At 50.3% G+C, this 120,251-nt stretch overlaps 2 protein-coding genes, 1 long non-coding RNA gene and 2 pseudogenes across 3 annotated transcripts; 2 read left to right on the top strand and 3 right to left on the bottom strand.

The window, feature by feature from the left end:
* Positions 1-4,839: 4,839 nt before the first annotated feature.
* LOC132334497 (serine/threonine-protein kinase pim-1-like) lies at positions 4,840-7,291 on the top strand (the record flags this gene model as incomplete). The annotated part of the gene is made up of 6 exons (XM_059860611.1): positions 4,840-4,959; positions 5,008-5,370; positions 5,487-5,537; positions 5,742-6,108; positions 6,756-6,932; positions 7,181-7,291. Coding segments are annotated over 6 exons (1,185 nt in total), but the record flags the coding sequence as incomplete, so codon positions are not given.
* A 6,344-nt stretch (positions 7,292-13,635) lies between these two features.
* Positions 13,636-54,360, bottom strand: LOC132334603 (hydrocephalus-inducing protein homolog). Its single transcript, XM_059860709.1, has 14 exons — positions 53,874-54,360; positions 48,216-48,232; positions 47,584-47,718; positions 45,927-46,126; positions 43,211-43,319; positions 40,013-40,112; positions 39,350-39,468; positions 37,996-38,219; positions 36,033-36,100; positions 33,632-33,864; positions 32,059-32,159; positions 30,679-30,814; positions 30,066-30,170; positions 13,636-13,713 (listed from the first exon to the last, which is right to left on the bottom strand). Exons 1-14 carry the CDS (start codon positions 54,358-54,360, stop codon positions 13,636-13,638), a joined length of 2,112 nt encoding a protein of 703 aa, XP_059716692.1.
* Positions 54,361-55,664: 1,304 nt separating this feature from the next.
* LOC132334694 (telomere repeats-binding bouquet formation protein 1-like) lies at positions 55,665-63,524 on the bottom strand (annotated as a pseudogene).
* Positions 63,525-81,423: 17,899 nt separating this feature from the next.
* Positions 81,424-81,869, bottom strand: LOC132335060 (uncharacterized). Its single transcript, XR_009488583.1, has 2 exons — positions 81,738-81,869; positions 81,424-81,459 (listed from the first exon to the last, which is right to left on the bottom strand). It is a non-coding gene; the product is annotated as an uncharacterized LOC132335060 (long non-coding RNA).
* A 29,516-nt stretch (positions 81,870-111,385) lies between these two features.
* LOC132334602 (telomere repeats-binding bouquet formation protein 1-like) overlaps positions 111,386-120,251 on the top strand; it is a 15,794-nt pseudogene continuing 6,928 nt past the window's right edge.

Genomic DNA, 120,251 nt, shown 5'->3' with positions numbered 1-120,251 from the left:
GTGTTCATTGCCCTGCTGAACTTTCCTGACCGCTGGTGCATGGTTGGGAATGTGATGTAGCCACTCAATGCCGGCTTCTCTAGCCCAGGTGTTGATAGGGCTGTCCTTGAGATGAGTCCCTTTGTTGGACTCAATTCTCTCTCTCAAAACTCAATTCTCAATGCCTCCAAAGGACCTGCTTTTCCAGGCCCAGGATGGTGCTCTGGGCAGTGCCATGAGGTGCAGGGTAGGTCTCCAGCTACCCAGGGGTGGCTTTTACCATTGGGAGCACGTAGCACTTGCCTTGGTGGGTTGGAGGCAGTGATGTAGTCAATGTGCCAGGCCTCTCCATGCTTCTGTTTGAACCATGACCCCCCATACCACAGGGGCTTCACCCACTTAGCTTGCTTGATGGCAGCTCACATCTCACAGTTATGGATAACCTGGGAGATGCTGCCCATGGTTACATCCACCCCTGGGTCTCATGCCCACCTATAGGTAGCAGCTCTGCCCTGCTGGCCTGAGGCATCATGGGCCCACTGAGCTGTGAACAACTGTCCCTTGTGTTGCCAGTCCAAACCTATCTGTAACACTTTGATTTTGCAGCCTGATCCACCTGTTCACTCTTTCAGTGCTCCTCATTAGCCCAACTCTTGGGCATGTGGGCACCCACACGACAGACTTTCACAGATAGCTTCTCTACCCAAGTGGCAATGTCTTGCCATTCGTCTGCAGCCCAGATCGCTTTTCCCCTACACTGCCAATTGGCCTTTTTCCACCTTTCCAGCCAGGAAAGGCCTCCACAGAGCATTGTCTAGCATACATGAGTCAGTGTAAAGAGAGTTCTGGCCACTTCTCTCCCTCAGCAATGTTCAGGGCCAACTGGACGGCTTTGAGTTCAGCAAGTTGGCTCCATCCACCCTCTCTTTCAGTAGCTTCTGCAGCCTATCCCGTGGGGCTCCATTCAGCTGCTTTGCACGTTCAGTTTGTCCTTACAATGCGACAGGAACCGTCAGTGAAAGGAGCATAGTGTGTTACTCCTTGTGGCAGGTGGTTGTAAGGTGGAGCTTCCTCAGCACACGACACCTGTTCCTGCCCCTCTTCTTCTGGTAGATTAAAGTTCTCACCTTCAGGCCAATTCATAATTATCTCCAAGATCCCTGAGCAGCTTGTCTTTCCAATACTGGCATGCTGTGCGATGAGGGCAATCCATTTGCACCTGCACTATGCCTTGCTGTACCTGGACAGCCCACAGGAGTCCCTGTGACAGGTGGCCATAAGGTTCATGTGTGAGCCACGAGCCTGGGCTTCCCCTGCCCTGCCCTGCCCCACCTTGCCCTGCCCCGCCCTGCCCCACCCAACCCCTCCCTGCAGCGCCCAACTCCACCCTGGCCTGCCACACCCAGCCCTGCTCCTTCCTTGCCTACCCCACCTTGTCCCACCTCATCCCAGCCCTGCACATCCACACTTTACCCAGCCCCAGCCCTGCACATCCACACTTTACCCAGCCCCTCCCAGCCACACCCAACCGTGCCCAGCCACGCCCTGCTCTGCACAGGTCTGCCCACAGCGCCCTGCCATGCTGAACTGGGCCCCGCCCTGCCAAACCCCGCCCCACCCCGCCCCATCCCAGGCCTTCCCTGCCACACCCCACTCCGCCTCACAATTCTCCACCCTGCCAAACCCTGTCCCACCCTGCCCTGCCCCGTTCAGCTCCGCCCTGCACTGCCCAAACCTGCCTCACCCAGCCCCATCCAACCACCCCCAACTCTGCGCCACCCAATCCTGTTTCTCCTCACCCTGACACAGCTCAGCCCCAGCTGCTGCCCCGGCAGCGCCATCCCTGCCCGGCCCCGTGGAGCCCCGGCTGCCCTCAGTGCTGCTGCCGCCCTCTGGCAGCCGTGCCCTGGGGCAGCAGCGTGCGGCCAGGGCCCGGGCTGAGCCCTGCCGGGCCAGCAGGGCGTGTGGCCCCAGGGCTGGCAGGGAGCTGTGCTGCTGGGGCCGTGACAGGCTCTGTGTTCTCAGGAATGGCTGACCGGCACCTCAGCGTGTTGGGAAGGATGAAAGTTTGACAAGAAAGTCTCACAGATATGTATGCTTAGCAAAAAGATTTTTAAATGTGGAGTCTGATGAAGGAATAGAGTTGGAAGCAAGTTTTAATATAGAAGAAAAGAATTGCTGAACCAGTCTTACTGGATAACCAAGGAGGCAAAGGGGATGTTAGTTAAAAGGGGTTTCTATGAGTTAGAGCAAAGGATAAAACAACCTCAAACAAGATGTTTTACCAAGGAGAAAGATAGCACAGGCAAACAAGTCAGCAAAGCTGCAAGTAGAAAAAAGGTCTCTGAATTTTCCACTGCAAGAAAACTGAAAAACAACTTCTAGCTTAAACTGTAATGTACTAACTTTTAGTGACTGGAGAATAGTAACATGAATATGGTAATTATAGTAGTTATGACAGGTTATAGGTAATACTTAAGGTATAGATTGGTTCTACTGTATTAAGATGCTCAGCAAAGAAAAGTATATAATGCACTGTAACCAAAGCCAAAGGGTCTCCAGGCCTGCCTGCAGCTGGAGCTGACAGCTGTAGGCACAGCTCTGTCGCCCATGACCCTGGACGGCTGTAACATCTTGGATGGAATAAACTGCATTTTGGAGAGCCGCCTGGAGTCCCACATCATCTGGTGTTTGCTGGCACCACCAGTGCTCAGATCCAGCAGTCTCCCACTGGCAGCATAGCCCAAGTCCAGCAGTTTGCTGGCACAGAAAGCCAAAACCCGGCAATTTTCTGCTGCCAACACCAGCACCAGCCAGCAATCTGCTGTTAGCTGGCATTGCCAGTACCCAGATCTGGCAATTTCCCAGTGCTGGCACAACCCAAATGCAGCAATTTTCTGGCAAACAAAGCCAAAACCTGGCAACTTCCTGGTGCTGCCACCAGCACCACCCAGATCGGGTGTTGGCTGCCACTGCCTGTGCCCAGATCCAGAAATTTCATGGTTCCAGCACAGCCCAAGTGCAGCAAGTTTTTGGAAAAGAAAGACAAAACTGGGCAATTTCCTGGTGCCAGGACTATCACTGCCCAGATCTGGGGTTTCCTGGAACTGCCAGTACCCAGATCCAGAAATTTCCCGGTGCTGGCAGAGCCCAAGTGCAGCCATTTGCTGGCACAGAAAGCCAAAACCCAGCAAATACCTGGTGCCAGCACCAACCATCTGGTGTTTGCCAGCACTGCCAGTGCCCAGATCTGGAATTTTTCAAATAATTGCTGGCACAGAAAGTTAACATTTGGTAATTTCCTGGTGGCAGCACATTCCCCGCCAAGATCTGATGTTTGCTGGCACTGCCAGTGCCCACATCTGCCAAATTCTCTGTTCCGACGCCGCCCATGTCCAGCAATTTGCTTGCAAAGAAAGCTAAAACCTGGTAATATCCCCTTGCCAGCACCGCCTAATCTGGTGATTGCTGGCAGCAGGACCCCAGGAAGGAAGAAAGGAAAGAAGGAAGGAAAAGACAAAGGGATACAGATCCAGTCCTTCCTGGAGCCTGGAATGGAATATTTGCTGGCACTGCCAGTGCCCAGATCTGGAAATTTCCCTATTCTGGCACAGCCCAAGTGCAGCAATTTGCTGGCACAGAAATCCAAAACCCGGCCACTTCCTGCTCCTGGGTCTGGGACCTCCCACATCTTCTGTTTGCTGTGCCAGTGCCCAGATTTGGAAATTTCCCAGTGCCAGCAGAGCCCAAATCCAGCAGATTTCTGTCGCTGGCAACGACACGACCCAGATCTGGTGTTTGCTGGCAGCGCCAGCGCCCAGATCTGAAAACTTCCTGGTGCTGCCACAGCCCAAGTCCAGTGATTTGCTGGCACAGAAAGACAAAATTTGGAAATTTCCAGGTTCTGGCTCCAGCAACATCAAGATCTGGTGCTGCACACACAGTGCTGTGTGGAAAGCCAAGAGAAGCGGCAGCTGGTGGCTGCAGAAGTTCAACCTTGTTTCTCCACAAGAGGTTCTTGAAAAGAACAGACAGGAGAAGATTCCTGAAAAACTGAAACAGCTTTCCAGAGGTGAAATGAAAATGAAAGACACAATCCTGGACGTTTTCCTATATTTATTTCTATGCTCCCCTTCTCCATGTTGCACTACTTCTCCATCCCAGTAATTGTAGATGCACCTCACCTACAAGATTGGTGACTTAGCAAGTTTTAGGCACTCTGAAATACCATGAGCCACACACACTTTTCCTTGCCCTGTTTTTACTGGAAAGCAACACTGGAGATGAAAGTGCAATGCTGGGGTCAGGTAGGAATCCTACACCAAGGGAAGGTGTCCCGACAGTGTTTGACCCTCAGCAAGGACAATGCACAGCAGCAAGCGAGGGGATTGCTCTGCCAGCGTGCAGGAGTCAGGGCTCTGCATCTGGGCTCAACACTGCAAAGTTCCCGTGTTCGGAAAGACGAAGGGGCTGTCCCCGGGGCGCGCGGGGCTCGGCCGTGGGGCGAGCGGGGAACGGACACGGGGACGAACGGCCCCGGGGCTTCAGTTGCAGCGGCAGCGGCGGCAGCAGCAGCAGCCTCAGCAGCGGCAGTGGCAGCGGCAGCTGTAGCAGCGGCAGCAGAAAAAACAGAGAAGCCTCTACACTCTTTTTTTCTTTCTCTTTTTCTTTCTCTCCCTTTCCCGCTCTCGGGCACCCCTCTCTCGGAGCCCGTTTCCCGGCGTTCCTCTCCTCTCCCCGCCTCCCTCTCTCCCCTTGCCGGGCACGGCCATGCCCCCGGCCCGCCCCCTGCCCCGGGCGGGGCTGCCCCGTCCCCGTCCCCGTCCCCGTCCCCGTCCCCGTCCCCGTCCCCGTCCCCGTCCCCGGGCGTCCCGCCGCAGTCTCGCCTCCGCCCGGCTCTGGCCGTACTGGCGGTGGCGCTGCTGGGCGGGCATCAGTGCCTGGGGCTCGGGCGGCATCGCCGCCCTTTGTCTCCGCCTGGCCCGAGCCCGGCCCCGGACCCGACGCCGGGCCGGACGCAGGGTCCAGTCTCGACCCCGACCCCGGCCCCGGCTCCTCCCGGGGCCCGCGGAGGACACACGCGGCGCGGCCGCTCCCGCCGCCTCCGCTGCGGCTTCCCCGGCCCGAGCTCCGCCGCTCGGCAGCGCGGCCGCCGGCCCCGAGCCTCCCGTGTCGCGTTCCCAAGAGCGAACGCCCGGGGATGGCCCGCCCGGGGCGGGTGAGGGGCGCTCGGGGGCCGTAGCTGGCCCCGGGCCGAGCGCTGACAGCCGCGTCCCGCCCGCAGGGAAGGCGCAGGAGGCCCTGCAGGGGCGGTACCGGCTGGGTTCGCTGCTGGGGCGCGGCGGCTTCGGCAGCGTCTTCGCGGCCACGCGGCTCTCGGACGGCGCCCCGGTGAGCGGCGGGGCCGGCGGCGGGCGCAGGAGGAGGGGGCGGAGGAGGAGGAGGATGGGGCTGTGCCTGGGCAGGGCGGGCGGCGAGCTCAGCCCGCTCTTCCCCTTGGCTTGCAGGTGGCCATCAAAAGGGTGCCACGAAACCGTGTCCGGTACTGGGGCGAGCTGGTGAGCGAGCGGAGCCAGCGGCAGAAGCCGGGGCTGCTGGGCGGGGATGAGCCGAGGTCCGGCAGGGTGGAAGCTGCCAGGACGGCTCGAGGCGGAGCGGGCGTGGGGCCAGCGCAGGGCGCAGAGCATCCCGGGCTGGGTGAGGGCTTCCCCAGGCCTGGCACGGCATCGGCCCCCACTGAGGGCATCGTGCTCCTCCCGCAGCCCGACGGCACCAGCGCACCGCTGGAGATCGTGCTGCTGGACAAGGTGTCCACCGGCTTCCCCGGTGTGGTGCAGCTGCTGGAGTGGCTCGAGCTCCCCAACAAAATTGTGATGGTGCTGGAGCGGCCAGAGCAGTGTCAGGACCTGCGGCATTTCATTCGGGCACGGCGGTTCCTGTCCGAGGAGGTGGCGCGGGGGCTGTTCCGCCAGGTGCTGGAGGCCGTGCGGCACTGCACCAGCTGCGGGGTCCTGCACAGGGACATCAAACCAGAGAACATCCTGGTTGACCTGGCCGCCGGGCAGGCCAAACTGATTGACTTTGGCTGTGGCACCTACCTGCAAGACACAGGCTACACGCACTTTGCAGGTGAGCCTCCACAGGGGTGTGCTCCGGGTGCTGGCATCTCATGACCCAGCATCTCCCAGCCCAAGCTGGCTGTGGCAGCGGAGATTCTCCCTTTTGCTGCCAGTCAGGGGACTGAGTCTTCAGCTGAGTTGCTTTGGAGGGGCGCTGGGTGGGGAGCCATCTTCCAGCCCTGCTGGCAGCCTTTGCCAGCCACTCTTCCCAGGACGGGGCTGGGCTGGGGCAGCCAGCTCGACAAAAACCCCCATTGGTGGGGGTAGCAGGGAGGGGTGGCCAGAACCTGTGCCCTTGCCAGTTTGGTGTGCAGGCGAGAGGAAGGGCTTGGACTGCTCCACTCGTCCTGTTTGCCTTGGCTTCATAATATTTTCGGGGCAATGCAAGCAGGGAGGATAAGGGAATGTTTTTTCCCCAGCACGGAGGGGTTTTCCCTTTGCATGTCATGGTCAGGCGTAGCCAGGGCTGCCCTCTTCCAACACCAGTGGCTTCTTTTGCAACCCTGAGTTTGTGCACAAGTCCCAGGTGCTGGCGAGAGGGCAGTGGTCACCCTGTGTGCCACTGATGCAGCCCCTGCACGCCCAGGGATGCTGGGGCCAGGCTGTGGGAGCAGCAGCATCCCCCTGCTGAACTCCATCTATACTCCTATTCCATAGGAACACCATCATACAGCCCCCCAGAATGGAACCACTATGGCTGGTACCACGGCGGGGCAGCAACGATCTGGTCCCTGGGCATCCTGCTGCACCAGATGGTCTGCGGGGAGCACCCTTTCAGGACGGGCTGCAACATCTGCTGGGGCCAGCTCTCACTGCCACAAGGGCTCTCTCAAGGTGGATCCTCTTCTCTGGGCACGGGGGGAATACCAGTGCTGGGAGCCAGCAGCGGGCTCATGAGCATCCTGCTCTGGCAGCTGCTGAGGAGGGGGCACATGTCCTGCTCTCCCTCAGAACAGGGAATTGATAGGAAAGTTGAGGCCAAGCTCTGAGCGCATCCAGAATGGCCTGGGCATGGGAATAGTGGGGCAAAGCAGACAGGAGCCTTCTCCAGCTGAGCGGCAGTTTCTGCTTTCTCTCCCCAGAGTGCAAAGATCTGATCAGGTGGTGTTTATCCGTGCACTTCTTGGACAGACCCACATTAGAAGACCTGTTCTGTGATCCTTGGGTGCAGGATATTCCTCTGCCATAGAAGAAGGGAGAGAGCCCCAGGCACACTTTGATCCAGGGCCCTGGTAAGTTCCAGCTCCACACACACTTTGGCAATCAGAAGCAAAGGAGCCCAGACCTTTTTGTGCTGCCTGTGTCACTGCCCAGGGGTCATGGGATGGGAACATGCAGCCCTTGTGCTGGAGCTGAGCTGCCCTGCCCAGCACTGGTGGCCGCCATCCAAGCTGGTTCCCCCTTTGCTGGGGCAGATGCAACTCATTCTTCAGTCGGCTGCCCAGCTGCTTTTTGGCAGGGCTGGGGGGATGGGCTGGGGTGGGTACAAAATGGGAGTGGGCTCCTGGCCCTGCCAACAGCCCCAGCACCCACCATGGCCTGCGCTGGGGCTGGGGCAGCCAGCCCGACACAAACAAACCCCATGGTGGGAGCAGAGGTGGGACTCCAGAACCTGTGCACAGCTGCTTTGCTTTGCAGGCAAGGAAGGGCTTGGGCTGCTCCACTGCCCTTGTTTGCTTTGGGATCCCTGTGATTTTGGTGGCCAGTGCAGGGGGGAAGAGAGAAAGTGTGGGCTTCCCTCCCCAAGGCTGGGTTCTTCCCTAGCATGTAGGGGTTGGGCCTTCCTCAGCCTTTGACAGAGATAAGAGTTTTTCCCTTTTTGTCTCTAATCTCTTTTCCATAATGTGTTGTTTCTTTTTCCAGAGCAAGCATTCTGGGTGGTCCAGACTCCATGGGAAGTGCTTGGGAGCAGCTGTAGCGTGGATGTGCCGTGCCCTTGGGGAAGGCTGAGGACATGGTTTGGGAGCAGCTTTTCTTCCAGCCGTGGATGGCGTGAGGTGGGTCCCTGTCTGCTTGGCAGGGTGGGATCAGAGCTTTTGGGAGATGGCAGCAAGCACAGGAGCATCCTGCTCTGGGCAGCTGCTGAGGGCTGGATGTGCTGTGGCTGGCTGCAGGCTGGGCACATGTCCTGCCCTCCTGCTCTGCTCCCAAAGGCAGCAGGGATGGGCAGCTCTGGGCACAGCTCTGGGCACAGCCAGCATGGCCTGGGCACCGCAGGCCTTGGCACAAGGGGACAGGAGCCCTCAGCTGACGGGCAGTTTCTGCTTTCTCTCCTTGCAGCCGGGCTCTGCGGGTGCTGAGGCTGCTCTGGGCTCTGCCAGGGCTCTGCTGGGCTCAGCCCTGGGCCCAGCTGGGCTGGCTCTGCCCTCTCATTGCTCTGACAGCTTTGCATCAGACGGGCCCGTTCAGAGCACAGCGCCTGAGCTTTCTGCTTTGGCAGGTGAGTGAGACTCTCCTGCAGGCCCAGAGATTGCAGCTGAGGACACACATCCAATTGGCAAGGACCCAGACTCTCCACAGTCCCATCTAACCCCCTGGATCTGCACAGGGTGTTTTGTCTGTCCTGTTCTTCCTTCTTTATTGGCTGGAATTGTGCAATTGCATTTTCTTCCTCCTCTAGAGATGCCACGAGTGGGCCAAGGCTGGCGAGTGGGCCGTGTTCCTGAGGCAGTGCAGGCTGGAGCTGATGGATGGAGAATTGCCCTTCTGCACTTCGCAGCCAGAGCAAGAAGCCGTAAGTGGGATTTGGTGTCTTTAAGAAATCCCTGACAGTTTCAAAGGGAATGTGCAGCTCATTACCAGGGTGAGGAGGAAGGTCATCTTCTAAAGGATTTGGGGATTGACGGGGCTTCAATTCCCAGTCCTGCTTGGAGCTAGAAGGGCACAAAACAATTTCCTCTTGCTTTGAGCACAATTTCAAATACCAGTGTTGGAAACTAAGCCCAAAATCTTTTAAAAGGCTGCTGAGGTCAGTAAGATGGATCCATGCCATCAGCCCATTTACAATGTAAATAACTAAGTTCTCTTTTTAAAAAGATCATTTACCTCTTAATTCAAAGAATGTAACTTTGCATTTATGTTTTGTTTTTTTCACTAACATTCTGTTATGTTTTTTCACTAACCATTGATTTTATTCTTATCTTTTACAATTTATCAAGTTTTTTTTCTTTTTTTTTTTTTCTCTTTAAATAGAAAACATGTCCTACAAAAGGAATGTCCTTTGCTCCTGGTTCCCGTGTGGAGCAGCTCCCTTCCTGCTGGCTGAGCTGCTCAGGCAGAGCCCAGCAGCTCCTGGCCCTGCAGGGCTGAGGCTTTTCCCCGTTGCTGGGCACAGACTGATGGAGCAGCACTGCTGAACACGGGCACACCCAGAGGGACCAGCAGCAGCTGCCTTTGGCCACCCAAGGCTCCAAGGGCCAAGCTCCAAGCAGACAGGGCTGGAAGAGACTGGCAGGCTCCCTGCTGGCTGTGCTGCCCCACTTGTGCCCGGCCCAGCTTTGCTTGGGGCAGAGGGAGAACAAGGGGCAGCTCCCTGCCAGCCCCAGCCCAGGGACCCCTCCAGCCCCGGGGCTTGGGGCACTGTCAGCACCTGCTGCTCCAGCCAGGGCTTCTGCTGGCCCTGACAGCAACAGCCAAACTGGGGCTGATCCTGAAGGAGCAGCAGCAGGGCCTGGATCTGATCCCTGACTCTGGGCCAGGGCTGCACAAATGACCCCACAGCAGCAGCAGCAGCAGCACATGGAGCTGACTTTCAGCACAGCCCCTGCCCCTCTTCCCTCCCGTGTGCAGCGGTGTCACAGCAGCCTGAGGCACCTGGGAGCCCCCAGTGCCAGCAGGGACTTGAGATGGCAGCTCTGGGCTCCTGGAGGTTGTGCAGGGAACGGAGCTGGGGACTCCCTGTCCGTGGGGAGCTTCCAGATGGAAAAGCCTGCTGTGCCCAGGCAGCTCCAAGGGCACAGAAAGGAGGGTCTCCAGCACTGGATCTGTGCCAGTGCCACAGTCCTGGGCAGCAGCCAGCGAGCCCTGGGGGAACAGAGGGCACAGCAAGAGGGACAGAACCAGGCAAGGTCAGAGACTGGAGAGAGCCAGACCCGGGAGCAGGAACAGCTGCTCCATTGCACTCTTGGAGAAAGCTCTTGGCTGGTTCAGAGCGCTGAAAGGCGTGAAGGGCAGAGAGGAGACCACAGCAAGCAATGCTCCTGTTTCCACAGCCTCCCCTCTCAGTGTCCCAGAAGGAATTGGATGGACTGTGTTTGTCTCTCCGAGTCGTCTCGTTCAGCATGAGCAGCTCAGCACCAGGAGCTGAAGGAGCTGAAGCCTCAGGCCACAGGAGCTGGGCAAGAGGGAACTTTCTGAGCAAAGTCATGCTGCTAAAATAGCCCCAGCTGAATGCAGTGGATATAACCATGGAATCCCAGAATCCTTTCTTGGATGAGTGGGAAAGACCTCTGAGCTCACCAGTGCAGTCAGTCACCCAGCAGTGCCAAGCCCAGCACTAAACCACGTCCCTGAAGTGCCAAGGCCTGGACAGCAGCCCTGAGTGAGGCCTGGACAGCAGGCCCTGAGCCAAAGGTGCCTCTGGATGAACCTTCCACCCAAAGGTTATCTTTGTATCTGCTCCCTAATTAAATGTGCATGGTCATTAGCACTGTGATAGATGTAGGCACTCCTTAGTGAAACATGCATTGACCTTTCTGTGTTTAGAAGCCAGACAAGGCCATGAAATCTGACATCTGGCCTTGTTTGGGGCTGAAGGATCAAAGTCACCTCCTCTGGTTCCTCCTGGGGCCCTGGCCAGGCTTTGGGAGGGAGCCAAGAGGAGCATGAAACCAGATGTTCCCCCACTGGAAGTGCTGTCAGATTGTTCATCCAGCACTGTCAGAGCTGGGCCCTCTCCCAGCGGGGTTGGAGCCTCACCTGTGGCTGGAGGCACCTGTAGGAATTCCCAGTGCCCAGGAGTGGCTCTGCAGCCCTGGGCTGTGACAGCTTCCCCCAGCTGCTGTGTGGATCTGGGGGATGGAAAAGGCTGGGGGTAAATGCTGCTGGATCTTTGTTAATGACTGCAGGCAATCTTTGGTGGGGAAGATTGGGTGCATTGCTGAGCTGCTCCTTTTGTGATTCTTTGCTGCTCTGAGCTGCAGGAAATGACACTGATTCCTTCAGCTGGAGTCTGTGTCCTTGGTGCTGACCCTGCCCACTGGTAAAACAGAACTGGCACAGTCTGGCCAGATGACAACAAAATGTCACTTGTTCAGTGTAAATGTGAGGAATCAGTCCCATCAGAAATTCCTAGATGGGAAGCCCTTCCTGGAGTTCCCTGGCTCTGGAGTGGGCTGAGGTTGGAGCACCGTGTGAGCAGTGAGGCAGTCGGTGAAAAGAAGCTGCACCCCTGGATGTCTTCAAATGCATCCAAAAATTGCAAATGGAAAAGGAAAAGAACTTGGGGGTTTGGGCAGACAAAGATGGATTTGTTAAGAGTTCATTGGAAATATCACCTTCAGAAGGAACAATTATTGTTGGAATGCTCCCACATGGAGCGAGAGAAAGTTTTATTCTTGAGCACAAATGCATTTGTGCAAGTGAAATATTAATATAAGAAATAACTTTATATGTATTTACAGCATAATATACTTTAATATATGTGTGTATATATATATGTCTATATCTATCTATATCTATATGTCAGTATCAATATCTATATTTACATATAAAATAATAATGATGTGAAATAGTGCTGACATTACTCATTTGGTAACTTTGGCTGCTCAGGGATGTAACACTAAATTCCCTACAGAACAGGACTGGCCAGGACCCTAATGTCAGTGGTCAACTTTGTGAGATTGCATACAATGAAAAAAGGAGGACGGGATGAAATTGGCTATTTTTACAGGGTTTGCTGATACTGTGATGCAGAGGGCTTTGTCTGTTCCTGTGAAAAATACAGTGGTTAAGCCTGCAGGGTTTTTCATGTAGCAGACCATCCACAAGCTGCAGGATTGGTTGAACGGGTGAAGGGGTTGTGAAAAGAGCAGTTGAAAGAATGAGGAGATGGGAACCTGTGCCCATGGAGAACCCATCTCCCAGATGTGCTCCATGCCCTTAACAATGGCCCACTGAGGAAATGGAAACCCCCTGGCTGTGCAGGGCTGCACCCAATTTGCAAATACAGCCATGGGCAGTGAGACTTGGACTGCCTGGGAAATTGTTCTGGCTGGGATGGCCCCTGGCAGGGCCAGCCCAGAGGCTGCAGGGCTGGGCCTTCATGCACTGGAATTAATTGGGATAAATTCAAAGCTAATGTGAGCTATCAATACTGAGACAGGAATTGAGATTCTTCCAGGACACTTTGCTTTGGTCACTGCTCGCTTGGAGCTTGGCCTTGCAAAGTGTTCATGTCATGGCAGGAGGAATTGATGCAGAATATCAAGGAGAAATTGCAGTAATTCTGTTAAACAATAGTGAACAAGTTTGGATTATTCAACCCCATGACAGGGTAGCACAATTATTGAAATTGCAATTTTAAGAAAGGTTGTGAAAAAAGGAGCTCCACCTCCAATCACCACCATTTGTGGAGATAAAGGGTTTGGATTCAGCAGTCCTAATAATGGAGCCAGAGTGTGGGTGTGGAGGCCAAAAGGCCCTCCCGAGGCAGCTGAAGGAACAGCTCCTAGGAAAGACAACTCTGAGTCCTGAAACCTGGGCAGGAGCAATGGGAATGTGTCCCTGCAGCCAAGTGTTCTGTGTGAGACCCAGCAGATCTGACAGGATATTGTTTTACACATCCTGCCAGAGCAAATCTCCCTGTTTGCCCCAAGGGCCCCCTTGGAAAATGCTCTGATCCACGGGGCTCCATGTGCAGGCTGCTGTGACCCTGAGGGACTTCCAGAGGAATTCCATCCAGGAGCCTGGGTGCCCCTCAGGGACTGGGACCCGGCCCCCTTCCAGCCAGAGGGGAAAGGGCCCCCCCAAGCCTTGTTAGGCACAGACAACATGGAAAAGCTGAACAGCAAAGGGCCTCGGGGCATTATTCTGGAATTAAAAAGGCACCAGCTCCATGGACAACAGAATTATTGTTCCCAACTCGAATGAGATTGAGAAAAAAGAATGAAGAACTGTGTCACTAAAGTACTACTGATGTCTGTAAGTTGTACCTTGATGGTCAGCCAGAATCTTTGTCTGCACAAACACCTCTAGTGTTTCACCAAGGGGTGAGTGATCAAAATGGAATGATTAGTTATGAAAATGTGAAGGTCAGGGTAGCCAAAGCAGTGCATGTCACCAATTGCTGGGGATGTTCTCAGCTGGAGTTGGGAGGGATGGGGTTCCCTTGGAGGGCCCACTCTGTGGGGTGGCCAGAACTCTGTCCCTGGGCTCTGCCTGTCACTGTCAGTGAAGGGACAGTTAAAGAAAACACAGGAATACAATGATCACTTGGACAGGATTCCCTGAGATTTCCCTTCAGGAGAAACCCAACCCTGTTCTAGTTCTAGAGGCCCCAGTGTGAGAGGATTTCTGTGCTTTTCCATCCCTGCCAGTGTCAGTAGAACTCGGGGTGCTGGAGCTGCTCGGTGTCAGTGTCACACCACTCTTGGCTGCAGGGCCACCATTTCGGGTCCTTCAGCAACAACCACAAGGAAGAGTTGGGGCCCAGAGAACATTTTCCCCCCAAGGAATGCCTTGGCTTTCAGCAAGCAAAAGATTCTGGTTCATCCTGTGCCCCATGTGTGCTGCCCTGTCCTGTGGAGTTTCCATGAATAAGCTGAATGGATTATTAGCAGAAGTAGCAACTGATCCTGTTGAAATGTCCAATAGCACTTAATTGAAGCACAAGAGGAGATGCCTTTATGCCTGATATGGAAATCTAAACTGTGTTATTGAAAGAATTGTTGAGGGTTTTAGTTCATTGTAGGTCTGAGGGCTGATCAAAGTACCAAGGCCTGAACAAGCCCTGAGGCAAAGTTCACCTATAGATGAACCTTCCAACCAAATGTTAGATTTGTATCCACTCCTTAAGGAAGCATTATTACCAACATGATCTGTGTATGTGTTCCTTGATAAAACATGGATTTATCTTTCTGTATTTAGAAACCAGAGCAGGCCCCATCTGGCCTTGTTTGGGGCTGAAGGATCAAAGCCAACTCCCCTGGTTCCTCCTTGAGCCCTGGCCAGGCTTTGGGAGAAAGCAGTGAGGAGAATGAAACCAGATGTTCCCAGAGTAGCAGTGATGTCAGCTTGTGTGTTTAACAGAGTAAAAGCTGTGTCCTCTCCCAGCGGGCTTGGAGCCTCCTTGCCTGCAGAGGTGGAAGCCCCTGCAGGAATTCCCAGTGTCTGGGAGTGGCTCTGCAGCCCTTGGCTTCCCCAGCTGATGTGTGGATCTGGGTGATGGTAGAGCCTGAGGGGAACTGCTGATGGATCTTTCTTTAATCACTGCAGGCAATCTTTGGTAGTAATGACTGGATGGATTGCTGAGCTTCTTTTGTAATTCTTTGCTAATGATGATGTGCTTTGCTGAGCTTATCCTTTTGTAATTCTTTGCAGCTGTGCATGATATAAATGACACAATTCCTTAAGCTGGTGTCTGTGTCTTTGGTAGTGACCCTGCCCACTGGTGAAACAGGGCCCCCTCTTGCCTAAGTGTTCCCTGGCAAGGCAAAATCCCTCCCTCCAAAATTCCCTCCCTCCTCCTTGTTCCCCCCTTCATACACTGAGCATGATGTCCTATGGTCTGGGGTATCCCCGGGCTCAGTTGGGGTCCCCTGTCCTGGCTGTGTCCCCTGCCCAGCTGCCCCGCAGCCCCAGCCCCTCCCCAGCGTGGCTGGACCAGGGGCAGGACAGGCCTTGGCTCTGCTGCAGCTCAGCAAGAACAAAACCATCTCTGCGTGCTCAGCCCTGTGCTCAGCACCCGGCCCCGCAGTGCCTCAGTGCCAGTGTCTGTGCCCTCAGTCCCTGCCAGGGCTTTCCATGGCAACTGCCAGCACAGGTGAGCCAGGGGTCACCCCCAGGGACGGTTGCCATGGAAACAGTGCCCAGCACTGCCCCTTTCTGTCTGGCTGACCTGGCCTTTGGCCCTGGCAGTGGCGTTAGCTGCTGGTTCCTGGTGCCTGAGCGGCCAGCGCGGCACAGGGCAGGTGGCCATGGCACAAGCCCCCAGCCAGGGATCCCCTCTGGCTCTGGGCAGTGACACCAGCCCCCAGCAAGGGGCCCAGGGCAGGTTTCCATGGCCACCAACCACCACAACAGGTCTGGGCATTGCTTGCCATGGCACCAAACTAAGGAACGGGTCCCCGTGGCCGTTGCCATGGCACCTGGTGGCACCAAGGAATGTCACTGCAATTGTACCTGGAACAGCCCTGGCACCGCTTTGTCCTGAGGGCTGCCATGGCAGCCAAGGGCAGCAACAGCTCTGCAGGCACGTGGCCATGGAACCTGGCTGCAGAAATGGCTCCTTGGGCTGGTTTCCAAGGAAACCTGAACTGATGGGGGTGTCCATGGCACCCAAACCCAGCAGTGGGGTCACTGCAGTGACCATGGCAACAGTCCCTTGCAATGGCCCACTGCCTGTTGGGATGGTGATCCACCCTCACAGCTGGCCCAGGGCAGGTCTGGAGTGCTCTTGGTGGCACCTTGGGCTTGGCACACACTTGAGGAGTGTGTCTGTTTGCAATGGGGAAACTCAGGAGTTTTAGATTGCTTCAAAAATAAAAGAAGGAAAATCCCTCTTTGGCTGTGTGCAGCCAGTTCTCCAAGCAAAGCAGGTCCCAGGTGAGTGAGGAGAGACACGATGGGCTTGGGGAATGTGGAGCAAGGTTGTCCATGCTGGCTCAGACCTCAAGGCACAGCTTCTCTGAGCAGGCCAGACCTCCTTAGGACAATTCCTGCATCAATATCAGTCCCTGATTGCTGCAATCACCTCTTGTGTAATAAGAACAGCCATAAAAGACACTCTTTAAAATAGGAATCCATATTTCCTAGAAGCTCTTTGAACTATTTCTCCATCACTGTCAAAGGAAACCCTCCTCATGAGCTGCACTAGAGCAGAGGGAAATCAAGGCAGAGCCATGGTTTGTCAGGACTTGCTTGATCCTAATGAGCCTCAGTGTGCATTTGGAGCTGAGCCCTGGAACCTCAGGGCCTGGAAGGAGATTGCACAAACTTTTCCAGGAGTCCAAGACAGAGGAAACATCCAAAGGGTCTCAAGACATGAATGGGTCCCACTGAGGTCCCTCTCCAACACAGGCTCCTCATGGGCTCCTTGGAGGAGAGAATTGGTGGCCACGATGGCACAAAAACCTCTCAGACACTCAGTGTGGAAAGGAAAATCCAAAGTACCTTAAACACCTTGAGTGTCTCAAAGCATTAATGAGCCCCACTGTGTGTCAGTACAAAGCTCTCCAGGGACTCATTAAAGCAGATAATTGGGGCCATGATTGCACAAACCTCTCACACAGTCTGTATCCAAAGGGAAACACCAAGTACCTTAAAAGAACTGAAGTACCTTGAAGCATTAATGAGCCCCGCTGAGTGTTGTTACTGACAAAGCCTCTCCAGGGACTAATTACAGCAGATAATTGGAGGCCATGATTGCACAAACCTCTCAGAGACTCCCAGGCAAAAGCCAAACCCAAAGTCCTTTGAAAACCCTGCAGTCCCTGGGAGCATTCAGGAGCCCCCAGGGCCATTGCTGAGCAAGGCTCCCCAGGGACTCCTTCCAGCAGATCCTTGAGGCCACTGGGATGTGGGCTAGGGGGGGATGCTGAGGGCAGGACAAGGGGCTGACAGTGCCCAGCCTGGCTGGGGCTGTGCCAGGAGGCCCCAGTGCCTCAGGACAAGGTGTCTCCTCCCAGCCCTTGGTGGCACAGACCCTGCTGTGCCCCAGGGCACCAAGATTGGCTTCTCTTTGTCCCCAGCTGCCATCACTGCCTCCAGTTCTCTGCTCTGCCTGGGGCTGGGGACACTTTCTCAGTTGTGTCCCTCAGTGGGACCCATTAAAAGTCCAAGAAACTTTGGAGTTGGATTCTGACTTGGAATTCTGGAGAGGTCTCTTCAGCTCCCTCTCAAGGACTGATGTTCAGGGCCTGAGCACAAAGCCCCAGAGGGTCACTAAAGTCCTTGTGCTGTGTCTGTGCTGCTGAGCTGGGCTGGGCTCCTGGCCCAGAGGCAGCTCCTGGCAAGGGCAGCGCTGCAGAGAGACAGCTCTGGGCAGGAGCAGCTCCTGTGCACAGCCCAGCAGAGCTGGGGCACTGCCAGGGCACCTCAGGGACACGAGCAGGGCACAGACAGAGCTCACAGGGGCTCAGCACTGGCAGGGGCTGTGGGATGTCCCTGAGGGGGCTGTGTCACAGCAACACCTCTGTGGCTGTGTCATAGAGGCACAGAGCAGCTGGGATGTCAGAAAGGGCCTGTGTGACATCACTGATGGTGTTGTGACATCACAGAGTTAGCAGTGACATCATAGATGGTGGTTCTGTGACATCAGAATGTGGGTTGTGACATAGGGTATGATATCACGGAGCAACTGTGTGATGTCACAGAGAAGGCTGTGACACCACATGGTGGCTGTGACATCACAAAGCTGGTCTGTGACATCACATAGCAGCTGAATGCCATCATATGGAGACTGTGTGACATAACAGAGGGGCTGTGTGACATCACAGATGGCTGTGTGACATCACAGATGGCTGTGTGACATCACAGGTGCTGTGTGACATCCCAGGGGCTCTGTGACATCAAAGGGGCTGTATGACATCACAGGGGGCTGTGTGACATCACAGGGGCTGTGTGAGGTCACTCTGCCCTGTCCCCCCTCACAGCCCCCCCAGAGCAGTCCAACCCATCTCGTGCCCAGCAGGGTCCCCTGTCCCCCCGGGTCCCCCTGCCCCCGGCCCCGCAGCCTCCCCCAGAGGATGTTCCACGAGATCGACCCCAGAGCCTGACACGGGGACGGGGGGCCGGGGCCATGGGGGTGGGACAGGGGGACAGGGACCCCCCGGCAGCGTCCCTGTGTCCCCCAGGGCCGGAGCCTGGGCCAGGGCTCCTTCACCCTGTTATAGATACATATTATAATATTGGCTTTTTGCAAATATTAAAATGGATTTTCTTTGTGTGATGTTAAAGTAACTTTGTTCTAAAGATACAGTTTTTATTTCTGTTGTTAATTGAGCTTAGACATTGTAGTGAAATAGCTGAGAGAAACATGCTTGTGTTAAAATGCCTGCTGGGATGGGATAACATCCAATGCACACAGGATGAGGACACCTGCACAGATCTGCCAACTATCAGCTCTCCCTGTCTGGAGGCAGAGTGGACCAAGGCCCAAAAACTGGAGGTGATAAAGAGAAGGAGCCAAAACCACAGCCAAGAAACACACATGCTCTGAAAAGGCAGACCCAAGGAGGGGCCAGGTAGAACAGTTCCTGGAATATGTAAAGTAGTTTATGGATATGCATGAGGGTCTATGAATATGCAACAGGCTGATGTAAGGGAAAAGGTATTTCAGGGGGATCCCCGAAGGGAACAGGGTGCTCCTGGCTGAGTGCCAAGATGCACCCGGCCATAATAACCTTTGCTCCATGGTCCTGGTCTCCCATTGTCCTTTATTAAACTTTTTACATTTTCACAGGAGGGTGAACGTGTTTTTCACAAATAGAATCTCAAGGAAACAAGGGTCAGTTGTTAGCCCAAGGCTCTGCTTTGATCAAGTGGGGCCTCATGGGACACAGGTGCCACTGGGACACTGTCAGGCCCAGGAGGAACAAGACACCCCTGTGGCAGACCAAGGCCTCATGGGACCCAGGAGAGCTCTGTGACACAATGGAACCTGATGGAGCCAAGGGCCCCTTGGGACACGGCAGGGTCTCATGGAACCCCTGTGCCACTGGGACATTGCCAAGGCTCCTGCAAGCAAGGTTCCACTGGGACAAAGGCAGGCCCCATGGCACCCAGGAGACCACTGTGGGACAATGGAATCTCATGGAACCAAGGCTCCATTGTGACAAAGCATGGCCTCATGGAAGCCCAGTGCCACTGGGACATCTCCAGCCTTGGAGGAAGCAAATGTCCATGGTGACACAACATGGCACCTGTGTCCCATGAGGCCCCACTTGATCAAAGCAGAGCCTTGCTTCCATGAGATTGCCCTGTGTCACAATGTTCTGCTTGGTCTCATGAGAACCTGATGTGTTGGCAATTGATCCTTGGATCCATGAGATTCCATTGCATCACGGGGTGTCCTTGGTTTCATGAGGCCCAGCTTTGTCACAACTGGACCTTGGTTCCATGAGATTCCATTGCATCCCAGCAGTGTCCTTGGTTCCATGAGGCCCTGCTGGGTCACAGTGGAGCCTTTGTGCCATTCATTCCATGGTGCCACAATGGTCTCCAGCATTCCATGGGGCCACGCAGCCAAAGAGTGGGCCCTTGGTTCCATGAGTTTCCATTCCATCAGGATGATCTCTTGCATTCCATGAGGCCCTGCTGTGTCACAGTGGAGCCTTTGTTCCCTGTGTTCCCACTGGGACACAATGGTCTCCAGCGCTCCCTGGGGCTGAGCTGTGAAACTCTGGACACTTGGTTCCATGAGATTCCACGGTGTCACCATGGTCTCCTGGGTCCTGCCACAATTCAAACTTGGTTCCATGAGATTCCAGGGTGCCACCATGGTCTCCTGGGTCCTGCCACAATTCAGACTTGGTTCCATGAGGTTCCATGGTGTCACCATGGTCTCCTGGGTCCCATGAGGCCCACTGTGTGTCACAGTGGTTTTTTTCCTTGGTTTCCTGAGAAGCTGATGTGTTGACAGTTGACCCTTGGTTCCTTGAAATTCCATTGCATCCCAGCGGTGTCCTTGTTTTCATAAAGCCCAGGTTTGCCACAACAGAGCCTTGATTTCAGGATATTCCATTGTGTCACAATGGTCTCCCCACTCTCTGAGGCTGCACTGTGAAACAGTGGACACCTGGTTCCATGAGATTCCGTGGGGGAACAGTCAGTTCTTTTGCTTCTTCTCTGCCAAGGTCGGGATTAAATCACAAGACAGTGTTTCTTGTTTGGACTCAGGTGTTCATTAGCTCTTGTCTATACAACAGTCTCACAAGCTGTGAGTTCTGCAGCACTTCGCTAACAAGGTAAAAATGGAGCCCCATCTCTCCCTCTACAAGGTCTTTGAAGGATAAACTGTCCAATTAAGAAATGACACCTCAATTATTTTTCCTTTTAACCCAATAACCAACCACCCGTGCCTGACAACGGGGTCTCTTTTATCCAATTACACAATACCACCCAAACCTGAGGAGGAGGAGGAAGAGAGAGGACAAGGGTGAGGAGGAGGAGGAGGAGGAGGAGGAGAAGAAGGTGAAGAAGGAGGAGAAGGAGAAGGAAAAGAAGAAGGTGAGGAAGAAGAAGAAGAAGGTGAAGAAAAAGGCAAAGAAAAAGGATCAGCCTCTGCCCTAAAACCTCCATCTTGTTTTATTTATATTACTATACTCTAAAACCTTAAACTCTAAGTTTTCCACCATGTGCTATGGGTGTAATCCCAGTTCCATCATTCCATTTTGGAAGCCTTCTCCACAGCCTCAGGTCAAATGCAGTGTTCTCTTAGGGGTCAGTGTCTGTCAGCTCAAAAGTCTAAAATTCTCAGCAGCCAGGGTTCCAACAGGTAACAATGTTCTCCTGTGTTCCATTAGGTTCCATGAGGCCCGGCTCTGTCACCATGGACACCTGGTTCCATGAGATTCCATTGGGTAACGATGTTCTCCTGTGTTCCATCAGGCCTGGCCCTGTCACCATGGACACCTGGTTCCATGAGATTCCATGGGGTAACAATGTTCTCCAGTGTTCCATAAGGCCCAGCTCTGTCACCATGGACACCTGGTTCCATGAGATTCCATGGGGTAACAATGTTCTCCAGCGTTCCATCAGGCCTGGCTCTGTCACCATGGACACCTGGTTCCATGGGCAGTGGCCGTGTCCCAGTGGCACCTCTGTCCCATGGCACCCCGCTGTCTGACAAGGGACAGTTTGTTCCAGGACATTCCATGGAGTCACAGTGGTCACTTGGGTTCCATGCAGGTGCCTGGGGAGCGGGAGCTCAGCCCAAATATCCTGGGGGTCCCTGGGCTGGTGATTTTTGGGGGGGAATCTTTGGATCTTGCAGGGCTCCAAAGCTGAGCCACGGACGCCCCTTGGGACAGAGTGGAGCATCATGGAAGCCAGGAGACCCTCATGGAAACCAGGAGACCCTCATGGAGCCAAGGCTGCAGGGACACAGAGGGACCTCATGGAAGCCAGGAGAGCGCTGTGAGGCTGTGGAACAATGTGGCACCGAGGTTCCACTGGAACTTGACAGAAGCTCCTGGAGACAAGGAAGCTCTGGGAGCCTCCAGAGTCAGCGTCTGCAGGAGGATTTGGAGTTTAAAAAGGAAGATTTGGGTTGAGCTGAGCCTACCTGGGAGAGTGGGGGGGGTGGGGCAGGGTCAGGACTAGTTTTGGGCAGTTTTCTGGGATTTTGGAATATTTCTATGGGATTAGAGGGCAGGTCTGTGGGATTTGGGACCAATTGTATGGGATTTAGGGTGTTTTGCAGTGGTTTTTAGGGATTTTCTGGTATTTCTATTCGATTTGAGAGCATTTTATGACATTTTGGGTTTTTCCAACTGCACCCAGGCGATGTCGTGGCGCCTGGGCACCAGGGCAGCTCCTGGAACCCTGGGAACCTGGGATGGGAATTGGGTCAGGAGAGCCCCAGAAACCCGGGAACATTCCCCAGACACCTGGGAATGTTCTCCGAAAAAAATCAAGAAATGTTCCCCCCCCAAATTCAGAAATGTTCCCTGATGTGTAACAGTTCCCAAAAAAAGTCCAAAAATGTTCTCAAAAAGAAATCCTGAAAAATTCCCCCCAAAAGTCAGAAATGTTCCCCAAAGAAATCCAGAAATGTTCCTCCAAAAAAATCCTGGAACATTCCCAAAAAACAAACTTTGCCCAGAAAATCCAGAACCAGTCCTCCTCAAAAAATCCAAAACCAACCTCAGTTCCCATCCAGAATAATTCCCAAAAACTACAGAAACATACCCAAAAATCCAGAAATCCCCTCCCCCCAAATCCAGAAACATTCCTACAAAAATCCTGAAATTCCCCCTCAAAAAAAATCCAGAACCTCCCCAAAAATCCAAAATCTCCACCCTAATTCAGAAATTCACCCCCCAAAAAAATCCAGAAATTTCCTATCAAAAATCCAGACATTCCTCCTAAAACCCCAGAAATTCACCCTCAAAAATGCAGACATTCCACCCCAAATCCCGATACTTCCCCCAAACAATCCAGCCCCAAGCCCCCCTCACCCCTCTACCCCCCAAGCCCCCAAATCCCCCAATGCCCAAAGGCCGCCCGGAATCCCCGGAATCCCCGGGATGCCGGGATTGCCCCAGATGTCCCTGGGGGCAGAGCATGGAGAGCATCAGCTCCTTGGGCTCCTCAGGAGCTGGGGCAGGAACAGGATGTGCTTCGGGGCTTTGCCCACAGCTGGGCAAACGGGAGAAAAACCCCAACATCAGCAACAAACCTGCCCCAAGCCTGCCCCAAGCAGGCCCCAAATCTGCCCAAAGTCACTCTGGACACACACCAAACAATCTGCCCCAAATCCCACCAAAATCCTCCATGGTTTGACCCAGGGCTGTCTCAGCATTTTCAAGGATTTTTCAGAGTTCCAAGAAATGATCTCTCAGCTCTGTGGGAAGCCTCCTCTAAACTGATGGTGTTGTGACATCTCCTCTAAGGAATCAGATGCAGCCCCAATTATTATTACAGAACCACTCCAACAGTTTGCTGGGTTTAAAGCATCTCTGTGCTGGGGGAATTTTGGAGGAGACAGCTATTGGATGGTTCATTAGTCTGTCACCCCCAGACCTTCACTCCTAAGTGCCATTCTCAAGAGCCTTGTTTTAAATTACCTTTAGGGAATTCTCTCCCACTTAGAGCTTGGGTGGTGGCCAGGCCTCAGCTCTGCCTGGACGGGAATTTGCCAACAGAGCCAGATGTTTTCTGCATCAAAACTAGATTTGAGTTGCTTGGACATGGCAATCTGACCCTCTAGACATGACAGTTGAACTATTTTTAAAGGGAGCTTGGGAATTATTGTCTGGAAATAATGATCCAAGTCCCCCCTGAATGGAGGTTTGTCAGCTGTTTGCAGAGTCTGGGATGATGGTACATTATTTCAGAGATTGCTATTTACATAATTCCACCTATGTTGTAAGTTTTGTCTGCTATTTGAAATATTCCTGATTGTTGTGTCCAAATTATTCCTAATTGCTGTAAGTTTCTTGTCCACTGCATGAATGATTTGATGTTGCTTCACACTCATGACAAAAGACATGCATCTCATTCTTAAAAAACAAAAAAAGAAGAGGAATGAACGCCTTAAGAACGTTCAAATAATACAATATGGACATGAGAAATTTGAACAACAAATCATTCTTAATAATGCAATATTTACATTATTTGGAAAAAAATTTGGAAAAAAGATCATCACATCTAAATCCCAACTGAGTGCACCACAGTGAAGCCCAATTGATTCATTACCTTCAGGAGAAGATGTGCCTGTGTTTTATCATCAGCAGCTCAAAGCTGTCACCTGTTCATTCCATCAGACACTGATCAGTGCTGAAAAAATGAGGCCCAGGGCAAAGAGAAATAACCTCATCACCTTGCAGCCTCTGTGGCCAGAGCAGGAGCAGGAGGAGGACTGCCAAGACATGGCTGGGTCTGGAAACTGACAGAGGCACTTTGCCAAAAAAAGCCTCACAGCACCCTCATGGTACAGTGCTCCTACTGACCTTCTCCAGTTATTCCCTGTTCCAGCTCCCAGGAGGACATTCAGGGATGACAAAGATCAACATTTCCAGCTAATGGACTTTCTCATCCTTCTCAACTAATTGGAAACAATGGTCATTTCTTTCCATTTCTCCAAGAGACATTGGACATTATTCTTCTGTTTTCTCATGCTGCAAAACCCTGTGTCAATGACTTGATAGAATTTGGTAAGTTTTGTTGACTGTAATTGCTCTTTTATCTATCTTATCCCATATCTAATAGATAACCAGTGATAACCTTGAAGAGATAATACCCTCACAAGAGTGAGCAGTTTCAACATCAGAACACAGGAGCCTTTTTTAAATGGACGAAAAGGAGGAGATGCCATAGACAGGTAGAATAATGATAAAAGAAAGGCCCTATGAAATCAGGCCTTGCTCTGCTCTATTAACAGCTGGCCTGTCATCTCCTCTGAGTGCAGCTAAGCAGTTACAAGTTCCCATGTGAAGCTATTTTGAGAATGAGACTTTGTGAACAATCTCTTCTGAGGGTGAGAAACAAATGCACCTGCAACAACAAGGGATTTGTGTCATGAGAATCAGTGAAGAGAACAGAAAAACAATACAATAGAGAGATTTGATGCACAAGTAAAATCTATTTTATTAACCAATATTAGAATAACCACTACAAAATCTATTAACTAAACTTGCACATGAGGTCTGACAAACTGTGTAAAATGAGCTTTTTGCATAAAGAATAAAGCCTTCTTCTCCAGCTCAGCTGGGTCCTTGGGGATTTCAGTTTCCCCCCTTCTTTAGGGCTATGGCTTCCTTCTTTGGAGCTTTTGTCTCCTTCTTTTCTGCTGCTTGGGTTTTGTTCCCTGGCATTTTGGTTTTCTTCCTCTCTGATTCTTTGGTGACCTTCTTCTCTGGAGCCTTGGTTTCTTTCTTCTCTGGGCCTTTCTTTCCCTTCTTCTTTGGGGATTTTGTTTCCTTTTGTGGGATTTTGGTTTCGTCCTTCTCTGGTGGTTTGCTTTTCCCCTTCTCTGCTTTTGGAGGTTGCTCCCCCACAGAGACTCCCTTCTTTCCCTTCTTCAGCCTCTCTTCCTCCTCTAAGGTTTTTGCCTCCTTCTGAAGTTTTTGAGCTGGCTGTTTCAGCTCCCTTCTGCAGACAAAACAGAAAACATGGCTCAGAGTCCCCACCAGAAACTTGGGCTCACCAGTCCTGGCTGGCCCTGCACTTAATTCCTTCACCCTGAGGCCATTTCCGTGAATTCTCCTCAACCCACAGAGGCTGGGAACATCCCAAGTGAGGGCACTGGTGGAAGGGGACCTCCAGGACCAGCCAAACCTGAGCTTTGCCATCATCAGCTCTTGACTGTGCAAGCTCCCTCTTAAGGCTCAGCCAGAGCCCTCCAGCCCAGTGCCAAAGGCTGATCCACCAGCTCTCTGTGCTGGTGCTGAAAACGCCCTTTGTCTCTTGGCTTCCCAGGTTAGAGCAGAGCACAGATTGCTCACATCTGCTTCTCTCTCCTACCATTCTTACTCAGCTCATTCAGCCCCTTCTCCCTGGGCACAGCTGAAGCATGATTTTAAAGGGTTAAGATTTCAGCTGAGGGTTAGAAGCAATTCCCATGGATCAGGATGTAAGGTAGATAGGCAGACCATAGGTTAATGATTATGAGATGCTTAAGCTGGAGCTGATTGTTCTATTGTTTACCATTAGGAGCTTCTTTCTAGAAGGAAGTGGAGTAAGTGAACTGTTAGAAGAACAAATTGAAACCAGTAGAACAATGGGTTAGCACCTGGACTTGATGTCAATCAATCACTAAGCAGGGGACCTTGGATCATGCCAGAGGGTCACAGAGACCTGATGAAGACATTCCTGACTTCATCCCTTAAAACCACTGACCAATTTCAGACCACCGACCCAATTCAAGAGAAGAATTGCACAGGTGTGAAGGACCAATGACCTCATTTGAATACAGAGCAGGGATGGGAGGTGCTGGGGCTGTGCAGATGTATTGTATGTAAGATCTTGGGAAATAAAGAGAGGGCAGAGAACCTTGGGCAGCGCGGTCACGCCTTTTAGGGACGGCTCTGGTGCCGCCCGCCGGTGTTAATAAACACACCACTGTCTGACTTTAATTAGTTAGAGAGTCTCTGTCCCTCATCTTTGGTTTTAAGGACTCCTAGCCTGCTCCTTAATGAGAACAATCCTGTCAGTCAGAAAGCAAAGGCTGCAGGAACTCCTCTCCTGCCAGACAGGCTCTTGGCAGCCAGATTTCCTGCTGGAACCCAGCTGTGACCAAGCAAACCAGGGCTGGCTGCCGTGGAAACCATTGGAAGCAGCCTCATCCATCTCCTCCCCATGAAACCTACTTCACCCTGGCCTGAAGAAGTCCTGATGCACAGGCTTGCTTTGAGCAGCCTCCACTCCCAGCTCCACACTTGGCCTGTGTGTCCTGAGCTGGGCTGCCTTGCTGGAGCTGAGCTTCTCCTGTGCTTGCCTACTGCTGCAGCTGAAGGGGAGCCTCAAGGACATGAGCTTTTCTGGGTGCTGTCCCACCACAAGGAGAACCTGGCAGATCAGCATTGCAAGGACTTCATCTGGGGCAGGAGCAGGACCCAAAGCAAGGTTTGGTCTGTGCCCCATGCCTGCCCATCCCACAATCCCACTGCTTTGGTGAAGAAGGGAGATGATGAAGAAGATGCCACTCAACACCATGGACTTCAAGACACCTCCAGAGGCAGTGCCAAGGCAAGCCCAGAGCCCAGCTCCCTGCAGGCAGCAGCTAAGCCAGGAGGGCTCAGCACTCCTATAGAGCAGATGATGTTCTGTCTCAACAGAAGAAGGTCCTTCCTCTCTTGGGAGCCAGGGAGCTCAGAGTGGCCATCCCTGTGCTGCTTCTGGCCTTTGCTATGCAGCACCTCTGAGCTCAGAGTCCTTGGAGCAGGGAAGCCCTGCAGGGACAAGAACCCATGGCAGAGCAGTAACCCATGCAAGGCTCACTCACCTGTCCCTGAGAGGTGCCTGAGAGCCACAGCTGATCTCCCGGGGGCTCAGGGAGGAGCTGACACCTGAGGCCTCCCCGGTCACCAGCACCTCGCAGGTGGGGCCTCCCTCCACGTGGCACAGCTCGGTGACATTGGAGGTGCTGCTGAGGTGGCCAGAGAAGGTGGAGGAGACCTGCTGGCTCTGTCCTGGCTGCAGCACACCTGAGAGTGGCAGGATACTGAAAGCCTGGATGGAAGACAGGAGAGATTGAGGTGTTGAGCATGGAAATGGATGCAGAAGAGCATCTTGGAGCAAAGTGCAGCTGGACCTGGAGGGGCCTATTCTCCAAACACTGCCAGAATCACCCTCACCTCATCCTGCATCCATGCCACTGACCAGGGCAGGGACCATGGGGAAAATCTTCTCCCATGCTCACAGGTCAATGCATTAATTAGTACATTACATGAAAGGGAACTGGGATGTCTCCTGGCAGTAGAAATTCTCTCTGATGCACAACTTGCCTTGAAAAAGTTTAAAAACTTCCTGCTTTTAGAGAAGGAGAAGACTCAGAGTGAAAGCTCTTGCAGCTGAGGGAAGGAGTCCAGCCCAGCTCATCTGACTCCTGAGGCTCTTCCCCTCTCTCTCTGATTGAAATGCTGCTTTCTCAAGGTGCTACAGCAAAAGCTCCGGCAAAAATTTCCTATGGACCACCTGAGGAGTTCCAGGGGGAGCAGTGCCCTCCACAGGTGCTGCACAGTGTCCTTGGGCAGCCCCACAACGTGTCCTGCACGGCCTCTCCAACAAGCAGCTGCTTCAGCAGCACTTTGTGCTGGGCCTGGAGGGAGGGGAGGCCCCTCTGTGGCCAATGCTGAGGGCCCCCAGTGGCACTGGGAGCTCCAGCCCTGCTGGCCACACTGACAATGGGCAAGTGAGACAGATTCCCTCTTGCCTTCCAGGGGAGTGTGCACTACGTCCAGGGAGCACCTGAATCCCTCCAAGCCCCGTGGGAGGGGAGGGTTTTCAGGAGTTTGTGCTGGCACCTGAAAAACAAGCCATTTTCTGTGCTGGGAGGAAGAGACAGCCACTCTGCAAAGTCTCCCTTTGTAAGAGAGCTTCAGGGCCAGCAGTGCAACAGCAGCTCTGGGGTGAAAGCAGAGCCCTGCACACAGGGAGTCTGGCTGGCTTGGGAAGAGGCTCCATGGAGATCAGGACTCATCCCAGCTTGCTCTGGGAAGGAAGCTGGAGCTCTGAGCATGATGATGCAGATAAAAGTCTCATCTCACATTGGGAAGGAAACAAGGCAAAACATCCCACACTCAGCACAGGCCTGTAGGATCTGAGTCAGCTTCTCCAAGGAAAACTCTCCTCTTTCTCCCTCCCACTCACCCCATGTCCAGCCACTGGCCCTGCTGCCCAGCCCACTGCCAGGGCACAGGACAGCAGGGCAGCAAAAAGGGAGGTCAGCACGAGCATGACTTGGTGCTGGCAGGCTGGGGAGGCAACACAAGCACTGGGTGGACAAGAAAATCTACCTCTGCTCCTGAAGACTGGGCAAGATCCTGCACTTCTCTCAGGGCTGGGACTGGCTCCTCCCTTCTGATCTTGAAGTTCCGCCATCGAGATGCTGAGGAGTCCAAGCCGGTTCTCTTCTCCTTGGGTGGTTGGGGCTTGAACTTAGGTGGGTGAAGCTCATCTCTGGAAAATAAGAGAACTATGAACAGGGACCTGCAGTGGGAGGGAGGGACACCTGCACCAGCAGCTCCTGGTCAGGATGCAGCCCCTGGCTGGGTGCTGGCACCTTGAACTGAGAAATGGTTTGATCCAGCCCTTCCCAATCCAGGCTGGAGCAGCTCTGCTCTAAAGGCAGCCCAGGGATGACACTGAGCTGCTGCAGCAGCTGCAACTGCTTGCACTGAGCAGCTCCAGAGGACAGGCATGAACACCTTGTGGGGATGCCAAAAGCACAGTGGGAGAGGAAAGGACAGAGAAGGCAAGCAAAAAGGGGAGATCTGAGGCAGACCCAGGGGCAGACCCAGCCAGTGCCCAGCCAGCACAGCCCCCCCCCCCCAGTGCCCAAGGCCAGAAACTCTGCAGCTCCAACAGGGATTTATCAGGAATGTTCCCCTGACACTGCTGGGGCCTTGGTTGACATTTTCCAGCACTCCCAGGTGACTCAGGTCACATTCCCCATCCATACATACACAGGCTGTGGTGCTGGGATCCTGCCAAGCTCTGTCACCCTTGGGCTTGGGGAGGTTTCTGCCAGCCGTCCTGAGCTCCATAATTGTGCTCTCTGTGCCAGGAAGCAAGCAAGAAAGATTTTTAAAAAAACCCAAACCAAACTACAACAGGGAAACCTAAAAAACCTTCAACAGCTCAACCCTGCTCACGTTATTTCTTTAGGGACACCTAGCACTCTCCAGCTGAAATGCTGGGCTTTTGGGGAAAAAGAAAATTACATGTTCACCTCCAAATTGAAAAGGATTAAGGTAAGAGAACCTTTCAAAGTACAAATTATTGGCCCAAAGGTAAAAGATTTGCCAGAAATCTCTAGTTAAGACCATGCTGACAGTTAAACAACTGGTTCTTCTGGTGGGCAGAAACCCTCCTCTTTAAGGGAAGCAGCCTGAGAGTTGAAAGCAACTGTTTTGTCAAACTTCAGGCTCCCTGGCACAGCCTGCACTGCCTGTCCTTCCTGTTCACTGATTTACAGGCAGTGCCACAATGGCCCAGGTTCAGATGTTTGCTGCCATCCAGGGAATTTGGCATCACCATTTCCATATGTCTTAAGATAAGTTTCAATCTTTGCATCCACACTTCAAATGCCAGCTTTTCTTTCTTTTATAGAAAGCTAAAGGTTCCCAGAAGTCTTCTGACCTCCTCTTTTGTGCTCAGAGAGATGGCATTTAAACCAGATGTTTCCAAAGTGAACAGCATTTTAAAGAACAATGAACTAAAATGACCCTGGATCCCAGCTTAGCCGAACTCCATTCTGTGTCAGACACTGAGATTCCCACCTCTAAGGCACGAACTGTTTGTGCCACCCATCCCTCCTGTCCTTCTCCACAGCAGCCTGTGCCTGTTTTCCCCAGAAGAATCCCTGTCCCTGTGCCCCCTGCCAGGAGCAGTTGCCCACAGGCACACAGCTCCCCTTGCCCTCACCAGGGGGTTTCTCTCATCCCCGAACACGCCGATGAGAACGTTGGTGCGATGCTCGCCCAGCGCCTGCACCTCCACCACAACTGGGATCTCTGCTGTGCTCTGGGGCTGGACAATCCCACAGGGCTGGGGGCTGGAGTAGAACACAGCAGAGTCCTCCTTGCGTTTCTGGAAGGGACAGAATGAAATGCAGCTTCAGAGGCACCTCTGAAGAAACTTTAGACTCCTTAACATCCACCGCAACAGCAACTTACACACACGTTTAAAACTCCCCAGGACAAAGGTAAAAGGAACAAACAAGATGCAAGAATTGGAGGCTTAACATTCGCAGGGGATCCTGCAAGGAGGCTGCCAGCACAGGCACTGGTGTCTCTGGATGCAGCAGCTTTTCACAACCCTCTAAGATCTCCCACAAGAAAACACCCTGAAGACTAGAACATCAACTGTTCCCTCAGCAGCTTACACTGCCTCCTCAAGTTTACATTCGGGTAGGATCCTGTTCTCAGACGATCTTTAAGACTGAATAGAAAGCAGCAAAGTCTTATCTAAACCCTTTTTTTCCCCTAATAATCTCCTCAATAATATTTGACAGGAGGAGGTGGATGTGATGCCAAACCTGGGGAATAAGCCCGTAGCAGCCAGGGAGGTGGCTGGGATTCCTGATGACGAGCTTCTTCTCATAGGGCACCTTCAGGTGGCACTCATCGTACTGGAGCACACAGGGGGACACTTGGAGCTCAGGAACGAGACATCTGGGCAAAGAGATGACCCCAGGGGAATCAGAGATACTGAGAGAATGGAGAACGTTTACCCCCAAAGATTGTGCAATGCAGCAGAACACATTGGTCACTGTCAAATGGACATTTAACAGCCCTACAGGGATAAATTGCCTTCTGCCTCTTCCCACTCAAACAGGTCCTGTCAAGGAGGGGCAAACCCTGAGGCAGCACCCAGAGGCTGCCAAGTGCCCCAGGCAGAGCACTTTGTGCCACAGCTGCCTCAGCCCCTCCTTTGCCCAAGAAGCCTTGCAAGGACTCCTGTCACAGTCCCAGTGATCCACGAGCTCTGGGGGAGCCTTCCCAACAAGGATCAGGGCTCACTAAGGCTCAAGGAACACACAGCTCCAGTGTCTCAGGAAAAATGACTCCCTTCTCTGCCATGGTGCTGTTGCCCTGCCTGAGAACTCAGCTCTTTGCCCCAGCCCTGGAGGGCACGAGACACCAGCTGCCCTCCAGAGTGGCTGATCACCCCCTCCCAGGCCCTGCAGCTCCCTCCCTCCTTCCCTGCACAGCTCCAGGCACTGACTGGCCCCAGCTCCACCTGCTTTACAGAATGGCAGCCCAGGCACTGACTGGATGGCTCTGCCTGGGACAGGGAACAGCACCAGGGAGCTGCATCCCTCTGGGCATTCAACTGGCACCCACAGCAGCACAGCAGGATGCAATTCTGCTGCAGCAACAACGGCCTTTAGTCTCAACTCTGAGAATATTAAAGCTCAAAATGGGAAGGAGAGGGAAGGAGAAAAACTGGACTGAGCTGCCACATCCAGGGCTGCTTTCCCCTCCTAAGACCTTGCCCTCACCACTCTTGCTGAGAGCCACTTCCCCCCTGCCAGGTGCCCTCATGAACAGAAGCAGAGCCTGACTCTCAGCAGGCTGCTTGCTGTGGCCCAAACCAATGCACGCTGGTCACAACCAGCACAACTCCACATCCTGCAGCAAGAAGGAGAGGAGGCCCTCGGGAAATTTGTTCCACCTCAAGCACCAAAACCCAGGCCAAGAAATGATATCATTCCTGGTCCCTTTAGAAGAGGGCCCAGGACCGTGCTGGGCTGTGAGCAGGGCTGCTTTTCACCACAGGCTGCTGCCCAAGCCCTGCTGTTCTCATGTCCAGCTGGCACAACATGAGGCCATTAAGCAGCACTTCTCCTTGGCAGCTGCAGCCAGCAAAGCCTGTGCAAGGCAGTGCCTGGGGGAGGCCAGGCAAGGGCTGGTACCTGGCTGTGATGAACAGTTTTGTCACTCCCTTGCCAATGCCCTCCACGTCCACCAGCATCCTCCGGCGGAACTCCATCACCGTGTTGGAACACAGGGTCACCTGGTGGAAGAGAAGAACAGGAAATTCTTCCTTACAAAAGCTCATTACCCACCTGTGATATCCTCCAGTTCTTGAGGAGGATTTGGCCTTCATTCTTCTGCAGCTCCATGTGTAGAGCACAGTCTCAGAGGAACAAAAGCCTTCTGGCAATACCAGATTTGTTAAACACACCTTGCTATCAGGGCATAGGTCAGCTACATTCAGACATTAGACTAAAGCTCTTTGCAATACTGAATTCAAATTAGGGGTCCAATTTCTCATCTGACTACAATGACATCCATGCAGAGGAAATCTGACTTGAACAAAATGAGTTCAGCTTTACAGCAGCAAGCTGAGGGCAAAGTGTGGCCCAGCAGGTGCTGGGCACTTCATGGCTGCCGTGGGACCCGGAGCCCGGGCTGGCTCTCAGAACTCTGGCCCCATGCCAGGAGTGGGGAACTGCCTCAGGATGGGCACTTACCAGAGGCAGAACCCTCAGAGCCACTTGCTCTATGGTGCAAGAGACAAGCCACGACAGGGAGCAGGCAGAGAAGAAAGGAGGAGGCTCCCTGTCTTGAAGTTCCACAAGGAAGGGTTTATTCCAAGCAAGGGGATCAGAGGCAAAAGAGCCCTGGGCACTCCTGTGCAACGGCTTTTGTACAGACACAAATGGGGGGGGGGGATACAAACAGCAAACCATTAGGGAATCCTCAGGGGAGCAGGGAGGGGATTACATCAAGTGTACATCTGGGGCCACTTGGGGTAGGAGGGTGGAGAGGATGGCTCACAAGGGCCAATGGGACCTCCAGGAATAGGGGAATTCCAAAGGAGTGTTGCAGACAGGGAATGGCTCGAGGTCAAATTGGCAAAGAAGGCTGGGGAACAAAAGGGGGTGGGTTGCCTTGAAAGGCAGGGAAAGAGCTGGAACAAGGGGCAAGGAATGGCATGAGGGACAGCTTTGAGGGAGGGTGAAACCCAGGGGTAAACCAACTCGGGGAGAACATGGGGGTACAACAGAACAAACCACTTAAGAAGAAATCAATAAAATAAATTTGAACCACTACACATGGCTGCAAAGTTTTCTGTCCCCTCTAGAGATTCCTGCAGTGAACACAAATCATTCTGCTCCCCAGGAGGGGGGAAATGAGACCAAGAAGAAAAGCTAACTGCTTTATACAATGACATCTCTCTAACAGCCACCTTCTGCCATCATCCTTGCTCTGCCCACTTGCAATCAAATCAATTGCTCTCAAAAACACAAGAATGGCTTCAGGCCTTGACCATAAGGTATGTGACCTCAGCAGATGATTTTGGAAACCAAACAGTGCTCCTGGAGGAACATCCCGAGTAAGCCAGCTAGCAGAGGCCTCCCAGCAGTGCAGATCTCTCCCTCCCACCATGCTCAAAGCTGGCACCAGAGCTAAAGCCCTCCCACACTCCAGTGCAGCTTCAGCCCTGGTGCTGCAGCATCTGTGGCTGGACTCTGGCTGTACCTCGATGTCCTGGTGTCCCTGGGGGAGGATGGTCCCTCGGCTGGGATTCATGGTGAACTCCCTGGGCTCAACATAGAAATGGATTCCCTTCCTCCAGGCTGGGTCGCTGTGCCTGCGGATCTGATCCACGCTGTCAACAGCCGGCTGCGTGCCATCGTCCGACATGCGGAGCTGGAACGTCAGCGGCACCGCGGAGCTGTTGGTGAGGCGACAGCGCTGGGTGTAGGGAAAGCCTGGCAAAGGACACAAATATCCAGTCAGGCACCCATGATGGCATGATCCTGGGGTGAATATCCTGGCAGGATCAAAGTGGGATTGGAGTTCAGCTCTTTATTATCTGAACTACAGCTCACCGAGAAGGTGCGTGAGGAATTAATCGTCACTTAGTTCCCTTTGACACAGTTTCCAGATTCCAGACTGCAGCCCTGAAAATGCCCACTCCTAGCCCTGCTCAACACTGCAAGCTTCTCTCTTTGGGATGGGGAGAAGCTCCCTCACCTGCCCCAAACCAGCACCACTTATCTCTCAGTGATGGGTGTGCATCCAGACCCAGCATTTACTCTGAGAATTCAAGCTGTCAAATTCCCTGGGAAGCCTGCCAACACTCCCACTGTTTTCAAGAGATATAAACAGGGAGTCGTCATTGAGAAGAAGCTACAGCAAAAGAAAGTGAGGATGGAATCAGGAACTAGAACGTGGTGCAAAGCACCCTAATGCAGCTTCTCTCTGCAGCATCCTTGAGGCATCTCTTGGTTTGGGCCAAACAGACTGAGCACGGGACAGCTCAGAGCCCACTCAGCTGGGGGCACACCCAAGCCTTGCTTTGAGATTAGCAATTAGGAATCAGGTCCCACCTCACCCAACAAACAGGGACATCACAGCCATGCTGCTCACTGGGATTGCTGCCTGCAAGGGTTTAGCCCACTTTAGCTCTGAGATTTGCTTTCCATCCTGGAAAGCCAGAGATACAGCCACTCATGGTAGGGATGTCCTGCCGAGCCCGCAGAGCAGCCACAACCTGCTCTGCAGGGCACACCTGGCTGGGCTGGCCAGCTCTGTGAGGAGGAGACTTCTCCCCAGGCCTGCTCACCAAGAGTCCCTGGAACACAGATGGGGACTGCAGGTGCAGCCCAGAGCTTCTCTGGGCCCATCCAAATGACCACTGCCAGCTCCAGCAGTGACTCCAGCAGGGAGGTAGGAGAGGCACAAAAAGGACAAACCCAGATGTCAAAACCTCAAATGAGACTGAGCTCAGCACATGCAGACAACAGTCAACAGTCACAAAGAAGCAAAGATACAACAGCTGCCTTCAGCTGGAGAGACCTTAGGAATGAAATTGGATTCAGCAGGATCAATCTCCTGGTTCAGAACCATATTTCTACCTGTTGCCTTGCTTGTTTCATTTCTTCACAAGGCAACTTGACAAGTGCCTCCATGCCAATGCAGGCTGGGGAAGAAGCAGCTCAGGAAAGGCAATGAGTTTCCTTCCAAAGTTCAGGAACTTCATTGTTCTGGGTTTAGGCTTGGCAGTGAATGTTGCCCTTGGTCTGGGAAGGGGCAGAGGGGTTTTGGGGTGTTTTGGCCCTGGGGCTGGGCTTTTCCCTTCGGGGTTTTTTGGGAGTTGGGGCGTGATACTGGGGGCGGCTGTGCAGTCGGAGCTGAGCTCGGGCAGTGAGCGGAGCTTCCCTTCCTCCCGCTCGGGGATCGAAGCTCGGCCGCTGCTGCTGCGGGAGGTTGTGTGCTTGGCCCCGGGACTGCCCTGGCTGCAGCTCAGCGCTGCCATCGACCCTGCCTGCCTGCCCTGCTCCTGCCTGCTGCTGCTCCGCACTGCCGACATCCCCCTGCCCTTTGGCAGTTTGCAAAAGGAGCATTTCCTTCCTTCCTCCCTTCCCTTCCCTCCTTCCCTCCCTGCACCGGCTGGGAGGGGATCACTGCCCTCCTGCCGGATCCCACAGCTCCTCCTGCTGGGACCCGAACTCCACTCAAGGGGAAAAACGGGACTTGGCGCCTGGGAAACGTCTGTTCTTGCCTTCTTATCTGTGCTCTCCTGATCGAGTCTAGGAAAGAACTGTTATTCCTTTTCCCATAGTTTTGCCTGGGAGCCCTCTCATTTCAAAGGTAGAATTATTTGGAGGGATGGGCTCATCTTTCCATTGCAGGAAGATTCCCACCTTCCTTGACAGACATCTGTCTTTCAAAGCAGCACAGAGACACCAGAAAACACTGACTTTATATTCCTTGCTTCTGTTGGATCTCCCAATGGCAAAATGCCACCTGAGGCAGCAGCAGCCCTGCAGTTCACAGCCTGGAGAGGCTGCTGGGGCAGAGCGTGAGTGAGGGATGCTGTTCTGTTGGAAGGCACAGATTCCTGAGGCTGTGTCCCAGCCCAGGGAACACTCACCAAAGGAGATGTCCCCGAAGTCGAGCTCAGGGAGGTCGAAGTGTAAACTCAGTGCACTGACGCTGCCCCTGGAGGGCGAGGACAGAGGAGGAAACGGCTCGGTTAAAGGAATTGCAAAGGTCTGGCTGTCCTGGCTCGGGGGCACAAAACCTGGGCTCAGGGCACCCTGGGTTTCCAACCAACACAGCCCCATGGGCTCAGCACAGGGCCCCGTGCACAGGAGGCAGCTAAAGCCAAGTGGCCAGCAGCCAACAGCCACTGATGGGCTCTGGGCACAGGGCAGGCAGGAGAAGCCCCCAGGTTGTTGCTGGTCCCATGAAGGACCCTGAACACACACCCAGACATGGCTCTGTGCCTCAGTTTCCCCGTCTGCAAGGGGATGGACATAAAGGTGTCCCCACACACTTCTGTAAGCAGCCCTTGCAGCCACAGGTTCCCTGCTTTGCTCCTTCTTAGCTGGAACTGCTGTTCCCATGGAGGAGCTTTCTCAGCAGAGTTTGACCCACACAATCATGACAGACAGAGTTCTGAGACATCAATCCAGGCCATGCCCAATCATCCTCTGAAAGGAGCAGCAACAGTTCTAGCCGGGGACAGATGGATCCCAGAGGAAAGGACCAGCTTGTCAGCAGTGCACCAGCTGGCACAGCCAAGAGCAACAGCTTCAGCAACCAAACCAGGGTGTCCTGAATCCAGCACAGCACCTCAGCTGTTCTTGAACTCAGCAGACAGACTCCAAAAGTCACCAACATCCACTGAAATCAGCACTTGAAGCTGCACAACACTCACCAGTTGATTTCATGCTTGATGCCAATCAATGCCCACTCTGCCTTTTGGTTCAAACTCAAGGAGCAGTGACCTGGGCCTTGTGTTGTGTTCACAGGACTGCCCCTGGCTCTGCTCTGCACATCTCAACAAGAGACACCTGCCCTTGCCCAAGGAGAAAGCTGCTTATGCAGAAACACCCCTGATCACTTTTGGGGAGGGACAGAGGAGAATCAATTCTTTGATGGTGAAAGGTTCCCTCTTGATTTCCAAAATACAAAAGCAGCACTTTTCCTCCAAAAACAAAGCCAGCATCATTGTTTCTCCACTGTGGGCACACCTACTTGCCACTTTTCTCTTGCTAGGTAAGAACTTCCTTGCTCTTTTTTATCCCTCTCCCTTATCTTCTTGGTGTAATCCAGTGCAGATTGCTTCCATTTCTTTACTGCCTTGAGCCAGTGCCTGCCAACAGCAGCAGCCCAGCTCCAAAGCTGCAGAGCAGCCAGAACAGCTCTCCTGCTCCCACTACATTATCCCAGCAGCACATGGCTCAGGCTGGCAGGGACAAGGCCTCACGCTGCTGTGCTTCTGAGGACTGAGCTCTGCTTCCCCTGTGATCAGCCCTTCTCCCCTGTGCTGGGCCAGGATTATCTCTTGCCATGGCCCCAGCCCACAGGAGGATGCCCAAGTCCTTGGGACAGTTCCTGCTGCAGTTCCCTGACTCCCACCTCAGCCCTTTCCTGGCTGTGCCAAGGAGGCACCAGAGCACTCTGTGCACAGGAGCTGGGAGCACAGCTTGTCCCTCCCAGCAGGGCTGGCAGAGGTGAGCTGAGGCTGCTGCTGCCCACCTGCCATGGATTATTAACACAAGTTTTTACAAACACTGCTGCTGCTGCAGAATCAGCCTGGCTGGCCCATTCAGGTGGGACATCCCAGAGCAGCTGCTGCCCAAGTCTGATCCATCCCACTGCCTGCCATGGCCCAAGGCACAGGGAGATCTCTGCAGGGAGGAGTCATTCCAGCTCCCAGGCACCACCAAGGGCAGGAGGCATCCTCACACTAAAGCAGTGCCAGCATCAGAGCACAGATTCAGACCTCAGGAAACACCTTTTTTCTCTGCTCCAGCCCAACATGAGGTAGGTGGGGGATGTCCCAGAGACAGCTACAGATGTGCCCACCCAGCTCCTAGGGTCCTTACTTGATGGTCAGGATGGCAGGCATAGGAGATCCAGCCACTCTGAGCTGGAACTCTTCCTCAAAGCTGCCCAACACGGTGGCACTGAAGGAGATCTGCACAGTCTGGCTCCCTCCTGCTGCAATGATGCCCTCCTCGGGTGCAAACTTGAAGCAGGAGCCCACCTTGGTGGCTGAAGGGATGCAGGTGAAGGGAGCATCAAGAGCTCCTCGGTTCATCAGTTTCACCTGCAGCAGCAAGAAAGCAAAGTGGAAATACATGTGGAACCTTCCCTTCTTGGGAGTTATTGTCTCATGATGCCAAGAACAGCCAGAAAAGGCAGAAGATGCTTTGTGCTGCTGAGTGGCAGAAGTCAAAAGATACAACAAGACAAGTTCTGCCTTTGGGTTTTCCTGCAGAGCAGAGGTAACTCCACAGAACTGCACTCACCCTGGGGTGATCCCATGGACACAGAGCTGTGCACCTCTGCTCAGCATCACCAAGCTCACTGAGAGCTGGTCCTGAGAGCAACGTGAGCTGATTGCAGCTGCGTAGGGAATCACCCCAGAGCTGCTGCTGCCCCAGTTAGCACAGCTCCACCAGCACCATCTGCTCATTCACCTTTCCCCACACCATGAAAACAATACATTGGGAATGAGGCATCAGCATCAAAATGTACAGATAGCACCATCTTTTGGTAAGAAAACTCAGGGTGTCTTTCTCTTCCCCAGCCAAGCTTTTGAAAATGTCTGGCATGATGCAGTGCCTCACTTTCTACCCCTTCAGTTGATCTCTCATGGGTTTTTTTGGCAAGCTTGATACTATTGTGTGAGAGGCAAATAGGTAGAAAAATGCTTTGCTTTATTCCCAGGAACACTTTTCTCTTTCTAGAGCCAGAGATGCACCAAGGCTGAAGTGTGCTGAGGGACTGGTCAGCAAGGGAGAGAACTCCCAAGGCTTTCCTGTGCCTTGCAGCAATCAGCAGGAGACACTTGCCTGGAAGCTGTTGCAGTGGGCTGAAGCTCAAAGGCAGCCAGTTTGTGTCAGCTGCTTCTGCAGAGCCCAGGCCAAAGGAACCTTGTGTCTGCACTGCCACAAAAGCCTCTGAACATGCAGCTTTTGGAGCCAGTGCTGGGTTCATGGGCCAAGGGGTTGTGGTGCAGGAAGCCTCCCAGCTGATCCCTAAGGAAGGCTGCCCAAAAGCAGGGACTGGGGCTTCAGGAACAACAGACACACCTTCCTGACCCCCCCCAGATTTGAGCAGGACATCAAATATTCCCTGCTCACAAGTGCCCAGGGTGGCAGGAATTCCACAGCTCCAGCATGCTTGCTGCTGCCTCAGGAGCCATCAGGATCCATCCCAAGTCCTGCTGCTCACCTCATAGACGTGGGGGGTGTTGACAAAAACGTTCCCAAGGTCCAGAGTCTGAGAGCTGAGTTCAACCAAGGGTCCTTGGCCTTCCCCTCGGAGCTGCAGGGGCAGCCTGCTCTCACGGCCTGGGGAGAGATGTCCATTGCAGTGCAATCATTCCCTCTGTTACACTGCATTTTCCAGGCTGCCTCAGTGCTAGTGCCTGAATGAGCTGGATGCAACCAGCTCCTGATGCTGCAGGAGAAGATCTGGACCCTTCGCTCCCCTCAGGAGATGTCCCTTGGGGCTGACTTCTAATTTCTAACCCATTCCTCAGGCTGCTTTCCAATTTGAGCCACCACTTTGCTGAGTTTAAAACATCTCTGGTGTCCTGGAGTGGCAGGCCAAGGAGTAATGGGTAGAAATTGAAAGAAAGGAAATTGAGGTTAGATATCAGGGAAGGAATTTTTTACTGTGAGTGATTGGAGCAGGTTCCCCAGGGAAGCTGTGGAGGTTCCAGCCCTGCAAGTGCTCCAAGCTAGGCTGGATGGGGCTTGGAGCTTCCTGGTCTAGGGGGAGGTGTCCCTGCTGACCAGGGACACTTCCCAGCAGTTCCATGGGAGCCCAGTGGGCTCAGGCTTGCACCATGGCTTCACTGAGGGGCAGAGAAGCAGGGCAAAGGAGCTGCACCTGAGATGCTGCAGTAAGCCACACTTCCATACTCCAGTGCTTCCAGGGGTTTGAAGGTCACCTTGATTTCGGCCGAACAATTCGGCCCGATTTCTCCCTCCTACAACAGAGAGAGACAGCAAAACATTGCTCTGCACACTTCACACTGCTTGTTTGCAACCACACTCCTGTAAGCCTTTGTTTAGAGCATCAGTGATGAGTGAACCACCCAAGGAGCCAAGGAAACCCTCCAAACCCAGCTCAACCCAGCGCTGGAAGCTCTCAATGCTCAGCTGATCAGCTCCCACTCTCCACAAGATTCCTGCTGCTCTGACACAAGCTCTTGCTCACATCATGCTGCTGGCAGCCACAGTGGGATGCAACTGCCCCTGTGCACTGGTGGCTCTTGGCCTTAGATGGGCCATAGGAGTGATCAAGAAGAGAACATGATGCCCTTCCTTGAAATGCAAATATTAGTTAAGCTGTTTTGAAAGAAAGCAGAGGTTGGGATTATTCTGGGCTTTACTCCAAGATGAGAAGGGATTTTGCACTGTGCACACACCAGGTACTCATCATCTCTCACAATGCCAGCACTCAGAATCAGGGCTCTGCTTGATGGGAGCACGTGGCAGTTTGCTTGCATCACCAGAAAAGGAAAAGGTTTTGTGTCCCTGTGTGCAGGAGAGCTCCAAAGGCCCATTTCAGCCTTGCACCCTGGTGTCCAGGCTCACAGATGACACTGGAAGGCAGACTCAGAAATAGTGCAAGGCATGCTTACAGGAGGGGATTGGCATTTCTGGCATTACCCTTGGGCTGAATTTGACCTCCTTTTGCCAGGGAACCGTGGCAAGCTTCAGGTCAGTGTGTGAGCTGGCAGTGCTCCAACAGCCTCTGCTGAACCCCACGTGTTGGGGGAGCCCCTGCCTGCAATAACTGCTCCCTGTGACACTGCAGGGACACACACACAGTGCCTTGAGCAGCTCGAGCCTGACAGCAGAGCTCGGCTTTGTCAGGCTCCCAGCCCTGCCTTGAGCCTGCAGGGCACAAATGCTTTGAGCAGGGAGCTCTGCAGCCACTCCAGAAACTCCATGTCCTCCCTCCCACCACATGGGGCCAGCTGAGGATCTGCCCAGTGACTGCAGCCGGGGGAAGGGGGACGGGGGCAGGGTGCTTGGGAGGAGCAAGTGGAAGAGGAGGAGGAGGAGGAAAATGAGGTTCTCAGCTATCACTTACCATTGGCTCGATGGAAAAAATGTCATGGGAGAACAGCATGGGGTCTTCTGGCACCTTTGCCATCTTCTCCTGGACCATGCTTTTGAAGGAACTAAGGGAAAGAAGAGGGTGTATCACCTTTGGAAAGAGGGGCTGGCAATTCAGGAAATGTTTAGGGATGTTGCCAGGTCATGTAGGAAGAAGATTAGAGAGACAAGAGCCCAATGAGAACCTGAGGAAATCCAGTCATCACAATCGACCTTTCCTTCCCAAAATGCCATCCCTGGCTGGAGTATCAATGGAACTGGAATACTGAGTGCTGAGCTCCTGAAGGCCAGGGACACACACCCCAGTGCCAGGGATGGTTTGCTTGGCCTAAACTCTTCAAAAGCACCAACACCCCCCTGAGGCCAAACATTAGCTTCAGTCTTGGGCCATGGATCTCACTGAAATGCATCTTTCAAACCAACCTCCTCTTCTCTTCATTCTCTTCTTCCTCACTAGGAAAAGCCTTCCACTGGAAGTGGGCTGTGATGTTACTCCTGTTCTCAATGAACACAGTTCTGTGGCTTGACATGGTGATGAAAGTCTTGTCAAGCTCCACGGAACTTGTGCTCAGCCCAACGTTGACATCCACAGCTTCTCCGTGGAGCTTTGTGTGGATAATTTCTTCCCCTGGAACAAAGCAAAGGGGAGTCTTTGCTCAGCTCACTGCCTGATGGAAGCACAAGGAACGGAGCAAACCACAGGGCACAGAAGAAAGTGTCACAGTTTTGAGCTGAATGAGAAGTTCTGTGGATCAGTCCATTTATCCCATCCTGACAGCTCTGTGTGTAGAATGTGGGGATGTCCTGAGCAGCTCCTTAAACACCTTATTTCTGAGGGTGTTTGTGGAGATTTGGCCCCAAGGTGACAGTATGGACAGGGAGATTGGTCCATGTGCTCCGGTGACCACTCAGATCACCAGGATTTCTGCATCCAAGTCCTTCAGGTGACAGGGCTGAGGAGCCCTGCTCAGTCCTGCCTTGCCCAGACTCTGCCTGGGCATTCCACCAGACTCTGTCTCTCCTGATCCCTTGGATCCCTTGTTGCTGACCAGCAAATATGCCTGGGGGCAGGTGGGCAGCAAAAGGAGGCCCAGAGGAACAAGTGAAGTGACAGCCCCCAGCAGGAGGGGACACAGGGGAGGAAACACAACCAGCCTGGCTCTGCAATGTGACAAACCACTGCAAAATGAACACCATGAAAATCATCATCATCATCATCATCATCATCATCTCCCTGGCCAAAGCCAAAGCCTCATCAGTCTTGAAATATTTGATATTGTTCTGATCTGAAAAACCAAGCTGGAGCATTGCAAATGAAATAAAAAAGGGACAAAGGAAAGATGAGTAAGTACAGAGCAGCTTCTCCATTAAGACTGAATGGGATTCCTCAGTCTAGAAATCAAATGGGAGACAGATGTGAGAGGTTTGCAACAGCAGGAACAGCCTGGGAAATGGGGACAGGGAAAAATTTGTTTGGGTTTGTCACAAAAAAAAGAACTAGAGCACCTGAAAATGTTGTTAGACAGAAACTACATCTATGTGTAAGGGCCACAGAGAAAAAGGGTCTGTGGCAAGCCAGGGGAGAAGACACACATGGGACAGAGGTGTGCAAGAAATCCACTGCATTGGAGAGAGTCTGATGGAGACCTCACCTACAGCACTGCCCAGGAATCAAATAAAACTTCAGCCAGGCATAACCACATGGGAGTGGAGAATCAGGGATCCTCTTTCCTCCACTCAGCAACTCCCAGCACAACAGGAGTCCAAAATCTCTGCCTGTTAGAGGAGATTCACTTTCTCAAGCCCCTAAAGACCAAGGAGTTCTCAGTTTGCTTTGGGGTGAAGCTGAGCAGGGGAGGTACCTCTGGAGGGAATGCAGGGGATGGGACAGCAGGGAGCCATGGTGCAGAACTGTCCTGTGCCCGTGCAGGGCCCAGCACTCACCTGTGCTGCAGCTCACTGCCAGGGAGCCCCAATGGTCACCGCTGGCCCGCGGGTGAAATCCCACTGTCACCTGCACGGTGTCACCAGCGCCCAGAGCTCCTGTGGCCGGCACCACGGAGAAAGGACTGCAACACAGAAAGAGGGAGCAGGGCTGGGGGGACACCTGGCCAGAAGATTCCTTCTGCACTGCAGCTCACTGCAGCTCCCTGGGGCAAGCAGGGAGCAAACCAAGCACAGGCAGCAGAAGACAGCCAGAACAGACAGCATCAGAAACAGCCACTGAGCCACTGCTGAGGAGATCCAGCCCTCACCAGATCCTGGGGCTAAAATGACCTCAGCTCCCCCATACTCTGCATCCAGCTCTCTGCAATGAGGCTCAAGGGTCCCACTGCCACCAATCCCATCAGAGAATGGTTTCTGAAGAGCACAGAGAGGGTTCAGAGCTATCTGCATGACAACTTGACACTGACTGCCTCAGGAATTTCTCTTTTCCTGCTGCCTATGAACCTCATCTCAGGAGATGCAAACGTTAGGGCACTCCCTGTCCTGGCAGATTACAGCCTAGCAATCAGACAGGGAGAAGGAACTATTCCCTGAAGACCAAGGAATAGTTACTGTTGCAGTGTGGTTCTTTGGTTTCTTTTCCATTGAAAACATCCTGATTTAGCCAAAAAGACACATTTTATCAGCATTTCAATGAGAGCTTCCTTTTCTAAGAAAAGGAGCAATCAAAACTCTGAAAGAGTGCAACTGCAGATTAGAGCAATACAGTGACCTGGAAACAAGACCCAAAAGGAGGATGCCATTTACAGTCCGAAGGGTCCAATCCCAGCTCAATGAAGCACCATCAGCAGGAGCACATCAAGGAAACAGAACAGGAGGTTTCTGTGTATTTACCAGCAATGCAGTCTGGGACTCTGGGTTGTCATGCAGGCTGGTAACTGCTTGCTTGGCCCACCAGACAAACTCTGTGCAATGTGTTGGAAATAATTATGCAACTGTGTTGGTGCACTTTGGATTTACCAGGAGCAATCAGCATTGATCACCAGGTAAAGAGCTCTTGCCTGACAAACACAAGACTCTGTGCTTTGATGCTCAGGGACAGCCCAGGGGAAAAGTGCTTCTGCCCAGCAGCTGCTGGGCTTTGTGCTCTTCTACAGCCCCACTGAGCAAACAAAAGTTCCTGGCCTTGGTGCTTTGCTGCTGGTCAATCTGTCACTTCAAAGTGTCTTCTGGGGACTTTGGTGATGAATGCATCACACACAAAAACAAAGGGAACATCTGGCAAGCTGAGCTTTGCTCATGTCAGCAGTGACAGCTGATGAACTTGCTTCAGGTTCTGCTCATGAAGGACCTCTTGCTGCAATGATGGGCTGAGCTGTTCCCATTGCCACTGGGGAGAACATCACTGCTGGCTGGTGGAGAAGCCTTGGGCCACCAATGTTTATGGGCTGGACGTGAGACTTTGGAGGGAGGGGAGGAAAGACAAGGCCCCAGCAGCCCCAGAGCCAGATCAGTGCACGTGCTCCTGCATCTGCCCCGGGGCTGATGCCAGCCCTGCTGCAGCTCTCTGCTGGGGCTCGGGGGATCAGTGCCTGCTGGGGGCAAGGCACAGGATTCTTCCCTTAGTCTTTTGCCAGAAATTTCATCAGAACAGAGAAGTTGCCAGTTAGGGGAATCCCTGGCCAGGCTTCAGCACTCCCTTCCATTCCATTCCCTTCCCACTCCTGCCCCCTGTTACATGCTCCTGCCCTCAGATGGCAGGATGGGAAGAACATTCCTGGAGGTGACTTCAGGGCTTGCCTGAGAAAGAAGGTGTCTTCTTTTTTTCAAATTATCAGGAGAAGAGGATCCAGCCAAGTCCAGGACTCAGTTTCAGGCCGAAAAAACTGAGTGCAATTCAGCCCCTTCACCTGCTACATCCCACCCTGGGCTGGACCCACCAGACTCTTCTGTTCCTGCTGTAGCAGTCATCTCTCAACTCCTCTGAATTTCAGCCAACAGCACTAAGCTGTTCCCTGAGCCCACAGATAGAAGAGCTGTGCAGGAGACATCCCTGACACTGTAATAACCAAATGAAAACCACTGCCAAGAGATGGGGCTGGCAAGCTCAGTTTTGGCCTTTTCTCTGTTCATTGTGAGCTGCTCCTTAAGACACTTCTCACCCTTTTAGATCCATCCTCTCAATGAATCACTACTGCAACTGACAGGCAGAAAAGATAAGGGACGGAGGGGGTTTTCTTGAAAAACACGTTGTTTTCTTCTGCTTTTTAGCTAGGTCCATTGATATGTTTGTTCCCTTCTATGGCATCTAAAGCCAGGTCCAGATCTCCCAATGGCACCTTGCAGTCCCCAGACTCTGCTCTTGCTTTGAGCAGTGTGTTTGCTCAGATGATTGCCAGAGGTCCCCTCCAGGACCACTGGAAAGCCACGTGCCTGTGGCCTCTCAGGGAATGGGTCTATTTGGCTGACAGTGCTGAGGAAGCATTTCAGAAGCTGCTTGTGCTCAGGAGGGTGCAAGCCAGCTACCAACATGTTCCAGCAGCCTCCAGCAAATCTGGGACAGAGAAAGCTCCAAGGCCACAGAAAGCAAGAGCAGATGCCATCCATCCTGCTCCCTTCCAGCCAGGCTGCAGGGCAGCAGCTGCAATGCTCTGGTTCCTTTTGCTGCTCTTTCCCAGCTCTGCTGTCCCCCAAAGGTGTTTTGCACAAGGACAGATGAGCTGCCTCACCTCTGGGTGCTCAGCTGGTAACGAGCTGCCTGGGTACCGACATTGCGCACCAGCAGAGTCTTCTGGGTGCTGCCCTGGACTGCACACTTGGAGAAATCCAGCTGGGCAGGGAAGTCCAGGACAGCTCGGGCACCAATGGCCCGAATTGGCACAACGATCCTTTCCCTTGATGTCATGCAGACCAGCTGGTGGCAATAATCCTGTAGGAAAAGAAACTGCCTCAGCACAGGGCATTTAGTGCCATCCCCATGGCAGAAGAAAAACTTATTGTTCATTTTAGGGTGCAATAGGTAAATTGATGCTCCAAGGGCATCGATTTACCTATTGCACCCTAAAATGAGCACTAAGTTCTACTAATATGTCACATTTTAAAGGCACCGGGGCACTTTTGCAAAACCTATCTCTGTGGCATTCAGCTCTTGTATCACTAGGTCATACCCATACCCTAGGCCACCACAATTTTACTCTAAATTTTAATGATTGTTAAACAATTCCTAAGTTCATTCTAAAGAACATGGTGCTTGGGAACACAGGACATTCCTCTAGGTTTCTATATTCCAACTGTCTGAGAATAGGACAAAGTCTTCAACTGGCTCTAAGCAGCAAAAGGAAGATGAGAAAACAGCTGCACCCAAAGAGATCCTGCACCTCTGGCCTGCTGTAGAAACATCAGTTGGCTCAGAACTCCTCTCTAACTTTGCCTCTCCAACCAAGCCAGGAGAAGAACAGTGCCAAGAGGTAGCAGGATGCTGTTGGAAAGGGCCTCTCTTTGTTTCCCTGCAAGGTTTCCTCCCTTCCATGCCATGTCCTAAACCCTTCCCTATGAACAAGCCTCCAGATCAGAACATGAACCCTCCAGATCCCAGCACTGAGATCAGACTTGCCAGGGCCTCAGCACTGCTGTTCAAACCTCCCCACAAAAGCACCTTTGGCACGGGATGGGTGCCAGCTGACAGAGCAAGCACAGGGACAGGCATGAAGACAGAGCCCCAGTAGTGTCACTGCCACAAGCCCTGGGCTCACAGCTCTGCCTGCAGCTTGTACCTGCCCTGCACGAGCTCCTTCAGGCAGGTGTCCCAGTCCCCTGCAGCTCAGCAACCTCCTGCTGACCAAGGGCACCCAGAGCCCAGTGTGCCTGTGCCAGGCCGGGCTCACGGGCACAGCACATCCTCTGCCCTGGCCCTGCAGCTGTACCATGCTCACTTGTGCTCTGGGACAGCACAGCTGCAAGGCTGGAGAGCAGAGGGGGTGAAAAAGCACCGTCTTTGCTCCAGCCCAGGGGCAGGCAGGGAAGCTGGTGCCAGTCAGCAAGGAGGAAAGCTCTCTGACCTCTTGGTTCCTCTGGTGTTTTCCATCATCATGAAACCCCTTCCCCTAGACCTAGAGATGGCCCAACATCTATCAACAGCCCTCTGTCATTTCCATCCTGTTCCCTCTGCATCTTCCCCTGGGAATGCTCAGGGATGTGCAGGGAGGGGAAGCAGAGCCTGTCAGGCCTGGCTGCAGTGCCTGCCAGCAGGGGCCAAGGTGTGACTGGCTGCAGGCTGCCTGCCCACGGCCTGGAGCCAAGCTCACAGCATGCAATGGGCTGGAGCCAGAGTGCAGGGAAAACAATGGCTGTGCAGATCATTCTGTGCTTTGGCTCCTCCACTCTCACCTTGTTCTCGGCGGGGCTGAAGCGGATGCGCACAGGGGCAGAGGAGCCTGCTGGCACCACATGGTACACATCCCTGGGGCACACCAGCTGGAAATAAGGGCAGCTCTCCATGGATACCTTCACCAGCCAAGGAATCTGCAGCAAAGACACCAAATGATCATTGTGCCACTTGTGCCAACAGGACCAGAGGAGACCTGTCCGTGCCCTGCTGACATCCCTCCTTGGCCCCTTCCCAAAGCACTTTCAGCTCTGCAGGCACAGGCACATCCTTCACAAGGGTGAACTGGAATCCCTTCTGTCTGCCTCCAGCATTTTGGCCAGGGCCAGTAGGGCAGTGCCTGCTGGCAAGGAAGGGCTGAGCAGGTCAGCACCAGCAGGATGGAGACAGAGCACCTGAACCAAGTCATCTGCCTATTCAACAAGGCCAAAAAACCTGCTGGCTTCTGCCTGCACACAGCCATGCAGTTGTCATGTTCCAGAGGGGAATGTGCTCCCTGAAAGCAAACCAGCACATTGTCCTGGGGGAAGGAAGAAATTCCCTTCTAGCAAATCTAGCTTTGGGTAAGGATGTTGTGGGGATACAGTCAGGCAGGCAGAGCAGCAAGAGAGGAGACCAAGCCCTGTGGCCTTACTGGGAAGAAAAGCAAACCTGAAAAGCAAAAGAAGGAAGGAACACAGCAAGACAACCCCTAAAACAAGGAGATGGCAAAGAGAATTGCAATTAGCAGTAAAGCAGCAAGGAAGAATCATAAAACCATGAGAGCAATTAGCTTGCCAAAAGTGACAGCAACACAGACAGGCTTTGCCTGTTGACTATGGGCTTCAAAGGCCTTTTCTGCCTGGAGAAACATGACCAGCACTGACTGACAGTGTGGTTCCAGGATGAAAAGCCAGTCTTGGCTCTCCAGGCCTTCTTGCTGCCTGTGCAGGCAGGCTGGGCTGCTGGGCATTCCTGCCTGCAGCCAGCAGGCCAGGTTCTGCCCTCTGGCATTCACAGACACAGCAAACATGCATTTTCTGGCACACTGAGAGCATCAACCCCTGAGCACCAAAATGCTCTCCAAAAGTCTAAACCAGATGATTTGGATTCCCTCCTGTCTCCTCCCACCAGCCCACACTTGGCACAAGCCCCCCTTGAGAAAATAATTCCCTGACTGAAATTCCAATGGTCTCAAGTTTTCCTCTTTACGCTGGAACACAACTGCTGACATTTTTCAACTTTTCCCCCCTCTCAGCTCTCTTGGCAAAATGCAAAACAATCCCAATTTCTTCAAGTGAAGCTGGAAACCTCCAGGAGCACATGGCTTTGGATCTGCTGTGGTTCTCCAAAGGGAGAGCAGAGCACTCTGTTCCTTTTGGAAAAGCTGAGCAGAACTGGATGAAGCTGAGCAGGAGCCTGAAGTGGCACCTAAAGGCCTCTCACTGCTTCTGCTCCATCAGCCTGATTGCAGGGCTCTTTCAGAACACGTTTCCTGCAGTGCCAATGCCATTGATGAGAAGTGATTCCAGCACAAAGTGCAGAAGACTCAGCCCCTGAGCTTTGACTGTCAGCTGCACAAAGGGAGCCAAACTGTCTGAGAGAGGCAGAGACTCCTACCAGGAGCCAAGATTAACCAAGGAGACACAGGGTGTGGGATAGACTCAAGGCACAGCATGAGAGCAGGAAAGAACTGTACAGCCCTCAACATTCCTCTCAATCCAGAGCTTGCAAGAGAAGGAAACTCCTTTGGGATAGACACCATCAATGCAGGGCCAAAATCAGGGGACAATTCCCAGCACAGGAAGATTTCCAGCATCTTGCAGAACAAGGTGCTGAGACATTTTCTTCTGCATGTGCTGCAGCAGACAACTTGCTTTGCTGTACACTCAGGGAATGACAGCACTCTCCTCTTCCAGCACAGTGTTAAAGCTCCAGGTGCCAGCACTTACCTTGTCCTTATTAATGAGAGACAGCTCCATCTCAGAGACCTCCGGAGCGACGAAGTTCTGAAATACCAACTCTGGTGGGGAAACCCCAAACCAGCTCTGCTTCGGGGCAGCTGACGGCAGCTGGAGAGGCGAGAGAGAGCAGGGAGGGCTTCAGCTGCTGGGAGGAAGGTTCATGAAGGAGAATCTTCCACTGATCCCCAGGGAAGTACAGACTCTGGGCGAGCACATCTGCCCAGCCCACACTGGGCAAACAGTGGCTCACCCACCTCTGCTCTGAGTGATCCAGAGCTGCTGGGCCACACAGAGCAGGCTCAGGCCAAGCTGCTCTTTTGGCATCTATTTCTCCAGGTTTCTTTCTCCACAATGCCAGGCAGCACTTCCCTTAAGCAATGCCCTGTGCCCATGTGGTCACAGAGCTCTGGGGCACTGACTGAGCATTCATGGAGTAAGTAACACCCATGGATTTACAGGAGACTCCATGGGAAAAAATTCTGGGATGTCCTTTATTCTGAGACAGGGAAACCCAGGCCCACACAACTGCAAATATCTTTTTTGCTCTAGAACTTAAACATCAGAAGAAGAGCACAGGACCAGAGGAGGTCAAAAGCAGGTCTCCTATGGGACTTCACAGCAGACACACTCTGCTGAAGGGAATGGCTGCAGCACACTGGCCCTTAGTTGTGCCCTTCCCTGAGGTGTTCCCAATGCCCCTCTCCAGGACAATCCTTAACCACTTTGTTCCATGTCTCCTGCTGCCAATTTCCTGCTCAACAGCCCACCTCGGTCACCTGCCCCTTTGGACTGTGCTTTCTACTGAGCCCATCCTGCCAGAAAAGCAGCTTTAAACACACCTCTAAGTAGGCACTGATCCTGATAAAGCACATCCATTGCTCTCTGCCCAGGGCCAGTCCCCTGCACAGCTGGCAGCCTGCAAAATCTAACACCCCGTCAGGGTCCAACACATTCTTCCAGCCCAAAGCAGGAATGCAATTTGTTTTGCTAAATCTGAAGTAATTCCTGCACATCCTTGGCCTTCAAAGGCCAACACTGCCACTCTGGAGGGAATCCTGTGATCCCAAGCATTTGATAGTGACCACACCAAAGCTAGAGGAGGCTCTCTCAGCAGGAGAATGGCAAATGGCAATGTTGTGCCTTTGTGCCCCCAGCCTTCCCCCATTAGCAATGGCAGCTACACTCCAGCACAGCCCAGCAGCTCCAGCAGAGGTTATTTGTGTTGCTTAGTGCACACCAGGACTCCCAGTCCACCCCTCCCAGCAGTTTGCAATGACAACAGCACCTGGAAACTGAGCTGTTTTGCTGGAGGCAAGCCTGTCACAAGCACACACCCCCTTCAAACTTCATGTTCAACAGAAAGGAAAAGAGCAGGAAAAGGCTACCTTTGGACCAGTCTCACTCCTGTCTGGAAATGGGCCAATTCTGGGCAGAATACTCCCCCCAGTGCTGGCCTCCTTCTTCCTGCTGGGAGTCTTCTCCCTCTGGAACTTAGAGGGAAGCAGCTGAAAGGCAAAAATACACCAGCTAGAGCCTCAGAGATGGCTTGTTCAGAAAGGCTTTTCTGGAACAAGTGGCACTGGTGAATAACTTGTGATCACAGCCACTAGGACAGTCCTGGGAGCCCTGGAAGTTTCCTGCTGAAATCCTTAGCATCAGTAAATTAATAATACAGAGTGCAATACACACACTCCAGCCACATGGCTCTGTCCTATTGGCTTCTCTGGGATTGGATGGGACATGGTTGGGGATTTCTGCTCTTTGGGCATTTGTTTCCTCTCACATTTCCTTGGACTGAGGCAGCGACCTTTCCAGAGAATGGAAAGGAGCTCTCAGAACTGCCTGAACTCCATCCCTGCACAACACTCAGAACTCACAGCAAGGAGATATTGCTGCTGGCTGAGTCCAACAGATGCAAGAAAACAAAGCTGTACCAAGAGGGAGGTGCACAGGAATGTGTCCAGGTTTTGGTTCTCCCTGTTAAATTGCTTTCTCTGTCTGGGCTGACAGAGCCCTCCACAGAAGAAAACAGAGGGATCTCCTTGACAGAGCCTCAGCACTGGGGCATCTTCAGCCAAGGGAGCTCCAGACAGAAAGGGACCTTTGTGGCCCTGGCTCCAGTGCTGCCTGCAGGGCTGGATCTGTGCCCACACAGCAGCTGGGAGAGAACAGCTGCTTTGGAAGCTCTTCCAGCTGGGACCAGCCATGGCTCCCAAGGCTTTGGGCAGAGTTTGAGGTTTCCTCCCCCACATGCCCGGGTGGCCAAGGGCAGGATGGTCAGAGCAGCACAGGTGAGTGCCCAGTCTGACAGAAGGAATTCCTGTGGCAAAGGGAAAGGGACAGGGCTTCAGCTGTACATTGGTTTCACTTGGCTCCACTGGCACAGCCAGGCAAGACACAACTGAAGCATCCCACAGAGTTTCCCACTGCACCAGGACAGCCCCCAGCAACAGGAGCACAGCACAGAGGGCTGGGGAGGGGCTCTGCAGCTTCACAGCGCTGCTGGACAACAGGGCCAGGGAGAGCAGGGACACCAGGGCAGGTGCCAGCCTTAACACAGCCCCAGTGGCCACTCACAGTGTTTGGCTTCAGCCTTTCCCTGAGCAAAAGACGAGGTGGTGGTGTCTTCTTGGGCAATCCAGACGCCATCTCCAAGGGATGATGTCACAGAGGGCGACAGTGCCTCAACAAAACTGGAAGGAGACACAATGGAACTCTGAAAATCCACAACCCAGTTCAAGGCAGTTTCAAGGCATATACTGGTGCTAAACAATTTGATATGATTTGAAAGTAGCTGAGTGCTTGTTTGGCATAAGTAGCTAGTATTGTTAGGCCTCTAGTTGGACTTTATTTGATCTATATGGCTTCCCTGTGAAATTCAAAGATGGATTGTACTGAAACCTGGAGCTCAAAAGCTGGACATTAATAATAGTTGGAACAGACAAAGCTATAGCTTAAATATTACTTAAAAATAGCCAGAGTGGGCCTCCTCTTCTTCAGGCTAAAGCACCCCTGCTCCCTCAGCTGCTCTTCACAAGACTTGGGAGAGACTGGAATGTTATGGCTAATGGCTTAAATCTTGTTAGGAAGGACTTTTTGCCCATTCTGACAAAACTGAATAAAGAAGCTGCCACCACTGAAGCCCACCCCTCCCTGAAAATGCCTCCTTATTCGAACTTGGGACTGTGAGTTAAGCAACTTAAGGGAATTTGAGACAAGATCAAGGAGACACTATTGTCCTCCTAGCTCAGGTCTGGGGAGAACTAAACAAGGCTAATTGAGAAAAATGTATTCACAACCAGGCCAAACCCAGCAGCTGTCCTGAAAATCAGCTCTCTCTGCCTTCAGGCTGGGGAAGTCATAGCTACAGACTCATCTGCTGAGGCCAGCTTTGCACACAAACCTCCCATCAACATAGGGGGAAAGAGGAAATTTTGGGCTTGTGGCACAACCTCTGGTAAGGGGCAGTGGACACCCATCCTCCCTCAGACAAACTGGCTCAGCTCTAAAACCCCCCAGCCCCAGAAGGCCACATCCAGGGGACATTCCCATCAGGGGCAGCTGACGGGGTGTCAGAACCCATCAAAGACCTCCAGAGTGCCCCCAGACCCATTCCTGAGGCCTTGCACCAGGTGACTGCAGGGCATGCAAAGGAACACAACAGATCTGAAAATCCACAACCCAATTCACAGCAGGCTCAAAAGGATATACTGGTGCTAAAGATTTTATCTTATTTGAAAGTAGCAAGAGACAGAGTCCAACTTGCCCCACCCCAGGCAGGAACCTGGGCAGTCCCACCTTGCCCAAATCTGCATGAATCCATTGGAGTCTCATCTTTTGTGACACCTCACCACAGAGAAGACCAGAAGAGTATTTCATGCTATGCCAGTGAGATCCATGCAATGGTGATACTTTCTACTTTCTATTTCATCTGTCACTCTCTTTCTCTCCCCCTCCCCAACTCCCTTCTCTATTTCTCTCTCTCTCTCTTCCTCACATTTGCTGTTACATCAAATCCAGACAATTGACTTTGGCATATGGTCCTGTTTGCACCTTAATTCAGGAGCATCTCCCTAATAATTTTAAGAACCAGACCATAACAACCCACAGACACCTGAGTAGAACTCATTCACCTTTAAGCAGTTTAAGTCATCACTATAGGGGAAAAAAATGCCTATAGACTACTACATTTAGGAAATTCTGCATTTCTTCAGTGGAAAAAAAGCACCATCAGTAGACCAGATATCGTTCATCTATTCAGCTGCACATTATCCCATCCTCTGTTTCCTTTTGGAATTCTCTTTCAGAGCACAGATGGGACAAAACCAAAAAGCACAATCAATCTTTACCTTCAAATGAAATTGAGGACTCCTCGCTGGCAGAGACCAATGCCCTGCGAGTCCAGGGCTCGCTGGCAGAGACAATCTCTGTGAAAAAGTCCCCGAGCGAATCGCTGAGTGCAGCCGTTGCACGAGCCCAGGCTGCGAACAACCAGCCCGGAGCGCGCTCTGCGGCAACTGAGGCGGCGGCGCCGTCACAGCCGCTGTGGCCGCGCCCGCGGTTCCCCGGCAACCGCAGCACCCGATTGTCGGGGCCGGGCCGGGGGCGGTGACGCCGGGCGGGCCTCGGTCCCCGCTCCTTCCAGCCCTGCTGCCCCCTCGGTCCCCGGCCGGAGGGGGAGGAATCCGCTCCGGGGCCCGCAACGTGAAGGGCCACAGCGGCAGCGCTCGATATCGCCGGGGCCTCGGCCCCAGCTCCGGGCTGCTCCTGCACAAGGAAGGCGCGGCCGGGGGGGAACCCAGGCTCTCGACACTTCCCATAAGTGTCTAAAATCATGCACTTCAATTAAAACAGTGAGATGATTGCACAGAAAGGAGGAGTGTTCAGCCTTGAAGTGGAGGGAGAAGCAAAGGCTCTGATCTGTCTGTCCAAGTGGCTCGACTTTGTATTCAGTTCCCTTCAATCCCGTGTCTCAGATCTTTGCCCTTCCATGCAGCAATGCACACTAGAATAGCACAGAGGGGGAAGCATGTCCAAGTGGCTGGTAATGATTTTAGTCGGGGGGAGGGAGAAAAGGACAATTTCTTCTGCAAAATCATATCTATTCTTGCTTTTCCTGTGCACTTCAGAAGAACCTGAGAACCTCCTGGACAGTCTCTAGAAAGACTGTCTGGATACCTGATGCTTAAAGCAACTGTTTTTACAGAGCATTGTGGTTACTTGACAGACACAGGGATATTCCACACAATTTCTTTTGAGATCTACTAAAAGCAGATCTAGAATGCTACTTGAAGTCATCTTCCCAGGGCTGACAGACTCTCAGATTCTGAAAACCTCTATGGTTGACAGTATGAAGAAATATTCTGAGTGTTGTCATTCTAGTATGGAGGCAACTGAGGTGGTGTTAGAAAAGCTATGGAAAGAGCTTAATTTCCTTCAAACATAAAGTAAGAAACAGGGAATCCAGCAGACTTGATGACTGCATGGCAAGAGCCATAAAACCTTTTTATAATTATCTGAGCAGTGAAGATGGTAGTGCCCTGGTCCCTTTCCCAGCTGAAGAAACAGTTAATTTTTCAGCAGCTGGATAAGGATTACTTCCTGCATTTGCTTCCTCCCACTCCAAACTTCAAGCCAAACAAGAACCTGTCAGCATACACTGCCTACTGACCCAAATGATTTGAAGATGTTAGTTAGTGGCTTTATCCTTGTACCTTACAAGGATCTACCTCTTACCATCCCTTGGTTTCTTGTCTTTTATTTTGGAAAGCAGAGCTTTCATTGTTCCACCAGTCTCAATCATGTCCTGAAAGACATAAAAAAGGAAATGATCTTTCAGGTTGGAAAGGAAACCAGACTGTCAGTGGATGAAATGAGAGCATACCAACCTGGCAGCAGAGTAAGATACTTTATTTTATGCAGTATGTATTAATTTGAAAAGAAGGGGAAAAAAAATCCATGTCATTGCACGCCTCCTTCAGTCATTACCTACCTCTACTACTAAAACATTCTCTAGGAGAGGGGAGGTTATATATATATATATATATATATATATATATACACATATATACACACACACACACACACATATATATATATATATATATATATATATATATAAAATATCCACCATTTGGGGTAGATCAGTAAATCAGTTCCCACAGCCATACAATCCTGAGCATTTCATGCACCCAAATATTAAAATTACAGGTTTGAATGTCTAGCAATTACAAATTACTTCAACTTCTTTTTCTAGCTTATAGAAAATCTGGGTTTACAGGAAACTAGAATACTTCCTACAATACAGATGCCTCCATTCTCTGCACACCTGTAACTCAGGCTGATCTACAATACTGATAAATGTTGCAGGTTGTCGTTTCACACAAATTCAACGTTTTTTCCTGGGTTTTTTGCTCACATTGAACTTATCTTAAGGCTTTACTTTTGCTTGCTCCTTAAACTCTGGAAAGATGTGATTAGTTTTATCCCATTTCGGTAAGTAGGCCAACCTCATCGTGCTGTTTTTCAATTGAGTTTATTCTGTGTAAAATTACTTTTGCTTTCTTCCAGCTATCTTGCAGACATCTTTTTCTGACTTGCATATCCAATTCTTCTGCACTGTTCACATTTAATGAGTTATCATTTCAGAGACAACTGTTCAGCTTTATAAAATATAAAACAACATTAATAAATAAAATTTTATCATGTAAACACAACATTTAAGAAGCATTTATTACATTTTTGTATGCTAAGGGACAGCCCCAATAATTTAATGCAAAATTACAATTTTTATAAAACTAAGATTTCTACATAAATGTTAACACACTTGAAATATAACCTGCTGTTACAAAAGGTGAACTTGCAATTAGAGTTCCTACAAACTGTTTCCACAATGATGCTGTGAAAGAAAAAAAAGCTTTTTCATTGAATTAACTCTGGGTTCTTCACCAGTACGAGTCACTGCTTTTTTAAAAAAACAACTCCACAGTAATGGACACGACAAATCTCCACACCTCAATCTGACACAAACCTCTCTGTTGTGCTTGCAGCACAGAAATGGAGATACAGGTTTGTTTTTTCCTAATTAGCAACTGCACACCCTCCACGCTCTAGAGATTAGAGGACAAGGTCTCTCTGCTTCATGGGAGGGATTGTACAGATAATTTATAAAAAACTGAAACAGGGGGCCCAAAAATACATCCTACTTTAGAAAAAAAAGATCAAGATTTCTTCAGATTGGAAATCAGTGCAGACACAGTGATTTCAGGCTTGATTATCTCCTGGTTTATTCCCTCCCTCTAGTGGTACACCCCCAGGAAGAAAGTATCCCCTGGGTGATAAATGACAATGTTGATCTTTTCCACACAATTTAGAGATGGGAAAGTTTTAAGAATTGGCCCTACATGGAGAGGTTTCACAAATGCATTTTTGCAACACTCTTGGAATTTTTACTTCTTTTTTTTTCTGCCTAAGTCAGTTCTTAAAGACAAATAGGCAACTTTCTGTGCAGAAAACAAACATCTTTTGGAGTATACAGAATTACAAAAAAAGCTGCCACAGAAGTTAAAATCACTTGGGGAATCAGCAGAACACAGAGATGGAAACAATCCCTCTCCTTTTTAAAGCAGTCACAGCAAGCTTACTCATTTGTTTGCAGCTCTGCAGCACAAAAGTAGCAGCTTTGACGAGCTCCTCGTCCTGAGATTCTGTCAATACCTGAATCATGAGTGGCAGACCATTGTTCTGAGGCAGCTCACACTGGTTCTCTTCTAGAACAGGACATGGAAAAGGAAAGGTTTGGTTTCAGCCCCACACACCTTCACCTTACAGTCACTGTAGGGGCCAATACTGGCAACTCTCTGCAAGTTTCTGCAGAAAGAGAGATTTTCACTCCAGACCCGAGCCTGCTGCAGTGACAGCAGGAGAGCTTTACATCCCACAGGATGATTTGACCAGAACTCAGGTTGCTGTAAGAAAACTGAAGGACTGAGACCACTTATTCGATGGAGTTCCAAGCTCATTTAATTGTGGCTCAAAACATTTGAATAATGACTCCTGTTTTTCTTCTCTTTCACGACCTGCTCTTGGAGTAGATATGCAACATTTCTGTGAGGCCTGGGATGCAGAAATATCAAAATCTCAAGGTTTCTATTTAGCAAAATAAAATTAGTAGCTTAAGCCTGGTCTAGCCAATCTGTTCCTCCTCATTTCTTCTGTCATTGGCTGAATTTTTATTGTGCTCTCATTCCCATATGGAATCATATAATGGATAATTGCTAAACATAGTTCTTTCTTCTTTAAACTTAACAAAAAAAAGGAAATAAAAAATTTTACCATTTTTATTTTGACAGTGTTGGCATTTGAAGAAAAACCTTTTTTATGTTGAAATAATTTTTTAATAATTTTTCTTTTCAAAAGACATTTTCCATTAAGTCTTGTTTCACTAGTTCTTAATGAAAAAATGCCTGTTAAAATAAATTTATGACCTCTTGAGCTAATTATTGAACATGTTATTGGCACTCAGAGGATAAAAATCAAACTTTCTGAACACAAGGTCTTTTTCTTGTTTCTCTAAACATACATGAGAAACACCACAAGTACAAATGAATTTCCCTTTCTCTTTGCTTGCACTACCACAAAATACCAACTGAAGTGCTGTATTTGTGCCAGATAAGCTTGGGCAAGCCCTGAGGAACACGACAAAACCATTTCAGAGCCACCAACTGCTTCTGTGTCTTGAAACCAATGCTCTTACATGGCTTTTACAAATATTCCTGGCCTTGTAAGCAGTGGAGAGAAGCTGTATGTGCCAAGGACCATGAAAAGGGTGCTCAAGACAACCCATTTGCTAGGTCTGGATTGTAGTAGCTGTCAAGTCTGGATTAATTATTCCTTGAGACACCTAAGCCCAGCTCTGAATTCTTGCATATTGAGTCTACTTTTCAAAGCTACTTAAGACACTTCCTGCTAACAAGCTTTAAAATTTAAAGATGGAACATTCTAGAAAACTTTTTGTCCAAATACTGACATTGTATTATTTAACTGAACACTCTCTCGTGTTCCAGTCTTGATGAAGTGACACCACAAGAGGAGTCAGTGGATGAGAATTTAGGAGAAGCTGACAGACAGGAAAAAGAAAAAGCAAATCTTACCACAAACTTCAGTACAGTGTCCAATTGTTAGAATAATACTGATTTTTTTCTCCTGTGCTCAGTGTCTCATTGGACAGCAGCTTCAGCAGCTCTGACACAGTGGGATACTTTGCCAAGACAACACTCATGGCAGCTGTTGGTTAAAATAATTGGAAGGAAAAGAAAGTCGATTGTGAGTGTACAGGAATTATCCAAGGATCAAATGCTGGGTTTGGAGGGAACTGTACAGAGCCCTCAAAGCCTTGGGCCTGCTCAGCCCTGCCCTGCTCCACCTTGAACAGCTCAGATTACCCCACCCCTCCTGTGCTGCTCCCAAATCCAGTCCTGCCCATCCTCCCAGCCTGTGCTCCACGGAGAGGAGGCAGAAGATCTGATGAATGAGGAGGGCTTTGCACTGTGCAGCTTCTGGAGATCCCTGCTGAGTTTCTCCATGTCCTTGATCAGCTCCAGCATGGAGCCAGAGAGAGTTGAAAAAGCTTTGACAAGCAGAGTATCTGCCATAAAAAGAGCAGGGGGCAAGCCCTTCCTGGCACTGGCAACACCACTGCTAGAGCATCCACGCTGAGGCCCAGTCCTGTCACACCCAACTGAGCTGAAACTACCCTCACAACTAGTGCAGGCTGATGCTTTTCAACTTCTGGGAACTTCCATTTGATGCTCTTATGGCAGAAGTGTGAGATTCAGCAACCATGGCCACAGCACAGGCTCGTCAGGATCACAAGTTTCTGCAAACCTTCTGTGGAAAACACAAAACCTCATCAGGAGAGCAGTACCCGGCCAGCAAACCAGAGCAGAGTGTGCTGTGCACAAACACCACGTCCGTTCAGCTCCACCTCTAAATGACTAAAGCTTCCTAAAGCTACACAATTTATTATTCAGCCACAGGCATAACTCCAGGATCCAAACTGACTGGTCAAATCCAGGCCCAGAGCTCAGCTTTACTTACCCAGCAAGGGCTGGAGCATCTCAGTTTTAATTTTCAGTTGGGTTTAAATTTCACTGCATTTATTTGAGCAACGATGGGACAGTAATCAACCTCAGATGAGCTGAATCACTCCCCACTTACACCTCTGAGTTTTAAAAAGCATTGCAACATCCACTGGGATGTGTAGAACTTAACTGCCTTTAAGCATTCATTTCTGCAACTTTTCCACCAGCACAAGACTTTAAAAATAGCATTTTAAAATTGCCATAGATCAAAAATGTCTTTCCACTCACAGTTAGTAGCAATACAGGCATCCAGAGTCTTTGTTAGTACCACTGCAATTTTCATGCTGGAGTGACACAAACAGGAATCAGGCATAAGCTCAAGGAGGACTTTGGCTAATGTATCCAGTCCTCCAATAGAAACAAAAGATTTCTGCACAACTGCTCAGTGGAAAAATGAAAAAAATATGATTTAAGCAACAGAGTTTGCAAATTCTTTTAGCATTTCACCAAGTAAGTCCATCAGAGTTTTTCTGTGCATGTGTCAGTCATTACATTTCTTATACAACAGAAGCTGGAGATACATTAATCTCAAGAAATGCAGTAACTGCATATAAAATAGTTCCAGGAAAACATGACCCTCATATGTGCACACAAATGGCAAACATCATGCCTGAGTTCTACCTAAGTCATTGTTTTCAGTCACGTCACAAGGACTTTAATTTAGACACACTTTTAATCAGAACAGCTCCCAGCAGTTTTACTGACCCTATCAAATGTAAGCAGACCGTGGCTATTTGTGGACTTGAGCACAGCGCAGTGTAAGTAAAGATGGTGGAGTACAGTGGTCAGAGTAAAAGTGGAAAGAACAGCAAATGACTTTGTAGAGATTGACAAGAAAGGAAAACCCATTTAGCTCTCGAATTAAACTTCCTTTTATCAAATGCAAAGCTGTGTAAAGCTTGAGCTGCACTTCCAGTTGTTTGCAACTGTGAGACCAAGAAATGAACAGATGGGACGAACTATCTCAGGCTCTGTGCAACTCTCGAGCCACCCTTTGGCATAGGGAAAAACCCCACAGCAAATGTTCTGATTATCTTCTGGAAAAGTAAAAACAAATTACCCCAAATCAAAACGCAATGAAATCAACTTCAGCTGAACAGTAAAAATGAAACCAAAGGGTTACCGATTTGGAGAATATCTTTGGACTTCTTCCACAGTTTTCAGAGCAACACGTCCCGTTCTGGGGGTTGTTGACACAGGCACAGAGAGTGCTGCACACTGAGGACCAGAGCTGATAGCAGGGATCAGTGTTTTCAGCTGACAGATTCTTCTCAGACATGGAGAGAGTTGTTCTGTTAAGGAAATGCAAACAAGTCCCAGACAGTCAAGGAAACATAGCTGCAAACCAGCCTACTATTTGTCTGTTTGAATTGCAACCCTGTTCACCTGAACAACTGCAGCAGCAGGCTGATGCAGCCTGTGTCTCTGACATGGGTTTGCCCATTTTCTAAAAGAGAACACACACAAGACTCCAGAGACAAATGCAACTGCAGACAAAATCTTAACAGCAAGTTGAATTTACATACATACATTCCCTTTCCTAAGCACATATCCTCCCCAGAAGTAAATACAAAATCATATCAACATATTGGTAAATAACCTTTCTATGTCTCTCTCTTTCTAGACACTCTCAGAAACTATGGGTTTGCATTTGCAAACTCTCTTTTTAGAATTAAATCATGTTCTGCTGTTTAAGGAAATCCCAGTGAGCAATGACCTACTTCGACAATTCAGGTTCGGTTACATGCAAACATTCATCTTTATAAATTCACTTCACCACAACATTGCTTATTGCATGTTCCAAAGTTTGGACTGCAGATTGGCAAACAGAAAAGGAGTGTTGTCGTAACACAGAAAAAAACCCAACTTACCATTATTTGACACCAGTACTAAGATGACAGAAACAGACATTCTTTTCAAGTTCACATCAGAATCCTTTTTAATTCAAAATAAAACGAGTTCTTCAAGCAATGCAGAAGTACACAAAGCCTGCTGACAAGACACTGAAAACAAAAAGTGAAAACCATTAAGTCCTAAAGTAAGCTACTCATCATCCTAAATTATTAAGTTTCAGTTGTGGCCAGTATGTGGGGAGCAGAGACAGGGCAGGACTATGAGGTGCCTGAGGGCTTCCCCCTGCAGTGAGTTCTACACCAAGCAGGACCCTGGCAAGCTTTGGAACAATCCAGGAGTCACTGAACACTTGCTGCTGAGGGAGAGGGGGAGTGCAGCTGTCTGGTAACTTAAAGACACCCTGTGTGCACAAGTCAGCAAGGCACAGATCAAATCTGGGGATGGACAGGGCAACTGGGGCACCTTCCCTGCCCTTGTTCCAACTGACAATCTTGTAGTCTCATTTTGTGTAACCAAAAGAAAATGGAGACAAAGCAGGAGCACAAGTAATGACAGGGGGCCATAGCACACTCAGAAATACAAACAGTGTTATTTTTATTGCCATTACTCTCTAGAATAATCCCCAATGTAAATAAAGCTGCTTCCTTTACGATGCAATGAGCACTCGACTTGGCAAGGTCATTTCTAAACATCAAACCACCAATTTCTCCAAATATTCGCTTGCTTCACCTACAAGAGGAAAAAAGAACAGAAACTTTTGCTTCTGTTTCTCTGCAAAATGAAAGGCTTCTAAGATTTTCCAACATCTCAAGCCTTATGTCCTTTAGACATTTTTACAGTGCCCACCAGTTCCTTGGCATATATGGTGAACATAAATGCCTGCATTGTTTCTAAGGAACAGCCTTTCTTACTGTTTTGTTGGCAAATGGAATAGACAGTGACCACAGCCTCCTGCTGAGACAGAGGGCAGTCCAACTGAGATTTAAGGCATTCCAGCAGTAAGGTCAGATCTGTTTTCATATCTAGGAGCAAACACAAAAAGCTTCATTAAAGTTGTTATCTTTTCTCTCTATTAATCTAGTCAGTATTAGAATAAACCTGTCAAAATGCAGTATGTAGGTGTATTTTAAAAAAGGGGGGGGGAAGTGAGCCAAAATGGAGCTACATCACTTCTATTCAGCCACCAATAACAAACCTAGAAATATTTCTGTCCATCCTTTGTTATTTGAGCATGAGGTCCTTTGCAGAGTAAAAACCTCCTTTTAATATTTCTGGCCTTTCATTACTAGTAATTCTTAGTAATTCTGATGTAAACTACTAAATATTAAATTCACAGTTGCAAGGTGCATTAAGTGTATATAATACACAGCCATTAAAGTATTCAGAGTGCAAATAAAAATCAGGGTGCAGTTGAAAATCTGTGGAGTAGTAAGGAAAGAGTCCAAGAGCACAAGGCTGCTCCGTGGTACTGAGGTAAGGAGACATAAACCATGCAGCACAGCAGCAGAGCCCTCAGTCAGGTGGGTGGAAACAGAACACAAAATATTCTCTGGGCACCTACACACAACCCTGGGTGGGAAAACAGACTTGGAAAATCTGCTTCTTAGTCTTTGGGGTATCATTAAAAGACTTAGATGATAATTATTTCTAACAGTGACAGAAGGTATTGTTAACAGTAAACCCTTACAAGGTTTAAGGGTTCTTAAAAAGTTAAAATACAATAAAAATCTGGATAAATATTAGCAAATAAAAACCAAAAAAAGTGACTTTGTGGTGGTGTGTTTTACTATGTGTGTAGGTTTGGCATTGGATTTACCCTTTGCATATCCAATACAGTATCCAAAATTTGGCAAATAGGAAAAAGCATGTTCTCCCAACTGCTCACCACCCCACAACAGGCCTATCAGAGTCTACTAAAACTTTGTAAAATTGATGCAGATTATAATGACAAATTATATTAGATATCTTACCACACTGATTTATCTGCACCTTTTGAGTGTTCATTTTTTTTAAATCTCTGTTCTTGTTCTACAACAGCAAGGAAAAAGTTTTTTCAGTTCTGTTCAGATTAGCAGTGTTTATAATATATGCAGTAGAAATGACATAATTTTTCTAAAATGCACTTTTCCCAGTTTTCTGCTTTTACTTTGTCATCTCACACACACACAGTAGAATGTATTGTTGTATGGCAGAGTTTTCCTTTGGAAATACAGTCTTTTATAACAGCCCTGCATTTGTAATTAACAGGTGATCATCTTTTGAGAGTGCACATTCTGCAGAAATCAGGTTGTTCCATGTTACCCCTGAGGGGCACTGTCAGTAAAGAACATCCCCTGCTCTGTGTCACTGATCACAACAAAGCTGATCCAACTTTCCTTACAAGAGTGGCCAACTTTGCCATCAGCCAACAACTGGCACTAAGACCAAGTCATGTTACTTAGGGGGTGGACACTCTAAAACACTCGGCCTCCTGCTGCTCAAGGAGCCACCAAACCATCAGCATTGTTCTGGCAGCACTGATCAAACCCAGGGCAGTGAGCACAGAGACATGTTCCTTACAGTGAGAACCCACTGAAATTCTCCAAAGACATTGCCACATTACATGAACCATGCAACCCACCAAACCCCACAGCATTGCTTCTTCACAAACCCCACAGGGCAGCCTCTGAGAGCAGAGCAGCAGAGTGACATTCAGCTTTGGAGGCACAAAGATGCTCCCTCAAACACGCCCCAAGTCCCAAACAGAGAAGGTTGATGCAAGCATCACAGTAACCTCTTACAATTTCTCCAAAAATGACTTGGCTCCAGGTAGAAACTTGAAATCAGTGGCAAATGCGGCTTAAGAATGGATTCATTTTCCTTCTCCAAGTGGAGCAAAGGCTCAAAGCAGAAGCATTGTCATCCTAATGAAGACAGCCAGCCCTGCTTTCTCTTGGGAGTTACTGACTGCCCCCATTCCTTTGCTGCTTCCCTTACACAGCGAGAATTGAGAGTGGTCATCTCCCTGCAGCCTTTCAGAAGTGATAATAAGACATGCATTTCATTTTCCTGCAAATCCTACCCTGCCACAACAAGGAAAAAGCTTGCCAGCCTTTCTCACCTCTTTTTGTCCTACTGCCACCACCCTGCCAGCCTAAGAAAAAACACAACTCACCCAAACAAAAGGAAGCCTGTAAAAATGAGTTTGCTCTGGAGCTAATTGCTTTTCAGAAGAGTTTAATTTATTACATGTTTATACAATTATGCAATATAAGAAGCACAAGGGGTTTAAAACTGGATGTATACAAGGATGTATATTTCGACCTTTACCTCGATCTTTTTGACTTTTGCAACCTACAGGAGGCATGGAAAATAGTATTGATAAGCCAGCATACATTAATTAGATGCAAATAGCTGACCTCGGTTGTTTCATCACAGAGCAAGGTGGAAAGACAAACAACTAGATTTGCTTCAACAAACAGCTTGCAAATGTTGCATCTAAAACTCTTCTCCATCATTTATGGAAAATAACCCAGTAACATTGCTTCAGACTTCAGAAACCACTCCTGGAGAAGTGCAGATCTGTCAATGTGTGTGCTCAGCAGCACCAGAGCACATGGCTGGCACGGTCAGTAGACCAGCCAGCCTGGGCAGGACTTATCCTTCGAAACCCAGGGAGCAAAGGCCAGAGGGGAGAAGTGCGGGTTGTTGGCGTCCTGTGGAAACCAAACCCCACAGCAGCAGCTGAGGCCGTGAGGACGCTGCGCTGTGGAACAGGACTTGGGGCTGTCCTGGCCTATTTCAGCTCCCTCGCACCCTCCTCCCTCAGATGGGCCGTGTGTGATTTACAGCTCTTTATCAGAGCTCCCCTCTGAAGCCTTAGCAAGCACTCCAGATCAGCCCAAAGATAAAAGGGAAAGAACATATACAAATTTAAAATAAGGGCGGGGGGTGGGGAGGGGGGGTTTTGAAGGCAACAGTCTAAAGACGAAACAGCAGCTGCATTCTTCTGTGGGAAGGCTGGGGAGTCCCGAGGGGGGAAATGGGGCACGGCTCGGGTACCTGTGATCCAGTGGTGCGAGTGGCTCCGGGCAGACCCCGAGGCGAGGCGGGTGCCTGCTGCCGAGCGCTGTCCGGCTGAAGGACGGGATCTGTGGGCTGAGGGGTGGGATCTGCGGGCTGAGGGGTGGGATCTGCGGGCTGAGGGGTGGGATCTGCGGGCTGAGGGGTGGGATCTGCGGGCTGAAGGACAGCGGAGGCCCCGCCGGGCTGAGGGCGGGGATCTCGCGGAGCTGAGGGCAGAGCCCCGCCCGGCCCCTCAGGAGATGCCGCAGCCGCAGCGCCACCCCAGCGCCTCAGGGTGCGGCCACCCTCGGACTCGGGACAGCCCTGAGCCTTCCCCTCAGCCAGGCGGGAAGCGCTTGGAATTGTAGAACCGTCAGAGGTGAAAGAGATCTTGAAGAGCATCAGTTCAATGTCAGCCCAGCACTGACACTGCAAACCCAGACCACTAAACCATTTGCCAGTGTCAGATCCAGAGGTCTCTTTAACATCTCCAGGGATGGCAACTGCACCACCCCTCTGGCCAACCTATTCCCAGGCATGAACACCTGAGCAGTGAAATATTTTTCTAAAGTCTAACCTGAATTTCCTCTCAACGTGAGGCCACTTCCTCTGGCTCTCAGTGCAGGCCCAGCAGAAGAGAGCAGCCCCCCCTCAGTGCACGCTCCTGTCAGGGAGTTGGAGAGAGCGGTGAGGTCCCTCCTGAGCCTCTTCTCCAGACTGAACAAACCAGCTCCCTCAGCTACTCCTCATGGGGCATGTTTTCTAGAGCCTTTGTGAGCCTTGCTGCCCTTCTCTGGACACACTCAGCCCCTCAAAGTCCTTTTTCCCGAGGGGCCCAGAGCTGGCACAGCCCTCGAGCTGTGGCCTCAGCAGTGCCCAGCACAGAGGGGCAGGCACTGCCCTGGTCCCGCTGCCCACACTGCTGCTGATCCAGGCCAGGTGCCATTGGCCTCTTGCCCCCTTGGGCACACTCTGGCTCACACTGAGGCGGCTGGTGACCTGCAGGATGTGGCACTTGGCGTTGTGGAACCTCAATGGCCTTGTCCTTGGCCCATTGATCGAGTCTGTCCAGGTCTCACTGCAGAGCCTTCCCGTCCTCCAGCAGATCCACACTCCCACCCAACTGGGCATTGGCAAATTTACTGAGGGTGCTGTCAATCTCCATCTCCAGATCATCAATAAAGATGTTAACCAGGACCAGCCCCAAAACTGAGCCCTGGAGAACACATTTCAGTGCAGCTCTGTTTGCATACTCTGCAGTTGGAGGCTGCAATGCCCCCACAACGGAAAGAGCTGCCATCCCTTGGCATTGGCCACACACACAGGTGCAGGAAAGAAACCTTTTACTCGGTGAATATGGCTGACAGGACTGAGCTTTCGGGCACACACTCCTTTGCCCTAATGCCCCTGAACTCAAGAGAAGGTATTTCACCTTCCAGCTCTTTGCACCATTGCATCCTCAGACCATCAGAGCTCCACCAGCCTCTCTCATCCTTTTGCACCTTCTCCCCACTCAAGCTGAGGAGCAGCTTTGATAAGAAAAAATGCAGTTCTGCTGCCAAGGAGGTGAGCCAATTTGCAAATGTAACTTACCCTGCCAAAAACAGCTACTGCCTTTTTCTTTCAGAGGCGAGTCATGAGAAGTAATGAAAATGTGTTGCATTTTAAACCAAAAAGGAAAAGAAACGAAAGCACTCACAGAGGATTTGGCAAAGCCAGTAGGTGCCAGTGTGGCTTATCCTGTTGGCTGCTCAGTTATTGCAGCCCTTTGCTACTTTACCATATGTCTTGTTTGGAGATTGTGCTCAGATAATTCAATGATGGGTACAAGAGAAATCTAAAAAATCATAGCTGATCTCAAGATAATACAATTTAGTAAAATTTAAATAGATTGTGAAGTATTTACATCACGGTGATGACAGTTACCACACAGAACAAAAGAAGCCCTTTTAACAAAACTTCAATTATATCCTTGTTCCTCAAGCCCTACTATCCATTTGTTTGGCTGATGTAGGATAATGTAGAAATACTGTTCAATACCTTGTATTGTTTATACTTTCCAACACTTCTGTTGTGTTTTCTAAAAGCTGTGAGTATTTTTTAGTTTGAAAAATAATCTTTTTTTTTGGTAGTAACATTGCAGTTCTGTCTTTTCCTTTTGGTACTCAGCTGAAGAAATAAAGAAAAAAAAAAGAGCAGAAAAAGTTGCTGAGGTGGACAGTAGATCACAAGGAGCAAAGTTACAGAAGACAAGTGCATTACTACTGCCACTGCTTAAGAGCATCTCTCACAAAAAGCAGACTGGCTACACTGTCCCAACTCCATCATTTCAACTCTCCATGTTTTGTTTCTTACTTTGCAAAGCTAAGCTGAGCCATTTGTACCTAATATGAATAACAACTAGTAATACACACTTACAGTTCTCTTGTATTACTGCAACAGCACTAGGCACCCTTAGAATTTTTTAGGGCAATTGCAATGCTGTCCCTGAATTTAAACCGGTTCAAGATATTATTTGTAGCTTATTCTTGAAGGTAATTTGTAGCAAAAGTCAAAAAATTATTGCAGCTGGTCAGTGACTGGACTGTTATGTGTATGGGATACACAGGATGATTTAAGTGCTGCTTCATTCTGTGTGACTCCAGGCTTTGAAAAGAGTAATCCCACTTGGCATTTGGACTCCATTTGGTCTCAGGAATTATGGATCCAGAGTAACTTGTTAGAAGCTTGTGAAAAAATGTCTCTGAAGTTTGCAGCAGAGCTGAAGTGTACAGAAGGATGAGAATTCAATGAATCATTCAATGAATACTTAGAAAAAGTTTGAAAAGCATATCCAGTTATCCTACTGGCTATGTCCCATGGCTATCCACTGTTACAGTACAGTGCACAATGTCACCAGGAAAATTGTGAATGTCATCTTCAGACCAATCTATTCACACTTTTTTTTTATCAGAGTTACTTTCTACAAATTACCAAGCTGTTTTGCCTTTTTGAGGCTCTTGTTATTTTTGTGTGAAGTATTTCCATGTATAATACAGGTGGCTCCTGTGTCTTGGTTTGGAAAGACAGGTGTTTGCTAAGGAAGGCAGGAGCCTTTCTTGAAATGGAAAAATGTAAACCCCTTCCTTCTGAATTGTTATAAATTTGAAATTAAGGGAGGCTCTCAGGTAAAAATATGGGAGCAGGAATAACAGTTCTTTATTAGGGAAGTGTCAGTGATGGAGAGAGATGGGGAGACTGACTCGGTGATCAGAATCTGATTTTATTGTGGGATACAAGCACTTATATACTATTTTCGGGAGACTAGTAATGTGCACTACAGTGATTAGGTTAAAATCACATACACAAACTTATGCATAAAACAACATCCCTTGCTTGCAGAGTTTAATGGGATTTTCTTTTTCCAGCAAACCCGTCTGATTTTTTTCCAGCAAACCCTTCTTGCAATCTAGGTCTAATTTTCAAAGTCCTGTTTGTTTTGCCAAGGCATCCTGGTATCAAATCTCTTCTGTTAACCAGGTCCAAAGTTCATCATCTGTCTTCTGTCCTCCAACATTCCAACATCTTAACACCTGAATTATATTACTGACTGATGGGAATGGTTTAGATTGTAACCTCTGTCATCAATGTACAGCTCAGATTCTTAAGGAAGCATCCTGAAGGAGATGATGCCTATTTGGAAAACGTGCGGGTTCCCAGGAGGGGGCACCCCTGATCCAGGGCATCGAGGCGCTGCCTGCAATCGTCCATAACCACCCCTAAGGAGCCTCCAGGGCTTCACCCTCCATGAGCTGCAGCAGACGTGTCAGGAAAGGTGACAAGAGCCCGTGGAATGGTCCTTGTTGCAGGCAGATTAGCCACTTGTAGCTCTTCAAAACTCCCTCCTGTAAAAAACTGAAAAAACTTTACCCGTTCCTAAATGTGAAAAACACGTTCACCCTCCTGTGAAAATGTAAAAAGTTTAATAAAGGACAATGGGAGACCAGGACCATGGAGCAAAGGTTATTATGGCCGGGTGCATCTTGGCACTCAGCCAGGAGCACCCTGTTCCCTTTGGGGATCCCCTGAAATACCTTTTCCCTTTCATCAGCCTGTTGCATATTCATAGACCCTCATGCATATCCATAAACTAGTTTACATATTCCAGGAACTCTTCTACCTGGCCCCTCCTTGGGTCTGCCTTTTCAGAGCATGTGTGTTTCTTGGCTGTGGTTTTGGCTCCTTCTCTTTATCACCTCCAGGTTTTTGGGCCTTGGTCCACTCTGCCTTCAGACAGGGAGAGCTGATAGTTGGCAGATCTGTACAGGTGTCCTCATCCTGTGTGCATTGGATGTTATCCCATCCCAGCAGGCATTTAACACAAGCAGCTATTTCTCTGAGCTTAATTAACAACAGAAATAAAACCCATATATTTGTACCAAAGTTGCTTTAACATCACACATATAAAATCCATTTTAATATCTGTGAAAAGCCACTATTAGAAGATGTATCCATAACATTGCTCATATCTTTCCTTACCCTTTTGTTCCCAAGCGTGCAGCAAGGAGTGAAAACTGCCAGCATGGCACGGGGTTGCTGCCATCTCTCCATCACCCCGTGTCCCTCTCCTGTAAGAGCCTGAATGAGAGATGAGGGACTCCAGGCATTTCTTCAAAATGCAGTTTATTGTATCCTGGATGTTACAGCAGTCCAGGGTTGTGCGTGGCAGAGCCTGTGCCTACAGCTGCAGGCAGGCCTGGAGACCCTTTAGCTTTGGTTACAGTGCATTATATACTCTGCTTTGCTGAGCATCTTAACACAGAATAACCAATCTTTACCTTTACTTTTACCTATAGCCTATCATAACGCCTGTAATTACCATATTCATGTTACTATTCTCCAATCACTCAAAGTTATTACGTTACAGTTTTAGCTAGAAGTTGTTTTTCAGTTTTCCTGCAGTGGAAAATTCTGAGACCTTTTTTCTACTTGCAATATTGGCAGTCTTGTTTACCTGTGGAATCTTTTTGGTTGGTAAAAACATCTTCTTGTTTGAGGTGGGTTTATCCTTTGCTCTAAGCCATAAAAACCACTTGTAAGTAGCACAGCCTTTGCCTTAGTTACCCAGTAAGACTGGCTCAACAATTCTTTTCTTCTATATCAAAACTTGCTTTCATTTCTATTCCTTCTTCAGATTCTGCATTCAAAAATCTTTCTGTCATGCACACATATCTGTTAAAGATTCTTGTCGAACTTTCATCCTTCCCAACACTCTGTGCCACCCTGTCTCTCTTTTCCTGAGGGCAGAACAAGGGACAGAATCCATCCAGAGGTGACACGGGAGCGCTGCCGTCCTCTCTCCGTCCTGTGTCCTCCTTTCCCCCCCATCTTTCCATGTTCCCCTTCCCTGCCTGTCACTGCTTAGTCAGAAATGACACGGATAAATGAGTGACACACTCCATGCATCTTCAGAAGGCCAATAATCATCTTTATTAGGAGACGGATTTTTTTGTACTCGATCCCAATACAGGTGGACCTGATTGGTTATTTTACATTTCACATGATTGGCTAATTAAGAAAACCCCTTGGGGTAAACAATCCGTGAGGAAAACAATTGTCACAAACACCACCTGCGAGGTTGTTCAGGATTCTTCATCTCCAGCTCCCTAATGTTTCCCAGACGGATCCATGGGAAATCTGACCTGGATTGTGTATCCACACCTACCCGGGAAGGTGACGGCCGCGCCGTCCCGGGCCCTCCCTCTAGAAATGGCGCTTACCACGCTGTTTAAGGTTCCCTTTTTTCCTGCCCAAGTCTTTCTTTTCCCATCCCAAACTTCCCCTTCCCCCCTGCTGTTGGAACCCAGGGCACAAGGAATGTCTCCCTGAGAAGTCCTGATCCCCAGGAGATCACTGCTTTTAACTTTTGTCCATGGAGAAAGCTTCCAAGATGGAGGATTTTGGGTGTTGTCTAATCTCCTCCTTGTTCTTCATCTCCTCCATTTTCTGCTGTGTTGGGAGCACAGGGTGATTGGTTGAAAAAGCTGCAATGCAGACACTGAGTGGCAGACAAAGAATTAGTTACTGGTAGAAAGGTAGAAATAAAATGTGTTCCAAGAGTTAATTGGACAAAATAATTTTAAAAGACCTTGAACCTGTGTGTTTTGTGACTTTTGGTGCCTTCTCTTTGTATGCTAAGTCTGGTGTGCAGACGGCGTGCTGAACTTTTGGTAAGAGAAAAATAAACAACAACCTGAAGACCAAAAAAACCAAAGGTCCCGTTCATTTCTCAATCCTGGCACAGAACTTTTTAGGGGTGTCCCTATCAGGGGATCCTCAGGGGGGGTTCACACCTCCCTCCCTCCCCTGGTTCCTGCCCCGCTGCTCAGCCCCACTCCAAGCCCTGCACCCTCGCTGCTTCACAAAAGGACCCAAAATTAACCCCAAATCCACCCAAAATTACCTCAGAACCCATCCTGAGGGGCTCTGGGGGGATTTTGGCTGGGTTTGAATCCTACACCAAATCTGGTGTCCGGGAGTTACCAAAACCACCCAAAATTGACCCAGAATTGACCCAAAATTACCTGAAATTCCCAAAACTACCTCCAAATCCATCCTGATGGAGTTTGGGGGAGATATGGAGGGATTTTAGGGGAATTTTAGGGGGAATTTTTAGTAGGTTTGAATCCTACACCCACTTTGGATTCCACAAGGTACCAAAACCCCCCCAAATCCACCCCAAATTACCTGAAATTATCCAAATTCATCCTAAGGGGGTTGGGGGGGGGGAGTTGAGGGAATTTCGGGGTTCTGGGGGGGGTTTTATGGGGGTTTTTTGGCAGTCATCATCATCCAAAACAAAACACCCCATGCCAAAGCCATGACCAAACCCTAAGGACTGTGCCCCTCGTGAAGAGGAGATCAAAGAACTGCTCCCCTTCTGGGGGGAAGATCAAAAGCCAGAGGAGACTAAAATACTAACTCATTAGGTTAAAACGTATTCATTTAATCAAGTATGATCATTTCTGTTCCTTTATCCTTTGTGATTAAGTCCTGAATGCTTTTCTATTCCTCATTAATTTAGCTGAATAATATTCATTTTGGTTTTGTAAACTATTAAGTCATATTCCTGATGTTATATATGGGGTCCCATATGTCTAATTTAATAAACCACAAACCTAAAATTTAGCAGCAGTTTTAACTGAGATAAAATAATACAATCAAATAGAATCCAGTAGTTACAAAAGGAAATTTGGCAGTGGTTTGGATAAAGCATAACCAAAACTGCTCAATCAGGGTACAGGGAGGGCTTCCCACCCTGCCTGATGTGCAAAAGGCAAAAGGATCCAAACATAACTTCTGTACTGTGTGCTAATACATATTCATCAATGTTTTCCTGTAAATCTCCTCCTGTTTCTGATTCTTGAAATCTACATCACCACACTCACAGCGCATGGTCCTGCTGTGGCTAAGGGGGCTTCTGGCTCTCTGGGGCTCTTCCTGGAGGAAGGCCAACAGTCTTCCTCACTGTCCTCTGAACAACCTGACAGGCTGTGCATGTGCCCCAAGTCCTGTGTTGTGTAAGTAAGCACTATGCTCCAATTAAGCCTTATTATTTTATAGATAAGAACACTGTTTTAGACTCCCTGTCTGGAATTATCCCAATGTTATTCATGTCATGGCCGATCCTGTCCTGGGAGTTGTCTTAACTTCGTCTTGATGCCAATTCTGACTTGGGAGTCTTCCTAACTTTTGTTCATCAAGGCCAATTCCAATCTCCTGTATCCTGTTTCCTACATGTATCATCTACAAAGAAACCCATTTGCTTCATAGCATTAATAACATATACCTTTCCAATTTTCTTCCCAAAATATTGATATAATTACAATTTTGTTAGCACAAACCACATCCATTTATCACAATTTCCCCCATCTTCTCTTTGGATAATATTAATTCATGCTTTTTATTAAAGACTGAATTTTGGTATCTTCTACATCCCACAAATCCAGGTTTTCACACTCCCACATTTTTCTTTTTGATCAAATTTGATACATGATATTTTACCTATGCAGGAAATAAAACATGGTATAGACCACAATAGAGTCCAGCTGGTATAAACCACCAGATTTTGTTAGCACGAAACACATCCATTTATCACAACAGGCCAAAAGCTTGGAAAAGGATGAAAGAAACGCTCCGATGATGACGATAACAAACAAAAACCAAAATAATTTATCTTTGACAGCAAATGAACACGGGCTGCCCTCCAGCCCCCTGAGCCTGGCAGGCCGAGCGGTGCCGTTCCCATGGCATGAGGTGCTGGCAGCCTGTGGAGAGAAACCAGAGAGCCACGGTCAGTCGCAGCAGGCTCCTGTCCCCCTGTCCTGCCATGACCTGTGCCCGGGCCAGGCTGCTGGCTGTGCTCAGAGCCCAAACCTCCAGTCCTAGTCTCTGTTTTTAGAGAAGGGCAACGTGGCAGGCACCGTTCCACCTCCTCCGCTTAATCACGGCACAGCAACTCCTCAGCAGCTGCAAGAGCGGGATGCCCGTGTGCCCGCTGCCGCCTGCCCGGAGCCCTTCTGCCAGCCGAGCTATGGAGCTGGGTGCCCACCTCTGGAGAGCTGCTGCCAGGAGAGGAGCCGATCACGCACCAGGTCCTCGTCCTTCTGGAAGGGGCTGTCCCTGCAGACCATGGCCCCTGGGGTAGTGCTGCCACTGGACGTGCTCCACAGACGCTGCAGGCACTTCCCCATCCGGTCCGGGCACCAGGTGTAATCCTCCAGGGAAAAAGAGAGAACAATTGCATGGAAGTCAATTCAAAACAAGACCTGGAAACAAGAAAAAGCACAAAGCCTGTCACTGTTTCACAGGCCTGAGGAGGGTCTGACCACTCCATGAGAGAATTAAACCTGCCCACAGGTGGGGAAAATCCCCACCTTTCCCACATGTAAACGCGCCCCCTTCCTCAAGGGCCTGCAAAGCAGACCAGCTGGGGCACGGCTCCGGAACCCATCCCCCATCCACATGGATGGATGCTTTTGTCAGGCTGGCTGCCCCCGCCTCACCCCCTGCCAGGCTGGCTGGCAGAAGCTGTCAGCAAGGCCAGCAGCCGGCTCCCCTTCCACAACATCTGTCCCCTGTCCCGCCAAGAAGCAGCTTGGCGGCCAGCATAAAAATTAATATTCCCCAGTGCCACCGAGCGGGGAACCTCTGGCACAGGGCCAGGCCGAGCCCTGCCCTGCCTGGAAGCACCAGCATCCCCCCACCCCTGCGCCGGCTGGGGACTCATCTTGATTTCATCGGGGCGCAGAGCGTGTCCTCCAGGTAGGGGCCGCAGCCAACGCCCATCGGCTCTGCCCTGCCAGCGGCCAGCTCCAGGATGGTGTTCCCAGCTCCATGTTGTGCTCCAGAAGAACACGCCAGCTGTGCCTCAACTTGCAGCGACATCACGATCCCACTGAGCTGCAGGGGGATGTTTCTGCTGTCCCAGTCCGTGGCACCTTCACTGCACTGCCACCACTTCTCCAATAGGACGGGGAGCTTGGAGCCGCTCCCTCCACAGCTCGCCGGGGACCAGCGGAAGCATCTCCTCGGCTGTGCTCTCTCCTCCGCACCACAGCCGCAGGGAAACGCTCTGGGCTTTTCTTCCAGCGCCACGAGACGTGTTCCACTGCTACTTGCTGGGTTCCTGGATCTACTGTGCACAGGGATGCAGCTCTGCTATCTCCTGGGCCAGGCAGGGCTCCTGCAGCCAAAAATGCTCGAAAAGCTCCTCCAGAGATGGTCTGTCTGTGGGGTCCTTGCATAAACACCACCTGATGAGGTGCTGGCACTCTGTGGAGAGAAACCAGAAATCGCCGCTCAGCGGGACAAAGCTCCTGTCCATGCTCTCCCACATTCCACAGTGCTCAGGCCACACCAGGAGTGCTCAGAGCTGCAGCCAAAAGCTTCCCATAGATCCTCTCTTGCAGAGGACACCAGCACAGAGGCACAGGTGCCACCTCCTCCAGCTAAGCCCAGGAGATCCACCTCCTCACCAGCTGCAAGAGCAGGACGCTTCTGTGCCAGCTGCCCCTCCCAACCCCGTTCTCCCCCTCGTGCCTTGAAGGCGTATCCCCACCTTGAGACACTCGGGCGGGGAAGCAGAGCTGGCCCGGACGATGTCCTCCTTGGTGTGGAAAGGAAGGTGCCCACAGACCAGCTCATAGAGCAGGATGCCCAAGGACCAGATGGTGGCTGGCTGGCCATGGTAGCAGCCAAAGAGGATCCACTCCGGTGGGCTGTACTCCAGCGTTCCTATGGGACACGGGCACAGCTCATCAGGCATATCCTGCTCCCTCCCTCCCTCCTTCCCTCCCTCCCAGCCAGCCCCTGCCTTGCCAAAAAGCAACTTGGCTGCAGCTGGCTGAAGAAGGATCCCTCTCCCGCCCTCCCTTCCTCCCTCTTCCCCCTATTCCAGCAAAGGGGGGAACCTCTGCTGCCTGGCTGGGCCCCGGCTTTGGGCTCACCTGACATCCAGGTGTAGAATGTGTCCTGCAGGATCGTGCTGCACCTGAAGTCAATGAGCTTCGCCTCACCTGTGGCCAGGTCGACGAGGACATTCTCAGTGCAGAGAAACACGTTCATCCTCCTTTGAAAATGTAAAAAGTTTAATAAAAGCCAGTGGGAGATCAGGACCATGGAGCAAAGGTTATTACGGCCGGGTGCATCTTGGCACTCAGCCAGGAGCACCCTGTTCCCTTCGGGGATCCCCTGAAATACCTTTCTCCTTACACCAGCCTGTTGCATATTCATAGACCCTCATGCATATCCATAAACTTGTTTACATTTTCCAGGAACTCTTCTACCTGGCCCCTCCTTGGGTCTGCCTTTTCAGAGCATGTGTGGTTTTTTGGCTGTGGTTTTGGCTCCTTCTCTTTATCACCTCCAGTTTTTGGGCCTTGGTCCACTCTGCTTTCAGATGGGGAGTGCTGATAGTTGGCAGATCTGTGCAGGTGTCCTCATCCTGTGTGCATTGGATGTTCTCCCATCCCAGCAGGCATTTAACACAAGCAGCTATTTCTCTAAGCTTAATTAACAATGGAAATAAAAACTATATCTTTATAACAAAGTTAGTTTAAAAAATGGTCCCAGCCCGTATTTGATCCCATACAAGTTGATCCCAGTCTGTGTGGTCCTGATCCATATGGTCCCACTCCCTAGAATCCCAGTCCATAGGATCCCAGTCAAGGTGATCCCAGTCCGTATAATCTCAGTCCAGTATATCCCAGTCTGTGTGGTCCCAATCCATAGGAGCCCAGCCCATATGGTCCCAGTCCATATTTGATCCCACTCCAGGCTATCCCGGTCTGGAGGGTTCTGATCCCCAGGATCCCTGTCCATGTGATCCCCGTCCATGTGATCCCAGCCCATATTTGATCCCAGTCCAGTTTATCCCAGTCTGTGTAGTCCTGATCCATATGGTCCCACTCTGTGCAGTCCCTGTTCATAGGATCCTAGTCCATATTTGATCCCAGCCCATATTTGATCCCAGTCCATATTTGATCCCAGTCTGTGTGGTCCTGCACACACTCCCAGAGTCTGGAATTCCAGTTCCAAGCCAGGAAACAATGTTCCTGCCCTAGAATTTCCTTCCTATCATCTCAAAAAATTAGAATGAAATTATAAATAAAGAAATAATAAATAAAATGAAATAATAATGATGAAAATGAAATATAGTAATTTCAACTCTTACTTACGATATTCCAATAATGATTCAACCCAAAACAGCAAAACCTATTACTATAACATTACCAATAAATTTATATAAACAAATTATATACCAAGAAATAACTTTTGAAAGTTTTAACTCAATGGCTAATATACTTCAGATAAAAAATATCTAAAAAAACTAACATGCAATCTAACACACCTTAGTTAAACAATTCATATTACAAATATACTAAACACAAAATCAAACACCACTATAATTTCTCACACATTTTAACCAAACAATTAAACTTTAATAACATCCTTAAGTACTCTTAAAAAATTAAAATTATTTTTAAAAAATTGTGTGTGGGTGGTTTTATTTGGATATTGGTTTTTGGGTTGTTTGGGTTAGATGATTTAGAAAAATGTTTGGGTTAGATGATTTAGAAAAATGGGATTTTTACAGGAATTTAATCAGCTGAGAAGGTATCACTGCAAACAGAACTGACTGAAAATGAACAGGACAGAAATCAGTAACTCTGAAAGTTTTATTTGCTATCAAATACATCCCACCCAGCCAGCCCCACACAATCCCCATCCCATTGCTCCAAACTGGGATCCCACTTCTCCCAATCTCCTCCCAACTCCATCTCAGCCTGGGAGCTGTGGCATGGAGCGAATTTGGCCTGGGACTGAGTTTTTTTGAGGAGGGAACAAGAAATTTGAGGTGGAATTGAGCCATTTTGGGTAAAAATACAGTTCTTTTCAGTGGGATTTGAGGCAACAGATCGATCCCTCTTGGCTTTTGGAGTACAGAGAGATGGAGAAGAGAAAAAAATTAAGGCCAAACACATGGATAAGCAGCCAGGTGTGTTCCCAAAATGGATCACAGGGAATGTGGGTGACCAGGGCTGTGCCCAAAGTGGCTCCTCCAGTGGGGGATGGAGCTGGAGCAGCGCACGAAGCTCTTCCTGCACTCGGGGCACTCGCAGGGCTTCCCTTACCGGTGCCTCCGTTGGTGTTTGGTCAAGGTAGAGCTCTGTGAGAAGTTCTTCCCACACTGGGGACACTCGTAGGGCCTCTCCCCAGTGTGGATGTGCCGGTGGGTGATGAGGGTGGAGTTGCACTTGAATCCCTTCCCACAGTCAGGGCAGAGGAAGGGCCTCTCCTCTGTGTGAATCTGATAGTGCAGGATGAGACTGGAGCTGATCCGAAACCTCTTCCCACACTCGGAACACTCGTAGGATCCTAGGATCCCCGCAGCTCCGGCCCCTGCCCAGCCGCTCTGTCGGCAGCACAAAGGCTTCAGAAGGACCACCAAAGGCCAAGGGCCTTCTGACCATTTTCCCTGCTACACTGCATGTCTGGGCAGCTGGCTGAGCCCAGGCACCCTTTTCCCCCTCTTCCCCTATGACCTGCAGACCCTGGGCAGCAAAAGAAAACTCCTGGGAGTCTGTGTATTATAACACATTCTATATTCATAGACTAAAGAAAAAAAACAAAAAGAAGAACAATCCTAAAGAAATAGAGAATTCCCGCTGGCTCAGGTGGCCCCAGCAGACAGAGCCTCTGGGCTCAGCTCTCTGCAGAGCTCCAGCAGCGCAGCCAGTCGAGCCCCGACAGACGAGGCCGTGTCCTCCATGCCCTGCGGAATTGATCTTGCAGCCTCTGGAAGAGGGTATATCGCTCACTCTGCAGTGCCCAGAGGACATACAATGTTTGAAGTGCCATGTCTGACACGGCACTGCTGATGTCCTCTGTCAGGTGTTCAAGGGCTGAAAGAGAGAGCAACAGAGCCATGGTCAGATCCCAGATTGGCAGAGACCCGAGGAGAGCCCCCTGCCAGGGCCATCCCAGCCGGCTCTAGGCATGGCCAGGAGGGAGCAGGGACCAACAGGACCAGCCCGAAGCTGCTGGCCACGAATCCCCCACGTGGTCCTGAAATCTCAGTGTGCTCTGCCCACGCTGCCCCTCGTCCGCACAGGGAGCAGAGCCCTCTGCAGCCGGGGCAGGGCTTGCAGCTGCCCCCACCAGCCCCCACTGCCAGCCCGCTGCCCTCACTCACCAGTGCAGATGAGCTGGAGCTCTTCCTTCTTCCCCCTCAGGTACTGCCCAGCCATCCCTGTGAACACAGAGCCTGTCACAGCCCCAGCGGCACAGCTCCCTGCCGGCGGCACTGCCGGTGCTGTGGCCACACGGCCTGCTGGCCCGGCAGGGCTCAGCCCGGGCCCTGGCTGCACGCGGCCGCCACAGGGCACGGCTGCCAGAGGGCGGCAGCAGCGCCGAGGCCAGCCGGGGCTCCACGGAGCCGGGCCCAGCCGGCACTGCCGGGGCAGCAGGCGGGGCTGGGGCCGAGCTGGAGCGGGCCGGGGAGGGAGCCCGGGCTCGTGGCTCACCCATGAACCTGATGGCCGCCTCTCGCAGGGGCTCCTGTGGGCTCTGCAGGTAGCGCAAGGCCCGGCGCAGGTGCTCGGCCGCTCCGCTCCTGTCCTCTGCCAGCTGGAGAGAGCGGCGGGAGGGAAGGAAGGGTTGGCGCGGGCTCAGCCCCTCGGCCGGGCGCTGCCTGCGCCCAGCGCCGGCCTCCCCTGCCCGCACAGCCCTGAGGCGCGGCCAGCAGCCGCTGGCGCTGGGCTCCCGAGGGGAGGGGGCAGAGGGCCGGCTGCTGCCCGGGGAGCCGCGGTGCCGGCCCGCCCCGCAGCTCCGCCGGGCCGAGGCTCCACGGGCACCCGGCTCGGGCCCACGGGAGCCTGGAGAAGAGCCTGCGCGGCCTCGGCGTGCAGCAGCGGCCAGGGGCACAGCTGCCCGCCCCGCACTCTCAGCACCGCCCTTGGGAGCCTTCTCCAGGCTGAGGCCAGGGATTCTTGGCAGTCCTTACCAGGCTCTCGCCAAACCTCCATGTCTGATCCGCCTGTAGCACTTGATCGAGATCCCTCCTCTTCAGGAATCTGGCTGAAGAATGCAGCATTTCCCGGGAGGCCTGGGGAGCAGCAGAGATGTGGAGATGGCCCCACAGGCCAGGGCACAGGAGCATCCCAGTGCCACAGCCTGGAGGAGTCTGCAGCCCGCAAAGTGCCAGGGCAGAAGGCAGCCCAGCCCCCTCCCGTGGGGACAGCAGCCAGCCACAAGTCCTCACCTCAGCTACAAGCTGATTCTCATCATGGCAGTGGAAGTAGAGTGGGAGCAGGCTCTGGCGCACGTGTGACTTCAGGGCTTTTCTTCCCTCTGGCGTTAATAAGTCCAGCATCTCTTGAAAGACACACATGGAGCTCAGCTGCACCTGGCTATCATCCTGTATGAAAGCAAGGGCAAAAGACCTCAGCATCAGCTGCTTCAGACCCCCCAGGGCACAGGGCTGCATCTCCACAGGGCACCGAGTGTCCGGGCAGCAGCCAGTGGCTGTGGGCACAGAGCCTTACGCAGTCAAAGAGTGGCAGGAGTGCCTCAGCCAGCTGCAGGGCGATGGGGGTGGGTATTTGGGCACCATTATCCAGGAGCAAATATCTGAGTAGAAGAATGGTCATCCTGACCATGTCACTATCATTTTCCTCCAGGAGCTCCACAAGACTTTCAGTCAGGCTCCCCATTTTTTCAGCCTGCATGGAACACAAGTTTGTGAAACACCACCCTGCTGCTGCTGGGCCCAGATGCCAAAGGCCTTTCCCAAAGCACTCGGGCAGCTGAAGCAGGAGGCAGGAGAGCTGGGAGCAGCTGCCCCAGCACCCAAAGCACAGGCAAGGCCAAGCGACTGCGTTGCCCAGCCCCACGCTGCCTGCACGGCTTCAGCCACTGTCCCCTCCTCACCATCAAGGGATTCTTGCCCAGCACTACGAGGCCTCTGAGGGCCAAGTAACGCCTCGCCCTGTGCTCGCTCTGCAGGTTCTCTGACATGATCTCCAGAACACTGTCACTGCATTCCCTCAAGTCCAGGCACTCGAGGACCTGAAAGGCACAGGGCAGTGACAGGGGACCCGGCCAGCAGGAGCCCGGAACCGCACAGGGCTGGGCCCAGGCAGCAGCACAGGGCATGGGCACTGTCCTGGCAGCTGTGGCTACGAGAGGGCAGAGAGCTGGGAGGCAGCTCAGCAAGGCAGTGCTGGCCTTGAGGCTCACCTCCACAAGGAATGCCAGGGCAGGGAAATCCCAGTATGGCATTTCTTTGCCGAGCATGCTGAGCAGGTAGAATGCAATCTCGGAACAAAAGTGTATGTCTGATTGGCAAATTTCTCTGACAAGAGGAAAAAGGAAACAAGACCCTGAGCCAGTGGGCAAACCTCTGCCAGGAGTGACTCACAGAGTTGAAATCTTTCCCCACCAGCCTTCCAGCAAGGAGCCCTGGGCCATGTGGGAGTTGGTTGCTCATGGGCACCCTCCTCTCCCTGCCTTTCCCAGTGTGCTTGGCCATTCCTCAGTGACAGGGCCCTGTAGCCCACGACCACGGGGATTGTGTGGAGCACCTGGGCACAGAGCACAAATGTCAGAGGCAGTGGGGAGAAGGGGTCTCACCTGCCCAGCAGAGCCACAGCAAAGTGGTGGGTGTCAACAGAGAGCAGCGTGTCCCAGCCACGCCTGCGTTCCATTGCCACCACCACATCCTCACACCGCAGAAGGCAGAGCAGGGACTTCAGGGTCTGCACTGCAAACCTGTGTGCACAGCAAAGCCCAGGTCACACTGGCAGTACTGGCTCCTTCACAGGCCACGTGGCAGGAAAACAGGATGGAGCACCTGTTTGGGCTGGTGGCAAGGCCGTGCTCTTCCTGGCATTGCTTCCAGAAGTTAATGACCTCCTCTGGCATATCCAGAGTGCTGAAGAACACTTGGAAGAGCAGATGCACAAAGAGGCGGGGGAAATACACCTTCAATATACGTGGGATACAGGGCACCTGGAGGATCTTCCACATCACCACAGTTGCCTGCAAAGAACAAAGACCCCCGAGACAGTGCTCAGTGCTGAGGTGTCCGTGTGGCAGGGCCCGAGCTTGGCAGGGAGAGGCCCAGAGAGACACAGGGGGAGCACGGGGCCTGGCGGGCCTGAAGCTGCCCCTGGGCCAGGTTTGAGGCCAGCGCCTGAGGCAGGGAGATGCAGTGGGGGAAGGGGGATGGAGAGCAAAGGCCAGTGTCAGAAACTCACAGCCAGGGCAAAGACACCCGTTTCGTCCCCATCGGAGGTGCACGTGCTGTGCTCTGGCCAGCTCCCCAGCACATCCAGGAGTGTCAGCTGCACCAGCTCCACAGTCCTGGCTGAGCCCATGATGGTCTTCCACATGGCCATGGCAGCTCTGTGGGGTTAGAGCTCCGTCTCAGGTAGTCTCAGACAGAGCACCGAGGGGGAGCTGAGCTGGCTGCCAGTTCTGCCTCTGCCCACTGCCCCTCGCCAGCAGAACCCAGGCAGCCCAGCCCGTTGGGGACAGAGCTCTGAGGGGCAGGGAGGGAGCATGGCAGCAGGCTCAGGGGCTGACATGCCAGGGCTGGGAAAGGGAGCAGCCAGAGGGCCCTGGAACTCTCTGTTGGTCAGACACCTGGGACAGGCTGTACAGGGTGATGGGCTGGGGAGCCCTGAGCCCTCTGGGCAGGTGGGCCCCATACCTGTCACAGGACGGGGCCAGACGCAGGAGCGTCACCACTGCGTCATCTGGCTGTGCTTCTGTGAGATCCAGCAGAGGCTTGTCCAGCCTGTGCACGTCAGAATCATTGGCCATGAGCCACTGGTGGATGTACCTCACCATGGCAGGCACCTGGAGAAGGCCAAGGGAGACTTGGAAAGCTGCCAGAAGGAGGAATGTCCCCCAGTGTCCCCAGAGAAGTGCTTCCCTTGCCACCACACTGCCATGTGGCCTCAAAGGCTCACAGCAACCAGCATGAATGGCTTGGGAGGCCAAGCAATTTTTGGGAGAATCAAACCCAGCCCACAGGCTGCTTACTTGCGTTGGATTGTAAAAATCTTCCTCTACAAGCATACACAGCAGGGCAGCACTGGTCTTAGTCTGGAAAATGGGTGAGTATGGTCTGAGCCCAGTGCCCATGGCGATGGTCTCTTCCTCCTTCATTCTCTTCATGAATTGGCAGATGAACTGTAGGAGAAGGGCAGGAAGGCAGGGATGTTTCATGGAATGCTTCACACACGGTGCTCGGCTGAGCAGGGACAGCAGGCCCAGCACAGGTGGGGATGGCGGCAGGTACCTGAGCTGTGCTGCGGAAGCGGCCACGGCTGGATACCTGCTCTCGTGTGCACTCCACGGCTGCATCTGGCAAAGAGTGAGCGCAGACAGAGCTGAGGGGCTGCGGGAGAGGCCGAAGAATACAGCCCAGCCCTGCTCTCCCCAGGCAGGGAGAGCCCTAGGAAGTCCCAGGAGGATGGAGCACGGCCACTGCGGGGTGTTTGCCTGGCCCCTCTTCTGTCCTGTCCGTAGGCATGTCCCCAGGGGACGGCATGGCATGGTATGGCATGGCATGGCATGGCATCGGGTCAAGCCAGCTGCAGGCACCAGTCCTGCAGCTCAGCTCTGCCACTCACCCTCCTGCGGTGGCTGGAACGGCACCACCTCTTCAGTCTCCTGTGCTGGGGCAGCTTCAGGGCCTTCTTCCTCCTCCTCCTCCTCCTCCACCCAGGCTAGCTTGGGCACTCTCGGGGGTCTCTTCTCCATGTCTCTGACTGGATTTGTTGGTATTTGCAGGAGAGATGCCTTGGAAAATCTCCAAGTCACCCAGTCCTGCAGTCGTGCCTGGAAGGCACCTTCAAGAAAGAAGCCACAGGAAGGCTAAAGAACTGCAAGTCCTGCACTCGGTCCCAAGGGCTCCTGCCACAAGGACAGGAGACTCCTGTCAAGGATTGTGGTCTGGCCTCGAGGGCACTGGCAGCAGGGATGGGAGATGCCTCCGGGGCACCAAATCCCACGCTCTGCCCTCAAGGGCACCTGCAGAAGAGAAGGCTCAGGGAGACCACGGGTCGGCAAGTCCTGTGGTCTGGTCTCGAGCTCAGCTGCAGGAATAACGCCTTGGAAAGGCTCCGGTTTGGACAGGAACGAGCGCGCTGTGTGGGGGCTCCTCACGGCACCGCTCTGTCCTGTCCTGTCCTGTTGTGTGCTCCGAGCACTGTGGTGTGCTCTTGTCACTGCCAGCTCCTATGTCACCACGTGTCACAAAGGGCCCTTGGACACCCATTCTATGCCACAGTGCCCACGCTGCTCCGTGTCACAAAGGGCCCCTGCCCACACTGCCCCTTGCCCTGGGGCCGCCCCCAGCCCACCCAAAGTGGCCCAGGTTGAAGGAATCTCTCACCCCAGATGTCTAAGACAGCCCAACAGGGTCTTTAGGAACAGCTCAAACCATCAGCAAACGCTGCCTTGCTCTGTGGGCTCAGGGCAGCAGAAGTAACCCCAAGGGCTCTGCTGGGCAGGGCACAGGGCCTTCCACAGAAGCTGGCTCGGCCTCCTTGGGACACATCCTGGCCAGTGGCCATCCTAAACCCACGGGTGTGACACGGACATGGAACGTGGGGGCCAGGGTATGAATGCTGCTTTGACCCTTGCGGCCTGGGAGCGCTGACATCAGCAGGTGTGGCAGAGTCCCTGCCCAAGCAGACCTACCACCCTCCGAGCCCTGACAGCGCTGGTGCCCATCTCCTGTCCCAGAGACCTGTGCCCCCGGGGGGCTTCTGTGCCAGAGGGAGCCAAAGCCCACAGGCACTGGGGACTGTGCTCCTTCCTGCAGGAGCTGTTGGCAGGAGCACCTGGAGACACTGCTGGCAACACTTGGTCTCGGTCAGAAGCTCTCACTCCATGCTGAAATGATTTTCTCATTGAAGTCATTTCCTTCAGCACAAAAACACCTTAGTGGCAAAGGCACAGAAGAATCTGGCATTTAGGAATCCTCACTTCAGAAAAGCATTACTTCCCGTTGCTGAACTCAAGTAGTTCCAAAAAGTTGCAAACTTCCCAACTTCATTGGGATGGCCTGAGAACGTGACGAGTTGGAATTTTGCTTCCTGTCTCAAAGCAGCAACTCATTTGCCTTAACATCATTCACTGAGAGTCACTTAAAATTACACTGTACAGAGGTAAAAAAAGGGCCATTCTTTTTTTTGCATATGGTTTTCTATGAAGAGATGATATTATCCTAATTCTCTTAAAGAATAAAAGCTCTCAAGAAATTAAAGTCCACTCAGTGTTACAAAAGTAGCCCAAACAAATGAGTAGATGGCAAAAGGGCTAATCCTCCCCCTGGTACAGATATCTAAGTGGCCAGTAAAGTACAGCTCTCCCCTCTTGTTCCCTGCAGGAAAATCAGGACCATGAACAAGAATAGTCACAGGTATTCTTTCTGCCCTCTGTAACCAAATCTGTGCCAAACCACAGATGCTGCTTTCAAACTGACTCAAATTCCAGCCTACATTTCTCACCTTCCAGACAACTCCTTCCCCAACAACCCACAAACACCAACACCCCCAAACTACCACAGAGAAGCCCTCAACACCCTGCCAGGACCCTCAGCTGTCCCTGTCCCTCTGCAGAGCTTTCCCACCCTCCAGCAGACCCCCTGGTTCCCTGCACATGCCGTGGGATGGCACTCAGAAGGATCTGCCCCAATACCTTCTTCTGTGGCAAGCTCAGGCTGCCAGGCCTATGGTTCCTGGATCACCCTTCCCACCTCACTGGGAGCTCCCTGGGAAGCACTTTCCTTGAGAAGCAAGCCCCTTTCCTCCAAAGGCATTTCCCCAAATGTTTTCCTTTCCTGGGGAACCCTAATACACTCTTAAGAAAAGCTGGCAAGGCTGAATAACTTCAGGTCCTTTCAGGACAGGCACTCCAGCTCTAGCTCGTATTCCCCCAAGTGTGTTTCCAGGTGGAGGTTCAGAGGTGCAGCCCCAGGCCCTCTACAAACACAAGCTGCCCACTGCCTCTTCACCTGCCTCAACTCCTGCCTGCGGTCACAGCAGCAAAACCAGGCTGTTCCCAGCCAGAGCCCAGAGCCCTGTTCCTGCAGGATGCTCTTGCCAGCACCTTCCAGGACTCTCAGCTGTGCACGCAGCGCTTTTCATGCTGGCTCCCAACAGGCTTTGGAAGGCAGAGCACAACCTGGCTGGCTCTGCCACCAGCACACCCCAAACACAGGCAGAGGAAGAAGCAGCAGGGGCTGTTTTGCAGCCATGCCCAAGAGAAACTGGAAAGGTGCCCTCCCTCTGGTCTCACTTGTTTGGCTTTTGACTGGCTCTGAGCCTGGGGCTGCCATTCCTTGGTTGTGGGGACCAGAACCACACCTGGGATCCCAGCACTGCCTGACAGCGCTCTGGGCACTGGCACGGTCGCGCCTCCGAGTCTCAGGCACCGTGCTGCGGCTTCATTTGCCCTTAGGCACACCCAAAGCTCTCTGTTAAGCCCAGATGGTCTCTGGTTCTGCCCTCTTCCTGATCCTGTGCAGGGATGGAGCACTGCTGTGCTTTCAGGAAGCTGTTCTTGAAACCTTCCAGCATTCCAAGCTCCTTTGCCCTCCATGGATGCTTGCCATGGAATCCTCACAGGTGGGTTCAGAGCATCCTCAGGTTTGCTATTCCAAAGTCCAGGGACTCCAGGGTGCTCAGCAAGATCTGTAACTCCACAGTGTTGTGGAACTGGACCTTCAGCACAGGGACCTTTCCAGCCTGATCTGCCCTCGTTCCTCTGTGTCTGTGCAAAAACCACAGTGTGGAAGAGAATGGCAGGAGGGGCCTGCGTGTCCCAGGGCTCCAGATTTGCATCGCTCCAGCTCCACAGAGATGCAGGTAAAGCAAAGAAGCCAAACTGTTTATTAATGGAAGGCGAAGCAAAGGGATGAGCTGGGAGGGAAGAAAGGGGATGGGCAGGTTCTGAGGGCTGTCAACAGCAAGAGAGAAGGCAGGAGCTATGGGAGCTTCCCACAGGCTCAGCTGTGCCAGTCATCAGCTGTGCCTGGAGCTCCAGCTGATCTCCTCTGGTCTCCAGGTGGTCTCACCTTCCAAGGGATCTGGAGGTCTTAAAGAGACACTGGTTCTTCTGAGCCAGCAGATGAAAGTAGTTCAGCTCTTCCCTCAAATATCACCTGAACAATATGCTTATGCAGGAGGGGCTGTTGTCTTCACTCAGGCCTTGAAGGGCTGAAAGAGACAGGAACAGAGCCACAGTCAGAACCTGGATGTGCAGGAATCCAAGGAGACCTTTCTGCCAGAGCCATCCCACCTAGCTCTTGCCATGGCCACAAGAGAGGAGGGGCCAAGGGGATCAGCTGCAAGGTGCTGGCCATGAATCCCCCTGCCCACATCCCTGAAATCTCTGTGTGCTCTGCCCACAGCACCCCTCATCCACACAAGGAGCAAAGCCCACCACAGCCAGGGCAGGGATTGCAGCTCCCTGCCCAGGGATTGCAGCTCACCCAGCCAGCCCCTGCTGACAGCCCGCTGCCCTCACCACCCTCACAGAGGGCCTGGAGCTCTTCCTTCTGCCCCATCAGGAGCAGCCTGGCCATCCTTGGGAACACAGGCTCACCATAACTAAGGCTGCTGTGGCTATTATCCAGTTTGCTTTATGGCTTAATAAGGTGAGGGATTAATGGATTTTTAACTTCCTCTGGAAGGCAGGCACATGGATTCAGAGCTATGAGACACTAAGTGTATGTTTTGGGGTTACTTTAATAATGGTACTTACTGTGAGGAAATGACACTGGGGGAAATTTTCTCCCAGCCCTTCACCCAGCCCTTTGGGTCTGCCCCACCAGTTTTCAAAGGGTTCAGATCCACTCTAAATGCTAATGATACCATACAGTGGTTGGTGTTGCTGATAGGCCTGTTACATTTAGCATTCAGAGATAAGGGAAGATTAACCTGGATAACCACGCTGACACCTACCCCAGAGACAAGGGATGCTGCTGCCCCAGAGCCTGACCCTGCCCCAGAGCCCATCTCAGAAATGAACCACCCAGGTTGGGTGGGGGTTCTAGAGAAAAAGATGGGCCAGATGCTGAAGGAGTACATTTCCACAGCTGGTGAAAAACCCTTCCCCTGCCTCAAAGAGGGAGAGTCTGATGGTGCAGCAGTGGAATCCACAGATGTTACAACTGTCCAGGTTCCAGCTGAACTGCAAAGGCAATCACAGCCAGCAGCAGTTGCCCCAGTGGAAACAAGGAGATCTAAGATGAAGCCAGAGCACCCAGATGAGCATAAGAAAGGAGGGCCCTCACAACCCACAGGAGAGACAAGAGTTGAGATCATCACTGAGTCCCTGATGTACAAAAGTCTCTGTAATCTGCACAAAGTCATTGTACAAAGGGGATGTGAGGCTTGTACAATCTGGTTACTCTGGGTCTGGGACCTTATGGGTACAGGTGTGCAACTGGATGGTGGTGAGGCAAGGAATGTGGGACCCTTGACCCAGGACTCAGGTATCAATCAGATTTTTGTAAGGGAGCCAGGCTCCCTTTCCCTCTGGGAGCAGCTTTTAGTGAGTTCCAGAGAGAGGTTTGTCCGCAGGGAGGGAATGCAGGAGCACCACCATGGAATGTGCTGGAAGACCCTCTGAGGGGGGAGGAAGGGATCCAGCAGCTGAGAGAAGTGGCAGTATTGGAGGTACTCTTTGGGAGGGATGGACAGCATGATAATGACCCCGACAAGGTCAGGTGCACAGGGCAAATGTGTTGGAGTCTGGCAAATCTGGGGCCATCTCAATACACCACTTTCATTGCAACAATTAATGCCGATACCAACCGAGAGACAGTGGGCTCTGTTGGCAACAAGCTTAGAAATTATGAAAGTATGATCAATGGCCTGATGCAGGCTCATGTCTCTGCTGTAGTCCAAGAACTCAGAGCAGAGATGAGGGAGGAGGTGAGGAGGAACAGTTCCCACCTTGCGCCAGTGGCTAATTGCCTACATAGAATCTCCCTTAATTTTTCATCCTCTATCTGTTTTTCAATTGCTGCAGCAATTTTTTCTACAAATGGCAGAAAAGGTTCTTTAAGACCTTGTTTTATAGTGACATATTTTTGTTTTGGATCTGCCATTTCCATTGTTTTATAGCGTTCATACCTAATTGTTGAGCCTGTGTTAAAACCAGGGGATCCCACCGTGCCTGTAAATCTGGATTAGAAAAAGGCCCTTGACCAAGCAAAACATCAACTCCTACAGCAGGACGAGGGTCCTGCTGAGGTAGTTTCATTTTATCTAAAGCTGTTCGCTCAGCTAATTGCCTCCAATTTTCTTGAAACACGTTATACTGCACTGGTTGAAACAAAACAGTTGCCAAATGCACAATATCATAAGGAGACAGCAAATCTGTATTAACAATATGAATTAATTGCATTACTTCAACAGAATTAATACCAAATTTAGCTACTTTAGACTGAAGATCCTGCACAACCTTCCATGCAAAAACCTCATGACTATCACTTCATCCTGAATTAGGAACTGCTTTAAACACAGGAAAAGCCATTTTACCATTACCAACACTAGTAGCAACACTATTAGCATCCATATCAAGAGCATCCAAGCCCTTTGGTGTGCCTATTCTCTTCATTAAATCCCAGTCTCCTATCTCAACTGCTTTCCTTTTAACATGTTCCCAGCACCGAAAAGAATCACGAACAGTTACAGTGACATTATCAGAAGGCTGAGCTTTTGAAACACCAAGCTTATTTCTACTACCAGTTTTACCAAGGTTATTTCTACTACCAGTTCTACAAAGCTTATTTCTATTACCAGTTTTACAGCAAACAGAAGTATGCATTAAGTCAGACCTTTTAATCCCTGTAATTTCCTCATGGTCACTATCAGAATCAGAAAACAAAGGAGGAGAAAGAGTTAATATTTCCATGTGTTCATGCAGTTCAGAGTCAGAATCAAGCAAAGGAGCAGATGGCTCAATTTATTTCTTTTTTAAGGTCATCTTAGCCGGCCACTGTGCCGAGGACTCAGAGTGAGATTTAACATTAAGTTCAGCTAGTGGCTCTATGGGGGAGGGGTACGTGGATTTGAAGCCTTTTGCAGACAAACACGAAGAAGCCTTATCAACTTTTCCCGTAGCAACAGACCCAGCAACAGTCTCTGCAGAAAAAATCCCAGCAGAACACTCAGGCTGAGCTTCTCCCCTTTGCTGCTCCCCAGCAGCTACGAGTTCCTCCTCCAGGTCTTTCTTGTCCTGCTCTGCTTTCCACTCCTTTAAGGTGTTATAAAGCAACCTCCAAGTAGGAGATAAATCTGCAGCTGCTTTATCCCCATTCTGAATTACTTCCAGAGTTTTTCTCCAACTTCTTTCCAAGCTCTAACACTAAAAGCAGTAGTTACATCAGTCTTAAAATTTTGAGACTTTGCCCATATTTAAATACTATGCAGAGCATAGTCTGTTGTTTTAACTCCTTTTGTTTTTAAGGACGTTTTCCATGTAGATAAAACAATCTGTTCTTCGCTTGTTAAATTATTTCCCATTGTTCCCAGCAGCTCACCTTTTTTCCAGGTGTCAGAATCAGGTCTGGACTGGCAGCTGCTCCCCGCTGCTCTCAGCTTCGCTGGGCTCTGTGCTCACTGCCCCTCGCCCGGCAGTTCCATCACGTCAGGGTAGCACCAAATGTCACCGTTAGGCCAGACGTGACATACACACGTGACCAAAGTCCAAGAAAAAAAAAAGTTTTTATTCTGCATGTTCTCCAGTTTATACACCCTTAACAAAGCGTGATCTTAAGTCATTAACTACATTACAATAACTTATTATATTCATTGGTGCAAAGCAATCAGCGTCAATATAATTGGCAAAAGTTTAACAGAAATTTAATAAGGCACGTATACACATCCACTTAGGCACGTAGTCTAGCTTACAAAAATTCTCATGTATCTTTTCTAATCGGTTTCCATGCTGACGGCCTTGTCTTCTTCCTTGCTATGGATACACCGAAAATCATCAATTGTTATTTCTTCTATTAACTCAGCTTTGCTTGCAGGCCAGCTGTCAAGCCCCGCCAAAGCAGCCACTCTGCCCATGGACAGCCCAAGATTCACATTTGCTGGAGCCATCAGACTCAGTCTGAGCTGTCCTTTTTCCAAGCTGCAAACAGAACCTGCCCCAGCCAGTGCCCTGCAAACAGGGAGGGTTCTGTCAAGCCAAGGAGAGTGCCCAGAGATTTGGGGTCTGTGAGTGCTGGCACAAGAGATCAGGCACAGGGAAACACCTGCAGGAGGAAAATCTCCAGGAAGACAGAAGATCAGGCAATGAGGGAAAACCAAACTCAGAAATGCTGTCGCAGGGAGAGATCAGAGATGTCCACAGGATCCCCTCCAGTGCAGCCCCTCCCTCTGAACAAGCCCCCTCCCTCCTGTGCCCCCAGCCAAGCCTCTGCCCTCAGGGCCGGGGCTCCAAGGCGTGCAGCCCCTCCTGTGCAGGCAGAGCTGCAGCAGAGCTGTGGGGCAGCTCTGCAGCCCCGGGCCCAGTTCCCTCTGCAGGGCACAGGGCTGGGAGCAGCTGCCTGGCCCTGGGGGCTCTGGCAGGGGGCACAGCTGGCTCAGGGTGACTCTGTCCCCAGTGCCCGGCTCTGGGCAATGCTGTCAGTGCAGCCAGGGAAGGAGCTGCATCTCCCTTCATCCAATGCCATCATAGGAACATCTGGAAGTCTCCCTGAGATTTCAGTCCAAGCTGGGAACTTCAGTCCAGGGTACAAATCTGTCCTAGGGCATCTCAGAGTTATAAGATTGACAGGGAAAGGCAGAGGCGTTGTGACACTGAAAATGCTGCTGGGTTGGTGGAATGAGCAACGTGAGTCCTTGTCTACAAATGTGGAGCTGGGCTGTGGTGGATCCATCTGCTCTCAGCAGCACCTGGTCACTTTTTAAGGGAAAGGTTGGAAGGTGATGACCCTCCACCTGAGAAAGGTTAAATCCCAGAGAAACTCTGAACAGGTCAGAATGACAGACCACCTCCCCTCACTCTCCACTCACCACTTGGCCTCACAGAACTTGCTCTGTTCTCCCTGAGTGTAGCAGTGTTATAGGTTGACTATATGATGCTTTTATCCCCAGTCGTCTTGTTCTGTTTGTGCTGAATAATAAGTTTTGCACCTTTAAGACTTGTTCCAGAGAGTGAAGGAGAGAGAGAAGCAGCAGCAGTTTGTTTTCAGACACAACTCACTCCTCCACATTCCTGCTCCTGGACTGTGTTGTCTGCAGACAGACAGCGGGACAGAGCTCTCCTTTGCTTTTAGTTAGTTTAGCTAGGTGAGGCAAAGAAGTTCTCTAGACTGTGGTTTTTCCCTTTTCTTTGGCCCTGTTCACACCTGCTCTGGACTGAACACCAGCAGAGCACCAGCAGCTCCACCTGTGGCCCCCGGGCCGGGCCTGGGCCGCGGCATTTCCAGCACCGGAGGGGCTGAGCAGAGACTGAGTGAGCTGAACTGCAACCCAGGGGGGACTTGGTGAGTTTGTCATCTCTTTTGGAGCAGCAAAGAGTTTCATTGTTTAATATTGTTTAAGTTTTATTGTTTAATGAACAGGTTTTTCCACTTTTCTCCAAGGAGGTATTTTCTCCCGGACCGGTTGGGGGAGGGGCGACTGAATCTGCTTTCCTAGAGGAGCCCTTTGGGGGGTTCTCTCCCAAACTTGCCCTGAACCAGGACAGTGACAGTCTCCAGAATTTTGGGGGTTTTATTGGGGCATTTGGGGAATTTTATTGGATTTTTGGGAGCATTATTAGGATTCTTTGCAGGTCCAGGAATTTTGAGGATTTTTTTTTTGTTCTTTGGTGGGATTTGCGGGGGGTTTGTGGGGTTTTTTTGGATGCTGCCAAGATTTCTTTGGGTCTTGGGGGCATTTTGTAGGACTTTTTGTTGTTTTGGGCATATTTTTGGGAGGATTGGTGGGGTTTAATTGGGATTTTTGGGGGGGTTGTTGGGATTTCAATAGATTTTGTGGGCTTTGATTGGGATTCTAGGGTGTTCTAATGTGATTCTGTGAGATTTAATTGGGATTTTGTGGGTTTTATTGGGATTTTCTGGGCTTTGAAGGAGATTTTAGTGCCTCTCAGCCCTTCCCCACAACTGGGGACTACCCCAAAGCCCCCTCAGACCACCCAAGGTCCCCCAAAATCCCCCCAAAATTACAATAAGATCTTCCAAAACCCCAGAGAATCCCACAAAATACCAGTGAAACCCACTCATATTAAAAAATACTCCCAAAAACTTCAATAAATGCCCCAAAACAACCAACCCCCTACAAATCCCCAAAAAAATCCCCCAAATTCCAAAACCCCCCAAATCCACAACACCCCCAAAACTCAGTAATTGTCTCCAAAAACCCCAATAATTCCCACTAAACTCCCTATAAAATTCCCCAAAACCCAAAAAAGCCATCCCCAAATCCCCAAAACCCTCCCAAAATCCCCCAAAAAAGCCCCCAAAATCCCCCCAGACTCACTGGGGCTGTCCTAGATCAGGGAGCACTGGCCGGTGGAACAGGAGCCACTTCAGGGGGCCCTCGGAGCTTTTTGGGGAGGGGGCACCATGGGAGACCACCCAAAAACCGGTAAGGGGGGGGGACACCCTGCTGTGACCCCTCCTCCTGAAACCCCCCGACCCCGGTTCAGGGTGGGCCTGGGACCCCCCGGGACCCCCAAATCTCCCCCAGGACCCCTCCAGGAACCCCAAACCCCCCAGAGCCCCCAGGGTTGGCCCAGGACCCCCTGAGAGACCCCACATCCCAATCGGGCCCAGCCCAGGATGTCCCCTGAGACCCCCCCAGACCCTTCCCAAGACCCCACCCAGGACCCTGCCAGGACCCTCCAGACCCCTCCCCAAACCCAACTCAGGCTCCCCCAGCCCTTCCCCAGACCCCCGCAGGACCTCTCCCCAAACCCTTCCAGACCCCCCAAAGCCCCTCCCCAAAACCTCCAAAACCCTCCCAGGACACCCTCAGGACCCCCCAGAGCCCTCCCCAAACTCCCCCAGGACCATCCCAACCCCCCATGACCCTCCCAAGACCTTCCTACGACCCCTCCCCAAAATCCCCCCAGACCCCCCCCATCCCCCCTCGAGACCCCTCTTAGGACCCATCCGCACCCCCAGGTCCCCCCACAATGCCCCAGGACCCTCCCCAGACCCCACCCAAAGCCCCGGACCCCTCCCCAAAGCCCCCCCAGACCCCCCAGGCCCCTCCCGCACCTGTCCCCAGCCCGGCGGGTCCCGGTGGCGGCGGGGAACGGGGCGCCGCTCAGGGCTCGCCTCGGATTGGCCGGAGCCGCGCAGGGAAGGCGGGCGTTACTGAGAGGAACCACGCCGTGATTGGTTTTTTGGGGACATGCAGCGTGGTCATTGGTTGAATCGGGTTGGGGCGCGTCGCTATTGGCTGGGAGCCTGCCCACGAGGCGGAGGCGGGTGATTGTGAGGCGAAAGCGGCAGAGGAGAAGCTGAGGTGGGGTCGGGGGGAAACTGGGGGGGTTTGGGGCGGGTCTGAGGGGAAAGGGGGGATTGTTGGGGGCATTGACTGGAAATAGGGGGGTGTGCGGTGGGTTTGGGGGGAACAAAGGCGTGTGAGGGGGCTTTGGTGGGTGTGAGGGGGCTTTAGGGAGCTTTGGGGGAAGCTTGAGATGGTCTGGAGCGTTCTCAGGTGGGTTTAGGGGGATCTGAGGGGAACTGGGAGGGTCTGAGGGGATTTTGAGAGGAACTGGGGTGTTGTGAGGGGATCTGGAAGGTTTTGAGGTAGGTCTGGGGGGAATTTGGGGGAGTCTGGGGGGATTAATGGGCCTGAGGGGAATTTGGGACAGTCTGCATTTTGGGGGGTCTCAGGTGGGTCTGGGGTGAATTTTGGGGAAAACTGGGGGGAGTCTGAGGGTCCTGGGGAGGTTTTGGGGGTCTTGGGGAGTGTTTTTGGGTCTGGAGTGGTCCTGGGCCAACCTTGGGGGACTGTGGGGGACCTGGGGGAGATTTGGGGGTCCCGGGGGGGTCCCAGACCCACCCTGAACCGGGGTCTGGGGGTTTCAGGGGGAGGGGACACAGCAGGAGTTCCCCCTTCAGGTTTTTGGGGGGTCTCCTATGGTGCCCCCTCCCCAAAAAGCTCCGAGGGCTCCCTGAAGTGGCTCCTGTTCCACCGGCCGGTGCCCCCTGATCCAGGACGGCCCCAGTGAGTCTGGGGGGATTTTGGGGGCTTTTTTAGGGGATTTGGGGGAGGGTTTTGGGGATTTGGTGGGGGTTTTTGGGGAGAATTACTGGGTTTGGGGGGAGGTGTTACATGATTTGGGGGGGTTTTGTGGATTTGTGGGGTTTTGGATTTTGGGGGATTTTATTGTAGTTGTGGAGGGTTTCTTGGGGGGGATTTATTGAAATTTTCAAGAGTGTTTTTAAATTTTGGTGGGTTCCACTGGTATTTTGTGGGATTTGCGGGTGTGCAGAGGGTTTTTTGGGGATTTTGGAGGTTTTTAGTGGAATTTTGGGGGGGCTTTGCAGGTATTCCTGGATGTTGGGAAGGGCTGAGAGGCACCAAAATCTCCTTAAAATCCCCAAAAGTCCCTATAAAACCCACAACATCCCAATTAACTCTCACAAAGTTCTGTTAGAACACCCTAGAATCCCGATAAACGCCCACAAAATCCATTGAAATTTCAACAAATCCCCAAAATCCTCATTAAACCCCACAAATCCCTGCAAAAATGTCTGCAAAACCATAAAAAGTCCCACAAAATCCACCCCGAGACCCAAAGAAATCTTGGCAACACCCAAAACACCCCACAAAAACCTCCCAAAATCCGAACAAAAAAGGCTGATAGAATCCCCCAAAATCCAAACCCACCAAAATCCACAAACCCCCCAAAATCCCCAACACCCCCCAAACTCAGTAATTCTCTCCAAAAACCCCAATAATTGCCCTAAACTCCCAACAAACTCCCCCAGCCCACTGGTATGAACCAGCTGTGCTCCACATGGTTGCAGCTGCTCTCTTTCACCCTCACTTTTGTTCCAGTCACTCCCAGTATCTCCCAGTGTTCCCCAGTTCCCTCCAGCATGTTCCCAGTCACTCCCAGTATCCCCAGTATGATCCCATTTGCTCCCAAGCACTCCCAGTCACCCTCAGTTTAGTGGGACTCACTGCCAGTATGATCCCAGTTCATCCCAGAATAAGCCCAGCAGTTTCCAATGGCCCCCAGCATGCACCCAGTCACTCCCAGTCATTCCCAGTTGCTCCTAGCATGATCCCAGTTCCTCACAGCTGCTGCCAGTCACCCTCAGCACCATCCCAGTTTCTCCCAGTACATCCCATTTGCCCCAACATGGTCTCATTTGCTCCCCACAGGCTCCTGCTCACTCCCAGTGTGATCCCAGTCTCCATCAGTGTGATCACAGTCTGCCCTGGCAGTCTGATCCCAGTATTATATCAGTACAAACCCAGCACAGTCCCAGTCACTCCCAGTATGATCCCAGTATAATGTCAGCACAAACCCAATACAGTCCCAGTCACTCCCAGCATGATCCCAGTATAATGTCAGCACAAACCCAATACAGTCTCAGTATGATCCTACTATGATCCCAGTACGATGTCAGTACAAACCCAGTACAGTCCCAGTCACTCCCAGTACGATCCCAGTACGATGTCAGTACAAACCCAGTACAGTCCCAGTCACTCCCAGTACGATTCCAGTATGATGTCAGTACAAACCCAGTACAGTCCCAGTCACTCCCAGTATGATTCCAGTATGATATCAGTACAAACCCAGTACAGTCCCAGGCACTCCCAGTACAGTCCCAGTATGATGTCCATACAAACCCAGTACAGCCCCAGTCACTCCCAGTACCATTCCAGTCCAGCCCAGTCCCTGGCAGCGCTGCCACTGCTGGGATCCCCCAGCCCTGGGTGCGTTCCTCCCTCCCGGAGGTGCCGAGAGGAGCCCCAAGGGCTGGCAGTGCCCAGGCAGGGTCCCCAGCAAGGCCCAGTTTGGATGTGCAGCCCCCAGTTTTCCCAGTTTGCCTCTCCTTTGGCCCGGGCCGGGTTCCCCCCGCCCGCAGCGGCTGGGAGCAGCCGAGAGCCCCGCACTGCCCATCCCGACCTGTCCCGGCTCCATCTCCGCTCCTGCTGCGGGCTGGGAGGGCTGCGGGAACGGGGCACCGAGGGTGTCGCTGCTGCTGGGGGAGGAGGAGGAGGAGGGAGGGAAGGGGAGGGATGGAGGGGGAGAAGGAGGTGGGGTTAGGGAGGGGGAGGAGGGGGGGGAGATGGAAGAGGAGGGATGAAGGCAGAGAGAGAGCAGTGATAGAAGCAGGGAAAGGAGGTTGGGTTAGGGAGGGCGAGGAGTAGGGATAGAAGGGGAGGGATGGAAGAGGAGAAGGAGGTGGAGATAAGAGAGCTGAGGAGGACAAGGAGCGGGGATGGAAGGGGAGGAGCGGGAGGAAGAGGAGGGACAAAGGCGGATCAAGGCTGAGCAGGCGGAACCACGTGCTCGAGCCCTACCTGAATTCGCAGCCCCCACCTGTGGGATCATCGCCCCCCCCATCGCGCAGGTGAGCGGGGAGGGGGAGCTCGGCCCAGATATCCCGGGGGGATCCCTGGGTTGGGTTTTTTGGGGGGATGTTTGGAGAATTAAGAAGTCCAAGGCTGAGTGGAAAAGGCCCCTTGGGGGGACATCGGGAGGTGCCGGTGGTGGCTGCCGGCAGAGGCAGCCTGGAGGAGCAGAGCCCTGTGTCCCCCAGGAGCCCAAAGTGGGGAGCCCAGAGAGGGGGGAGCGCCGCCATTGGCGGGACCCTCAAGAGCTGGAGAGGGGCAGGGGGGACTCCTTGGAGCCCCTGCAGCCCAGAGCAGAGAGTGAGGGGAGAAAGGACCCGGGAGCCCAAACAGCCCCGGCATCCCGAAATGGGGAGAGCGAAGAGGGGGGAGCTTTTGGGATTGCTGGGACTGCCAGCAGCCTGGGCAGGGCAGGCACCGAGGAGAAGGGGGACCCCCAATCCAAGTGTGACCCCCAGCAGCTGGGACAGGGGGGAACCCCGAACACCAGAGGGACCAGGGACAGGGAACTCTTTGGAGGCTTTTTCAGGGCTAAATGTTGGTGTTTGGGAGGTTTTTATGGAGCCCAGGTGGCCTGTGACATGTAGAGATGGACTTGGACAGAGGAACCTTCAAAATCCACGTGGTCATCCATTGTTTTACCCAAACCAGGATTTCCCATTGCCAGCCCCTGGGAGGCAGTGAGGAAGAGGAACGTGCCCCAGGACACTGAGGCAGGTGAGGAGGAAGTCAGTGCCCCTTTCCCCCTCTGTCCTGCTCCATCTCCCAGCCCAGCACGGCCCCCGGCTGCAGGACAGCCCTGGGGGGATCTCCTTCCCCTTGCCTGTGCCACGGAGGCAAATCCCATCCTGTTTTTATCCCTCTTCCTCCAGAGCAGGAGCTGAGCATGGAGAGCAGGGAGGACAAATCCCTGTGTCAGAACCTCGTGGAAGAGGCCGTTTTGAGCGGCTCCACGGCGCAGGAACCCAACGGGGAGGAAAAGCCCCGGAGATCCTGCACGAGGAGGGGCTGCAAACGCAGATGGCGGGGATCTGAGGGGGAAAGAGCCAGCCTGGGCCGGGAAGGCGGCCGGAGATGGAGCCAGAGCTCAGAGCTGGTGCTGCATGAGCAGCTCCATGATGGGGAGAAGCCCAACACGTGTGGGGAGTGTGGGAAGAGCTTCAGGTGGAGCTCCCACCTGATCAGGCACCAGAGGACCCACACTGGGGAACGGCCCTACGAGTGTGATCAGTGCAGGAAGAGGTTTCAGACCAGCTCCAATCTCCTCAAGCACCATCGCACTCACACAGAGGAGAGGCCCTTCCGCTGCCCCGACTGCAGGCAGGGCTTCAAGCAGAATGACCATCTTGTCATGCACCAACGCATCCACACTGGGGAGAGGCCCCACGAGTGTGAGGAATGTGGGAAGAGCTTCAGCCGGAGCTCCAACCTGATCAGGCACCGGAGAACCCACACTGGGGAGAGGCCCCATGAGTGTGGGGAGTGTGGGAAGAGCTTCAGCCGGCATTCCAACCTGATCCTCCACCAAAAGATCCACACTGGGGAGAAGCCCTACGAGTGTTCTAAGTGTGGGAAGAGGTTTCAGACCAACTCCCATCTCCTCCAGCACTATCAGATTCACAGAGAGGAGAGGCCCTTCCAGTGCCCTGACTGCGGGAAGGGATTCAAGCACAACTCCACCCTCATCAACCACCGGCACATCCACACTGGGGAGAGGCCCTACGAGTGTCCCCAGTGTGGGAAGAGCTTCTCACGGAGCTCTACCTTGACACAACACCAACGGAGGCACCGGTAAGGGAAGCCCTGCGAGTGCCCCGAGTGCAGGAAGAGCTTCGTGTGCTGCTCCAGCTCCGTCCCCCACTGGAGGAGCCACATTGGGCAGAGCCCTGGTCCCCCACATTCCTGTGATCCATGTTGGGAACACACCTGGCTGCTTCTCCTTTTGGTCTGGCAATGATTTTCTTGTGCCTCATCTTCATCCCTTAAAACCACCATAAACATGGTTAAATAAATGAAATTGATCAAAGATATCTAAAGTCCCACCATTTCTCAGATGTTTGAGGAGGAATTTAGGATTTGGGGACACATTCTGTGTGGAGTGTCCCTGTTGCTAAAAGGCAGGAATTTGATCTAACCCTTCTTGTGTTGCTAACAACTCCTCCCCTGGCCCAAACCCAAACTCCATCCCTGGCGTACCCTATAAAAACCCCAGGCCCTGCCTTTGCCCTGTTTTTTGGGGTCAGAAATGGATTCTGGAGATCTCTGAAACCAAGACCTGTCTCGTTTGTTCCTGGCACCGGCAGCTGCAGCCTCCCTGGGCACCATGAACTCTGGAGAATGGGGGCAGCCAGTGAGGACAGGTCCTGGATTGCAAGATAAGTGTGTGTTGTGTTTGCCATCTGTCAGAGGTGGGGCAGTTATCTTCTGTGCATTGGGCAGTTTATCTCTTCCACAACCATTCCTCCCTCCAGGAGAGATCTGCTGTTAATGGGCCATTAATTTACAGGAGAGTGAGCATGTTTTTCACAGGCAGCTTCACAGAAACTGGAAAACGTGGGGGTTCCCAGGAGGGGGCACCCCTGATCCAGGGCATCGAGGCGCTGCCTGCAATCGTCCATAACCGCCCCTAAGGAGCCACCAGGGCTTCACCCTCCATGAGCTGCAGCAGTCGTGTCAGGAAAGGTGACAAGAGCCCGTGGAATGGTCCTTGTTGCAGGCAGATTAGCCACTTGCAGCTCTTCAAAACTCCCTCCTTTAAAAAAACGAAAAAACTGAAATCGTTCCTAAATGTGAAAACCACGTTCACTCTCCTGTGAAAATGTAAAAAGTTTAATAAAGGACAGTGGGAGACCAGGACCATGGAGCAAAAGTTATTATGGCCGGGTGCATCTTGGCACTCAGCCAGGAGCGCCCTGTTCCCTTTGGGGATCCCCCTGAAATACCTTTTCCCTTACACCAGCCTGTTGCATATTCATTGACCCTCATGCATATCCATAAACTAGTTTACATATTCCAGGAATGATTTTACATGGCCCCTCCTTGGGTCTGCCTTTTCAGAGCATGTGTGTTTCTTGGCTGTGGTTTTGGCTCCTTCTCTTTATCACCTCCAGTTTTGGGCCTTGGTGCACTCTGCCTTCAGACAGGGAGTGCTGATAGTTGGCAGATCTGTGCAGGTGTGCTCATCCTGTGTGCACTGGATGTTATCCCATCCCAGCAGGCATTTAACACAAGCAGCTATTTCATGAAGCTTAATTAACAACAGGAATAAAACCTATATGTTTATACCAAGTTGCTTTAACATCACACATATAAAATCCATTTTAATATCTGTGAAAAACCAATATTATAATATGTATCCATAACATTGCCCATATCTTTCCTTACCCTTTTGTTCCCAAGCGTGCAGCAAGGAGTGAAAACTGCCAGCATGGCACGGGGTTACTGCCATCTCTCTGTCACCCCGTGTCTCTCTCCCTTAAGAGCCTGAGTGAGAGATGAGGGGCTCCAGGCAGCTCTCCAAAATGCAGTTTATTGTATCCAAGATGTTACAGCAGTCCAGGGTCTGGTGACAGAGCCTGTGCCTCCAGCTGTCAGCTCCAGCTGCAGGCAGGCCTGGAGACCCTTTAGCTCTGGTTACAGTGCATTATATACTCTGCTTTGCTGAGCATCTTAACACAGAAGAAACAATCTATACCTTTACTTTTATCTATAGCCTATCATAACTCCTGTAATTACCATATTCATGTCACTATTCTCCAATCACTAAAAGTTAGTACGTTAGTTTAAGCTAGAAGTTGTTTTTCAGTTTTCTTGCAGTGGAAAATTCAGAGACCTTTTTTCTACTGGCAACTTTGCTGACTTGTTTACCTGTGGAATCTTTTTGGTTGGTGAAAACATCTTGTTTGAGGTGGGTTTATCCTTTGCTCTAAGCCATAAAAACCACTTGTAAGTAGCACACCCTTTGCCTTAGTTACCCAGTAAGACTGGCTCAACAATTCTTCTATGTCAAAACTTGGTTCCATCTCTATTCCTTTTTCAGATTCTACATTCAAAAATCTTTCTGTCATGCACACATATCTTTAAAGTTTCTTGTCAAACTTTCATCCTTCCCAACACTCTGTGCCACTCTGTCTCTCTTTTCCTGAGGGCAGAACAAGGGACAGAATCCATCCAGAGGCGACACGGGAGCGCTGCCGTCCTCTCTCCGTCCTGTGTCCTCCTTTCCCCCCCATCTTTCCATGTTCCCCTTTCCTGCCTGTCACTGCTGAGTCAGAAACGACACGGATAAATGAGTGACACACTCCATGCATCTTCAGAAGGCCAATAATCATCTTTATTAGGAGACGCATTTTTTGGTACTCGATCCCAATACAGGTGGACCTAATTGGTTATTTTACATTTCACACGATTGGCTAATTAAGAAAACACCCCTTGGGGTAAACAATCCATGAGGAAAACAATTGTCACAAACACCACCTGCAAGGTTGTTCAGGATTCTTCATCTCCAGCTCCCTAATGTTTCCCAGACGGATCCATGAGAAATCTGACCTGGATTGTGTATCCACACCTACCCGGGAAGGTGACGGCCGCGCCGTCCCGGGCCCTCCCTCTAGAAATGGCGCTTACCACGCTGTTTAAGGTTCCCCTTTTTCCTGCCCAAGTCCTTTTCCTGTCCCCAACCTCCCCTTCCCCCCTGTTGTTGGAACCCAGGGCACAGGGAATGTCTCCCTGCCTGTCCTGAGAAGTCCTGATCCCCAGGAGAACACTGCTTTTAACTTTTGTCCATGGAGAAAGCTTCCAGGACTTTGGGATGAATTGGGATCTATGAGTGTGTGAAAGAGAGAGTAGTGTAGTTTATCACAGGGTGAAAAACTGAGAGCTTTGGGTGTTTAGTCTGAGGGTGGATAGAAGACAAGACAGAGGATTTTGGGCATTGCCTGATCTCCTTCTTGTTCTTCATCTCCTCCATTTTCTGCTGTGTTGGAAGCACAGGGTGATTGGTTGGAAAGAGCTGCAATGCAGATGCTGAGTGGCAGACAAAGAATTAGTTACTGGTAGAAAGGTAGAAATAAAATGTGTTCTAAGAGTTAATTAGGCAAAATGATTTTAAAAGACCTTGAACCTGCGGGTCCTGTGACTTTTGGTGCCTTCTCTTTGTACGCTAAGTCTGGTGTGCAGACGGCGTGCTGAACTTTTGGTAAGAGAAAAATGAATAACAGCCTGAAGACTGAAAAAACCAAAGGTCCCGTTTGTTTCTCAATCCTGGCACAGAACTTTTTAGGGGTGTCCCCATCAGGGGATCCTCGGGGGAGGTTCACACCTCCATCCCTCCCTTCCTCCCTCCCTCCCTCCCTTCCTGTCCCGCTGCTCAGCCCTGCTCAAAGCCCTGCACCCTCGCTACTTCACAAAAGGACCCAAAATTAACCAAAATCCACCCAAAATTACCTCAGAACCCATCCTGAGGGGCTCTGGGGGAAATTTGAGGGGCGTTTTGAGGGATTTGAGCAAACTTTGGCTGGGTTTGAATCCTTCACCCGCTTGGGCATCCACAAGGTACTAAAACCACCCAAAATTTCCTCCAAATTAACCCAAAATCCACCAAAAACCGATCCAACAACCAGGCAGCTGGGGGGAAATTTTTGGGATTTTGAGATTTGGGGGGGATTTTGGCTGGGTTTGAATCCTACGCAAAATTTTGTGTCCAGGAGGTACCAAAACCACCCCAAATCAACCTAGAATCGACCCAAAATTACCTGAAATTAACCCCAAATTACCTCCAAATCCGTCCTGAGAAGGTTTGGGGGTATTTGGAGGGATTTTAAGGGAGCATTTTGAGGGTTTGAATCCTATGCCTACTTCTGTATCCATAAGGTACCAAAACCCTTCACAATCCACCCAAAATTACCTGAAATGAATGAAAAATTCATCCTGAGGGGGTTGGGGGGAGGTTTGGGTGGGGTTTGAGGGGATTTGGGGGTTTTGGGGGGGATTTAAGGGGGCTTTTTGGCAGTCATCATCATCCAAAAAACAACACCCCCTGCCAAGCTGAGACCAAACCCTAAGGACTGTGCCCCTCGTGAAGAGGAGATCAAAGAACTGCTCCCTTTCTGGGGAGGTGATCAAAAGCCAGAGGAGACTGAGCTATTAACTCATTAAGTTAAAATGTATTCATTTAATCAAGTATCATCATTTCTGTAACTTTATCCTTTGTGATTAAGTCTCAAATGCTTTTCTATTCCTTGTTAATTTAGCTGAATAATTAATTTGGTTTTATAAACTATTAAGTCACATTTCTGATGTTATATATGAGGTCCCATACATCTAATTTATAAAACCAGAAACTGAAAATTTAGCAGCAGTTTTAACTGCGATAAAATAATACAATCAAATAGAATCCACTAATTACAAAAGGAAATTTGGCAGTGGTTTGGATAAAGCTGAAGCAAAACCAATCGATCGGGGTATGGGGAGGGCTTCCCACCCTGCCTGACGTTCAAAAGGCAAAAGGATCCAAACACAACTTATGTACTGTGTGCTAATACATATTCATCAATATTTTCCTGTAAATCTCCTCCTGTTTCTGATTCTTGAAATCTACATCACCACACTCACAGCGCATGCTCCAGCTGTGGCTAAGGGGGCTTCTGGCTCTCTGGGGCTCTCCTTGGAGGAAGGCCAACAGTCTTCCTCACTGTCCTCTGAATAACCTGGCAGGCTGTGCCTGTGCCCCAAGTCCTGTGTTGTGTAAGTAAGCACTATGCTCCAGTTAAGCCTTTTTATTTTATAGAAAAGAACACTGTTTTAGACTCCCTGTCTGGAATTATCCCAATGTTATTCATGTCATGGCCGATCCTGTCCTGGGAGTTGTCTTAACTTCGTCTTGATGCCAATTCTGACTTGGGAGTCTTCCTAACTTTTGTTCATCAAGGCCAATTCCAATCTCCTGTATCCTGTTTCCCACATGTATCATCTACAAAGAAACCCATCTGCTTCATACTATGAATCACATAAACCTTTCCAATTTTCTTCCCAAAATATTGATATAATTACAATTTTGTTAGCACAAACCACATCCATTTATCACAATTTCCCCCGTCTTCTCTCTGGATAATATTAATTCATGCTTTTTATTAAAGACTGAATTTGGGTATCTTCTACATCCCACAAATCCATGTTTTCACACTCCCTCATTTCTCTTTTTGATCAAATTTGATACATGTTATTTTACCTATGCAGGAAATAAAACATGGTATAGACCACAATAGAGTCCAGCTGGTATAAACCACCAGACTTTGTTAGCACAAATCATATCTATTTATCACAACAGGCCAAAAGCTTGGAAAAGGATGAAAGAAATGCTCCGATGATGATGATAACAAACAAAAACCAAAATAATTTATCTTTGACAGCAAATGAACACCAGCCCCCCTCCAGCCCCCCGAGCCTGGCAGGCTGAGCGGTGCCGTTCCCATGGCATGAGGTGCTGGCAGCCTGCGGAGAGAAACCAGAGAGCCACGGTCAGTCGCAGCAGGCTCCTGTCCCCCTGTCCTGCCATGGCCTGTGCCCGGGCCAGGCTGCTGGCTGTGCTCAGAGCCCAAACCTCCCGACCCATTCTCTGTTTTTAAAGAAGGGCAGCATGGCAGGCCACGTTCCACCTCCTCTGCTTAATCACGGCACAGCAACTCCTCAGCAGCTGCAAGAGCGGGATGCCCGTGTGCCCGCTGCCGCCTGCCCAGAGCCCTTCTGCCAGCTGAGCTGTGGAGCCGGGTGCCCACCTCTGGAGAGCTGCTGCCAGGAGAGGAGCCGATCCTGCACCAGGTCCTCGTCCTTCTGGAAGGGGCTGTCCCTGCAGACCGTGACCCCTGGGGTAGTGCTGGCACTGGACGTGCTCCACAGACGCTGCAGGCGCTTCCCCATCCGGTCTGGGCACCAGGTGTAATCCTCCTGGGAAAAAGAGAGAACAATTGCATGGAAGTCAATTCAAAACAAGACCTGGAAACAAGAAAAAGCACAAAGCCTGTCACCGTTTCACAGGCCTGAGGAGGGTCTGACCACTCCATGCGAGAATTAAACCTGCCCAAGGGTGGAGAAAATCCCCACCTTTCCCACGCGTAAACGCACCCCCCATCCACACGGATGGATGCTTTTGTCGGGCTGGCTGCCCCTGCCTCAGCCCGTGCCAGTCTGGCTGGCAGAAGCTGTCAGCAAGGCCAGCAGCCGGCTCCCCTTCCACAACTCTGCAAGCAAGGGATGTTGTTTTATGCATAAGTTTGTGTATGTGATTGTAACCTAATCACTGTAGTACACATTACTAGTCTCCCGAAAATAGTATATAAGTGCTTGTATCCCACAATAAAATCGGATTCTGATCCCCGAGTCAGTCTCCCCGTCTCTCTCCATCGCTGACACTTCCCTGATAAAGAACTGTTATTCCTGCTCCCATATTTTTACCTGAGAGCCCCCCTTAATTTCAAATTTATAACAATTCAGAAGGAAGGGGTTTCCATTTTTCCATTTCAAGAAAGGCTCCTGCCTTCCTTAGCAAACACCTGTCTTTCCAAACCAAGACACAGGAGCCACCTGTATTATACATGGAAATACTTCACACGAAAAAAACAAGAGCCTCAAAAAGGCAAAACAGCTTGGTAATTGGTAGAAAGTAACTCTGATCAAAAATAAAATGTGTGAACAGATCGGTCTAAAGATGACATTCACAATTTTCCTGGTGACATTGTGCACTGTACTGTAGCAGTGGATAGGCACTGGACATAGCCAGTAGGATAACTGGATATGCTTTTCAAACTTATTCTTAGTATTCATTGAATTATTCATTGAATTCTCATCCTTCTGTACACTTCAGCTCTGCTGTAAACTTCAGAGACATTTTTTCACAAGCTTCTAACAAGTTACTCTGGATCCATAATTCCTGAGCTCCAATGGAGTCCAAATGCCAAGTGGGATTACTCTTTTCAAAGCCTGGAGTCACACAGAATGGAGCAGCACTTAAATCATCCTGTGCATCCCATACACATAACAGTCCAGTCACTGACCATCTGCAATGATTTTTTGACTTTTGCTGCAAATTACCTTCAAGAATAAGCTACAAATAATATCTTGAACCGGTTTAAATTTAGAGACAGCACTGCAATTGCCCTAAAAAATTCTAAGGGTACCTAGTGCTGTTGCAGTAATACAAGAGAACTGTAAGTGTGTATTATTAGTTGTTATTCATATTAGGTACAAATGGCTCAGCTCAGCTTTGCCAAGCAAGAAACAAAACATGCAGAGTTGAAATGATGGAGTTGGGACAGTGTAGCCAGTCTGCTTTTTGTGAGAGATGCTCTTAAGCAGTGGCTGTAGTCATGTACTCATCTCCTGTAACTTTGCTCCTTGTGATCTACTGTCCACCTCAGCAACTTTTTCTGCTCTTTTTTTTTTCTTTATTTCTTCAGCTGAGTACCAAAAGGAAAAGACAGAACTGCAATGTTGCTACCAAAATAATAGATTTTTTTTTTCAAACTAAAAAATACTCACAGCTTTTAGAAAACACAACAGAAGTGTTGGAAAGTATAAACATCACAAGGTATTGAACAGTATTTTTACATTATACTACATCAGCCAAACAAATGGATAGTAGGGCTTGAGGAACAAGGATGTAATTGAAGTTTTGTTAAAAGGGCTTCTTTTGTTCTGTGTGTGGTAACTGTCATCACCCTGATGTAAATACTTCACAATCTATTCAAATTTTCCTAAATTGTATTATCTTGAGATCAGCTATGATTTTTTAGATTTCTCTTGTACCCATCACTGAATTATCTGAGCACAATCTCCAAACAAGAAAAATGGTAAAGTAGCAAAGGGCTGCAATAACTGAGCAGCCAACAGGATAAGCCACACTGGCACCTATTGCCTTTGCCAAATCCCCTGTGAGTGCTTTCGTTTCTTTTCCTCTTTGGTTTAAAATGCAACACATTTTCATTACTTCTGATGGCTCACCTCTCAAAGAAAAAGGCAGTAGCTGTTTTTGGCAGGGTAAGTTACATTTGCAAATTGGCTCACCTCCTTGGCAGCAGAACTGCATTTTTTCTTATCAAAGCTGCTCCTCAGTTTGAGTGGGGAGAAGGTGCAAAAGGATGAGAGAGGCTGGTGGAGCTCTGATCGTCTGAGGATCCAATGGTGCAAAGAGCTGGAAGGTGAAATACCTCCTCTTGAGTTCAGGGGCATTAGGGAAAGGGAGTGTGTGCCCAAAAGCTCAGTCCTGTCAGCCATATTCACCGAGTAAAAGGTTTTTTTCCTGCACCTGTGTGTGTGGCCAATGCCAAGGGATGGCAGCTCTTTCTGTTGTGGGGGCATTGCAGCCTCCAACTGCAGAGTATGCAAACAGAGCTGCATTGAAATGTGTTCTCCAGGGCTCAGTTTTGGGGCTGGTCCTGGTTAACTTCTTTATTGCCTGGTTAACTTTTTTATTGATGATCTGGAGATGGAGATTGAGAGCACCCTCAGTAAATTTGCAGATGCCCAGTTGGGTGGGAGTGTGGATCTGCTGGAGGACGGGAAGGCTCTGCAGTGAGACTTGGACAGACTGGATCAATGGGCCAAGGACAAGGCCATTGAGGTTCCACAAGGCCAAGTGCCACATCCTGCAGGTCACCAGCCGCCTCAGTGTGAGCCAGAGTGTGCCCAAGGGGGCAAGAGGCCAATGGCACCTGGCCTGGATCAGCAGCAGTGTGGGCAGCGGGACCAGGGCAGTGCCTGCCCCTCTGTGCTGGGCACTGCTGAGGCCACAGCTCGAGGGCTGTGTCAGCTCTGGGCCCCTCGGGAAAAAGGACATTGAGGGGCTGAGTGTGTCCAGAGAAAGGCAGCAAGGCTCACAAAGGCTCTACAAAACATGTCCCATGAGGAGTAGCTGAGGGAGCTGGTTTGTTCAGTCTGGAGAAGAGGCTCAGGAGGGACCTCACCGCTCTCTCCAACTCCCTGACAGGAGCGTGCACTGAGGGGGGGCTGCTCTCTTCTGCTGGGCCTGCACTGAGAGCCAGAAGAAGTGGCCTCACGTTGAGAGGAATTTCAGGTTAGACTTTAGAAAAAAAATTCCACTGCTCAGGTGTTCAGGCCTGGGAATAGGTTGGCCAGAGGGGTGGTGCAGTTGCCATCCCTGGAGGTGTTAAAGAGACCTCTGGATCTGACACTGGCAAATGGTTTAGTGGTCTGTGTTTGAAGTGTCAGAGCTGGGCTGACGTTGAACTGATGCTCTTCAAGATCTCTTTCACCTCTGACGGTTCTACAATTCCAAGCGCTTCCCGCCTGGCTGAGGGGAAGGCTCAGGGCTGTCCCGAGTCCGAGGGCGGCCGTGCCCTGACGCGCTGGGGCGGCGTCTCCTGAGGGGCCGGGCCGGGCTCTGCCCTCAGCTCCGCGAGATCCCAGATCAGCCCGGCGGGGCCTCCGCTGTCCTTCAGCCCGCAGATCCCACCCCTCAGCCCGGCGATCCCACCCCTCAGCCCGCAGATCCCACCCCTCAGCCCGCAGATCCCACCCCTCAGCCCGCAGATCCCACCCCTCAGCCCGCAGATCCCACCCCTCAGCCGGACAGCGCTCGGCAGCGGGCACCCGCCTCGCCTCGGGGTCTGCCCGGAGACACCCGCGCCACTGGATCACAGGTACCCGAGCCGTGCCCCATTTCCCCCCTCGGCACTCCCCAGCCTTCCCACAGAAGGCTGCTGTTTCATCTTTAGACTGTTGCCTTCCAACCCCCACCCCCCCACCCCGCTCTTATTTTAAATATGTATATGTTCTTTCCCTTTTATATTTGGGCTGATCTGGAGTGCTTGCTAAGGCTCCAGAGTGGAGCTCTGATAACGAGCTGTAAATCACTCACGGCTCATCTGAGGGAGGAGGGTGCGAGGGAGCTGAAATAGGCCAGGACAGCCCCAAGTCCTGTTCCACAGCGCAGCGTCCTCACGGCCTCAGCTGCTGCTGTGGGGTTTGGTTTCCACAGGATGCCAACAACCCGCACTTCTCCCCTCTGGCCTTTGCTCCCTGGGTTTTGAAGGATAAGTCCTGCCCAGGCTGGCTGGTCTACTGACCGTGCCAGCCATGTGCTCTGGTGCTGCTGAGCACACACATTGACAGATCTGCACTTCTCCAGGAGTGGTTTCTGAGATTTAAAGCAATGTTACTGGGTTGTTTTCCATAACTGATGGAGAAGAATTTTAGATGCAACATTTGCCAGCTGTTTGTTGAAGCAAATCTAGTTGTTTGTCTTTCCACCTTGCTCTGTGATGCAACAACCGAGGTGAGCTATTTGAATCTAATTAATGTAGGCTGGTTTATCAATACTATTTTGTGTACCTCCTGTAGGTTGCAAAAGTCAAAAAGATGCAGGTAAAGGTCAAGATGTGTCCTTGTATACATCCAGTTTTAAACCCCTTGTGCTTCTTATATTGCATAATTGTATAAACATGTATTAAATGAAACTCTTCTGAAAAGCAATTAGCTCCAGAGCAAACTCATTTTTACAGGCTTCCTTTTGTTTGGGTGGGTTGTGTTTTTTCTTAGGCTGGCAGGGTGGTGGCAGTAGGACAAAAAGAGGTGAGGAAGGCTGGCAAGCTTTTCCTTGTTGTGGCAGGGTTGGATTTGCAGGAAAATGAAATGCATGTCTGTTATCACTTCTGAAAGGCTGCAGGGAGATGACCTCTCTCAATTCTCCTCTCTAAGGGAAGCAGCAAAGGAACGGGGCAATCAGTAACTCCCAAGAGAAAGCAGGGCTGGCTGCTTTCAATGGATGGATGCACAGTGATGACAAGGATTCTGCTTTGAGCCTTTGCTCCACTTGGAGAAGGAAAATGAATCCATTCTTATGCTGCATTTGCCACTGATTTAAAGTTTCTACCTGAGCTAAGTAATTTTTGGAGAAATTGTAAGAGGTTACTGTGATGCTTGCATCAACCTTCTCTGTTTGGGACTTGGGGCGTGTTTGAGGGAGCATCTTTGTGCCTCCAAAGCTGAATGTCACTCTGCTGCTCTGCTCTCAGAGGCTGCCCTGTGGGGTTTGTGAAGAAGCAATGCTGTGGGGTTTGGTGGGTTGCATGGTTCATGTAATGTGGCAATGTCTTTGGAGAATTTCAGTGGGTTCTCACTGTAAGGAACATGTCTCTGTGCTCACTGCCCTTGGTTTGATCAGTGCTGCCAGAACAATGCTGATGGTTTGGTGGCTCCTTGAGCAGCAGGAGGCCGAATGTTTTAGAGTGTTCACCCCCTAAGTAACATGACTTGGTCTTAGTGCCAGTTGTTGGCTGATGGCAAAGGTGGCCACTCTTGTAAGGAAAGTTGGATCAGCTTTGTTGTGATCAGTGACACAGAGCAGGGGATGTTCTTTACTGACAGTGCCCCTCAGGGGTAACATGGAACGACCTGATTTCTGCAGAATGTCCACTCTCAAAAGATGATCACCTGGTGGTTACAAATGCAGGGCTGTCATAAAAGACTGTATTTCCAAAGGAAAACTCTGCCATACAACAATACATTCAACCGTGTGTGTGTGAGATGAAAAAGTAAAAGCAGAAAACTGGGAAAAGTGCATTTTAGAAAAATGATGTTGTTTCTACTGCATATAATATAAACACTGCTAATCTGAACAGAACTGAAAAAACTTTTTCCTTGCTGTTGTAGAACAAGAACAGAGATTTAAAAAAAATGAACACTCAAAAGGTGCAGATAAGTCAGTGTGGTAAGATATCTCATATAATTTGTCATTATAATCTGCATCAATTTTACAAAGTTTTAGTAGACTCTGATAGGCCTGTTGTGGGGTGGTGAGCAGTTGGGAGAACATGTTTTTTCCTAATTTCCACATTTTGGATACTGTATTGGCTATGCAAAGGGTAAATCCAATGTCAAACCTGCACACATAGTAAAACACACCATTACGAAGTCACAGTTTTTGGTTTTAATTTGCTAATATTTATCCACATTTTTATTGTATTTTAACTTCTTTAAGAACCCTCAGACCTTGTAATGGTTTACTGTTAACAATACCTTCTGTCACTGTTAGAAATAATTATCATCTAAGTCTTTTAATGATACCCCAAAGACTAAGAAGCAGATTTTCCAAGTCTGTTTTCCCACCCAGGGTTGTGTGTAGGTGCCCAGAGAATATTTTGTGTTCTGTTTCCAACCACGTGACTGAGGGCTCTTCTGCTGTGCTGCATGGTTTATGTCTCCTGTACCTCAGTACCACGGAGCAGCCTTGTGCTCTTGGACTCTTTCCTTACTACTCCACAGATTTTCAACTGCACCCTGAATTTTATTTGCACTCTGAATACTTTAATGGCTCTGTATTATTTACACTTAATGCACCTTGCAATTGTGAATTTAATATTTAGTAGTTTACATCAGACTTACTAAGAGTTACTAGTAATGAAAGGCCAGAAATATTAAAAGGAAGCTGTTACTCTGCAAAGGAACTCATGCTCAAATAACAAAGGATGGACAGAAATATTTCTAGGTGTGTTGTTTGTGGCTGAATAGAAGTGATGTAGCTCCATTTTGGCTCACTTCCCCCCCTTTTTTAAAATACACCTACATACTGCATTTTGACAGGTTTATTCTAATACTGACTAGATTAATAGAGAGAAAAGATAACAATTTAATGAAGCTTTTTGTGTTTGCTCCTAGATATGAAAACAGATCTGACCTTACTGCTGGAATGCCTTAAATCTCAGTTGGACTGCCCTCTGTCTCAGCAGGAGGCTGTGGTCACTGTCTATTCCATTTGCCAACAAAACAGTAAGAAAGGCTTTTCCTTAGAAACAATGCAGGCATTTATGTTCACCATATATGCCAAGGAACTGGTGGGCACTGTAAAAATGTCTAAAGGACATAAGGCTTGAGATGTTGGAAAATCATAGAAGCCTTTCATTTTGCAGAGAAACAGAAGCAAAAGTTTTTCCTCTTGTAGGTGAAGCAAGCGAATACTTTGGAGAAATTGGTGGTTTGATGTTTAGAAATGACCTTGCCAAGTCGAGTGCTCATTGCATTGTAAAGGAAGCAGCTTTATTTACATTGGGGATTATTCTAGAGAGTAATGGCAATAAAAATAACACTGTTTGTATTTCTGAGTGTGCTATGGCCCCCTGTCATTACTTGTGCTCCTGCTTTGTCTCCATTTTCTTTTGGTCTCACAAAATGAGACTACACGATTGTCAGTTGGAGAAAGGGCAGGGAAGGTGCCCCAGTTGCCCTGTCCATCCCCAGATTTGATCTGTGCCTTGCTGACTTGTGCACACAGGGTGTCTTTAAGTTACCAGACAGCTGCACTCCCCCTCTCCCTCAGCAGCAAGTGTTCAGTGACTCCTGGATTGTTCCAGAGCTTGCCAGGGTCCTGCTTGGTGTAGACCTCACTGCAGGGGGAAGCCCTCAGGCACTTCATAGTCCTGCCCTGTCTCTGCTCCCCACATACTGGCCACAATTGAAACTTAATAATTTAGGATGATGAGTAGCTTACTTGAGGTTTTCACTTTTTGTTTTCAGTGTCTTGTCAACAGACACTGTTGACAAGTACACTATCTTGTGTACTTCTGAGTTGCTTGAAGAACTCAGTTTATTTTGAATTAAAAAGGATTCTGATGTGAACTTGAAAAGAATGTCTGTTTCTGTCATCTTAGTACTGGTGTCAAATAATGGTAAGTTGGTTTTTTTTTCTGTGTTATGATAACTCTCCTTTTCTATTTGCCAATCTGCAGTCCAAACTTTGGAACATGCAATAAGCAATGTTGTGGTGAAGTGAATTTATAAAGATGAATGTTTGCATGTAACCGAACCTGAATTGTCGAAGTAGGTCATTGCTCACTGGGATTTCCTTAAACAGCAGAACGTGGTTTAGTTCTAAGAAGAGAGTTTGCAAATGCAAACCCATAGTTTCTGAGAGTGTCTAGAAAGAGAGAGACATGGAAAGGTTATTTACCAATATGTTGATATGATTTTGTATTTCCTTGTGGGGAGGATATGTGCTTAGGAAAGGGAATGTATGTATGTAAATTCAACTTGCTGTTAAGATTTTGTCTGCAGTTGCATTTGTCTCTGGAGTCTTGTGTGTGTTCTCTTTTAGAAAATGGGCAAACCCATGTCAGAGACACAGGCTGCATCAGCCTGCTGCTGCAGTTGTTCAGGTGAACAGGGTTGCAATTCAAACAGACAAATAGTAGGCTGGTTAGCAGCTATGTTTCCTTGACTGTCTGGGCCTTGCTTGCATTTCCTTAACAGAACAACTCTCTCCACATCTGAGAAGAATCTGTCAGCTGAAAACCCTGATCCCTGCTATCAGCTCTGGTCCTCAGTGTGCAGCACTCTCTGTGCCTGTGTCAACAACCCCCAGCACGGGACGTGTTGCTCTGAAAACTGTGGAAGAAGTTCAGAGATATTCTCCAAATCGGTAACACTTTGGTTTCATTTTTACTGTTCAGCTGAAGTTGATTTCATTGCGTTTTGATTTGGGGTAATTTGTTTTTACTTTTCTAGAAGATAATCAGAACATTTGCTGTGGGGTTTTTCCCTATGCCAAAGGGTGGCTCGAGAGTTGCACAGAGCCTGAGATTGTTCATCCCATCTCTTCATTTCTTGGTCTCACAGTTGCAAACAACTGGAAGTGCAGCTCAAGCTTTACACAGCTTTGAATTTGATAAAAGGAAGTTTAATTCAAGAGGTAAATGGGTTTTTCTTTCTTGTCAATCTCTACAAAGTCATTTGCTGTTCTTCCCACTTTTACTCTGACCACTGTACTCCACCATCTTTACCTACACTGTGCTGTGCTCAAGTCCACAAATAGCCACAGCCTGCTTACATTTGATAGGGTCAGTAAAACTGCTGGGAGCTGTTCTGATTAAAAGTGTGTCTAAATTAAAGTCCTTGTGACATGGCTGAAAACAATGACTTAGGTAGAACTCAGGCATGATGTTTGCCATTTGTGTGCACATATCAGGGTCATGTTTTCCTGGAACTATTTTATCTGCGGTTACTGCATTTCTTGAGATTAATGTATCTCCAGCTTCTGTTGTATAAGAAATGTAATGACTGACACATGCACAGAAAAACTCTGATGGACTTACTTGGTGAAAAGCTAAAAGAATTTGCAGACTCTGTTGCTTAAATCACATTTTTTTCTTTTTTCCACTGAGCAGATGTGCAGAAATCTTTTGTTTCTATTGGAGGATTGGATACATTAGCCAAAGCTCTCCTTGAGCTTATGCCTGATTCCTGTTTGTGTCACTCCAGCATGAGACTTGCAGTGGTAGTAACAAAGACTCTGAATGCCTGTAATGCTACTAACTGTGAGTGGAAAGACATTTTTGATCTATGGCAACTTTAAAATGCTATTTTTAAAGTCTTGTGCTGGTGGAAAAGTTGCAGAAATGAATGCTTAAAGGCAGTTAAGTTCTCCACATCCCAGTGGATGTTGCGATGCTTTTTAAAACTCAGAGGTGTAAGTGGGGAGTGATTCAGTTCATCTGAGGTTGATTACTGTCCCATTGTTGCTCAAATGAATGCAGTGAAATTTAAACCCAACTGAAAATTAAAATTGAGATGCTCCTGCCCGTGCTGGGTAAGTAAAGCTGAGCTCTGGGCCTGGATTTGACCAGTCAGTTTGGATCCTGGAGTTATGCCTGTGGCTGAATAATAAATTGTGTAGCTTTAGGAAGCTTTAGTCATTTAGAGGTGGAGCTGAACGGACGTGGTGTTTCTGCACAGCACACTCTGCTCTGGTTTGCTGGCCGGGTACTGCTCTCCTGATGAGGTTTTGTGTTTTCCACAGAAGGTTTGCAGAAACCTGTGATCCTGACGAGCCTGTGCTGTGGCCATGGTTGCTGTACCTCACACTTCTGCCATAAGAGCTTCAAATGGAAGTTCCCAAAAGTTGAAAAGCATCAACCTGCACTAGTTGTGAGGGTAGTTTCAGCTCAGTTGGGTGTGACAGGACTGGGCCTCAGCGTGGATGCTCTAGCAGTGGTGTTGCCAGTGCCAGGAAGGGCTTGCCCCCTGCTCTTTTTATGGCAGATACTCTGCGTGTCAAAGCTTATTCAACTCTCTCTGGCTTCATGCTGGAGCTGATCAAGGACATGGAGAAACTCAGCAAGGATCTCCAGAAGCTGCACAGTGCAAAGCCCTCCTCATTCATCAGATCTTCTGCCTCCTCTCCGTGGAGCACAGGCTGGGAGGATGGGCAGGACTGGATTTGGGAGCAGCACAGGAGGGGTGGGGTAATCTGAGCTGTTCAAGGTGGAGCAGGGCAGGGCTGAGCAGGCCCAAGGCTTTGAGGGCTCTGTACAGTTCCCTCCAAACCCAGCATTTGATCCTTGGATAATTCCTGTACACTCACAATCGACTTTGTTTTCCTTCCAATCATTTTAACCAACAGCTGCCATGAGTTTTGTCTTGGCAAAGTATCCCACTGTGTCAGAGCTGCTGAAGCTGCTGTCCAATGAGACACTGAGCACAGGAGAAAAAAATCAGTATTATTCTAACAATTGGACACTGTACTGAAGTTTGTGGTAAGATTTGCTTTTTCTTTTTCCTGTCTGTCAGCTTCTCCTAAATTCTCATCCACTGACTCCTCTTGTGGTGTCACTTCATCAAGACTGGAACACGAGAGAGTGTTCAGTTAAATAATACAATGTCAGTATTTGGACAAAAAGTTTTCTAGAATGTTCCATCTTTAAATTTTAAAGCTTGTTAGCAGGAAGTGTCTTAAGTAGCTTTGAAAAGTAGACTCAATATGCAAGAATTCAGAGCTGGGCTTAGGTGTCTCAAGGAATAATTAATCCAGACTTGACAGCTACTACAATCCAGACCTAGCAAATGGGTTGTCTTGAGCACCCTTTTCATGGTCCTTGGCACATAGAGCTTCTCTCCACTGCTTACAAGGCCAGGAATATTTGTAAAAGCCATGTAAGAGCATTGGTTTCAAGACACAGAAGCAGTTGGTGGCTCTGAAATGGTTTTGTCGTGTTCCTCAGGGCTTGCCCAAGCTTATCTGGCACAAATACAGCACTTCAGTTGGTATTTTGTGGTAGTGCAAGCAAAGAGAAAGGGAAATTCATTTGTACTTGTGGTGTTTCTCATGTATGTTTAGAGAAACAAGAAAAAGACCTTGTGTTCAGAAAGTTTGATTTTTATCCTCTGAGTGCCAATAACATGTTCAATAATTAGCTCAAGAGGTCATAAATTTATTTTAACAGGCATTTTTTCATTAAGAACTAGTGAAACAAGACTTAATGGAAAATGTCTTTTGAAAAGAAAAATTATTAAAAAATTATTTCAACATAAAAAAGGTTTTTCTTCAAATGCCAACACTGTCAAAATAAAAATGGTAAAAGTTTTTATTTCCTTTTTTTAATTAAGTTTAAAGAAGAAAGAACTATGTTTAGCAATTATCCATTATATGATTCCATATGGGAATGAGAGCACAATAAAAATTCAGCCAATGACAGAAGAAATGAGGAGGAACAGATTGGCTAGACCAGGCTTAAGCTACTAATTTTATTTTGCTAAATAGAAACCTTGAGATTTTGATATTTCTGCATCCCAGGCCTCACAGAAATGTTGCATATCTACTCCAAGAGCAGGTCGTGAAAGAGAAGAAATACAGGAGTCATTATTCAAATGTTTTGAGCCACAATTAAATGAGCTTGGAACTCCATCGAATAAGTGGTCTCAGTCCTTCAGTTTTCTTACAGCAACCTGAGTTCTGGTCAAATCATCCTGTGGGATGTAAAGCTCTCCTGCTGTCACTGCAGCAGGCTCGGGTCTGGAATGAAAATCTCTCTTTCTGCAGAAACTTGCAGAGAGTTGCCAGTATTGGCCCCTACAGTGACTCTAAGGTGAAGGTGTGTGGGGCTGAAACCAAACCTTTCCTTTACCATGTCCTGTTCTAGAAGAGAACCAGTGTGAGCTGCCTCAGAACAATGGTCTGCCACTCATGATTCAGGTATTGACAGAATCTCAGGACGAGGAGCTCGTCAAAGCTGCTACTTTTGTGCTGCAGAACTGCATACAAATGAGTAAGCTTGCTGTGACTGCTTTAAAAAGGAGAGGGATTGTTTCCATCTCTGTGTTCTGCTGATTCCCCAAGTGATTTTAACTTCTGTGGCAGCTTTTTTTGTAATTCTGTATACTCCAAAAGATGTTTGTTTTCTGCACAGAAAGTTGCCTATTTGTCTTTAAGAACTGACTTAGGCAGAAAAAAAAAGAAGTAAAAATTCCAAGAGTGTTGCAAAAATGCATTTGTGAAACCTCTCCATGTAGGGCCAATTCTTAAAGCTTTCCCATCTCTAAATTGTGTGGAAAAGATCAACATTGTCATTTATCACCCAGGGGATACTTTCTTCCTGGGGGTGTACCACTAGAGGGAGGGAATGAACCAGGAGATAATCAAGCCTGAAATCACTGTGTCTGCACTGATTTCCAATCTGAAGAAATCTTGATCTTTTTTTTCTAAAGTAGGATGTATTTTTGGGCCCCCTGTTTCAGTTTTTTATAAATTATCTGTACAATCCCTCCCATGAAGCAGAGAGACCTTGTCCTCTAATCTCTAGAGCATGGAGGGTGTGCAGTTGCTAATTAGGAAAAAACAAACCTGCATCTCCATTTCTGTGCTGCAAACACAACAGAGAGGTTTGTGTCAGATTGAGGTGTGGAGATTTGTCGTGTCCATTACTGTGGAGTTGTTTTTTTAAAAAAGCAGAGACTCGTACTGGTGAAGAACCCAGAGTTAATTCAATGAAAAAGCTTTTTTTTTCTTTCACAGCATCATTGTGGAAACAGTTTGTAGGAACTCTAATTGCAAGTTCACCTCTTGTAACAGCAGCTTATATTTCAAGTGTGTTAACATTTATGTAGAAATCTAAGTTTTATAAAAATTGTAATTTTGCATTAAATTATTGGGGCTGTCCCTTAGCATACAAAAATGTAATAAATGCTTCTTAAATGTTGTGTTTACATGATAAAATTTTATTTATTAATGTTGTTTTATATTTTATAAAGCTGAACAGTTGCTCTGAAATGATATGATAACTCATTAAATGTGAACAGTGCAGAAGAATTGGATATGCAAGTCAGGAAAAGATGTCTGCAAGATAGCTGGAAGAAAGCAAAAGTAATTTTACACAGAATAAACTCAATTGAAAAACAGCACGATGAGGTTGGCCTACTTACCGAAATGGGATAAAACTAATCACATCTTTCCAGAGTTTAAGGAGCAAGCAAAAGTAAAGCCTTAAGATAAGTTCAATGTGAGCAAAAAACCCAGGAAAAAACCTTGAATTTGTGTGAAACGACAACCTGCAACATTTATCAGTATTGTAGATCAGCCTGAGTTACAGGTGTGCAGAGAATGGAGGCATCTGTATTGTAGGAAGTATTCTAGTTTCCTGTAAACCCAGATTTTCTATAAGCTAGAAAAAGAAGTTGAAGTAATTTGTAATTGCTAGACATTCAAACCTGTAATTTTAATATTTGGGTGCATGAAATGCTCAGGATTGTATGGCTGTGGGAACTGATTTACTGATCTACCCCAAATGGTGGATATTTTATATATATATATATATATATATATATAGATATATATATATATATATATATATATATATATATATATATATATAACCTCCCCTCTCCTAGAGAATGTTTTAGTAGTAGAGGTAGGTAATGACTGAAGGAGGCGTGCAATGACATGGATTTTTTTTCCCCTTCTTTTCAAATTAATACATACTGCATAAAATAAAGTATCTTACTCTGCTGCCAGGTTGGTATGCTCTCATTTCATCCACTGACAGTCTGGTTTCCTTTCCAACCTGAAAGATCATTTCCTTTTTTATGTCTTTCAGGACATGATTGAGACTGGTGGAACAATGAAAGCTCTGCTTTCCAAAATAAAAGACAAGAAACCAAGGGATGGTAAGAGGTAGATCCTTGTAAGGTACAAGGATAAAGCCACTAACTAACATCTTCAAATCATTTGGGTCAATAGGCAGTGTATGCTGACAGGTGCTTGTTTGGCTTGAAGTTTGGAATGGGAGGAAGCAAATGCAGGAAGTAATCCTTATCCAGCTGCTGAAAAATTAACTGTTTCTTCAGCTGGGAAAGGGACCAGGGCACTGCCATCTTCACTGCTCAGATAATTATAAAAAGGTTTTATGGCTCTTGCCATGCAGTCATCAAGTCTGATGGATTCCCTGTTTCTTACTTTATGTTTGAAGGAAATTAAGCTCTTTCCATAGCTTTTCTAACACCGCCTCAGTTGCCTCCATACTAGAATGACAACACTCAGAATATTTCTTCATACTGTCAACCATAGAGGTTTTCAGAATCTGAGAGTCTGTCAGCCCTGGGAAGATGACTTCAAGTAGCATTCTAGATCTGCTTTTAGTAGATCTCAAAAGAAATTGTGTGGAATATCCCTGTGTCTGTCAAGTAACCACAATGCTCTGTAAAAACAGTTGCTTTAAGCATCAGGTATCCAGACAGTCTTTCTAGAGACTGTCCAGGAGGTTCTCAGGTTCTTCTGAAG

This window comes from Haemorhous mexicanus, chromosome 16 (assembly GCF_027477595.1).
Source record: "Haemorhous mexicanus isolate bHaeMex1 chromosome 16, bHaeMex1.pri, whole genome shotgun sequence".
NCBI classification, from domain to species: Eukaryota; Metazoa; Chordata; class Aves; order Passeriformes; family Fringillidae; genus Haemorhous; species Haemorhous mexicanus.
Note: the sequence above shows the minus strand (reverse complement) of the source record. Positions and strands in the feature narration are given on the sequence as shown.

Coding starts and splice junctions, on each gene's coding strand:
- LOC132334603 (XM_059860709.1), bottom strand. CDS start 54,360: ATGATTTTAGACACTTATGGGAAGTGTCGAGAGCCTGGGTTCCCCCCC. Junction 40,113..43,210: donor ACCATTGGGGCTCCCTGGCA/GTGAGCTGCAGC, acceptor TCTCTGTTGTAG/GAGGGAGAAATCGGGCCGAA. Junction 30,815..32,058: donor AAACTGTTCATCACAGCCAG/GTACCAGCCCTT, acceptor CTCTTTGCCCAG/ATGTCTCGTTCCTGAGCTCC.